Genomic DNA, 124,888 nt, shown 5'->3' on the forward strand with positions numbered 1-124,888 from the left:
TGAAAGTTTATTATTATGGCTGTTCACTGCAGGCGGGCCGGCGCCGGACGGCCGCTCTGCTGCTGGGAGGACATCTGGACAGGAGGAGGACGGTTAGAGTCCAGCAGGATTTAACTGAGTTCGTCCTTCAGAGGGTGAGAATCGTCGTGTTTCTGGTCGGTTCTGGTCGGTTCTGGTCGGTTCTGGTCAGTTCTGGTCGGTTTCCGGTCAGTTCTGGTCGGTTGGTCAGTTCCGGTCGTTCTGGTCAGTTTCCGGTCGGTTCTGGTCAGTTCCGGTCAGTTCTGGTCGGTTCTGGTCAGTTTCTGGTCGGTTTGGTCGGTTCTGGTCGGTTCCGGTCGGTTCTCTGGTCAGTTCCGGTCGGTTCCGTCAGTTCTGGTCGGTTCCGGTCGTTCCGGTCAGTTCCGGTCGGTTCCGGTCGGTTCTGGTCGGTTCTGGTCGGTTCCGGTCGGTTCTGGTCGGTTCCGGTCAGTTCTGGTCGGTTCCGGTCAGTTCTGGTCGTTCTGGTCAGTTCCGGTCGGTTCTGGTCAGTTCCGGTCAGTTCTGTCGGTTTGGTCAGTTTTCTGGTCGGTTCTGGTCGGTTCTGGTCGGTTTCGGTTCCGGTCGGTTCTGGTCAGTTCCGGTCGGTTCCGGTCAGTTCCGGTCGGTTCCGGTCAGTTCGGTCAGTTCTGGTCGGTTTCTGGTCGGTTCTGGTCTTCCGGTCAGTTCTGGTCGTTCCGGTCATTCTGGTCGGTTCTGGTCAGTTCTGGTCGGTTCCGGTCAGTTCCGGTCAGTTCTGGTCGGTTCCGGTCAGTTCTGGTCGGGGTCAGTTCTGGTCGGTTCTGGTCGGTTCCGGTCAGTTCTGGTCGGTTCCGGTCAGTTCTGGTCGGTTCTGGTCAGTTCTGGTCGGTTCCGGTCAGTTCCGGTCAGTTCTGGTCGGTTCCGGTCAGTTCGGTCATTTCTGGTCGGTTCCGGTAAGTTCTGGTCAGTTCCGGTCAGTTCTGGTCGGTTCTGGTCAGTTCTGGTCAGTTCTGGTCGGTTCCGGTCAGTTCGGTCAGTTCTGGTCGGTTCCGGTCAGTTCTGGTCGGTTCTGGTCGTTCCGGTAAGTTCTGGTCAGTTCCGGTCAGTTCTGGTCGGTTCTGGTCGTTTCCGGTCAGTTCTGGTCGGTTCCGGTCAGTTCTGGTCGTTCTGGTCGGTTCCGGTCAGTTCCGGTCGGTTCTGTCGGTTCTGGTCGGTTCCGGTCGGTTCTGGTCGGTTCTGGTCGGTTCCGGTCAGTTCTGGTCAGTTCTGGTCGGTTCTGGTCGGTTCCGGTCAGTTCTGGTCGGTTCTGGTCAGTTCTGGTCGGTTCTGGTCGGTTCCGGTCAGTTCCGGTCGGTTCTGGTCGGTTCTGGTCGGTTCCGGTCAGTTCTGGTCAGTTCTGGTCGGTTCTGGTCGGTTCCGGTCAGTTCTGGTCGGTTCCGGTCGGTTCTGGTCGGTTCCGGTCGGTTCTGGTCGGTTCCGGTCAGTTCTGGTCGGTTCTGGTCAGTTCTGGTCGGTTCTGGTCGGCTCCTGCAGGACGCCTGCCTCGGTTTTCAAAGAGAAAAACTCAAACCTCCTGCTGCTTGTCTAACTTTTCTCTGTGACGTTGACTTGTCCACTTTAATGACCTCCACTTCAGCTCAGCCTCTCGCTGCTGCTGCTATTTTTAGACTCTCTGCTCTGAATCAGGATTTTCTCCTCCCAGATGAACGCGGGCAGGAAGCTGCAGGATGAGACGTCAGGAGGTCACTGTTGAACTGGCTGAGGTGTGAATCAGCCGCTTCCTGCGGTCTGACCCGGTCCAGACGTGACGCAGCGTCCAGAGCCGAGCGGAGGCTCCGTCCTCTCAGGCTCACCTGTTCACCTGTTCACCCTGCGCCGTGACGCCACCAATCTGAAACCAGAACCACACTAATGACGGATCCCGGCCGCTGACCGGACTCTGACCCGGATCAGAAACATGTGAGTCAAGCTGCTGCAGAAACACGGCCCAATTAACAGAACCAGAATTTAACTGGACGATGCGTCTTTTATTGAAAGAGCAGCATCAAACCCAGAAGGACAATTTCAGAAACTTAAACCATTCAGGAACGTCTGGAGCACCAGTGAAACCAGTCAAACACCAGCATACAGTGACCAGGAATCTAGAGTAGAGGTCAAGGGTCAGGTGAACCTTTTCTAGCCTCAGAGCCCTCCCAGCTAAAGCACGGCAACAGCACCATCATGCTGTGGGTTGGTTCACTTCTGCATTTATTGTGTTTTCTTCTCAAACAGCCAAAGAGGCGAATTATGTTCACAGATGCCAAGTGATGCATATTTTACACACACTGAGGATCAAATTGTAGCAATTTGCTGCCATCTAGTGGCTGGAACCTAATCTGACAACTTGCAATTTAAATACATAAATCAATATTTGTAGTTTGTAAAATGAAACAGTAAAAATGAACTGCAGTAGTTTGAGTTAGTTTGTCTGTCAGAGAAAAAAATGGTTCATTTTTCAAAGTTATTCATTTATAAATGTTTGACGCTAAATATTTATATCTAATATAAATGTTTATTATGAAGAGATTTAGTGAACTAAATACTTTGGAGCCAAATAGTTGGTCAGCAAGTTAATATTTAGTTCAAAGTTACATATTTATCCTGCTAACTAAATGTTTAGTTTGTCTCCAAACTAAAACTAAACTTACGGTCACATTCACAAAACCTCTGCTGACAGGAGTCACCTGCGTCTGCAGGGAAGAGGAACCATGAACCCAAACCCTCAGGAAGAACCTCCAGGTTCTGTTCGGCTCTATTCGGTTCTGTTCGGTTCTGTTCGGTTCTGTTCGGCTCTGTTTCGTTCTGTTTGGTTCTGTTCGGCTCTGTTCGGTTCTGTTCGGTTCTGTTCGGTTCTGTTAGGTTCTGTTCGGCTCTGTTTGGTTCTGTTCGGCTCTGTTCGGTTCTGTTCGGTTCTGTTCGGTTCTGTTCGGCTCTGTTCGGTTCTGTTCGGTTCTGTTCGGCTCTGTTCGGTTCTGTTCGGCTCTGTTCGGCTCTGTTCGGTTCTGTTCGGTTCTGTTCGGCTCTGTTCGGTTCTGTTCGGCTCTGTTCGGCTCTGTTCGGTTCTGTTAGGTTCTGTTCGACTCTGTTCGGTTCTGTTCGGTTCTGTTCGGTTCTGTTCGGCTCTGTTCGGTTCTGTTAGGTTCTGTTCGGTTCTGTTCGGCTCTGTTCGGTTCTGTTCGGTTCTGTTCGGTTCTGTTCGGCTCTGTTCGGTTCTGTTCGGTTCTGTTCGGTTCTGTTCGGCTCTGTTCGGTTCTGTTCGGTTCTGTTCGGTGTCTCACCGCAGCAGCTGCTTTCTGCGCGGCAGGACAAGTTATACGGAGGCAGAGGCAGCGGCTGCCTGCAGGGGGCAGCACTCTGGTAGCACAGCCTGTGATCCGCGCAGCAGCTGCAGCAGAAGAAACAACAAACAGCAACTTGAGCAGAAAACCCAAAACTCCAGAAGAGAAGCAACAATTTGATGTGTTGATACTAAAATAACAGAAAAACATTCCAGAGGAAACAGGAAGACGGAAACATTCCCAGTGTGAAACAAGTCATGACAACTGCTGAGTACAGTGGAGGAGGGGTGATGCTGTGGGGCCGTTGCTCTGCCTCATCAGCCTGAGTAAGAATCACCTCTGACAGAAAAACTGACAACGAATCATGAATCAGCAGAAAAACATGTTTCAGAAAACAGAACATTTTCTGGAACATTAGTTTGATTTGATGGTTATTATCCGTCACCAATATTTGCTGAGTTTGTTTTTAAATTAAAGATTCTCCAAAAGAGAAAAAGTTTCTGAATCATTTTCAGAAACATGAACTATGATCAAACCAGAACGTTAAAGAATTTAATGTTCTGACATTTTAGATCTGATTTTCATCTAAAATGTGCTTCTCTCAGTTTAAAATAGTTTTTTTCTTTTTGCTTTCAGTAAATATCCGCTAATTAAAGTAAAGATGAAAGTCCTGCAGGCTGTGATCCGGTTCGGCTCGTTGAACCTTCAGCTCCAGTCCTTCATTAGGATTAATTCAAGCAGCTTGTGTGGTGACCGTTAACATGCCTGAAGTTTATTGTTCCAAATACAAATAAAACAATAATAATAAAGGAAGATTCTCACCAATTAGACGACCTGCGTCTGGGCTGCTGCCCTCCGGGTCCGGACAGAACGCGGCGCTGCCGGAGAGCGCTGCAGGAAAAAAGAGACTTAATTCATGCAACATTTAACACATCAGCAGTTAATTGATTAATCATTGTGTGATTAGTGTAATTACAGAAATAAAGGAAAGCATGAGTGCAGAGAGGCAGCAGCCAGCCTGCAGCTCAGTGATTGGGTGAAACTCACTGCAGGAAGCCGCCGGCAGCATGAAGATCCACAGCAGAAACATGATGAGATCCTGCAGGGAAAATCTGATTGGAAGAACATTAGAACCACAATAAAACACGAACAAAACGAAAACTAAAAAAGCTTTTATTGGGGAAAAACGGCAGCTTCAGAGCAGCGATCACACCGAACCGGCTCCTCAGATATGAGACGGTGACCCCACAGTCACCATCTGTGACCCCAAACGGCGTCGCCTCCGACTCCCTCCAGAGATAAAAGGCAACAAAATGGACATAAAAATCAGCTCCACTGGAGCCAGACCGACATGTCGACATGCTACCAACACAGCTTTTAGCATAAGCTAATGATAAAACGCTCCTGAAAACACGAAAGCATTAATTCCACCGTGTGTCAATGACTCCAATGGTTTTGCACTGAATCCAGGACGGCTTCTGTTTCAGGAAGTGACTCAGATTTACCTAAATTCCTGCTCCAGTTTGTTCAGGTGACGTTTCCTGTAATGTTTTTATTTGGTGCAGAGAGAACAGGAAGCCAGCAGATCATCACAACCATCAGGGAGGAGGAGGGAAATATCGCAGCTGCTTTCTGCCGGGCTGTAACAGAGACCTGCATTTACTCCAGCATCTCACACCAGCTCCATAAATTACCCCCATCACCGTAATGATCACTGCTGCCGCGCCAGACTAGACCTTCAGCGCCTACTGCATCAGCGGATAATGGCTGCAAACCGCTCAGCCCACCTGTGGCTCTGCTCCACGACACCAACAAGTGGCTTGTTGATGCTTCACAGAGCCGTCTGGGTTTCACCTGGAGCGGGAAGCGATGCGACTGCCTCTGAGGGGGGCTAACGCTAACACTGCTACACTTTACCTTTATTGTCAGCTGAAGAGTCTGAGCCTCCCTGTTAATGGAGGAGCGGCTGCTGAGGCACACAGGAGCTCCAGCCCTGTGTGCCTCAGCCACACTTTATATCAAATATGATTCATATGACAGCCTGAGGCAGCGTGCTGAAACCATCCGACAGGTTTGTATTTTGGACATTTCGGCACAAACGTTTGATACCAACAGCCAAGCACGGTGGTGGAGGAATGATGACTGAGGGGGCTGAGCTGTACCTGCATACTGTGAGTAATTTAATCCAGATTTTACACCTAAACCAGAGAAAATACATCTGATTTAAGGAAAAATGGCAAAAATCAAGCATAAATAAACTAAAACTAAAGATGTATTTAAGAAGGAATGAAAGAAATTCATGTTTGGACTTTGAGAAATTTTCCTCATTTTCATGTAGCAAACATCAAACTCCAATAAAATCATGTTGCCACCAGTGCAGAGCTTCCTCAACAATGGCAGCAGGTGAAGAAAGGGTAATAAAGAAACCACTTCTGTCCAGGGAAACCCTGACTGACTGGAACAGAAATACCTGGATGGAGGGCGGAGGCCTCAGGGAGGCCTGGCCGTTGACTTAGGGAGGCCTGGCCGATTCCTTGGGGAGGCCTGGCCGATGCCTCTGGGAGGCCTGGCCGATTCCTTGGGGAGGCCTGGCCGTTGACTTAGGGAGGCCTGGCCGTTGACTTAGGGAGGCCTGGCCGATGCCTCGGGGAGGCCTGGCCTGGCCGGGACTTAGGCCTGGCCGATGCCTCGGGAGGCCTGGCCGATGCCTCGGGGAGGCCTGGCCGATGCCTCGGGGAGGCCTGGCCGTTGACTTAGGGAGGCCTGGCCGATGCCTCAGGGAGGCCTGGCCGTTGACTTAGGGAGGCCTGGCCGATGCCTCGGGGAGGCCTGGCCGTTGACTTAGGGAGGCCTGGCCGATGCCTCGGGGAGGCCTGGCCGATTCCTTGGGGAGGCCTGGCCGATGCCTTGGGGAGGCCTGGCCGATGCCTCGGGGAGGCCTGGCCGATGCCTCGGGGAGGCCTGGCCGTTGACTTAGGGAGGCCTGGCCGATGCCTCGGGAGGCCTGGCCGTTGACTTAGGGAGGCCTGGCCGATGCCTCGGGGAGGCCTGGCCGTTGACTTAGGGAGGCCTGGCCGATGCCTTGGGGAGGCCTGGCCGATTCCTTGGGGAGGCCTGGCCGATGCCTTGGGGGCCTGGCCGATGCCTTGGGGAGGCCTGGCCGATTCCTTGGGGAGGCCTGGCCGATGCCTTGGGGTTGTTTCTCCTGACTGTTTCCAACATGTGGAGAAGAAAAACCAAGAGTTTCCAGCAGCAAAGGTTCAAAAATGTTACCAAAGAGCAACTTTTCTGGCATTCCAGGAGCAATTTGGTGAGAAACTGAAGCAGTTCTACTGAAAACCCAGAAAAGTTCTGAAAAATGAAAAAACTGATCGACTCTAAGCACTAAAAATGGGTCGACCTGCCAGGATTTGGTCCCAGGAAGAATAAACTCTAGACTTCTGGAGAATCTTCTGTCTTAACCTGAAGGTTTCCTGCAGATTTTGTTTGGTTTGTTTTCTTAAAGTGACTCGACCTCGTCTGCCTGATCTGCTCCTCAGTCGACCTCCAACGAATCCAAGGACACAGAAACATCCAGAGGATCTGCGGGAACTTCCTTCAGCTAAAACTCAACTTATTGTTAAACATCAGCTTAAATGTTCACAGAACATGTTTAAAAGAAAAACAACAATATTAACATCCATTTCATGCATTAGTCACACAAACTGTAAGGTCTTACCTGACTTGTCTTCCAGCTGCAGACGTTTGTTCCTTGGCTCTTGTCCCTCCAGTCAGACACGTCCAGCTGAAGTGGGTCAGCCTCCCAGCAGAACCAGTCCTCAGCTGCTTTAGCTGTTTGTCTCTCCGACCCAAAGAGGAGGGAGCCTCCAGCTCCTATTGGCTATCGGGTGACACCTGAGCAGAAGCTGATCCCGGTCCGGTTCCTGCGCAGGTACGTTGGGTTTTTTATAAAAGTGGCGGGGTCCGGCAGGGGATCCACAGAGCCGCCTTTGTCCAGCAGGGGTCCGGATCTGCGACCCGGGAGGATCAAACGGGTCTCATCTGATCCTCCCAGGAGTTCAGATCAATGAGTGCATCAGGAGGGGAGGTGCTGGGGCAGCAGGGTGGGGCAGCAGGTTGGGGCAGCAGGCCGGGGCAGCGAAGCTTTGAGTCGGGGAGGCCTCAAAGCCAGATCCAGGAGAAGATCCAGGAGTTACAGATCTGAGGGCTGTTCATGAAAACCTGACTCGTTTTTAAGATCCAAAGTAAAAAAGTGTCCAACGTGAAAAGATCTATAGCATTTCAAAGAGCTGCTTTATTTACATTTGTTTAATTCAATCTATGAAAAAGAAATGTTAGTTTGGATGAAAGAAATAGTGAAGCGATTCCCTCAGAACTGCTGGATGAAAACCAAAGAAAAATCAAGGAAGACGCAGTTTGGACCCGTCATGAGATTTAATGGACGTTTTTTATTCTAATAAGACTAATATCCTGCTGCTGCAGCCACCCTGCTGCTGCAGCCACCCTGCTGCTGCAGCCATTATCCTGCTGCTGCAGCCATTATCCTGCTGCTGCTGCAGCCATTATCCTGCTGCTGCTGCAGCTATTATCTTGCTGCTGCTGCAGCCACCATTTGTTGTAATGAATAGAGGCTCACACTCCAAATTCTTAACAAAAACCTCATTTCTTCTAAAATGTTTATTTTCTTTGTTTGTTTTCCAGCTGAATTATGCAGGATGTTCATCAGCAACAGACTGAGATTATTCATCATTTCTCTCATTCATGACGTCATAACAGCCATTTAAACATGAATACAAACATTTCAAAGTGGATTAAAGTTTACATTCATCAACCTGATTAAAACAAACTGTAAACAGGGAAACTGATAAAGACTAGTGTTTTAAAACAAGCTCTTTAAATAAAGGTTTATATCTAATGTGTGGCAGATTAGGATTAATATCCAGATAAAAGCTTCAAACTGAACGTTTCCTGAATCAGCAGCAGCTTCCAGCTGTTGTTGGGAAGACCAACGGCTCTTTGTTTCCGCCGCTTCCTGCCGGGTCACAGTTTGTTGCACATCTTCGACAAGCATCTCTGCTTCAGATCTGGAGGGAGGAGAAGCGAGAAGGTCACCGTCGGTTCCCGACGCCGGAGGAAGAACCGGCGCTTCCTGTCGGGAACCGGAACCGGACCGGTCAGCGCCAGCCTGGGAAAGCAAAGCTCCTTCTGCCGCGACCGTCAGACAAAGTTCAAGAGAAACTTTGATCCTGAACAACGAAACGTTTAATGAAGATCCAGGCTGCTATAGTAACACCTCATTAGCGCTTAATGAGAAAACCCTGAGAGGTTTTCACTGTTCGCTTTACATCTCTGGAGATGTAACTATTTATTTCACACATCGTTTAAAATATTAACAAAAAACTCCACAAACCAACTATCATCTTCTGTTTTAATGTCATGAAATATTAAATAATTAGCAATAATAATTTAATATGAACAAACCTGGTGCAGCTTAAAAACATTTTGCACAAACAGATCAAAAGCTTTAAAACCTGCAGAAACTGATCGGCCATTTTAATGGATCATTTCAGCTCTGGGTTAAAGTGTGAAAAGTTAAATAAATATTCTGGATCTAATTGAAAGTCAAAAACAATCTATTTAATCACAGAATCAAAAATCAGCTGAAGCAGCAACAGCTGGTCCTCAATGTTCCTCAAGCTGCAGATTCTTCTCATGTTAAGCTGCCAAACGTTTTAAATGCTGCATTAACTCCATGTTTGTCTGATCTGTCAGTGCAGACGGACGGCGAAGCGTCTTCAGTTTATCGCCTCGGCTGCATCCAGTCACTCACTTCTGGAGAAGGAAAGTCTCTTGACTCTGCGACACACCAGGAACGTCTGGGCCTCGTACCACAGGAAGCTGTCATCGCAGAATCTGCAAACAAAACGTTCAGAAACAAAACGTTCAGAAACCAAACGTTCATAAACTAAACGTTCAGAAACTAAACGTTCATAAACTAAACGTTCAGAAACAAAACATTCAGAAACTAAACATTCAGAAACTAAACGTTCAGAAACTAAACGTTCAGAAACAAAACATTCAGAAACAAACTGAGGTCAACCTGAGGTCAAACTGTGACCTCCAGGCTGGTTGCCAGAGTTTCTCCTAAACCAGTGAATCTGTTCAGATTGGGTCGCCACAGTGACAGGATTATTATTCCTGTAGCTCAACCAGCTGCAGCGACTCCATAATATCTGTAAAAACTCATTTCAGTCACAAACCAAAGAGTTTTTGACCTCCAGCCCGCATGTTTCTGTGCTTCCCCTCAGTGTCTGAGTTTCAGCAGCTCTCTGATTGTCTAACAGCCCGGCCAACAGGGGGCGGCGGTGTGACGCGGGAACCTTTTGGTGCGCGTCGTCCGGCTCGGCGGCCCGCAGAGGCACTGGGAGAAGAACCGGCAGAGCTCCAGGACGCAGGGCTGCAGCTTGAGCTCGCCGAGCGTCTCCGCGTCGCCGCCCGGCGCCGGCCTCCTCCAGGGACAGCCTCTCAAGAGACAGGGTCAAAGGTCACTCCAGTCAGAGACTCAGCACATCCACCGTCCCTGAGGGCTGCTTCTCTATGTGATTACAGATCAGAAACTGACAAGCAAACGGTGAAAAACACTAAAGATAATTAATGTGGGAGGAAAACGTTTCCTGCTGCATCGACGTTTAAATTGAGTTCAGGAGATTCTTCGTTACAAACGTAGTTAATCTGTTAGAGGAGCAACTAATTAACATAAAATAGATTTAAATAAACTAATGACAGAAACTCACCCTGCAGAAATCACAGGGTTCAGATCAAACACCAGGTTCCAAATTATTATGCAAATTGGATTTAAATGCCATAAAGATGAATGTTTCTGTTGTGGTATTAAAGTTATAGATGTTGTTGTGTCTTTGAATCTCTATCATTAATGTCAGAGAGTTGATCAGTTTGGCTCAATTAGAGGAAATCTACTTCAGAAGGATGTTCCACTTTACTGAGCGGGCCGCAGGTTTCCAGCAAGACGCAAAAGAAAAAGTTTAGAGCCGTGTGACAAGATATGAAAACATGACATTTAATAAAACTGAAGCGTTATCGTCGTATCGGAGATTTACTGATTCAGAACAAAGATGGTTTACAGAAAAAGGCTAAAGAGGAAGATTTCTGTTAGAAAACAATTTTTTTTTAATTTTTTGAGAAATTTTGACATATTTCTAGAAAATTTGCAAGTTTTCGAACTCATGAATGTCTTTGTTTTATTCCTGAAAAATTCTGAGATTCATCTTAAAATTTCAGATTTTTTTTCAAACTCAAATTCCTTTTCTTCCTAGAAAATGTCAGAGATTATTGGGTGGAAATAAATTCCTCCATCCATCAGTCCTCCGGTCCTCCAGCAGGTTCTGGAGGTCCAACACACCTGAACTGAAGAACTGAATCACTTGCCGGTGAATCAGTTCATGTGATTCAGGTAAAGATTCCTCTGAACGTTCTGTGTGTTTCTGTCATTTTGTTCCTCCATCATCCGCCTGCAAACCTTTGACAAAATATAAACCTGATCAGATCAACCCTCTCCGTTTTCACTCTCAGCTGATCGGAGCCGATCGATCTGATGATCAATCTGCTGATCGATCTGATGATTAATCTGCTGATCAATCTGCTGATCGATCATCAGATCGTGGTTCGCGTTTCTTTCCCGCAGCAACTTGCGCAGCTAAAGGCTCATTTTCCTGCGAACTGAGCCAAACTGCGCAGGTTTCTGTTGCCAGGCAGAAATCGGAGTGAGGCTGAAGGTTTTCTTTCTTCTTCTGCAGTGCGATGTTACCGCCATCTAGTGGTTCTGATGAGAAATGCGGACAAATCAAAACGCCCTGAAACTCCAGATTCACTAAAACATTTGAAAGTTTTGTCTTTTAAACACATTAAAAACAACCAAGATAACTTTAGAGTGAATTCTTGAAATGATCTTGATAAGTAAAACCAGAAACAGATTTAAAAGAATAAAACCCTTAAAATTAAAGAAACTATTGGTATTTATGTAAAGCTAATAAAATGGCAGACATTTAGTAATAATTCCTCTTTAAGAGTTGATGCTGTTCGGTATTAAATCTCCTTCATAAAAGGGCTGCACCTCCTGTTGCCATGGTGACCGTCTCCAGCTCTCCATCTGCAGCACATCCCCCCCCCCCCCCGGTGCTCCCCCCTCCCTCATTTCCCCTCCTCCCCCCCTCTGCCCCCCCAGCCTCAGATTGAATCAGTCGCCGTCGATGAGCCCAGAAATGACGGCGGACGGTTCTGATGCTGCTCTGTTCTGATGCTGCTCTGTTCTGATGCTGCTCTGTTCTGATGCTGCTCTGTTCTGATGCTGCTCTGTTCGGGCCCATCGGGTCGAGCGGCACCGGCTGTTGGAGGACAGCAGGACGGCGACGCCTCCGAGCGTACTAAAGGGTTTCCTGTTTCCTCTCAATGCCACAAATAAAAACACGTTTAATTTGTGCTTTAATGTCAGGGAGACGCGGCGCTGCAGGAAATCTCTGCAGAATAAGTTCCTCACTGTTCCAGCAGATGAAACGAGTCGTTGCTCTGATTCAGAGAAAATCGATTTAGAAATAAATCAGGAAACATTTTCAGGTTCTGACTGTCAAAATGAAAATCAATATTTGTTTATTTTATCTGTTAGAATGAAAAATCTGGGTTTCATTTTCCATTCATTTTCATCATGTCAGAATTTAATTCACCAATTAAATATTTAGTCAGAAAGCTAAATATTTAGTTTGAAAAATAAACATTTGGCATGAAAACTAAACATTTAGTTCCTAATTCAATGAGTTTTGACCTTTAAATGTTTGACCTCTAAAACCTGCTCATTGTTTACCTGCTCATTGTTTACCTGCTCATTGTTTACCTGCTCATTGTTTACCTGCTCATTGTTTACCTGGTCATTGTTTACCTGCTCATTGTTTACCTGCTCATTGTTTACCTGCTCATTGTTTACCTGCTCATTGTTTACCTGCTCATTGTTTACCTGCTCATTGTTTACCTGCTCATTGTTTACCTGGTCTCTCTGTTTCTCTGGGCCGGTCCGGTCCGGTATCTCTGCTGCTCGCCGTCGTCTCTGCAGGTTGTCCTGTTGGACGGAGGGTTGAAGGTCTAATGAAGGTCGTTTGTAGAGATGTTGGAGGAATGTTTGTTTCCACCAGACTGTCAGGTGATTTCAGGACAGCTGCAGTTTCAGTTGCAGCTGCAGCTTCGGCTGCAGTTGCGGTTGCGGTTTTGGTTGCAGTTTTGGTTGCGGTTGCGGCTGCAGTTTCGGTCGCGGTTTTGGTTGCAGCTGCAGTTTTGATTGCGATTTTGGTTGCAGTTGCAGCTTCGGTTGCAGTTTTGGTTGCACTTGCGGTTGCAGCTGCAGTTTCGGTTGCAGCTTCGATTGCAGTTTCGGCTGCAGTTTCGTTTGTGGCTGCAGTTTCGGTTGTGGTTGTAGTTGCAGTTTTGGTTTTGGTTGCAGCTGCAGTTTTGGTTGCGGTTTTGGTTGCAGTTGCAGCTTCGGTTGCAGTTTCGTTTGTGGCTGCAGTTTCGGTTGTGGTTGTAGTTGCAGTTTTGGTTTTGGTTGCAGCTGCAGTTTTGGTTGCGGTTTTGGTTGCAGTTGCAGCTTCGGTTGCAGTTTTGGTTGCAGTTGCAGCTTCGGTTTTGGTTGCAGTTGCAGCTTCGGTTGCAGTTTTGGTTGCACTTGCGGTTGCGACAGCAGTTTCGGTTGCAGCTGCAGTTTCGGTTGTGGTTGTAGTTGCAGTTTTGGTTTCGGTTGCAGCTGCAGTTTCGGTTGCAGTTTCGGTTGCAGCTGCAGTTGCGGCGGCAGAAGGTCGGGTTGTGAGCGCAGGAGGAGCTGAAACAGCGCCGCTGGCGGTTGTCTCACGGTTCCAGTTGATGTTCTGATCGAGGAGTTGAAACGCTTTGGCCCGTGCGGATGTTCGGCGTCTCAGTTGATGGACGTCCTGCAGTGAAGCCTGGAGGCCTGGAGGATGTCGGTGTGACCGCCACGGAGGTCGTGACCTTTAGCGGTGTTGACGATGTTCTGCTCTGATGTGGTGAAGCTGAAGAAATCAGGAGCAAATCATGTAAATAATGTAACGTCACGATTTCTGCATCAAATCTAAGATTAAAGAATCATGATGTCAAAGTTAAAGGACCAAGGACCTGGGCGACCTTTGAACTGTTACCTCATAACCTCCAGGAAATGACTCAAACTCCTGGGAAAGTGTCAGTGAGTCTGTTTTTTTATTCAGGTTTATGGAAACTGCAGATGAGAAATCTGAGAAAACAAATGTTTCATTTCCGTGTCTGTTAGCATTAGCTCAACCTAGCAGCGTTCAGAGCTAGCATGATGCTACGCTAGCTGGTTTATCTGATGCTACGCTAGCTGGTTGGTCTGATGCTACGCTAGCCGGTTTGTCTGATGCTACGCTAGCCGGTTGGTCTGATGCTACGCTAGCCGGTTTATCTGATGCTACGCTAGCCGGTTGGTCTGATGCTACACTAGCCGGGTGGTCTGATGCTACGCTAGCCGGTTTATTTGATGCTACGCTAGCCGGTTTATCTGATGCTATGCTAGCCGGTTTATCTGATGCTATGCTAGCTGGTTGGTCTGAGAAAAACTTTGAAAAAAACATAAATAGACGAGATGCATCCTACAACAAGAAGTTTACAGTTTTTCTGTAAAACTATTTAAAGTAAAAACTTATTTAGAAATGCATATGATGTATTTTTTCCACATTTGTTCTTTTTATTTTATTCAGACTTTCAGGAATATGAAAAGCAAATCAAAGCTGAAAATTTGACATTTTAAGCCGTCACTGATTTTGATCCATTACCCAAATATTACAAATTCATGTTTTCCTCATTTCTTGTCAATTTGGGAACTTTTTTCTCTTCCAAAGAACAAAAATAATCTAAATTCTGGTCTTGTGAGAAGCTTTAAAAGGTTGAAGTTTGAAGCAAACTGCAGGTTTATTTTGTTTATAACGAGTGCGTCTGATTTTCCTGCAGATTGAACGAACCTCTGTTCGGTCCTTCGACGATGGTCTGGTTGAACAGCAGCGTGACGGAGCCGTCGGCCCAGAACCCGGTTCCCTCTCTGCCTGGACAGAACGCACTTCAGTCACACAACAGACTCCAGGAAACATCCAGAGATGTTTTACATCAGATTATTCCTGAGCTAAAGCAGCAGATCTTTACCAACCCGTCTTCCGGCCATCACACAGATGTAGATGCAGTCGGAGTTGTTCCTCTGGCTGACTGAGACACAAACAGGAAACACATTAAACACGTTCACGTTCCAGTCAGAGCCGAATGTTGATCCTTTTCACATCATCAACAGGAAGGACAAAGAAAACATTTAATCCAGATTAAATTAATAGATCCTGCAGAGGACGGAAATACTTTGACATTTTGTTACTGTCAACCTGACAGGATGGAGGAAGACTTGAACAGCTCCTGCAGGTGACTGGTTGAGTTTCCCATCACGTCCAGAAGGATGGCGGTGAAATCTGAGGATCAGAGGTCATGATGAGGAGAAGAGCTGCAGGTCGGGGTCAGGAGGTGACGGATCCTCACCGGTCAGGTCGTTTGTGTCGTTGGTGACGCAGTAGCAGAACCGCCTCCTGAACAGACCGCTGTCTAAGCTCTTTATACCGGAAACTAAACACAGCAAAACAAAGAGAAATTAATTATTTATCACTCAGAGATGTGACTGCAGCTGGAGCAGTCAGGCCACTAGGTGGCAGTATTTAGCAGGTTTGAGCAGCGCAGTGACTGCAGGCTCTGTGAAGCGGATCATATTTACTGTTGTAAACCAGCAGGGTGAGTCTGTGCAGGTCCAGAGGGCTGAAGGACGAAACGCTGAGCAGAGAGAAGAGCTGCAGAGATCCTGCAACACATGCAGCATCACCGGGTCAGAAAACCGTCACTTCTACAAAAACTGACCAAAAAAACTAGACATGCATTCAGCGTCACACATGAGCAACAATATTAATGAATCACAACCAGAATCAACTGTGAAAAGCCGGAGGAACAGGTGTGACTCCAGTTCACCAATCAGAGGGCTGACCCAACTCCTCCAGGTCAAAGGTCAATTATCCCTGATACTGACCAAATAAACGTTTGAATTCAAAGAAATGCAACAAAACATCTCTAAAAATGTTTCAGTTTCAGTGATTCTCAAACCTAAAAGAAGAAATCTCTGGTCTGATTTAACGTCAGAGAAGAAAAAAGATCATTTTATCCAAATATCAAGTTTAGAAACTCATTTCCTCCAGCGCAGCTTCCTGCTCCTGTAAACCCGACCGGCCTGCAGAAAACCCGAGTGGATTCCACGGTTCACACCAACATGCATGATTCTTCACGCGTCCTGAACGTGGAACCTGAAGGATGGAAACAGATCCGGAGCGGCGATGCGGCAGGGCGGCGATGCAGTGATGCTGCCGCCATAACCTACCAGAGTGGCTGGAATTGATCAAGGTGTTGACCAGCGGCGTGAGGTCGATGGCGGTGGCGTCGATGGCGCTCTCTGCTGGGATTTCTGGGAGGTGAAACAGAAAGACGGAGATGATTCTGGGAATCTGACTCTGAATCACTGAAACAGAGCCACGTCTGAACGGTGCAGAAAACAAACGAGATGTTTTAGATCAACAGACAACAGGATGAGTTCAACCCAGTCTTTGTCATTTCAGCTCCTTTTAAATGTTTTTCAAGAAAACAGAGAAAGTTCTAGAAAACGCTCCAAGTGCCTGGCAGTAAAAACATCCAATAAACTCTGAGCAGGAATCCAGATTGTGGAAAAAGTCCTGCACAACATCCCATAATATACCCATTAAGTTGTGTAGAAAAACTAGAAACTTATTTTCATGCATCAGGAAACTTATGAGCTTCGTCCAGTTTCTGACATTAATTTTAATATTTTACAGATAAAATATTATATAATAAAAATAAAGATAAAAACTAAACAATTACTGGAAATTAAACTGAAAGTTTATTTTTTCTCATTTTGTGAGTCAGTTAAAATGTATTGAATAATTTGATCAGGAGAAATTTGCAATAAAGTGTCTTAGAAAGAGAAAATACCTGATAAATGACTGAAGTCTCTCTTCAGTCGCTCGTCTTGCATCCTGCTTCTGAAATCTGCACAAAGATTTCAACTTTTATAAAGATTTATAGAATTTATTTATGGGATTGTAGCAAACAGGAAAACTATAATGAGATCTTTATAGTTCTAATTATTTTGTAATTTTTTTATTTCCAGGCAGAAATTTTCTAAAATCATCAGTTTTTTTTTTTTTCATAACTAGGAAGTGAAGATTGACTGAAAAAGGTTCTGATTATTTATAACAGGAGCTTTTCAGGACCAACCTGGGCTGAAGAGGATGAGGAGCGAAGCTGCAGAAACGCAGGTGATCAACCAGAGGCGAGAAAGCGGCAGGAACCTGAGAGCTGCTGCCATGATGCTGCAGCAACACGGCGGCTGCAGCAACACGGCGGCTGCAGCAACACGAGGAGGAAAAGAAAACCTTCAAATCCAGCAGAAACTTCTCAACCCTCAGCAGAAGAAAATCCAGGAGATCTGACCGCGTGCATCAGCTGTTCTGACAGGATTCAACTAGGCCGTTTTCTCCCCTCTGAGCAGCAGCTGTTGGCAGCAGGCCGGCGGCTTGGAGGCTCAGGATAATTCAGATCCTTCACCACCTCCAACAGCTCGCTGTAAGAAACACCAGACCTCCAGGGAAAACTGCAGAAAGGCTGCAATTCACAACACTGGCCTGCAGAGGGAGCAAGAGACACCAACGCTGAGACAACAGGATTATTTCATGAAGTACTTCTGGGAGCAGGAGGACACTCAGGTCGTATCTAAATAGTTTTCATCCAAATGGAAAGATGAAAATCTGCAGCATCACAGAGTCCAAATAAAAGTTCTGATTTCACCGGGGCTGTTTCCTTGGAGTGGTGTAGTCAAAGTCCAGAAGTTAACCTGACAGGAACTGAGTGCAGAACAAATGTTAGCAAGTTAAGGAGCTGATAAACCAGATGATTCCAAGAATCATTTTCCGGTTCTGCTGCTGGTTTCATTTAACAAGAAAAAGTGTTTTCTCCAGAACCTTCAACTGATCCAAACATAAAATGATCCGATCAGCAGGAGGTTCCATTCCTGCTGAACCGGAGACGTTTCTCCCCACTGTGGCCCTGTGCTTGAAACAAAACAAACATTTTCCTTCATATTTAATATTCCAGCCTGAACTGGAACAGAAAAACACTTAAATATTTCAGATTATAAACATTTAAAGATTCAACAACATTTATGTAAATAAAACCGAAAAATAAAAACAGTTCAGAAAAGTTTTATAAACCTGCAAGTTTCCAGTTTAAAAGACAAAGTTTCCAAATATTAAGAATTAAAACCACTCAGAAAATGTTCAGTTTATTACTTTATTAATAACTGGTGCAATTGAAAACACAAAAATAAAAAACAAATCAAGTAAGAATACGTTTGCATATTATATCATAAAAACAACATATCAAAGTGTTTTAGGACAGAATCAAAACAGCAACTTTAGTTTTTTTTTCCAAACTAATGAGAAATAAATGAAATGATGCAGAGCTCTGAAGGCCACTAGTGGAAAATTGTCCAAACATTCCTTAAATTAAACTTAATAAAAATGTTTCTGTAAGAAGAAGCTGCCGTCGTTTCCTCATGTAAACCTGCCTGAGACGGAGACGGCGGCTGCAGGACGTCTCACTGCAGGACAGAGTCCCGCCACCGCCGCCAGGTCTGGACCGGCGCCGCTGGGTCCAGACAGGCGCCGCCGGGTCCAGACGACGCCGCCGGGTCCAGACGACGCCGCCGGGTCCAGATGGCGCCGCCGGGTCCAGACGACGCCGCCGGGTCCAGACAGGCGCCGCTGGGTCCAGACAACGCCGCCGGGTCCAGACAGGCGCCGCCGGGTCCAGACGACGCCGCTGGGTCCAGACGGCGCCGCCGGGTCCAGACGACGGCGGCAGGTTTACGTTTGGAGTTTGACGGCCTCAGCGAGAAAAGCATGAGATAAAATCATAACTGCAAAAGGCCAAGGCACAAATAATCAGTAGCAATCAAAACGTCCAGTGAGTTTACAGGCTGAGAGCCGAACGCACCGTGGAAAACAAACATTCATGAAAACAACGTTTCATCGAGCAGAACTGCCTCAGATCTACCTGGATGCCATAAAGTGCTCCTTTTCATCCACAACATTAAACACAGAAAAACGGCGCGAGTTTGATGCCATCATGGATTTTCTTTTTAAATGATCCGCCGGCTTTTATCCTCCAGCAAAACAAGGAAATATGAGCAGCATGTTTTCCAAATTCATCCGAGTCGAACGAATGAATGAATGAGTCCAGATGTTTCACTCATTCATCACCAGAACGACGCAGGAGATATAACACAGTTTGTTCAGATATCGATCTGTGGAAAATGTAAAAACTACGCAGATGGAAAAAATCAATTCCAACTCTACATGTTCAACAATAAACATTAAAGTCCAAGAAACAGAAATGAACAAATAATTTCCCTCAAGCAGAAACAATCTGAACGGACAGAAACCAGTTTGACTTTTAAACAGGAACTAAACTGGAATTTACTGGAAAACGATTCAAAAGTTTAAATGGAAACTTTGAAGGGAAAATTAAAAACCAATCAATAAAATATATTGATCCAGTTCTCATGTCAGTCTGAAAGTGACAAAAAACCAAGTTACAATTAATCAGCAAAGAAACAAACGAGAATAAATTCAGACATTTTATCTTTAAATCTGTTTAAATCAAAACTGGTTTTAAACATTTAAAATGTCATGAATGACGAGGGAAAAACTTCACATCAGAGCAAAATGAACAGAAAATATTTGATTTGATGACGGAAAGGAAAATAAATGTTTTATAGAATATCTGTTAAAATAGATAAAATAACTATTTAGATGAAACATTATCATTATTGTTTCTATTTTAGGTAATTCTAACTGAGCTGAAACAAAATAAGTTTAATCTGATTTAAGAGCCTTTAATTTGATTACAAGTCATTAAATCATCAACGGAGAAACTTTCCCTAAATGTTGGCTTGTATTAAAATAACAGGTAGTTTGAATTAAACTATTTGAATTTATGACTTTTTCTTCACTTTTTGTTTCATCCAGATAAACTGGATAACATGAAAGAGACATGCAGAAACAAATTAAAAAAAGAGCAAAAAAGGACAAAAGTTTCTGACGTAATAAAAACACGATTTAATTCAAGTGAGAATAAATTAAAGTGACAATTTTTCACTGCAAAAAGTAATGCTAGCACTGTTTTTACTGAATATAAAATATTACTGAATATTTTCAGTAGGTGTAATAAATTTGTATTTTCTAATTTTGGTAGCATTATTCCTTTTGCAGTTTATTTCCTGTCCTGGAAGACATTTTCTCGAATTAAAAAAATACATTTCAACAGTGATTTGATGCCGACGCTTTCATACTTCGCTCAGTCAGTTTGAAAGGAAGCCACACGTTGAATTTCAGATGGAAGAAATAAGTACAGCATGCATTTAAAGATGTTTTATAAACTGAAACTGAAGTGCAAGGCAAAGATATTGTTGTGCAAAACATTTTAAAGAACAAGAAAATACATCAAAACTTTAAACCAGAACAAGAAGAAAAACAGAAACAGTAAAAACTTTACATGTTGGGTCTGAAAACACCAGAAACCATCAGAACCAGATTTACAGAAACCAGATTTTAAATCATGTTCATGAACTGTGGGCTGAACTTCAGCGTCTGAAACACTAAATCATGAATGACTGAATCATTCTGGACGGTGCTGGAGGCACAATGAATGAATGAATGAATGAATCTCTACAGGGATACAGATTATTAGATTATCCTGTCTGTGCATTGACAACTAATCCTCCAACATTTAGTTTTTATATAAGTGGATTAGAGGAGCAGATTATATTTGTTGTACAGCAGATTAAGCAGATAATAGAACGTCTTTCCCATTTCAGTGGCGTTGCCTCTGATCCAGACTTTCAAGCAGAACAGGGAGTTTCAAGGACCAGTTTGAATTTTTACCGCTGGGTTTGTCTGAGGTATCTATGAGAAGTCAGTATCTTATCAGTTCCTTCAGTCAAATCTCTGCTACTATCCTGCCTTCATTTGTTTGTGATGCTAAATGTAGCTTGGCCCAAAACTGACATCCTGAAACAACTCAGGATGAAATAATGACTGTGAGGATTTTACCTCTGTAAACTTTACCTACTGGAGACTTTTAGACTTATGCTCTAACGTTTAGCATAGTTTCAAAATTAGCAGAACACAACTCTGAAATTAAATGTTATCTTTTTGCTTTATAGCTAACTGCAAGTTTAGCTTGATTGTCAGCTTAGCCGGTTACTGATTCCACAGTTACAACAAACGTTAACTTGGAAATAAAGTTGTCAGGCAGTCAATCTGACCACATGACTGTTAGCCCAACTGCTAGCTTGACATATATCTTGCTTGTTAGCTTGAAAGCTGTGGATTTTCCATTTGCTTGACAGTTGTCTTGCTTATAACTCAACACTGAGGTCAGTAGTTAAACAGTAGACATCAAACTCTGACCTGCTAATGTCCTGTTAGCATGACAGATTATTTATTATGAGCATAACAGTTAGCCTAATTCATACTGCTACCGCTACCTCATGTATATCTTCATAGCCAGCTTAACAGTTAGCATGGTAATTAGACCATGACAATAAGATTGAGTGTTAGCATGACAATTAGATTGACAGAAAGTTAGTATAACAGATAAACAGTTAGCTGTTACAATTAGACTGTTAGCTTGATAGCTAAATCAACGGTTTGCATGACAGATTCACAGTTAGCCTAAGAGTTAGCTGTGCTTAACAAGTCACTCTAAAAACTGACTACTTATAGCTACTCCACACAACCCCATTAAATTCAAACTATTCCCTATGAGTTATAAAATTCTTGACAAACTGAGAAAACATCTTCTTTCGGCTCAAAAAACAGTTTGAATTCACCTCCAAGCAGTTTTGCTTTTCCCAATTAAATCTACATTTTCTTTTTAAAACATACAGCAGATGTACGGCGCTTCAAAAATAGAAAACCGTCGACACAGAGTAAGATTGTTAAATAGAGTTTATAGTCATAAAGCAGAGCAGAGATTTGGTGAGTATGATCTGCTTCAACATGCGATAAGAAGTGATAACTCAAGTTTGATCAGGTTTTGCATCACAATCTGTGATTCTACAGGTAAAGTAGTAAAAGCAGTTCAGGCCTAAAAATGTTTCCAGGTTGTTCAGAACATCCAGATTTCAAAATTACAAATAGAATAAGATTTAATTACAAATAAGAAACTTTAAGTATATATAAATGTCTTATTGCAAAGTAGGATGAATAACATTTCCTACACTATATTTATTAAGGCCCAGTATATTTAGATGATTTTGAACCATTTCAAAGCAATTCAAACAGCTCCATAACAATGCAAATATCCATTTATGTATCATATAATAAGTTTAACTGTTTAACTTTTCAAAATATATAAAAAAGATGAAGCAGCAGATTTAAATACTTTATTAATAAGTGGATTATTTTCATTGATAGCAAAAATAGTCAAGAGAATAAAATTTTAAAACATGCACCAGCTAATCGCAGTGAAATTACAACTTTATTGTTCCACTTTAGGCTGATATTACAGGATTCATTCCACTTTTTACAATTTATTGACTTATTTATTATAGAAATTTGAAAGCAAAGCATTGCTTTCCTTCCTCTTCACTTTGTGTTGCTTCATCATAAAATCCCACTAAAATTTTTGTCTTTAGCAAGAAAAAACCTCAGAGTTCAGAACGGCAACATTAGAAAACTTTTAAAAACCTTCAGATTTAACTTTTTAAAGCTGTTTACGTTTCAGAAATAGGTTTATGGAGCAACACTTCCTATAAATCAGAAACTGAGACAATAAATTATTCAGACAATCCAAAATAAATTTGAATTAATTCTATTTCTCTGTTTGGGGTCATTTTAGGAAAGGTTAAAACAGCTTTTATAAAGATGTTTAAATGTTTTCTTTTACTTCCCAAAGTTTCCATTGACAGGATTCTTTAGTCTTTACAGCCTCAGATGTTCCTGGTTTTTCTCTACATGTTTATAAGTTCATAACCCTAACCCTTTCTGCTTTGTTCTGCGCTGTGAAAAGTGTTTGCATGTTCCTGGTCTGACCTGTGAGTCTGACGCACATGCTACATCCGCTAACAGCAGCGATGGACAACGAAGCCGCTTCCCGCGGCCTTCTGGGTTCAACTTCTGTATAAATGACCTGATTGGATGTTGGAAAAGACTGTTGTTGTGTTCAAGTTGTGCTAAAAGGAGTTAGCCTGTCAGGGAGGCTATGCTAGCCTAAAATAGCATGTCTATGCTAAACATGCAGCAGCTAATGCTAATGTTAGCATCCACAGTCTAGGACTTCCTGGACAGAAATACATTTTGCTCAAATCTGATGGTTTAATAAACTAAATAACTGATTAAAAACTATAAATATCTTAGTTGTTGAGCCCATTTCTACTTATTTCATAATTTAGCAAAAAATGGGTTTTCAAGAGAATTTGTTGCTTATTCTGTCAATATACAGGTTTAAATTAAACAATTTATTAATTTCAGAGCCTGTAATTAACTCAATTAAAATATTTAATGTCATCCATGAAGCTGAATTTATCACCTGTGAAAACATATAAACCTCTAAAGGCTGAACCTTCACATTTACTGCAACTTTACAAAATAGTTCAATAACATTATGGAATATTTTTTTTCCAGAATTCTTCACTAAATCTGGCTAAACATGGGAAAAGCAAAGGGTAAAATACCTAGCAGTTTGTTTATATGTCTTTATATTGTGCATATTGGCCAACATTATGATGAACGTGTTGAATGAAATGAGAGACGGTTCATATCCCTGAATCCATGTGCCAGCAAACAGCAGAAATTTAGTGTTTCAAATATTTTCTGACTGTAAGTTTGTAAATCTGAGCTGACGTCCAGCAAAAACAAAACAACATAAATGTAAGAAAGTTGGACAAACAACGAGACAGACAGGAGACTTTTGGTTCCAGTGTCGCCCTCTAGTGGTCGCCTCAGGAATGGTGCAGCATCATGCAAACCATGCAGAAACAAGGATCTCTTCATATAAAAATAAGTGTTACAAAATGGCATAGCAGGTATAAGTTTCCATTCAATCTCTGTTCTTTTTCCTGATATATCCTGAAATTTGCAGTGTCTACACTAAACGTCGCATGCGTCACATGCAGTGCGGTTGGCTTTGCAGCAGTAAAGCTTTTGGGTGTATATTATGTATTACTTCTTTTTTCGCTAAATTTTTGTGAAGAGTGCGCTGTACAGAGTTTTTTCTTTACAAACGTTCTGCTTTCCCTTTTTTTTTGTTTTGCCGTAGGTGCGGACTCGCCGCCTGGGCGGCGGCGGCCTCTGCAGGTCGACAGCCGGTCGTTCAGAACAACGAGGGGATCAGACCCACCTTCGTCCCAAAGCTGTGGCTTTGACCCAGCGTTCTGGGTTTTAGAGGCATGGGTTGGATTTAAGGTCTGAGTCGAGGTGGCGTCGTGTTTCAGGGCGGCGTGTTCCACTCTGCGTCCCCGAACCCCTCGCCGGTGGAGGAGAGGGGCAGGGCGCCGCCGCTGGGCGTGAAGGGGTCTGTGTCCGTGTCCGTCTCGCCCTCGGCCAAGTAGCTCGGCCTGGTTCTCGTCCAGCTGGCCTCCCCGGCCGCCACCGCCGCCCCCATCGACAGGTCCAACCCCGCCTCGCCCTCCCGCTCCCCGGAGATGCTGAACCCGCTGGGCGAGCGCTCCAGCCCTCGTGGTTCACAGACAGGAGCGAGAGCGGCGAGTCGCCCCCCAGGGCCCCTGTGGTCCTGCCCCGCCCCGCCGACAAGTCCTGCAGGGAGCTGATGGGCAACACGGTCGGCCGCTCTGTGTACGTGGGGATGGCGGCCGGCGCCGCGCCGCCTGCCAACCCGACCCCCTGCCTGCCGCCTCGCCCTCTGCTGCAGGTCGAATTCGCTTTGCTGACAGGCACCTGGTATGACATCTGAGGGAACACCTCGGAGTAGTTGAGGAAAACCCGGCGGATCTCACCGTTCGCCGTCTGGTCGCAGGCCTCCAGGGTCATCCGAGCGTCGCCGGCCGAGTCCACCTGCAGGTGCTCGGTGTGCTGGATGTGCATGTCCACCAGGAAGTCCAGCTTCTTCTCCATGTCCTCCACCTGAGACAGAGACACATCCATCCATGAGCTCAGGAAACCGACCCGCCAACACCAAAGCTCAGAACCAGGAAGGACATGGCCGGCCGCTTCCTTCTGAACAGAAATACGTTTTATTCCTCATTAAAGAGAAGAAATTCATGGATTTAAAGGTTTTCATAACCTTCAACTACGAATGAATTTAGTTGATCAACCAATAAAAACACAACAAAATAATAGAAAAGCAACACAAACACAGCAGAGTCCACAGATGGGAAGCTATATCCAGACTGTTATATTCTCTCACCTGCCTCTCCACCCTGACAAATCTACCCATCATGCTTTGGTCTTCAGTGTCTGGCATGGACGTGGCTTTGGCTAAGTAAGACTCATGCCTGAAACAAACAGAAACAAGTCCATTAAGATGGTGCCGCCATGACATGCTAGAACGTTAGCGATGGTGTGGCAGTACCTGGGTGACTGGCTGGATGGGTAGTTAAAGGGTGTTTTCTGGGGCTTCTTGCTTTTTGGGGTGAGGGGGGGTCCAGGGGCAAGAATCATGTCGATCCTTTAGAGAAGAAACAGGTTGAGCACGGCACATATGAGGCCAGATTTACCCCTCTGCGTTGTGTCTGCTCACCTGGTCTGGAGGTATTTAATTCTGCAGAGCATGTCTAGATGTCCAGCTGAGTACTGCTCAATCACATCTTTGACATCGTAAGGCCTCAGAGTTTCCTTAAACCTCTTCTTGTTCAAGAGAAATTGCATGATCCTGCGAAGCAAAGATCAACATATCTGCATCTGTTGAAGCTTTCCTGGAGTTTACCCAACTAGTTACACCAACTAAAACAGACGGAGATTTCTACAACTACCCAAGAATCATGCAAAACCTCAGGACATCCGCCCATTGTGGGGACGGGTTTCTATCTTCAACAGTCATTGGGCCAAAGGGTTGTGGACCCTGGACAGGGCAGTGATCCATCACAGGGTAAAGCAAACACTGAGGGCAATTCACAAACCTAACTTTGATGTCCTTGAATGCTGGTCATTGTTCAGATATAGGATGAAAGTTCAATATCTGCCCTGGAGTTGGTTGCAAAGGAGGAAATGCCCCAAAGCCACCAGGACAAGATGTCAGAGGCATCGGATGCCTCAAACACCAAACGACTAAAAACTCCCAAACTTCTGGATCTCAGCTTTTTGCTGTACAGAGAGAGGTCATCCCAGATACTTTATGTCTTGTTCTTCGGTCAAGATCCATGTCTCACCACCGCAGTTGTAATGCAGACAGAGCAGCAAATTAAACATGTTGACTTTGACTGGACCGGAGGGAACAGTAATAAAACAAGCAGTCTGGATCTGCTCAGTCCTGTTCTTGTACTGGTGGCACTATCCTTTCAGTCTGAACTCGGAGCCATCAGGTGGATAATGTTCATCTGAAGGACTGCCTGGTAAAGCGATCAGAGTTCAGACAAACTGAACTCTCGGCCACTCTTGGTGCACGCATTCTTCTAGTTTGGTTTAAGCTGGTGCTTCCGGTCCTCAGGGGCCACTGCCCTGCATATCTGAGTCTCTGTTCAGGAACTCCTGATTCAAATGACTGGATGAAGAAAGGCCACACCTAAAACATGCAGGGTCTCTGAGGACTGGGACTGAAACCACTGGCTTACATCCAAGTCCAGCCAACAAAATGCCATTTACTGATCAGTCACCTGACAGCAACTCCTGTTTCTACCGGCTCATTACAGGCAAATCGTACACCGGCTCCTTTGGTGTTCACACTTTCCCTACTTGAGTTCAGTCCCATCATCCATCGGGTCTTTGAGACCTGTTGCCACCCACTGAGCTGTTATCTTCAGCTCTTCCCAGAGTCCTCGGCTGCTGCAGGAGCTCCGCTGTTTGGCAGAAAGTCTTGGGGGTCCTGAAACCAAAACCCTTGGTGTCTGAGTTCCCCTTTCAGGGAGTCATTCAGGCCCAGCATAATGGGGTGGAGGAAGAAGTGCTTTCACAGGGTTAATCACTCATCTCATAGGTTGGATTCCTGCATTATGCCAGCTGTGTGGCCTATAGAGGAGACTGCTAACGTGTGAGCTCTGGTTTACATCACTGACACATCCAGCTTTGCATTGCTGAAAGAAAAGTCACACTGAGCACACATGCTCAGACCTGCAGACCTATTACATTGCTACTTTGTTTATCTTATGATAAAAATAAAGATCTTAACTGGTGATACAGTGGAACTGATATAATACTGTCCGATTATTGCAACGTGCCAAGGTAGGACAGAATAGACGGCTATCTATGCAAAATGTTGACCTAAAACAAACTTTTATTCCAGCACAGTAAGATAAACATCATGGTTTTTAGAGTTCACTGATTCTGGGCTCCTTGTCTTTGTGATGAGAAACTCAGGCAGAAGGAAACCTCTGACATGCAGGCAGTGCAGGTCATGACCATAATCTCATTTGATCAGGTTAAAACTGTTGGTGTTTTCTACAGACTCTGGTTTCATGATCCAGCTTTGGGTCTTTCTCCATGAAATGCACATGTTCTCCCTGTGCATGAATGGTTTCCTATAGTGATAGTGACTAACTGGTGGGTCTAAATTGTCTTCAGGGTGAGTCCAGGATCGTGACCTGTAATGGACTGGTGACCTGTCCAGGCTGTCACTCCCGTCTCACCAATGACCGTTAGAGATTAGCACCAGAGATGGGATGGACGGATGACTCTGTAATTCCCTTCCAAACTGTCAGACCTTCCTGTTATCTTCTGAAGTGGCTCTGGTCACTGCTCTACAGGCTCTCTAATATTGTTTCTGCTGAACGGTTTGGCATGGGTCAGAGCGGCGTGGTATGCAAGTTTGTCTGTAAGCGGCCCATGCAACCGTCCGTACCACTCCATTCCTGGAGACCCTTCAGTTGTAGGTCTACGGGAAAATGAGCAGAGCTACAATACAGTCCTTTGATCGGGCCAGGAAACGGTTTTCTTCCTGTTTGTTATTGCTGTAGTAGGACGAAGCGTTAGGTGTTTGGGTTTAACCCAAACCGCCCAGTTAAAGTCCAACTGGTGGTGAAAACATTCTCTACAGGATATAAACTATCATACGATCCATAAACTATCATACGATAGTGGGTAGTTTATGGGTAGTGGAAACACGGCAAAGACCTTTTCAGGTTTTCTCTCTGGACTTTGGAGGATTGTTTTAACAGATCGAAGCTCAAAGTTCAGGACTGCTGGAAAGTGAGAGTGATTACTCCGGACCTGCTGCCCTGATGACCAGTTTCAGAGTCGGGATCATCTCCTCCAGGAGGATCTCTGGCGGGAAGCCCCGGTCCTCTAAGACTGGGTCTGCAAGGCCTCCAGTATCTGGAAGACAAACAGCACAAAGTAAACTGACCGCTGTCAGAGACGTTCTCCTGCGGTTGGCACTCTGACCTTCAGAGCTCTGGCGCAGCGTGTAGGCCTTCATCCGGAATGCGGTCCGGAAGCGTTCGCGGTTACTGAAGCCGGCGGGTTTGGGCTCCTTGGAGGGGCTCTCCTCGATGGACTCGGCGTTCACCGCGGGCTTCCTGACCATCCCCAACGACGGCCTGGCGTTGGAATTACGAACACGTTCCAGCAAACTCACTTTCTGACTGAGGTGGAGAGGAAAGGAACAGGACATCAAATCTTCAGTATTTTCATTGTGTTATGCTGACAATAATGAACAAGGAGAAAAAGGTGTTGACCACAACCTGCATGTTAGGATTCCTGCTTCAAACTGAAACATCTTTTATTTTACACCTGCTGGTTCTGCATGAGCTGCGCATCAGGCTGAGGGGAGCGGCGAAGAACCCAAGGAGATTGGTCCTGTGACAATATTTGGCAGCACAAAGACGCAGCTTTCTGGGTAAAATAAGACTCCTGTGTCCCTTCGAAGAGGCGGGGAGGTGGAGCAGTAACTGGAGCCGCCAGTGGCCCAAACGAGGCCTCTAAAACGTGGAGCGCTCCCAGCGACTTTGCTCCCACAGCAGACACAATATGAGCCTCTATGTGGCCTCAGGGCAGAAAGGGACGGCAGATTACAGCGCTGAGAGGCTGCAGAAAGGGAACGCTTTAAAGGAAGGGGGAGTCTTCTTTCTGAACGCTCCTCGGCGAATAAAGAGCAGAAAATGGGATGTGATTATCCCCAGATCTCTCTAAACGAGGTGACACAACAGCAGGAAAAAACAAGCTCAGATACTCCAAGACCCAAAGTTTGGTGCTTATTTCCAACAAGATTAAACTTCATAGAGATAAAAGAAACCACAATAAACCGGGATGGACAAGATCTGAAAGGATCTGCTGGCAGCAAGCAGCAAAACGCTCATCCTGCTCTCAGATGGAGGATCATTTTCTGTTCACATTGCAGGGAAAAGATCCCAGATTAGACACCAAACTGAGGAGAAAAGCAAGAAATCACAAAGAGCCCAAAGTCCCAGCGCTGCTGCAGTTTCTGGATGAAGTCCACCTCTTCCTCAAAGCCACAGATAAAGTCCGACCCAGATCCGTCTCCGGGTCTTTGTTCAGGATCGCATGTTTTTAGTTTCTGTGTTCTGAAAATTCATGCAGGTTTTTCCCAGCAGTGTGACAGAAAATGAAAAACTAACGAGGAGCTGGGAGAATAAACGATGACAGCTGAGGAAGGAGATGGACTCAGAAAGACTTTAACACCAAAAATCACCGATCAATTTATCAGGTATTCATCAGAAACCACCCAATCACTCAGTAGCAACTCAGACGAGTTCAGAACGAGAATAAAATAAGTTTCAACAGTAAAGCTGAACATGTCAGACACAGAAGAGATTAAAAGCATTTTTTATTTTCAAATATTTTCAGTGTAATTTTGACATTTTATGGGCTGAAGGAACTCATCACTGATAAAGGGAAACAATCCTCCTCATTCCTGCCTTCACTTACTGAACTCATCGTTCAGTCAGGACTAATAGACTCACTAATAAGTTCTCAAAAATCCTCAGCTTAATGTTAAAGTCAGAGCGACAGAATGAGTGGCCGTTCAATATCAACTTCTTCCCAGAGTCATTTATCCGAGTCATGGATTAATTTACGAAGCTATTTGAAGACAGGCTGGGTGGGATATTTTAGGAAATGTTCATTATTTTCTCTCTGCAGCTGGTGGCCTAATTAAAGTCCTTACTGTAGGCACAGCGTCTCTGCAGGGAGCTCAGCGACCTACCTCACCATGGCCTCCAAGGTGTCCTTCCTACCAGACAGAGAGAGAAAGTCACAGAATAAACAAAACCTGGAGGATTACTCAAACTGTGAAAAACCTCAAAGTCTCTGGAACTTTAGGGAACATCTAAATAATTAGTGCAGCATCTGAAACACGCAGCATGAACATATTTTAATAAAAAACATATTTTTAAAAAGTTGCAACCTGCAGCTTTAAGGCTCAGTGGAGAACAGATGGAGCTTCGTACCTGAAGCAGGGAAGAGAGATGATGGTTTCATAAAATCTCCACGTGGCAATAAGATCTTCCCTGATGGGATTGGTGGAGTAATACCGCCAGGCCGACTGGATGCAACACACAACAGCTTCAGGATTCTGAGTTACACAGGAACCAGACAGCACACGTTCTGCGTCTCATCTCTGACCTGGATGAGTCCGGCTGCCGGGTGGCGGCGCTTCTCAAAGTGTTTCTGTCTGTGCTGCTCCTGGACCTTCAGAGCCAAACCAGAACCCAGAATCCCCTGCAGCCAGAACCAGAGCGACAGTTCAGGCTGCTGCTCCATGAAAACATTCATAAAAACAATAAAATGATCTCATGTGGCCAAACTCCTTTAAAATATGTTTAACTTTGCATTGGATTAGTTCAGGCAACAACGCTGAGGATCTGATTCATTGACCTTCTTTTAATTGTTGATGTAGTTTCCTGTAAAAACCACCGGAGAAAGTCCTTTTATATTCACCTTTTGTTAATTTAACCTTCATTATCTGCAGCCATGCTAATGATCGTAGCTCTACACTCACAGCAGGCAAAGCGAAAAAGGAAACTCCGATCAGCGCGAACGTGCCGGCTAACAGCCTCCCTGCCCAGGTCTTCGGGGTTTTGTCTCCGTAACCGATGGTGGTCAGCGTGATCTGCAGAAGAGACATGAAATCAGAAACCTGAAAAGATCCACAGCCGACAGGAAAACGTCTGGCTGGAAGGACGGCGGATTTAATGAGGAGAAAATCAAAGCTTTCTAAACCCGAAGCCTTCATTACAGCAGAACTTCCACATTATTTCTACTGCGGAGAGAAACATATCAGATACTTTATTTCACCAATATCATCACCAAAGCTGTTCTCATTTACATGTTCACTGGAGTATCCAGATTTCTCCAGTGAAATCAAAAACCAACAGTTATTTCAGCCGCAGCGAACGCACCAGCCCCCACCACAGCGCGTCGGCGTACGTATCGAAGTCCTGCTGCTGGGTCTGCGCCGTCGGGTTCTCCTGGTCGGACACGTTGACCGAGCCGTCGTCTTTCTCCACCAGGTAGACCAGGAAGGAGGCCAGGATCAGAGACAGGAAGCCGATGTACCAGGCCGTGATCAGCTCCTGCAGAAACACAGACCATCAGGCCGGTCTGCGCAGACGCACCGAGACGGACACGCTCTCCTTCCTCCTGACTGCTTTAACCTGAGAGAAGTGATTAAACCGTCTCTGTGCGACAGGTTATGTCTTAAAGATCCATAAATGATGCACAGAGGCAGTCAGCACAGATTAGCATGCAGATCAATAACTGGATAACAGGGATTAACTCTGAAAACATGATGCTGTTACATCACTTTAGGACTTTTTATTCACCGTTTTAGTGGATGAGATGGATCTCACCAAACCAATAATGGTCAAAAGAGTTTAAATTGAGTCTTTTTGTGATTCCTGGAAGCTCCTTTCTGTGTTTTCTGTCATTGCTTTCCCTCTGAGTCTCTCCAGTCGTACCTTACTGTGAGCGTAGATGGCAGAGCCCAGGAGTTTCCACGTGCCGCCTCTCCGGTCCATGCGCAGCATGCGCAGGATCTGCAGGAAGCGCAGGCTGCGCAGCGACGTGGCCAACACGTTGCCCTGGTTCCGCACCGCCACCACCGGCACCGAGGCGATCAGCACGAAGATGTCTGGAGCACAAGGACCAGAGTTTCTCTGACGAGGTAATGAGTTTGACCCCAACACCAGTTTGTTGGTCAAAGAGACAATTTTTCAAGAGATGTTAATCTCTGCCAGGACTTGACTAAAAACTGATTTAGTTTGATTAATTCAGATGCTCTTCTATTCACAGCTCACCTTGAGAAAAGAGCCGCTGGAGTCTGCAGAGGCTCTAATTTAAGTCTCAAATAATCCTAAACACAGATGGCAGAAGTGTTGAAACGATTAAGTTTAAATGATGATGGATTGATAAAATGGGATTCAGCTGCTCTCTGAATGTCGTTACGATTCAGAGAAAATCATCATTTACCTGGAAGTTGATCCAGATGAAACTCTGGACTCTTTGTGTTTATGCTGGCTTTTAGTTTTGCTTTCTTAAACTTTCTGGTGAATTTCAGAGGCAATAAAGTATTTAAGACATTAGTTCTTAAAATGTTCTTCAGGAGACAGAAGACCGACTTTGTGATTGTCTTTATGTGTCTCCGAAGGTTCAGCTCTGAGGTCGACGGTTCCATCTTGATTTTTGAGAGTTTAATGCTCCTGTTAAACTGAAGGAAAAATGATTCAATTTAATTTAAACTGTTTTTTTCTGTGCAATTTGATCGTTAATAATCGATCAAACCCAGAGGAAGTTCTGGTCGTTATCGTCTCCTGGTTTCTGCTCAGAGCTGCCAGACTCATCAGGCGTTTCGGCTCTTCAGTGGCTGAAGCAGCTCTGGACAAACTGAGGATGTTTGATGCCTCCAGCAGCTCCAGGCTTCCTGACAGTCACAGAAAGTGAAGGGCAGCCTCTTCCAGGGGAGCATTTCTGGCCAATTACTGGAAATTTATTCTGAAAAGCTGCTGACAAAACTCCTGTCAGCCTGATTCACTCTGGCTGCTTTCAGCCATTTTATAATCATCATTGTGTTTCTTGGAGCTTTATGAATGACTTCCTGAGCCTTTTAATTTTATCTTTAAAAATTAACATATTTATGATTCCCCCTGCTTACCCAGAATGCACAGCGGTTTGCGGGCGAACTTCAGCCTCCCCCTCCATCCTTTGTAGCGACAGCAGCAACCAGCCGCCCAGATCCTCAGTGCAAACTCTGCTCCGAATATGAAGATGGCAAACGTTTCCTGCAGAGGAAACAGGCTCACTCATTCTGCGTGCGTGTGTGTGTGTGTGTGTGTGTGTGTGTGTGTGTGTGTTTTCTGTGGAGTCGTTCTCACCAGTATGACCAGCCAGTGTGCAGAATCCTTCTCGTGTTCCCTGAATGTGGTCAGTATGGCCAGAATCAAACATCCCAGAACGATTAGAAACCTGCAGAGAAACCAAAAAAACAGCAGATCAGAACTAAACTGATGAGTTACAAATTATCTGGAGGATAAATCAGCATAAAAACAGCAAGAAGTATTCAGACAGGCAGCGAGTTTGCTGCTTCTGCCACTAGAGGGCACCGTTTCCTCCTAGAATAAGACTACAGTACAACTAGTTTTGTTTTTTAAACTAAACACCATGAAAGGGAACCAGGAGGTGCAGATTCTGCACACTGCTGCCTCCTGCTGTCCGCTGTAAAAACACCAATAAATAAAACCGACCGGTTCTTCAAACTGAGATGAAAACCGAGCAGGACGATCAGTTAAAGGAACCAAACATCCGTCAGTGAGACGATGACGACCAGAGTTACCAGTTAACCAGCTGCAGGGTTACCAGTTTAACCAGCAAATACCAGCCTGAACTACATTCATTTAAATGGTTCAATAACAGGCAGCAACACGCAGCAAAAACAACAAAATGAATAAAAACATGCAGTGAAAAACCAGCAAAGCTTTAATGATGGAACCTAAAACAGTTTTATGGTTCGGCTGAAATCACAAAATTAATGTCAAATATTTTACCAAATTAATAAAAAAAATACTAATTTATCCCAAAGGGAAGTTAAACATGTGCAGATGGTGATGCATCCATAAAGCTCCTTTTCAGGATTCGGGGGTCTTAGTTCAGCTATTAAACTATACAATGTTTCCATGGTTCCGCATCTTAACAGCTGTCCAAAATTAAATAAGAGCAAAAAACCATCCAGCTTCACAGCGTCTAAAACCAGAGGGAGCAATTTCCCAAACAGTCAGTGAACGATAAGAGGAACATTCACCCTGAACTGATCCAGATCCAAAATATTAAAATGATCAACAAATAAACGGAGCGCAGGATCCCATCTGAGCCGTGACTGGCAGTCAGGGCCGTCCTGCAGAGAAACAGCCACCGGGACACCAAAGGAGAAACACGGAGTTTGGACCGAACCCCGAGACTCGGACAGAAGTAACCGAGCTTTTAGTGTGAACGAAGGACGGACATCCAGGGGACGGACATCCAGAGGGAAACGCTTCCTGTCCGTCTCTGAGACGACAGCAAGACAAAAAGTCTCAGTTCTGCCTCTTCTCAAAGCTCAGCAAGATTTCTGGACCCGTCAGTCACCAAAACCTGCAGCCACAGTAAATAATGCAGAGGCCCTTAAAACGTCCGATCTGAATATTTCTCCTATTTACAGGTTTTCTGTTCTTTCAGTCCAGTGAAGTGTAAACACTGCAGAGACCTGCCTGCAACCTGCAGCAGCATGAGACACAACTGATGATGATGATCTGCTTATTATGAGTTTAACAGCTTTAAAAATACATAAAAAGAAAAAAACAAGGTTAAAAAAATTATTAAATTTACTTTTAAGGGTCAGAAACACAAATAAATCAAATTACACAATCAAATTGGTGAAGATAAGAAAAGTTAAAACCAGCTAAATGACGATGAACAAAACAAAGAAATAAATAAAATGAGCTGAGATGATGTAAAATAGGGCAAAAACTAGGCTAAAACAAAATGAACATATAATAAACTAAACAAAAATCATATAAAAACCTAAACTTAAACTCAGCTGTTACGCTAAAATAAGCCAAACTAAAATGGATAAAAATAATAATTATTTAAAATTATGTAAAATAATTATATTATGTAAAATATTACAGCATCTCATTTTAATTTAGTCTATTTATGGTCACTCAGTTCTCAGGTACCGGACCGAACACAAGAATTACCCAAAGCTTTCTGTGCTTCAGGTCATCGGCTCGTCCTCTATAACTCACTTTCCATGTGTTAGCGCCGAGGCCCGGTTCTGACGGGCTCCCCGGCCCAGATGGTCCCTGGAGGATTCCTAACAAACATTTATGGCTGAGATTCAATAAAGCCAGAGCCCACTCTGCATTTCTGACGGATAAATCCCTCAGATTTATGCAAAGCAGAGCAGAGGCGCGGTAACGACTGCAGACAGACGTTAAAGCGTGACCTTTATCAGAGCCACTGAGGAGGTTTTTATAACAACTCTGACCTGCTGGGAAAAACAGCCGAAGGAAAAAAAACACCAAACTTTTGCTTCATCAGCAAAATTTGCTGTGAAACTGACTAAATTAAAACCCCAACAAGCCCAGAGCCTTTGCATAATTCTACATTTACTGCTTTTATGACTGCAAAGATTTATGATGATGTGGATATTTTATGAAAGAAAATGATTATCCTTTAATTGTGTTCCCTGGATTCAAGCTGTCCTGTTCCAGAGAAAACGCCTCCTAGTGGCCAGTTGGCCTCTCTGTGGGTTTTGTGGCTGATGAATCATTGCTCTGTTTTGGTCAGAGGTTGGAGCTCTTTGACGCGATGCCAGCAGAAAGCGCCGTTCCTCCGACAGCTCAGCGGAGGAGGAATATTCACACTGAGACCCGCTGACCCTGCAGGACGGTTTCACTCAACGGCTGGACGAACCGCCAGTCAGGAAACGATGCAGCTCAGCAGCTGTTGGCGTCACCGACGTGTAGCAATGAGAAAAATGCTGCCGAGTCACAAACCAGGAGATTCTCATGAAAGATCGCATCAAATCTGTTTCACTCTGAATTATTCAATATCTGTGGAATTATCAACGCAATGTTTCTGATTGCTGTTGGATGATTCACATCAAATCCTTCATTTCAAGCTGAAATGAAGGATTTCTACCTCAATAAAGCTGAGGTAGAAATAAAACTGATCCAATAACATCACACTGCATCACACTGGGTTGTCAATGTTTTTCTAATTTGTCTTTTTTTTCTACATTTCTGAAACTAATCTCAAAATTTGAGTTGTTTTCTTGCACATTTTTGACTTTTCAAACTCAGAATGTTCTTGATTTTTCTGGAAATTTCCTGAAATTCTTTTGGTGTCAAATTACTTTTTTCTATCTCTAACTATCCATCTTTAGCATCGGTATTTTGTAAAAATATCCAGATGTTTTCTGTCTAAACATCTGGACTTTCAGCTCGAACATTAAAAGGCTGTTTTTAAATCTCTGCCACCAACAGTTTACTTTCACAAAGCAGTTTTAGAAGAACCTGCAGATCCATCAGCTGTTTGAAATGACCAACACTGTTTCCTCTGCAGGACCCCACAGGCCGACCCCAACGTGCATTTAGTGGTTTAACAAGTGGAGTTGTCTCAAAGTCCGTCTCAAAGACGGGCAGGACTGTCACTGCCGTTTCTGAATTATTACTTCAGAGAAATGGATGCAGATTTAACCAGCAGACTCCAGAAACAGAGTTTCACCTCTGTTCCTGAGGACGATCAGCCTGATCAATCATCCTAAAGGACGTCCGTCGCTCATCAGCAGCGCGTTCCTCCAACTCGCAGCTCATCCATCAATCAGCCGAGTTCGTCTGCCCAACTCTGAAGTTATTAACCGAACCAAAGGCGTAATGATGAAACGTCACTGGGTGAAAGGATCTCGCTGTTTCACAACTGTCTGTGTTTACAGAAGAGACGAAATCAGACGGGTTGACCCGGTTTCTAAGCAGCAACTTATTGTTGCCTGCAGGGAGAGAGAGCAACTCCCCGACCAGCTGCACAGTGAAAATTAGAATAAATGTCAAGCTACCTCAAGCATTAATGACACAAGAAGGAGGTCAGGAAGGAAAATCAGCCAAAAATCTGTTTTTCACACAAAAAGAAGAGAGCATGAAGAGAGCGAAGAGAGCGCTATAGATGGATGAGTTTCTCATGTTTTAGGTGTTTTCATTCTGCTAACAGCTAATAAACACCCATCCCAGCGTTCCCAGGCCAGCAGGGAGACGCAGTTCCTCCGGCGTTTCCTGTGGGTCTCCTCCTCATCAGGGAGACGTTTGAGGAGGCGTCCTGACTGGGTGCCTGATAAAACCCAAACAGATCCTCTTTGTGGCGAAGCAACTCGGAGTCCCTCCTGCATGATCGCCCTTCTGACCCCACAGCCCTAAATGACCCTCAATCTTTGGCCCAAGGAACCAAAACAGGTTCATCCTGATGAAGGTTTTCTCATTTTGTTCTCACATCATCTTGCCATAAATCCACCTGGCTCACTGCATGACGCAGCAGAATCCTGTAAAGTTGCATGTATTGGTACCTTGTGTTGTCAGAACCACTGTGTCTTTGCTGCAGAAGCTCAGAAAACAATCCACCAAACCCAGTACTTTATCTTTGGCAAAGCATTTAAAGTACATTTAGTGTTGAGTCACCTCAAAACAGAAGGTGTGTTAGCAGATATAGAGAGGAATAAACCATGTAGTCATCCGCTGCAGGCTCTTCAGGTCATGCAGCTTTTCAGCTGTTTTTGTGCCATAATCACACATTTAGATGAGACTGTACGTACAGTTGGTACGTTCAACAGTTCCCAGCTGCGTAATTCAGCGCCAAGCTCTCGTCCGGAGCGAGTTTCCGATGGGCTGGCCTGCCAAAGGCTGGGATTTGTCACTTGAGGGCCCTGGAGGCCGAGGCAGCCATTACTGGCTTGGCAGGAGGAGGTGTCAGCAATCAGTGTCAGGCGTCCAGCAGAGCTGTTCATTAACACGAGGACTGCTCTCGCCTCACCGACTCCGACGTCTGTCGCCTTGTCCCTCCGTCTGGCTGATGGAAACGGGTTTGCTTTGTCACATTCAGCAGCTCATTTAGTCTGCAGCAGCGGCATTCAGGCACTAAAAGGTCAACGTGGAGGAGTGGGGCTCCTGGACGCAGAGATGTGCTTCAATTCTGGACAACTTATAATTAGCAATAGAGAAATAAATTTCACCCAAAGCTTCTCTGCTATAGGACAACTGGCTGCAGAAAATTATGAACCTGAAACTGGTTGCAGGTTGTCTTCGGGGTTTTGTTGAGTGGAGAGTATTTGGGAAGTGTGTGTGTTTGAGATGAAACATTGTTAGTGTTGTTTATGTCTTTATCCTTCTTAATGAAAGTTTATTCTTTCCAGAGTAATGTGGAGAAGGTGACCATTTTCAAAGTGGCTTACAGTCAGCTTCACTCAAAAATATCTGATTGATTGTAACTCATTATCACACTTTCTACAAACAGTTCATGGTGTAACTATTGAGTATCCCTGGGTCTTGGATGCCATGTCCTAGGGGTATCACTAGGTTGTCATCTACAGGATGTCCTCAGAACAGTTTGGGTTTTTAACAGGCGCTAACAGAGTATCTATAGCTACAGGGTTAAATACGAGGTCTGGTTGTTTGCTGTCTGCTGAAACAATGCAAAACCTTTAACTACTCATGAAAACTAACAGGCTGTCTGAATTTACCTGCAGAGAAACATCCAGTTTGTCCCAAACCCAGAGCTGAACGTATCGGGTCAGAAACAACCAGAGCCGCTTCATGTCCAGGATCCTTCCTCCCAGTGCAGCGCATGATTATCTGCTTTCCACTCAGTATTGATCGTTTTGTCCTCTGTCATAAATCAATCCCATCTTATTGTTGCAGTAAACAAACTGGTTTTACTGTTTAAACCAACAGCAGTAATCAAACAGATTAAGGCTCTAAAAGGTGATTATGTTCAATATTGTTGCTGATTAAAACCTTACAGGCTCTTATTATTATTAATGTTTATTAACAGCGCCACCTGCTGTCTGTTGGTCTAGAGTGAAAGCCACTCTATTCGAGCAAAGAAACATTTGAAAAAGAAAACAACCTGCTAAATAAAGATGGTATTCTAATGTTTTGTGTTTCGTTCTGGTTTCCTGTCAAGCCTCAGCGTCTCTCTGCTTCCTGTTTCCTCTCTGAGCCCAACGAGCCGCAGCTTCGCTCCATCCTCTCTGCTGCACACCAGATGCGTCTCCATGGTAACAGCCGCTCGCCGGAGCATCCCCCTGCTCCCCATCGCCATGGCGACACCTGCTCGTCTCCCTCCCCGCTGCCAGGGAACACCGGCGTTACCTCCGCTGTCCGAGTCTCCATGGCGACGAGCGCGTGGCAGACGAGCGCCGCAGCGAGCGGCGCGGCGTGATGCGGCGTGATGCGGCGTGATGCGGAGCGGCGTGATGCGGGCGGCGTGATGCGGCGTGATGCGGCGCGGCGTGATGCGGCGTGATGCGGCGCGGCGTGATGCGGCGCGGCGCGATGCGGGCGGCGTGATGCGGCGCGGCGTGATGCGGCGTGATGCGGCGCGATGCGGGCGGCGTGATGCGGCGTGGCGTGATGCGGCGCGGCGTGATGCGGCGTGGCGTGATGCGGCGCGGCGTGATGCGGCGCGGCGTGATGCGGCGCGGCGTGATGCGGCGCGGCGTGATGCGGCGCGGCGTGATGCGGCGTGATGCGGCGCAGCGCGATTGGACGCCTTTCAGGGCGACTAAACAGAAAATCCTCAGACAGAATCAACGAAAGGCCGTCTGATCGCATGATGTCATCCTGACGTCCAGGAGACTTCATGGAGAAATGAAGACATAAAACGATTAGAAACAAAACTAAAACCTGATGATAAAAACCACTAAGCAGCTTTTACAACTTCGTCACCTCCAGCAGGTTCCAGCAGAGCTAAACTGAAAACATGTCGTTTTCACTTCAGCAGCAGAAAATGTTTCAGCTTCTCCCTCCTTCACATCAAACATCCATTTCTGGAAGCTCAAACAGGCCGGATGAAAACTTCTCAACCGCAACAAGGAAAACATTTTCCTGAGCTGCTGGATCTCAGATCAGAGCGAAACGCAAAAGGCTCAGAACTGCTGGATGTAAAACTGTAATTTTTTGAAAGGTCGGCTGGCTGGTGTTGACCTGCAGCTGACCTGTGAGATCTGCTGGCTTACAGAACGCAGTGGGGAAAATTCAGATCTCCACCACCCATCTGTTCTTTAAACCATGCCTAAAACCTGCTGCAGCCTCAGACTGGATTAGATTAGATGTGTGGTCCATTAACGATGCAGTGCCCAGAACCGTTATCTCGGATCAGAGAGCTTCGCCTCCTAATGCAGGAGTCTTGTTCTCCGCAGGGAGCGCCGCCGGCGGTGACGTCAGCAGACAGAGACGCAGCGCCGAGGCTCCACCGAATTAAAGCTCCGCCTGTTTCTCTGCTCAGCTCCAGGATGGAAAAGTTCTACTGGATCTTCTGGTTCTGCTGAACGTCTGGGGATTTCCTGCTCTGCACAATGAGAGAGAAACATGATGACTGCTGTGACGCCTCCTCAGATGAATGTTTAAGGGTTGGATTCATGATTTAGAAAGCACAGCAGTTTATCAGCAGCATAAATCCTGGGATTAGTTGTGATGATTTTCATCAAATTCATAAATCAAAGCTTGAATGGTTGCTGTTGGTTTCTGACCATCATCAGTTTCATAGACCTGCTCATGCAGGCAAATGCACGGCTGACCTTGAATGTAAATATATGAATAGAAATGAATAATGAGGCTCTGAAAGTCACTTCTCCCAGTTGGTCACGCGGCTCATCTTCATGATGCTCAGATGTTTTTACGGCCTGGGGGTCGAGGGTCACTCATTTAAAGCCCGGTGCAGCAGGTGGACGGATCATTAAGCATCAACGTCTGAATTAAGGAGGAAGTTTAACCTCAATTTGAGTATAAACACCTAAAAAGTTTGATATTTAATGGCGTAAATGAGTCGGTCCCAGCAGAGCGAGGAGTTTCCCTCTGATCCTCCTCTGATTAATTAGCCTGAAGTCGCAGCTGCGTCTCTGCTCACCGACAGACGGCTTCATGTTTCTCTGGTTTCATCTTCAGTTCGCTCCTCAGTGAGGAACAGCAGAGCTCACCAAAGACGAGTTTCATTTCATCGCTTTGATTACAGCTCCACCCGAATCCTTAGAGCGCAAATACTCTGGCTCTGCAGTCTGAGAGGTAAAAGTCTGTTCACTTTTTATTTATCAATAAATGTACAAACGTTTTGCCATTAATAACATTCATGTGTTTTCTGAATTTTAATTGTAGTGATTAAATTTGCTCCGCTGAGGACGGATCTGAGTGTCGCGTTTCATCTGCAGCAGATTCTCGGTCAGCCGTCTGTCAGCTGGGGGTGTCAGTGATGCGACGAGGACAGAGTGGGACTGTGAGGACATGGAGGCGTCCAACAGGTCCAACAGACGAGCTCCGTCTGCAGGAACCAGGTCACTGAATGTTTCCTCTGACAAGCAGGATTTTACTACAGATTAATCCAACTAAGAAATAATAAACCAGTAAATCTCACAGCCTCCACAGACCACATGTAGCAGGTGTAAGGTCATGAAAGGTCAGCTAGTAAAACACTGAACCAGTAAGACTGTTTGAAGGAGAACATCTCTTCTCTAAAAAAACAAGATGGCTGCCGGACTCGCTTTACAAACCAACAAGAATAATTTCATTTGTTTGGCCATAAAGGACAACAAACCAAACAGCATATCAGTACAAACTTGTCCAAAGCATGGTGGAGGAGGGATCATGATGTGGGATTGGGAGGAAGCATTTTGTCCTCTAACTGGGGAGAATCATGTGGCGTTATCATTGGATGTGTTTTTATTCACATTCTGAAGAACCGCATTAGAAAAGGTTGATGGAAACAGAAAAATTCAAAATAATTTCCTCAATTTAACAAAAAGGATTTTACGATTCCTTGAGATTTGACTTTTCTGAAAAGGATAAAGAGTTAACAGGGAAACGTGTGACGTAGCGAACGCTGCCCCTGCTGGCGGGTCTGAGCCTCAGCAGAGGGCCGACTCTCTGGCTCACAGGGAAAACTTCACCGTTCCCCGACTCGGAACCACCATACCTCCATCACTGGGACCATTCCTCCATCACTGGGACCATTCCTCCATCACTGGGACCATTCCTCCATCACTGGGACCATTCCTCCATCACTGGGACCATTCCTCCATCACTGGGACCATTCCTCCATCACTGGGACCATACCTCCATCACTGGGACCATTCCTCCATCACTGGGACCATTAATCCATCACTGGGACCATTCCTCCATCACTGGGACCATTCCTCCATCACTGGGACCATTCCTCCATCACTGGGACCATTCCTCCATCACTGGGACCATTCCTCCATCACTGGGACCATTCCTCCATCACTGGGACCATTCCTCCATCACTGGACCATTCCTCTATCACTGGGACCACCATTCCTGCATCACTGGGACCATTCCTCCATCACTGGGACCATTCCTCCATCACTGGGACCATTCCTCCATCACTGGGACCATTCCTCTATCACTGGGACCATTCCTGCATCACTGGGACCATTCCTCCATCACTGGGACCATTCCTGCATCACTGGGACCATTCCTCCATCACTGGGACCATTCCTCCATCACTGGGACCATTCCTGCATCACTGGGATCATTCCTCCATCACTGGGACCATTCCTGCATCACTGGGATCATTCCTCCATCACTGGGATCACTGGTCTGTTTCTATCCAGTAACTCACAGATCACAGATTGATCCTCCATGACGATGATGACTGTTGTCCAACATCAGGCCGTTTTGTTATTTTCCCTCCATCTTTCCTTCAGAGCGACTCTGCTGCGGTTGGCATTTTAGTTTCCGTGGCCACAGGAAACCTTTCGGCCCTCATCCTCCCATCATGCAGTCATTTTGGATCTGCTCAGCGCGCAGCCAGTGAAAACGTTAATCAGAGGAGAGGAAGCCAACGTTCAGCAGCTTCTGCGTTTTGTTCTGCTGAAGGTCCGGCTGCGTTCTGCCGTCAGTTCCCAGTTCGATGTTTTATTTTTTCTGCTGCTTTAAATATGGATGACAAAGTTTCTTACTCTGCTTTCCTGCAGAATTATTTTCCTTCGATTACCAACAAGAATCCAGATGTAAAGTGATTCTTTAAGATAAAATCTAAAACCCAGAGGATAAAAACGATTGAAGCGATGTGAAGATTGTGTAATTTTAAATTTCAGAAACAAATATTGGATTTACATCCCTTCCTCATCTGTAAACACATCGTCCAAATGAACAGAACCGAAACGTTGAATGGAGAGAATCACACTTTGCTCCATCATGTTGAAGAACAGATTAAAAACCAAAACTAACTTTGTTTTAGTTTTTCTGTAAATTTTGAATTTCTCTCAGAGGAAACATGAACTGGGCACAACTTTTCTCCATCGGTGCCTCCAGGTTCCCTGCATCCCAGAGCTGCTCCAGAACAGAACCGTCTCAGCAGCGCTGCGTTTCTGTCCCAGGTCCGGCTGAACATCCACCCGGAGCTTTTAAACCTGTCAGAGTCATTGGTCTATTTAAGCTGCAGCTGTCCTGCAGGTCTCCTGCTGCAGGCCGTATTTCACACCGTAAGCTGACTTTAATGCACCTGCAGAACCACGAGGCTGCAGCAGCGCCTCTCATTGTGCCTCAGAGAGGCAACATTTAGTTTTTCTATATGCAGCGACGCCAGATCATTACTTGAGCTGTAAACGAGCCGCAGCAGAGAGACGGAGGTCTTAGCAGTGCAGCTCTGGAGGAGCTTGTTAAATTGACTTCCTGTCACCTGGATTGATCGTCGTGGGCTGATCCTGCTGGCCGGATTTCTGGGTCGGAGTGTCTCAGGTGTTTCAGTGCAGAAGCACTTTCTGTGTTTAGTCATGGCTCTTTGGCAGATTTAGTAGATTTTATGCAACTGAAACTAAATAACATGAAAACACAAACATGTCCTGGAACAAGTTACATACAAGTTGCTGCTCTGCAAGAGGAACCAGAGAAATGGATGCACCACAGATTTGAACGAAGATCATCAGGATAAAACACATTAAGAGTCACATGATTTGGACACGAGAAGCATCACTGCTGTCTCCTCTTATATTACGGTGGTGAAGCTACAGCACGGCAAAATAAATCACTGTCAGAAATAACACAGCTGAATAACTTCTCAGACTCGGCGTCATTACAAAACCCAGAACAGCACAAGCAACACAATGTTCGGCACATTAATCTCACATCCTATCCAAATTAATCTGGTCGTTTCTCTCTTTGCTTCAGACTTTCTATGATGCTCATCTGTCTTAAAAAGTTTCTACGTCCTTTATAATGGCCCTGCACACAGGCTGCATTCACACCGGCCATGCAGAACATCTGATCCTTGACAACTGGAGAGCCGGACCGAGGAAAACCCAAACTAAATTGACTGGGTCCAACATCACCAGGTTAGAACCAGATATGAATGTCTGAAAGCCAGGCGCCCAAAGTGGGCGGAGCCCAGAGACCCTGAGAGGCGTGGCCAAGTGTGGAGTTGAGTGGAAAAAAGTCAAAAGACCAACTCAACGCCTCTGAGACCCGTCGAGTGACTTTTATCCAAAACCGCCAACAAATCCAGAGACTTTTTCTGTTTTATGCCGACTATTCTCTGCTGTGCCCTGAATAAGTAATAAACACACTTAGTCTGTTTATCAGTAAATAAAAGCAGATCTAGAGGTGAATTCTGTATTATTCAATATTTACCCATTTCTGCAGTGAATGATGCTCCAAAGGCTAAATAACATCCCAAATGAGAACAGAAAGATAATATTCCTCATTTTGAGCAGAAAAATTATTCAGATTAATATGAATATATTTGGTTTCCACACACTGGTGTGATGAAGACCTGCTGGTTACCAGTCCCAGTAATTACTTTAAATATATGAGTCACTTAACTGTAAAAATAAATACTATCCGTGTTTTCATATTAAGTGTATGATTGCATGTAATTAAATCCATCTGTGTTTTTATTTCTGAGATAAATGAATGTTTTCTGCTCCAGCTTGTGCAGGTAAATGCATTTCTGTCTCCTCATGGAGAACTCTGCAGGTTTTCCCTCCTATTTAAAGGAGACGTTTGAGGACAGTTTGAGATAAACGCTCATTATCTGGGCCACGTTTTGGCAGCACTCAGCGTGACGCCACCGGCAGCGTCTGTCTAGGAAAACGCTTCCACAGCCATCGATGCGACATGCTGAGCTGGTCCGAGTCCTCCAGGACAAACCGCGTCCAACCGGAGACGGAAGACAGATCCAACTTTCAGAATGACAGAATAATCGGCTCTGACTGTTGATGAAAAACAGGCAAAACAAGCAGAAAAATGCTGAAATGTCTCCAGTTTTTGGTGAATAGCAACCTAAAAATACAACAACTCTGCAGTTACTTTCAATACTAAAGCAGAAAATGTCAGAAAACAGAGCAGGAAAAAATATACGGCTATTTTATTACCATAAAGTTTTCTTCCTTTTGTTCCCATTTTTCAAACTGGTGGTGAATCTCATTCAGCCTGATATTGTCTTAAGACCTTGTGCAACTTCTCTGATGGTGGTTAACTAAGGAAACACAAAACATCCAGAAAAGGTTGGAACAAAACGACCAAAACTACGATAGAAAGGATGACGATGTGAAATTAATGATTGAAAGTCATAAAAATTAGTTTTTCAACCACTTTTACATCAGTGTTTGTTAATCCTGTGGGTCCGATGCCATAGGCTGCATTTCCACCAGTCCTGTTCGGTCCGCTTGAACCCAACTCCGGCCTTTTGTCTAGAAAGTCTGGATCGTTTGGGGAGGTGAAAGCGAAACCAAACTCTGGGTCTCCTATAAACCTCAATCTGGGCTCAGTTGTTCAGGCGAACACCAAGCGGACCAGAAACTGCTCCAAAAGCAGGAAGTGGACTACAGCACAGGGCTTTCTGGATAAATACAACCAAAACAAACACGTTAGCCTAGCACTAGCGGACGAATGGGTCGTGTTTTCTTTGCCAAAGATAAAAGAGAAATCCTCCAACCATTAAAATCTGATGCCACTCCATTTTGTTTCCATTTCATGAAGAAGGAAGTTGTGCTCAGCGTCTTTTTCAGAATTGATTCAGAAACGTTTCTACTCAAATAAACCAGAAGTTAGAACTGGAATATCTTTCAGGCTCCAGTTCAGCCTGTTCAAAGAACCAGAGCCGTAAGTCGAAGGCTGCAGCCGACGTGGGAGGCCCAACTGCTGGATTTATGCTAAATCTGCACAGAAAAAAAGCTCAGTTATTATAAATCCTTATCATTTTTGGAAAATACAGATTGCATTTCCTTTCTTCACATCTTCCACATCTTTCTCCCTCCTGTGTGATCTCACTTTTAGTTGTCTGTTTGTTAAAAATCCCTTTTTCCTCTCCAGGAAAGTGAGCGGGCAGATAAGGATCAGTGTTTGGATCAAACCGCTAACTTCCAGACCCAGCAGCTTTGGCTCGGGAACCGCCCGAGGTCCGGTGCTAATTAATCCGGAGATCCTTCTGCTGGCTCAGAGTCCGCGTTTCTCGCCAGGAGTCCTGCCCTCCCCTCCAAAGCCGCTCCGCCTTTTCTCCTCTAACAGTTCAAATCGGAAGTGCAGGTTTCAGGGTGACTTTGAGACACTTTGTTACATCTCATTACCTACTTTTATTCAAACTCTGATTTAATCTGGCTTTAGCTTTATTCAACTGGATCAGACCAATAATGCTTCTTCATGCCCTGAAATCCTGTTGAAAATGTAAAGCAGTGAAACGGTTTTCAGGATGGTCGAAGTCTGGCTGGGAGCCGTTTCAGCGGAGGATCCTCATCCTGAGGGCACGTCAGTGTTCAGACATGAACACAGACTTTCTGAGCTACGTTTAATTAACTAAGGTTGTTTGTTTCCAACTAATTACTCAGCAGGACTTCAGCCGCAGTGCACAGAAAAACTGGAAGGTTTTCAGGATCAAAGATCAACTTGAAAGGCTGCCACTGACCTCTGCAGGTCGTGGTGGGACAACTTTCTGCTTTTTTATTTCTTTTTTTAGGAGCAGATGGCGAGGGTGTTGTATTCCATCTACTTCCTCCCCTCCTTTACTTTTATTTCCTTCTTTCTCTTTAAAGCTTTTCGTCACCTGTCTTTGTGTCCATTTGAAATAAAGCCATTTCTGATAGTTTTACATGTATATTTATATATCGAGTGAAAGTCGCAGCGCTCTGCTTGTGAATGTAAACTTGTTGTGCCTCACATTGACACTCATAACAATTCTGGTTTCCACGCCGTCTCATTTACAATCAGAAAGTCGGCCTGCTATCAACTGAAGAACATTTCCAGGATTAAAACACCAACATCTCAGCAAGATCTAGAAACTCATCCATGCATTTATCTTTAGTCCACTGATGACTGCAAGCATCTTTATAAATCTGCCTAAAAATATCCGACACCTGCAGGTGATCCAAAACGCTGCTGCTGCCGTTCTGACTAAAACCAGGAAGACTGATCACACCACCCGGGTCTAAAGTCCTTACACTGAGACAAGAGACTTTAAAATGCTATTTCTGGTCTAAACCACTGACACCAAACTACATACAAGATCTGCTGGAGTTGTATGAATCTTCCAGACCTCCCTGGTCTTTTGGTTCTGGATCTCGTCTATATGTCCCTAGAACCAAATATGGAGAAGCAGAATTCAGCTTCTATGTACTACAAATCTGGAACAAACCTCAAGACAAATGAAAAACAGCCAAAACTCTGAGTTCCTGTAAATCCTGGCTAAAACCCGCTTGGGTGTAGCTGCTTGTGATTAATCAGATCTGGAACAGTTGACCAAATGTAATGTCTTCATTTGCACAACTATTGACGACGTGTTTGTAATATTTTGGATTTGAAGATGTAAATCATGTTATTCAAGGGAATAAATCCACATAAAGAACAGCAGACATTTATTGTTCTGATCTACAGCCAAAGTATTTAATAGAAACAGCATCAGTTCTAAGTTGTTTCAGTTTCTTGAACAGCAGAGAAGTTCAGATTTTCATGTGGAGAAATAGTTCAGGGTTATATAAGATGAAAGAAAAAAAATCAATGATATACTTTATGGACAACACAGACAATGACATTTAAACCAGAAAAATAAAGAATAGCAGAACAGAGAAGCAGAACAATGAATCCTGACCAACAATCAGAGAAAATCTACTTGGGTTTACAGAACTCTACAGCGTCTCCTGTCCAGCGAAACCAAACTCCAGCATGAAGCGGCTCAGTGAATCTGGTCTGGACTCTGTGGATCAGAGTCATGGATCCAGAGACGCTGTAGAAGGACAGAATACCTGCTCTGTGATCCAGGTACACTCCCACTCTGGAGGAAACTAAACTTGAGATGGAGGTCCAGATGTTGTGACCAAATTGATAACCATCTAAGTAACAATTTACAGCCCAGGATTTGTCATTGCCTCCAAATCCACATTCATTCCCACCTCCGGCTCTGCTGATACTTTTATACGCGACGGCTACAAAAACTCTCCCTCTCCACTTCACCTCCCAGTAACAACGACCAGTTAGTCTCTCTTTACTCAGAACCTGCCAGTAATCAGTGAATCTTTCTGGATGACTTGGATAAGACTGAGGTTGACCCATCGCTGTCACCTTCCTGTTCCCTTCTGACAGAACCAGCTTTTTGTGAGCTGTGTTTGGATCCAATGTGATTTGACATGAATATCTTAAGAAATCAGCTCTGCTCTTTGGTTCTGGTTCTGACAGCAGAACATCCACCTCAGTGACCATCAGTGAGATGTTTGTCCATGAGTCTCTCAGGACGTCCTGTAGTTTGTCTCTGAGCTCTGACACAGCTGCTGCCACGTCCTCAAAGTGTCTCAGAGGACGGATGTTGATGCTGGATGAGTGTGTGGACTCACTGAGTGCTGGCAGTGAGGGGTAGTTGAGGAGAAACTGGTTGTGATCCTCTGTGTGTGAGAGCTGCTCCAGCTCAGCGTCTTTCCTCTTCAGCTCAGTGATCTCCTGCTGCAGCTTCTCCTCAACATCTTTGACTCGACTCACTTCAGTTTCCTGCTGGGATCTGATCTGCTGCTTCACATCAGAGCTTCTTTCCTGGAGGAGACGGATCAGCTGGGTGAAGATCTCCTCACTGTCCTCCACTGTTTTATCAGCAGAGTGACTGATGGCCTCCACCTCCTGTTGAAGCAGCTTCACATCTTTCTCTCTGTCCTGGATTCTCTGCTGGATGTTTCCTCGTCTCTCCTCCAGCTCTCTCTGCCTCTCAGCTCTTTCTGCTGCAGCTGACACTGTGTCATGGCCTTTATGTTCATCTAGTAAACAGAAACTACAGATACACTTCTGATCAGTGCGGCAGAAGATCTCCAACAGCTTATCATGTTTAGAGCAGATGTTCTCATGGAGGTTCTTGTTCGGCTCCACCAGCTTGTGATTCTTTAGTCCAGGGACATCAAGGTGAGATTGGAGGTGATTCTTACAGTAAGAGGCCAGACAGACTAAACAAGACTTGATGGCTTTCAGTTTTCTTTCAGTGCAGAAATCACAGGCCACATCTTCAGGTCCAGCATAGCAGTGATCAGCAGGAGCAGCTTGGAGTTCAGTCTTCTTCAGCTGCTCCACTAAAGCTCCTAGCACGGTGCTCTTCTTCAGTGCAGGCTTTGGTGTGAATGTCTCCCTGCACTGAGGGCAGCTGTGGATTCCTTTCTGATCCTCTTTATCCCAGTGGGACTTAATACAGTTCATGCAGTAGCTGTGTCCACAGGGAATCGTCACCGGATCCTTCAGTAGATCCAGACAGATTGAACAGGAGAAAGTTTCCTGGTCCAGCTGATTCTGCTCCATTTCTGCTCTCAGTCAAGCGACTGTGTGAGTTTCAATTCCTCGGACCAAAAACACAGCTGAGCTCTGATCTACGAAACATGTGTCAGTGCAGAGAGGCTGCAGCCAATCAGCTTTCACCTTCAGCAGATGTTGGGTCCTCCCAGCTTCAAGGTGTGTTTGAGCAGGAAGAACAGGGAGGAATATCAGGCTTTGATTCCAGGAATAATAGGGCTCAAAGTGACAGGGTTTAAAGATTAACCGTCTTCACAAGTTTTCTGTTCAAAACACCAAACTACAAACAACATTAGAGAACAATGTTCACTAATGTTATTGAATGGGAATGGAAGGTCAAGTTCAAACCTTATTACGAAATTAGAAGATAAAACAGGGACAAGATAATGTAATTGATATGTATTTTTCAAAGACGTGCCCTGAGGCAAGTTAATATGTCAACTCCAGGAAATGATAAGCTCTCTTATATGAGAACAATCTAATTGGATCTGATCAATAAAGCATGGGAATGTCAAACACTGCCTGAAAGTTAGATAGAGGGAGTAGTGGTACAAAGTCCAAACCTAAGAAATATTTGTACAAATCCAGGAAATTATAGGTCCACAGACTTCCTGTCTGCGAAAACTAAGCAGAAAATTAAAGATTAAGGAAAATGAAGTTATATTTAAGAAATACCCAAGTTCTGAATTTGAAAAGGTGAGAACAGAGAGGAAATAGATCTATATTTTGTTGCTATTTCCATTGAAACATTTCCCTCTGTTATAGTTACTGATAAACAGCTAAATACCCCCTGCTGTTTCCACTGGATTTCAGACAGGAAGCATCAACCAGGTGCTGTTGTTGATTATCTGATCACCAAGTTATTCAGCAACTCGGCGTCAATTAATGAAAGGCTGAACCAGTACAGCAGTTTGGAATTGTTCAAGGCGAAGACCTTGGTTGAGAAGAACCAGCAGATTAGCAGAAACGCGTCAGACCAGCAGATTAGCATGGTGGAGGAGGGCAGGTGATGTGGGATTGATTCGCAGCCACAGGTCCTGGGTACCTCAGACTCAATAAGGCTGTGTTCACACAGCAGGTCCTGGTGCTCAGTTCAGATCTTTTATGGTCGTTCGTACAAAAATGCCACTGCAGTCCGTATCGGGTACGTATGATTTACTACCGTAAAGGATCTAAAGTTATTCAGCATCGGGAGCGGCAGCATCATCACAACCATTGCTTCCTTCAGATTCATTTGGCCTCTTCTGGTACCAAATTATGACGCATGTTGGATAAAATCCAACATGGCTGACTCACTGCAGACGCTTAAAGATACACATCTGATTTAGAAGTGGAAGTGGCACGAATTCAATTGTCTTTTGGTGAAAAGAAATGAAATGGGTCATTCAGACTGCCATGAAAACAAGTTGGCTTTGGGTGACATTTGACTGCTTTGTGAACGTTGCAACCAGGATTTCCTCTGAATGCCAAAGTATTCCAGAAACAAACTCGTCACCACTGGACTGATTCCAACAGCAGCAGATTTACATAAGAGAAAAAAGAAGGTGTTGCAATGGTCTAGTCAAAGTTTGGAGCTGAAATAGAGTTCTCCAGAAGCAAACAGTTAACTTCATTTGGAGTTGCCTTTTCTTCCAGTAACGTTTTGTTTTTCAGTTTCTTTCTGATTGAACACGTTTCATATTTTGGGCCTCAAATCTTTATTTTAAACAACGACGTCTTCATAAACTACGACGTCTTTATTCAGATTTTAAAGTGTTGCTTTCTTTTCCTCCTCTGCTTGAGGAACAGTTGAGTCTCTACGGAGGGTAAATCTGCAGCGTCATGCTGTCACTAAATCCCACGTCCACAGATAATCTGAGTGTGAAACAAACTGTTGCTTTCAGAGCTGAGATTTCCAGGATCCACAGTGATCCTCTGCGGCTCTGCAACCTGCTGCAGCAAACGCTACCGAGTGTTTTAGCTGGGGTTGCCTAGCAACTGGGACTCGGCTGTGTCATCATGTTGTTGCAGAAGCACAAAACACACTCGTTACAGACAAACACACACACATCTTGAGCCGAGCCCTCACACCCACCAACCTGCTAAATATAGGCAGGCATCGATGCAGTCAGCAAACCGGCGGCGTCTCAGGGGAAAACATCGGGTCACGGTTCTGTTTAAAGCGTGAACTCGGTGTCATTCTTTTACTTCAACTGTTCACAGCAAACAAGGTGCTCTGATCACCTAAAAGAACAAACATTCAAACTGATTTCAGGCTAAAATGAGGCGATTATGTACAATAACCACTGGAACTGGTCCGAATCACAGAGGTGGTGCGACTGGTGCTGAAGCAGGACGTAAGAGAAGAAGACGGCCTATCAGCCGTTCACAGGTGCTTCAGCTCGGGGAGGAGAAAACTGAAACACTGCTGATGAAGACCTGAGCTGGTTTTTACATGGTGGCTTGGATCTGCAGAGAAAAACTCAGGTTTTCTGTTTACAAAGACAAAAAGCTACAAAAGGAATAGGTGAGAGTTTTTATTCATGTTGATGACTGATTTACATTTGGAGTACAGAAAACACCTGAGCTCTTCCTCTGAGGTGAACAGAGTCTCTGACAATCCTCCATTACATCTTACCTCGGCCGTGATTGGCTGGATAAGGAACCTTCTGATGCAGGAATCAGGAAGTTCAGGCATCCATCCTTGACTGGCACCAGATTCTCAGATTACATCCAACCTCAGTGTTCCCCAGAGAGGTAATGTTGCTGAGGCTGAGCTCAGCGAAGCTCCAGGCCTCCAGGCTCAACGCCAGGCGCCTGGAGGCTGTGTTTTCTAAAGGAAAACACAGATTTTACTTTCTCCACTGGGTGGATCTTCATTCTCTTCTGGGATCCAAATAACTGTAGCAAAAACTCAAGTCCAACTGATGGGAATCATTCTGGCTGTGACCTTGACCTCAGTGTTGCTGCCTCCCACTCCAGCTGGTTCCTACTCCTCCTCTGCATGAATGTTCCCACTGGGATCGCCTTTCCACAGTCCAGGTAAGTAACAGTTGTACTGATGAGAACAATCAGACTTCCAAACGGACCACAGGTCTGAACTGAGCCGTTCACAATGTCATTAAGATGTTGAGTCTTCCGCTTTCTGAATGCTAGACAATAAATTTGGTCAAAACAAATAACAGATTGAACTCATAATAAACCAAACACAGACAGCAAAGACGTTCAAATGCTGCTTCATATTAGAAAACATCTGCTTGGGTCTAAATAGCATGGGAGTGGACCAGCACCTGGTCACCTGGATCCATAGTTTACCTCACCAACAGGCCGCAGTATGTCAGGCTAAAGGACACCGTGTCTGACACTGTGGTCAGCAGCACAGGAGCCCCTCAGGGCACAGTGCTGGCCCTCTTCTCTTCACCCTGTACTCCTCTGACTTCCACTACAACTCGGAGCTGTGCCACATACAGAAGTATGCTGATGACACAGCCATAGTCGGATGTATCAGGGACGACGGAGAGGAGGAATATCGCTGTCTGGTGAGGGACTTTGCTCTCTGGTGCCACACAAACCACCTGGAACTCAACACCTCTAAGACGAAGGAGCTGGTTATAGACTTTGGGAGGTCCAGACCAAAGCCGAGACCAGTCGTACTAGAGGGAACGGAGGTTGAGGTCGTGGGCTCCTACAAGTACCTCGGGCTGTGGCTGGACAGTAAACTGGATTGGTCAAAACACAGCAGCCACCTGTACGGGAAGGTGCAGAGCAGGATGTACTTCCTGAGGAGACTGCGGTCCTTTAACATCTGCAGCAAACTGCTGTGGATGTTCTACCAGTCAGTGATCGCCAGTGTCCTCTTCTACACCGTGGTGTGCTGGGGAGGCAGCACATCCAAGAAGGACGTCCAGACTGGACAAACTGATCAGGCGTGCCGGCTCTGTGGTCGGCATGAAGTTGGACTCTCTGGTGACGGTGGCAGAGGCGAGGACACTGAACAAACTGCTGGACATCATGGACGATAGCAGCCACCCTCTACACGCCGTCATCAGCAGCCAGAGGAGCCTGTTCAGTGACAGACTGCTGCTTCCCAAGTGCCGGACCAATAGATTCAAGAACTCCTTTGTCCCCCACGCCTTCAGACTGTACAACTCTTCACTGGGGGGTCGGAGGTGACACAGGACAGAGGGAAGAAGGAGTAGTTTTTCTACAAATGTGAACTCCATATTTATCAGGCCAAACCATACAGTGCAATATCATATCACTGGTCAATCTATCGACCAAATTGCTATAATTTCCTTTTGTTTGTATTTATATTCTTTGTTTTGTATTTAATTTGTATTTTTTTGTATTTTGTGTAGCTTACTGTGTGCCACATTTTTGCCTGTGAGCTGCTGGTAACTATAATTTCCTGAGGGAGTCTCCCAAGGATCAATAAAGTCAAGTCTAAGTCTCTAAGTCTAAGTCTAAACTGGAATCCCCTTCATGCCTAAGCAATCATAAACTAAAGTCAAAAGGCTTTTTCTGTGCTAGTTAATATGGTGAAACCAAACTCTGCCAAGCATATTCCAACTAGTCCAAAAAATACAGAAAAGGATGTAAAAAAGGCTGCCAGCAGTAAATGTGAGTTGGCGGCTTTGGAAGAGAAAAAACAAAAAAAGTGGGGCGAGAGGCAGAAATAAAAGGCTGGCGGGAGACGAGAAAGGAACATAGAAGCAGAAATAACTGACAGCTGGTGGCAGGGAGCTGAGAGCATGGCAACAAGAGGCTGATAAAAGAGCAGAGAGTCGACCGCATCCCTGAGAAAATAGTTCAAACGACGACCCTGAAGAACAGCAACAAAAGAGAGTAGGTCTCACAGACACGTTGCTACTTCGCCCTTATGTTTATCTAGTATATGGATGAAAGCAGAGGAGCACTCTGCACCTGGACTTTACCTTCATATGAAACCAGAGCACAGCCTGATTGGCAGCGGCAGCTGGGTGGACAACCGATGGAGTGTTTGAGGAGGACAAACACAGACAGAGATGTGAAGCCTGTGATCAATAATTCAGAAGCCAGGGACGGCTGGAAAATGTCAGCCGGCTCTGCGTTTTCACACCACTATGAACAGTCTGCAGGTCTGCCAGGTTGAAAGCAGGGAGGCCTGGAGCAAACCTCCAGCACCTGCTAGGGAAGGTCACGCTGGATTTTATTAGCGCTCTGTGGCCAGAATATCCTACAGTTGTGGGTTTGATTCCAGTTTCCCTCCTGGAACATATCAATGTGCCTTTTGCTGCAGCAGCTGAAGCCAAATTACCCACCAATCTGCATACTGATGCATGAAAGACGCTAATTTCTGAGTGTTAGTCCAGCTACCATTTAGTGGGGCCAAAAAGGACTGGACAACTAATGACAATCATTAACTTGTGTGAGATAGAATCAGAATTTATAAATGTAAATGCTCCAAAATGTTAAAAAGATCCATTATAAATGCTGTGGAGCTTATCTTATGATGGGCATAAAAATTAGGACTGCATTGTATGGAAACATTTGAACGGTAAATAATGTTGGTGTGATCTTCAGCATTTTGACAATTTCATTTGTGCTAGCGTGAGATTTTTCTGCCATGAGACTCGGTCTGACTGGCAAACATGGCGTTATGTAATCAGTAACACATCACTTAGTAACAGGTGACATGGATAAAAGAAAGTATTAATTACTGGAAAAATTACATTTGCTTTAGTTCAGAAAATCTTAGGGAAGCCACACATATTATTAGAAACATGTTATATTCAAAAGACACAAAAGAAATGTGTGCGCCTCGTTTGCCCAAAATATAAGTTTTGGTCCTGATCTTTAGCTGTCTTGTTATATGCCAGTCTGTAAGTGTAAGGTTGGTAATGATCTGTGAATGCAGTGCAGTTTGTCCTACCACACTGGGCTATCAGTCGGTTCTGTTCTAATGGCCAGCGGGTCGCCATCCATGAATGGAGCATCTAAAGTCTTCAACCTGGTGGATCCAGGCTCACGTCTCAGATCTCTGCTCCTCCAGATCCAGAAAATAACAACTGACCTATGCATAATGTCAGAGCTATATTACACTCATGCTTTATGAAAAACCAGAACTAACTGCATGAAATGAAACTGAAACGTCACTTTACTCAGATTTCACTTAGTTGTAGTTTACTTATTCACATTAAATTTTACCAATATGACTTATACAGAAAAACACCTAAGGTTATAAAACACATACATGACTACTAATATATAAAAACAAAGGACAGTGCAAAAATACTTTCAGCCACATAGTCTGAGTAATTATAGATTTCCCCATTTTATTTAACTCACGGAGTGAACATGCTAACTGTTTTAGTTTAGCTCAATGGAGTTTACGATCGTCCAAATTAGCATAGCGGCTAACGGGTTCGCGAGATCGATGTTAACCCGCCAATCCAATTCTAGATAAGGCAGAAAAACTACTGTCAGTTACAACAAATACAGAGACTCCTCGCAAGGTTCACCTCAAGCTCTCAGTATGAAACACCAATTAATATCATAAATACAAGCTAGCTTCATGATTCAGAAAACTTACGAGGTTAGCTAGCTTCTCTCGTCACAGCAACGCTGCTACTAACTAGCAAAGCGCAGGCAAACCAAGCTGGGGGCGGGACAACCGATGTGATTGGCTGAGGCTCTTCTTCTTTTCAGAGCAGTTCGCAAGCAACATTTGCATGTGCATTACCGCCATCTACTGGAACAAAATGTGAAAAATACACAGATTTTAAAACTAAACAAAAAATAAACAAATAAAAAACAATACCTAGAAAACAAAAGAAAATTATATTGTGATTGGCTGAGGTTGCCTGAAACTACTGACTCTATTTGTTGTTAAATTCTGTAAGATGCACAATCATAAATTTTTATTCTGAGTAAAACAATAGTTTTTATCACACACTTATAAAGTGAATGGTCTTTTAAATATTTACATTTATGGTAGCTATATTTCATTATATAAAACAGTTTAAAATGTCCTTTTTTGTCAACATTAAACAAAGAAAATTTATGTTTTTGAAATATTTCCTAACAAAAAACATCTGGATCAGAAAGTCAGACCTTAAAAAACTATAAATCTATATGAACCAGTTAAAGTCTGATCACTGTTAATCACTGAGCAGTTAGAAACTCCCGCTGGTCGTCAAGAAACACAAATATGTTTTAAATACATTTGATCAACAGAAATAAAAACAGATTTTTTTCAGGTTTTAGAAAACTGTCTCTGCCGCACTATTTAAGTCATTTAAGGTTTTAGATTAGTAAGTTTATTCTAAAAACTGAAAAAAAATCTTCTTTACTTGTGTTTAGAAAAAGCCTAAATGTTTGGTCTATCTGTCCATATCGGCCATCCTGCAGTGGGTTCGGTGTTCGGGTGTGGTCCTGTTTTTTTATTTAGTGCCTAATGTTCTGCTGGGTCCATTATGTGGCTAAGAAAAACATCTGCACGTTCCAGAGCCCAAATGTTTTCCAGATCTAATTAGGCCTTAAGTAATCCCTTTACGGCAGGAGGAGTTATCTGCCTGATCTTCTTCAGAGCTGCTCATACATTATGCAGCTGGTTAGTCAGGATCCATTAGGAGGAAGGAGAACAGGAGAACCAGGAGAACCAGGAGAATCAGGAGAACCAGGAACCAGGGGAACCAGGAGAATCAGGAGAACCAGGAATCAGGAGAACCAGGAGAACCAGGAGAATCAGGAGAATCAGGAGAACCAGGAGAACCAGGAGAATCAGGAGAACCAGGAGAATCAGGAGAACCAGGAGAACCAGGAGAACCAGGAGAACCAGGAGAACCAGGAGAATCAGGAGAACCAGGAGAACCAGGAGAACCAGGAGAATCAGGAGAACCAGGAGAATCAGGAGAATCAGGAGAATCAGGAGAACCAGGAGAACCAGGAGAATCAGGAGAATCAGGAGAACCAGCCTCACTGATGCTTTTAATTAAGACTTTCACTTGAAAAGGAAACTGTTCAGTTGAATAAAAATTAAAATGTCTTTCAAGTTTTTGAATAGATTTAAGATTTCTCATGGGTTTAAATAAAGTAAAACTACCAACATTTGGAAACAAACAGTAACACATAATATTATTGTGGAAGAGACTTTATTTCTGCATGAAACGATGACGGATCGTTTGAACTGCCAAACATTCATCCAGTGTCTTCAGGTGCAGAGAGAACAAGTCCTGAAGGTTCCTCTGTCCCAATCCCCTTCAGAACCCATCAAGTCCAAATGCCTCTCCATCCAGGAAACTCTGAGACTCCCAAACAACTCCTTTTTCCCATTAAGAACCAGAACCAGAACCGGATCTACACTGGTCCAAATGCCAAACTGCTGCTGGATCTTGCACTTTCATGACCACAAACTGGTTCCAGTATAAACTGCATCTTTCCAAACACAAAACAGAGTGAAGAGCCACAATGTCACCAGCTGTGTTTCCATTACCAATGTCTGCAAACCGTTGTCAATATTACACTAAACAAACAACAACAACAACTGCATCGTTTTATTAAATAAGAAACACAATTAAAATCACACAGCACCTCTACCACTTCCTGTCTTCTTCATGAAACGTCTGGTTGTTGTTCATGTGTTTCCAGATTTAGAAAATAAACTTCCACCTCATCAGAACATGAAACTGTTGGACTCGCTTTGGTCTCCATCATCTGACGCCTTTATTTTGATATGACTTGATGTTTTTCACTCACAGCCTTAGTAACACCAGCTGCTGTTCATGAATTAATACGTTGCTGTTTGGACGTCCAGAGACTCAGAACCAGAAAGACGATCAAAGTTTACAGGAGGAAAAACTTCAGGGAGATGAAACGATGCCTCTTTATAGCGCCACCTCTGGCTGACACCTGGAATTACTTTGGAAGAAAAAACTTCAGATAATTATTCACAGAAACAACTGGCTGAAAAGTTTCTCCAGATCTGATACAAAGGAGGAAACAGACGTAATAAACGACTGCGGTTCTGTTGAAAGTTTCTGTCGCCTTCAGGAGAAGAAACGCCGCCTCAGCATCTTGAACGACTCGGACTCCAGCGAGTCCTTTCACACGGACCTGAATCCCTGCCAGTGATTTGGCTTCAGTTTGAGGGGAATGTCAGCAGATCCGTCCCTGGATCTGCTGATCCACTTATTATCAGAGCTACAACGTCAGGCTCCTGCTGAGCTGCAGCTCACTGGATCCAGACCGGATCCCTGCTTGTTATTCAGTTAAATAAGTTCAATAAAAAGACCTTCAGCAACATGAAAGATTACTTTAAAGTCAAAGTTGTACTGATATAAAAGGCATTTAAGTTGCAAGGACTTTGAACTCAGATGATTCTCTTTTGCAAACTGATAAGCAAGGAGAGTAATTAGTAGATTTACTGTCAGCCTTAAAAAACTCCTAATCTTTAAACTGCTGCCAAGACCAACGCCAGTCAAAGTGTAATGAGGCGCAGAGTGAGAGCAGCCATGAAAATGTTTCTTCATCACAATTTATAATGAGAACCGATTTACAAAAACACCTGAATGCACCGGTGCAGATTTTACACCAAGAAGCTCAAACTTTAAACTGAGAGCGATGACGATTATTTAAGGTTTCTGTTGCATAAAATGAATCTCAACGGTAATTTTCTACACGTATAATTAGATGTCTAATAGAAACGTGTTTCCTGAGACCCAGGAAATGTCCAGGGTTCTGCTGAATCAAGTTGAAAAAGCTTGAACTCATCAGTTCTCCACGTTTCTTGTGTTTTAGACAGAAATGGGTCTTTTAACAGAAAAAATGTTTTTATAAAGAGGTAAAATTGTGGATCCGTTTCAGTCGGTTTCAGTCGAATCAATGCTGCATCACTTCCTGTCTTACTTCTTCGGTCCGACTAAGAAGAGAAGCTGATTCTGTTGACTCAAATATTTCCAAAACAGGATGAGAAGCAGAAAGAGCCTCATTCTGTTGGGTTTTTGGCCAAAAACTAAAGTGAACTGAAGCAGTCGATCACTGCAGGCCCAGCCATCGACACTCAGGGAACAGAGACGCTTTCTGAACCCGGGGCGGATTGGAAGTGATGCTCCATTATGACAGGAGGGTCCGGGGCGGCGGAGGAAGGGCACAAACTAATGGTTCCTGGTGCAAAACCCTGCATCAATAAATGATGAGCAGAGTTCACACTGGAGCTAAGTGCTCTGTCAGCTGCAGCACAGATCTGCAATCCGATGCTGCGAACACTCAGAGCCTGAACCGAGACTTGGGTCCAGATCAGAGACGTAGTAGAACATTAATCTTTAATATTCAGGGACTTTATGAGTATGAAAGGCCGCTGGCGCTTTTCACCCAGAAGAGTCTAAAACTGGAGATATTTACTTATATTTACTTCAGAAGCACAGCATTAAACCTGCACTGGTTCTGATGGGTTGGGTCAGCATGGGTTAGCATGGGTTAGCATGGGTTAGCATGGGTCAGCATGGGTTAGCATGGGTTAGCATGGGTCAGCATGGGTTAGCATGGGTTAGCATGGGTCAGCATGGGTTAGCATGGGTTAGCATGGGTCAGCATGGGTCAGCATGGGTTAGCATGGGTTAGCATGGGTTAGCATGGGTCAGCATGGGTTAGCATGGGTTAGCTTGCTAGCCCATGCTGGTCACTGTGGACAGGCCACCGGTCTGTCGCAGGGCAACACAGAAACAGGACAAGCAACCATGCACACACACACACACACACGCACACGCACACACACGCACACGCACACACACACACACACACACACACACACACACACACACACACCCCACGCTCAGGGAAATTACTCCACTAATGTGCGCCGACACACAAGCTGAGCTACAGGAGAAAACAGCTGCACCAGATAATTAAATGCAAATTCATTGTTACCACACAGACTGTATCCAAAGCTCCCACACAAACAACCACAAGCAGCTTCCTCCTTCCTTCATTCCCTCCTTCCTTCCCTGCTTTCTTCCCTGCTTCCTTCCCTCCTTCCTTGAAGAGCGACGCTGCGTTCCGATTGGACCAAACTGACATGCGGTCATCGAATGGACGGTTTCTGCTTCGGTCTGCAGACACTCAGACGTTCAAACAGCAGTGATCTAATCCAGACTGACTTTAATGAGGTAATCAGTTGGATTTTTACTGCCGGGCCGCTCGACCCGAACAGAACCGCTGCTGTCTCAGAACCAAACGAACACAAATCAGGTTAATGTCCAACATGACATCATAACAGGAGCAAAAGCTAAAGGTTCAAACTGACCATGAAACCTTCATTCAGGAAAATAAAACAAACTTATCAACAATAAATATGTTCATCTTGAATAAATCCGGATCCGTCTGTCCGAGTTGGTTCTGGTGTTTTAAAGGCCAACAGCTGATAAGTGGAGAGGATGTAAAGACTGAACGCTTCCACAGAGCTGCAGCTGTCCTACGCACCAATCAGAAAGGCAGATCAATAATCAGGAAGGCAGATCAATAATCAGTGGGGAGTTTCTAGTTTTTCCTTCATTAAACTCGAGGTGATTTTCAGCCTGATCTGTTTTCACCTTTTCTGGTTTTGCTCTCGTATTAAAAGATGTTAATTTACAATCTATTTATTTATAGATTTTGTTTTACGTTGGGATGATGTTGTCCTTGGTTTTCACAATTATTTAAGAAAATTAAAAAATAATTTTACTGCATTTTTTGAAAAGTTTTTTTTATTCACTGAAGTAAATTTAATATAAAATTTTTTTGCTTTGTGACTTTTAATGTTAACTCATTTAAAAATGGCAGAAATAACAGAAAATTGCAGAACATTTTATGAATTGTTGAACAAACAGCAGGAAGCATAAATTTTTCCCATTATGGGACTGATGGAGACGGACGCTGCCAAAAAGTGACTGAAATTACAGACGGCAAAGATTCAGCTGCCGCTGGTTCCCCCACTGCAGCACACACACACACACACACACACACACACGCACACACACACACACACACACACCACACACACATGCAGAGGTTTGGGCGAAGCGGCTGCAGTGGGATTGTGGGATTGGAGGGAGGGGGGTTTCCCTTTACTGGTGTGGATCTGGTTTCCTCCCAGTAAGAGCATCCCTCTGGGTCCACCTGAACCATCGATCCGGGTCACAAGCTGCAGAGTTCAAGATGCTTTTGTTTGCCCCAAAACAAAATCATCTTTAAGATGCAACAAAATGCTGCAGGCTGTGGATTTTACACCTTCATGAATCTCATGCTGGACGTCGGTTTCTCCTGACGGAGCAGCCAAAGTCTCAGCGGCCTAATCTGGGTCGGCCCAGTTCCAGAAGGACAGAACAAAAAAACACGACAGCAGGATTTAGGAAATATAAACACCAAAAAATAAGTTATTTCAGATGCAGCAAAAGACACAATTATTCTGAACTTTGGTAGATTTACATTTATTTAACTGTAAAGTTTTCTACAGACAGGAAGTAAAATGGACAAACATAATTAATAAAAGAGGTTTTATTGGAAATATATATGCTAAAAATATTTATTAAATCTTCCCTCAGTGGCGATGAAAACTTTACTGAGACCAAATTCACTGCAGATTTCCACCGATTCACACAAACGTTTGGAGATGAAGGCTGGAAAGCCTCTCTGCCATCACCCTAATGTTTACTCCAGTCTGTTACATTCAAGTCATTCATAAAAATAACCACAAGCTGATAAAAACAACAAACATCCAAACACAAGAGCCCAGATTAACACCGAGACGAGGAAATAATAATAATAAAATACTGAAATCAAAACGAGTGAAAACAAACAAAATGGCTGAAAACAACCTGAAGCATAAAAAACAATCGTCCAGAAATTGTCCTGGAAGAGAAATGTGTGACAGTGTCTCAGTGAGACCCGAAGGACCAACGGGACGTTTTATTCCCACTCGGCTTCATCCTTCATCCCTTCATTACGTCTTAACGGCTCCATAAAATCCTCCGCTGAGGTCAACGCAGAATAAAACTGAGTAACGTCTCTGAAAACTCCAGCTCCCGCTTCCCAGCATGCATCTCTGCAGTCGTAAACCATCCGAGTCACTGGAGAGGAAGAAGTTGAGAAATCATCATCCTCCTCCTCCAGCTGCTGCCGGCAGAACAACTGGACCCGTTTCCACCAATCCAACCCGATTCTTCCAGCCAACCAAACTTTGTCAATATTCTGCTAATGTTGGAAAAACACGACTGCCGTTTTCTTTAAATACGAAATGCAACTAGAATCCCAGAAGATGGGTTTGTTCACACAATAAGTCATGAAATAACATCATCATCCAACCACTTCCTGTCGTCTTCTTTGTCGTCTTCCCCAGTAGTAACATCCGGTTGTTGATCATGTGACTTGTGTGATGAAATAAAGGTAAAATAAACCAATAAATCAATTTCAATATGGCCAAAAAAACCTCATCCTAGAGCCAAAACCTTTTATCGAAAACAAGATTTATTTTTATTTCCCGTGTTTCAGCACATTTATTTCCTAAATAACAAATTGTGCAATAATACGTTCAAAAGCTCTGCTGTGGGAGTTCGTTCCAGAGTCCGGTTACACATTCACACCTCCGAACCGGACTTTCTAGACATCGGACCGAATTGGGTTAAAGAGACTGACATGAATTTTGTTTTATTCAGATCTGATTTCAGTCTCTGGGAAAACAAACCGATTCACTCGGTCAGGGCACGAGCTACTGGACCAGGTTAAAATAATCTGCTTGACTAACCGACATTGTTACAGCTTTCAGCTGCTGCTCATGGATGAGTTGCTCAAGGGCACTTCAGTGGCTCGTTTCTGACAGCAGGAGAAACCATTAGTCACTCTGCGCCCACAGATGATGCACACGCAGCACTTCAACATGACACGCGTATAAAACCGAGAGGGAAGTGGGATGAAACGAGCTGCGATAAGGAAACTCCACACAGAAACACGAGGAGGTGGAAAATGTTTCACTCTTTGGTTTGTTTGGCACTGAAATTCTGATCAATTAAAAAATAAGACCCAAATACAGGCATTTCTAACGCTGGAGCGAAATCTGACTAGCAACCCAAATCTGCTGTGGGATCTTCAGATCATCTGTACAAAGCTTTAAATGTTACCATTAGCATGCTAACAGTGTCTTAGCATTAAGATGTTAGCTTAATGTCCTAAATGTTTTCTTAGCATTGTAACATTAATGAGTTATTAAACAGACTCGTTATAATGTTAGCTTGATGCTAACTTTAGAGTTAACAAGGTGATGCTATTGTTAGCTTTAAACAGTTGCTTGACTCAATAGCATTTGTTTTAGCATGCACACTTTAAGCTGCACACACTGCTCATTGCTTACAACATGCTGTCATTTCATGGCATAATCAAAGTCAATTGTTATGAAAATGCTACATATGAAATCTGACTTACAAGAAATTCACTTCGTAGCACCTTGAATTTAAAACCTCCTGCTCTGTCTGGAGCTCCGCCTCCAGGAAGTCATCACGGCTCCTCTAAACGTTTGACTGCAGCTCAGAGGAGGAGCTTCACCCTGAAGGCGGAGTTTCGCCCTGAAGGCGGAGCTTCACCCTGAAGGCGGAGTTTCGCTCTGAAGGCGGAGCTTCGTCCATCCAGGCGTTTGCGCAGCTAACTTGTTGTTAAAGGATAAGAAATTAAAGGATTTCTCAAAAACACACATGAGAAACATCACGGCAACTCTCCAGGTGTTTTTGATGAGAGAATATCATCACAACCTGATGAAAAGATGAAAAACTCAATTTTACATGAAGCTGTGATGAAGGTTAGACATGAACTGCAGGGAGGAAGAAATCTGCAACCAGATTTAAAAAATGTCCAGAAATGATTCCAACCTGGATCGGGTTCTGGGCCCGGTTTGGGCCCGGTTCTGGGCCCGGTTTGGGCCCGGTTTGGGCCCGGTTTGGGCCCGGTTCTGGGCCCGGTTCTGGGCCCGGTTTGGGCCCGGTTTGGGCCCGGTTCTGGGCCCGGTTCTGGGCCCGGTTTGGGCCAGGTTCTGTCAGATCAGTTCCTGTTTCTGCTGCCGGTTCGTTTCTCGTTGTAACGTCTGTTTGATATTTTTAATCTTTGACTGGATTCGGTTTGGATCTGCAGGAGGTCATTTCGGGTCAGAACCAAACTCCTCACTCTGGTCCCCAAATACCGGTTTCCATGGCAACGCCGTGATGAGAGCGAGCAGAACCGGCTCGGGCCGAGCGAGCGCCTCAGTGTGTGTGAAAGCAGAGGGAGTGAAGGGAAAACTGGAGATCCGGGGCATCATCAGTTTTGGTGGCAGATCGCTGCTGACCTTTGACCCCCTGCAGACGTCCAGACCCACCAGGCTGACAGCAGAGAGTCTTGTGGATGAAACGCTGGATGAATCCCATCCCGGCTCCAGTTACCATCTGAGCAGCTCACCAGGAAAAGACGCATCAGCAGTTACCGGGCAGAGTTCGGACTGGTCAGATCAAATTAATGATGGTTTTACGGCAATAAATTCAAATGCTACTGATAAAGATGAAAATGCTGAAAGCAGAAAACCTTTGACCAATTTCCACTGACCATAAAATGACACAAAGTGACAATCAGAAAATAAAAGATCTTGAAGTAAAAACTGGTTTTGCTGCTGCTGATGTCGGCGTTTCCTTTCTGCCATGTTTGTAGTTTTCAGGGTTTTGTGATTTCAGCGTCAGCAGGATGAAACTGGAGCAGCAGGAAGCCGAGCGGCTCGTTAGCGGCAGCGACTCGTTTCACAGAACCACTTTAATATTCTGACTGGGGGAACGCTGACTCAGCAGAATCATTTTGATCTCATCCTAAGTTTTTCCCTGACAGGTTTGATCCTGAAGCGGCAGAAAAAGCTGATTTTTCCCTCTGAAAACATGTTGAGACAGCTGTAAGGTTGGCGATTAAAAACCTTTAGCTTGACGTTGTTTCATATTTGTCCCCATTTTATTGGCTGGTTGAACAAAACTCATGTTTTGGGTCATTTCTTTTAATTTACTGAGACTTTTTATATTTACAGATTCACTGCTGTAATTAGACAAGCAGGAATAAACATGCTGGTTTATTTTTAGTAATGCATAAAACTCACTTTAACCGTGTTAAAACTAGTCACATGATCACAGATCAAATGTTTTTAAAGCCCTTCATTGAAAACTGAAGACTTTGTTGTTGAAAGCAGATTTTCCAAAAATGTCCCTGAATATGATCTGGTCCGGTTCCTCACTGAACCCAGACAGCTGGAGGCTCCGGGACCCCGGCCGTCCAGGTTTACACCCGGTTCTGCTGAACGGACCGGGATCCAAAGGTCGAGTCTCTCATCGCCTTTAAAGAGACGTTTTCTTCTAGAACATCGAGAAAACTTGAAAAATGCAATCGGCAATCATTTAGAGTCACTTCCCACCAGCCATGTTCAGTCCGACTCCGGTCCGCTTCCATCTGACTCCGGTCCGACTCCAGTCCGACTCCGGTCCGCTTCCATCTGACTCCGGTCCATTTATCAAGAAGGTCCGGTTCGGTCCGGTTCGGTAAGGTTCGGTCCGGTTCGGTTAGGTTCGGTTCGGTCCGGTTCGGTTCGGTCCGGTTCAGTTAGGTTCGGTTCGGTCCGGTTTGGTCCAGTTCGGTCCGGTTCGGTCCAGTTCGGTTCGGTCGGTTCGTTCGGTTCGGTCGGTTCGGTTCGGTCCGGTTCGGTTCGGTTGGCGAGTCGACCTCGCTCTGGGTTGGTTGAAGTGAAATCTGGTTTGGTTTGAATTCATGTGTGAACGCCAAGCGGACTGGAGTCCTCTCCAAAAGCAGGAAGTGGACTACAGCCCAGGGCATTCTGGGTAAATAGTACCTTAGCAAACATGCTAGCCTAGCGCTAGCAGGAGAAATGACTCCAGAAATCCTAAAATCTGACGGATCCATTTCAGTTTCCATTTCATGAAGGAGAAAGTTGCTCTGAGTGTCTTCAGAGGTTTCTGTGTCGTTTTCTGCTGTTTTCCTCCATTCAGGGAAACTTTCATTTTCACATCAACACGGAAAAAATCCCTGATTATTTCCTGCTTCACCAACGATTCACAGCCAATCTGAGGAGGATTTTTCCTCCTTTTTACTGAAAAAGTCCCACATTAAACCTGAGGAAGCCTCAGATTACTGGTGAGTCCACTGGAGCTGGGGACGCCACCCACCACAGCTCCCAGTCCTCCCAGTAGGACAGAAAAAGGAAGTATGTAGCATGCATCTGAATCATGGCTTTTTACACCTTAATTAGGAAAACATATTTTATGAATAACCTCAGAAAACTGTGAATATCTGGATGTATTTTTAGGATTTCTCCATAAGCCGGTGAGTTTGTTTCTGCAGATCAAATCACAGGGACAACGAAAGGAGCGCCGCGTCCGCCGCGTCCTGTGGAGGCGAGAGGATTTCACACAAGAACCAACACATGAGGTCAGCTTGTACGGACTCCCACCCGACATCAGCAGAAGGAAAATCTGGCTGCTGCTGCCAAGAGGCTCAGGATGCAAACAGCAGGTTTCTGCTGCAGGGAGCAGAAAAGAAACCGAAGAGATTCATCAACCCTGGATCAAACACAGAGCTGAAAACTGAATGAGAGGAAAAGAGACGGAAAGCAGCAGCTAAATCAGACTAATGTGGCATCAAACTGAAGCACAAACCCAGATCCAGCTTCCAGGAGAAATGATCAAGATTAAACGAATGTTTCTGACAGATCAAATCAAAGCTAAATTTAAGTCTGTTTTATTTTTCTGGTGAAGGAGAAACGAGGGCCGAACCGACCAGGAAGCTTCCTGCTTCCTGCTTCCTGCTTCCTGCTAGTTTGGGTCAAACTGATGCGTTCGACAACAACAACATCAGATTAACGCTCAGACATTTAAAAACCGCTGAGACCAGAGCGCTGAGACGCGTTCTCTGAAGGGGGTCAAAGGTCAACAGCTCTGAAAAACAGGCAAATCATCCAGAAAATCCCATAATACTTTGGTAAAGTTTGGTAATAAATGATCTGAAAAAGTTCAACATCACCAAAATAAATACATTTTGTTCTAATAAAGATTTTTCTTCGTCATCAGAGAAGAAAAACACGTTTAACATGTTTTTGATCCGTCCATAAATGTTCCTGCTTCAAAATGATCTTTGAGTTTGTTTTGTAAATATTTCACTTGAAGCTCAAAACATAAACTAAATATTCAGAAAGCAAGTTAAATATTTTATCTACAAACTAAATTTGTCTTCAAGCAAAACATTTAGCCTCCAACCGAAACGTTGAACTTATTTATCTTGTAAACTAAATGTTAATTAAACCGACGATCAGGTCACCATGGCGATTATTCCAGTCAGATTCATATTTCAAGCCTCGCTGACATGCAAAACCAAAATCCCTCCACCAGAGATCCAAACCCCAGGAAACCGGCCCAGACTGGTCCAGAACCAGTCCTGCTTCAGATCATGTTCAGCTGTTTCCATTTCTGCAGAGCGAATCTGATGTTCATCCAACAACCAAAAAACCGAACTTCCAGCCGAACCGCCAGAAATGAAGCAGCAAGACGGAAACGATTTCTGCACAACGGATCAGATCCAGTTGATCCAGTTGATCCAGTCGGTCAGATCCAACCTGTTACCAGTAACTCTGATCTTAGTGGAATCAACTCTTGACTTTTGTTCAGTTATTTTCAGAAATAAACAGAAATTTTTTAAAAAGGTCCCAAAAATCAGTAAATTACAATGTTTGACTTTTGAACCCGGAACGTTTATAAAGTGTGAAAATGTTCAAGTTTTTCCTGAGATCATTAAAGAATCTGAGTTTTCAGGTGAAAAACCAACAACCACAGAAAAACATCCTGCAGGGACCAGAACCAGAACCAGAACCAGAACCACTGGAAAATACTTTTCTTCCACAATTTGATCTCTAAAGTTCACCAGGATTCATTTTCAGGTTCTTTTCAGTGGCCCTCGTCCCAGTCCATGTTTGTTGGGTCAGAACCCGCCCGGTTCCCCTTCAGAACCAACAGAGGAGAGAAATGATCAGCAAACATAACCAGCAGCGGTTCTCAGCCGACCCGGACCCGAACCCGGACCTGAACCCGGACCCAGATTTACTCACACGAACGCGTGGTAGAGCAGGGCCCATCCTCTCGGCCGCTCTAGCGTGTCGTAGATCTGGTTCTGGATCTTCCTCCTGCGGATGTTGTTCCTCTTGGCCGGCCGGCTGCAGCTCAGGGGGGTTCTGGCCAGCAGCCCGATGGTGATGCCCTGAGCGCCCCGCTTGACGTCCTCCCGGCCCACAAGCAGCAGGGCCCCATCTTTGTCCGCCGCTCCGCCGCCGCTTTGCTCCAGTAAGTCCCCGGAAGGAGGAAGAGGAGCGCCGGAGGTCTTCTTCTGCTCCTCGGAGCCGCTAGCGACGGTCCTGGACCGGAGCCCCATGGTCAGTGCTGGAGGGCCGGTGAGGGCAGCATGCCATGATCCGGACCAGACACCCGCTCAGCCGCGGGTCAATCCGGGAGGAGGTCTCCGGGGCGCGGGCAGGTCCTCAGCGCTGCGCCTGGAGGACAGAGGGAAGCGGGATGATGAAGAAACGAGAGGAAGAGGAGGAGGAAGCATTGGCATCTGTAGCCAACAGGAACCAGAACCGAGCTGTGCGTAAAACACGCCCTGCTGCTGCGAGGAAACTCTCCAAACTCACCGCTGCGGCTTCACGTCTGGAAACATGAATATCAGCCAGACGGTGAGGAAACAGCTGATGTGAAGGAACAAAGCCAGAAGCATCCCCATCCAGGAGCAGCGAGCTCTAGCAGCGGCCGAGCCCGAGCATGATGCGCCTCCGGCCGCCAGCCTCCATCCACCTGCAGCGCAACCGGAGGAGGAAGAGGAGGAGGAAGATGCTGCGTGAAGGAGCTCGGTACTGAAACTGAAGAAGATGAGGAGGGAGGACCAGCCTTCATCAGCACCGGCGCCGACGTGGCGTGCGCGCACGCTCACAGGTGCGCGCACCCGCGCGGGGACGCGACTCACACCTTGATATTTGCGGTTCGGTTCGGTTCGGTTCTTCTCTTCAGTATGGTAGAAACGTGTGGATGCGCGCTCCCGAGAACATGCCACGCATAGTAACGTGCATGTGCGCGCGCTCTGAGGTAACATCTGTAGGGGAAATTAATATAATTAAAATTAATTAAAATTAATTAAAACATCCAGAACAGATCATGAAACCAGACAGTTGGTCCTTCAGTGAGAAACAGCAGAAACTCCTCAGAATTAAGGTTGAATCAGAACCTACAGAACCTGCAGAACCAGAACCAGAACCAGAACCTACAGAACCTACAAAACCTACAGAACCTACAGAACCAGAACCTACAGAACTAACCTACAGAACTAGAACCTGCAGAACCAGAACCTACAGAACCAGAACCTACAGAACCAGAACCTACAGAACTAGAACCTACAGAACCAGAACCTACAGAACTAGAACCTACAGAACCTGCAGAACCAGAACCTACAGAACCAGAACCTACAGAACTAGAACCTACAGAACCTACAGAACCAGAACCTACAGAACCAGAACCTACAGAACCAGAACCTACAGAACTAGAACCTACAGAACCTGCAGAACCAGAACCTACAGAACCAGAACCTACAGAACTAGAACCTACAGAACCTACAGAACCAGAACCTACAGAACTAGAACCTACAGAACCTACAAAACCTACAGAACTAGAACCTACAGAACCTGCAGAACCAGAACCTACAGAACCAGAACCTACAGAACTAGAACCTACAGAACCTGCAGAACCAGAACCTACAGATTTCCTTTAATTTTGCTGTTCAGCTCAAATGATTTTTAAAGAAATGAGAAAATGAATTATTTCTCCAGTCTGTTGCGTTTGCATGTATTATTTTTTGCATGTATTTTTTGCATGTATATTTTTCATTGAAAGTTTTGCTGCTTCAGTAGAACAACAACCAGCACAACGATGGTTTATTAAGTTTTTTACTATGTTTTTGTTTTTGTCTACAACAGTAAAAGTAAAATCCTCTTTTACTTCCTGGATTCATATTGTCTTTCATATTGACATTATGTATTTATTTTAATGTGATTTGTTGCAGTTTGTGTCTTTATGATGTTGTTTTAGTTGATTTTTTGAAACGTTCAGTGGCTTCATGAAGAAACTGTTGGGCCAAAAGAAAACAGATCATGACATTCAGTTTATTTTGAAAAAAGGTTTTATTGTAAAGATAAACTCTTTATCGATGACTTTTAGTTGCAACTAACATTCAAACCTTTTAGTGAAAATATTTTTGTTATTATTAATATTAATGAGTTGATGAAAGTCCATCTGCACTGTAAAAACACAAAGTATTTTCCTCTAGTTTCTGGTGCAAATATCTTAAATTACACATTAAATAAAAACAAAACTAACTTACAAGTAATTTCAAACTTTTCAGGAAGATATCAAATCTTGTTTTGAGTCATTAATTACTATTAATTCAGTTCCTGTCAGATTGTTTCCCTTCCAACATGTGAAAACATTTTCTCTGAAAAAGCTGCAGTTTGTCCAGGGGAATCCTAAAATAGATTGGTTTGACGTCTGTTTGCCCTTTAGCTACTTAAGCGCCGCCGGTCGCTGGATTTGACTAATCATCTGGATGAGAAGAAGACAGATCCGTAATTGAAAAAGCTGCTTCTGCTGTACAGGACGATCCGGTGAGTCACGGCGGCTCCGAATCGCCTCCCAGGGACAGATGGGATTCAGAGTCCGTCGCTTCTTATAGCTTCTCATAAAAATCAATCCTCCTGCTGGAGTTCAGCTTTTTTTAGACTTTACTGCAGCAAATTCTGCTCTCTTGTTAAATAAGTCCTTCAACTTCTTGTATCTGTTTGAAGTCTGGATAAATAACTGGAACATAAAATCTCCTGCAGATTTTTTTGTTCAGCACACAAGTAAAAATTCATCTTTATAAAATGAATGGTGATCTGGGTTCCTCTGCCAGTTAAATGCAGTGAGGCTGTTTGCAGCGTTCTGCAGTTTCACACTGTTTAATTATCCAATCAAATGTTTCGTTTGTGGCGCAAAAGAGACTGAAAAACATGCATCTCCGTTGCTAGAACTGGACAAAGAGAATCTTTTGTTCATTAGGTTACTGTATTTCTAAGCTAAATTAAAAATATTGAACTGAATTTCCAACTTTCCAAACTTACAAAATGTTTATATGACTTTAATTTTGAAAATATGCAGTTTAAGCATATTTTCCATATGTTCTGTGTTTTTTTTTCACTTTGTTGTTGATGTCATTTCCTAAGCAAATAGATCACAAAGCTAAAAATTGTTGCTAAAGTAATATGCTACTAAACGAGGTTAAGCTAAATGCTAAGTTTAGCTTAATGACAGCAGGAACCTTGAATTCAACAGTTCAATTAAATTCAAGTGATCGAGTGGTTAAGCAGATATAAATGCCCAAACTGACATTATAAGACTTAAACACATATTTTATTTATTTAGATGAAGCTTAAAGCATTTTATTTGTTATGCAACAAGTTCAGATGTGTTATTTTACACCTGTGTGGAAAACAAGCCAAAATGATTTAATTCTGCATAATGTATTCAGTCTGAAAACTACAACAAAATGCCAAAGCAGCAGATAAAATGCTAAAAGCTTGAGTCCAATTTTATCATAATTTCCATCGTTCATGTTGTGACTTTGGTTTTTCACGGCTGAGGAATACAGACTTCATTACACCAAACCAAAGTTCAAACCCAAAACAAATCAAAAGACGTTTGACTGTTTTTAGTGAAATGTGATTTATTTTTGAGTGGATGTTTTCCTGGCATGCTGCTGCTGCTGGGTGCAGGTTCTGTTTCCTGTGAGGAATCCTTCAGGGTCTCTGTCAGAGACCAGCTGGTGAATAATTGAAGGCATTTCAGCGCTGCGTTATGTCTGCATGATGTGGCCGACTCCTCGGCTGCCATGTTTTATTCATTCAGCTCATCCGACTCTCAGCGCAGCGTTAAAAGACGACTGCAGCAACACGAGGAGCAGCAGATGGGCGAGGAAATCCTCTCAGTGTGGACAGGAGTCAGGTTAACTGGAACAAGTTCAGATCTGGTTTCACAAGAAGATGGACGACTCAGCAGGTTGATGGCCACAAGCAAAGGATGCTGATGTTTAAGCTTGTTTAAAGTTGTTATTTTGGAAATATCACTGTTCATACTTTGGTAAAAGCCCAGAATGAATCTGACACTCCAGTTGTTAGCCTGAGCTAAGCTAGCTTTAAAAACCTTCAGCTCAAATCCAGCCCAGTCCTGCTGCAGATCCTCATTTAACTCTGAGTTTATTTAACTGACTTAAAGCTGCAGCCAGATGGTTGTTTATGTTACTGAAAAATGCGACAGCAATCAGACTCCTGCTAATGGTTTATACATGCTAGCATGCTAATTAGTGTGCTAATTAGCATGTATGACATTTTCTGTATTGTATTATGTTTGGGTAAACTTTAATGTATTTTTAAAAATAGTGTTTGCTTCATTAATTTAATATAGTTTGTCTGTATTTGATTATTTATTGGTTTTTATAGAAGTTTTTATACCAAGAGATTTGGTCTAATCTAAGATTCTGTGATTTGTTCAGCTAGAAAACATCATTGAACCACATGTAGCTGCACTGGAAGTTCATTTTGATCTAAATATGATTTACAAGTTTCATCACATTAGAATTAATAAAATCTGATGGACTGTTCAGGCTTAATTATGTAGAAAGTATATTAAAAATCATTTTCTTGGTTTACAGATGTGATTCCAGACATGAGATTATAAATTAAAGGTAGAAACAAACAGATTGAATTTGGTCTTGACCTTCAGATGATCGGTGGATTTTCCTGGTGAATCTGACGGCGGAGCCAACATCGACGTAAAAATGAATCAAACTGAGTGCATGTCGTCTTCTGCAGGACTGACAGATCTGACGATTCAGCAGAAACAGCAAAACAAACATCAATGTGACACCGAGGGGCGTAAAACACGACGGGACCTCAGAGCGGCGCCAGGTTCACACACACACCTGATCCTGGGACCAGAACCCAGAAGGTTCCAGGAGATTCATGGCTTCGATCTGAAGGAGGATCAGTTTGACTTTCAGATCAAATATTTCAGACTTTCACTGTTATTGATCTCATTTTTTTCATGTTCTATCAGAGCTCAGACTGCACCAAAAAAGCCAGAAACCATCTGAAGCAGGAAGGAAATTGGATAATTTCCTCATAAATAAAGAGAAACAGACAGAAGGTGATGCGTCCGGCTCACAGTGTTTTCTCCAACCAGCTGCTCAGTTTTTCCGTTTTCCTGACGGTCCTAATGTTTATGGATTGGTCAACATTGATTTTCCATTTTCTCCCAGTTTCAACATTGCCATCTTTCTCTTCACAGACAGTTTCTGCTCTCAGTGTTTGTAACAATAAATGCAGCTGGAAGTGAGCAAACATGCTGCTGTAGCTTTTGTTCAGTTGTTATTGATGGACGCAGCAGAAAACCAATGAAACCTGCAGGTGTTTCAACGTTTCAGATCTGAAATAAAGGCTGGCAGGATGCACAAATACTTCCATCTTAAACTTCAATCTGAGGGGATTTACTCAGCATGAATTCAGTTTTCATAACCGCTGCTATCAGAACAATTTGACCCACTTCACTGGAGAACTTCCTGTTTTGGATTTTGAACTAGAAGATGTGAACAGTTGAGTCAGGAGTCCATCCAGTGTGCTAACATAACCAGAAATATTAATATTAGGTATGTTAATATGCTACTATTAGTGTGCTATTGTTTGTATTAGCAAACAGCTGGGAAACAATGCTAATGTCAGTGTGCTAATTGTTGGTTAGCATGGAAACAGGCTGATACTGTTAGCATGAAATGTTACATGCTAACGTCTGTTTTTGCATAATTTCAGACCATTAATATTAACCAACTGTTATGTGTGTTAATTTCTGTACTAGCCTTAAAACATTAGCATAAAAATATTTGTGATAGACATTACTGAATCCTTAGTATGCTAATGGAGCCATTAGCATCAAAATGTTAGCCATAGCATCTGAATGCTACTCTTTGCATGAAAACATTAGCATGCTAATCAGAACGCTAGGATGCTAATGTGCTTTGTGTTTCACTTGAAACTTTGAATTTCAGAATGCTAAGCTAACTGCTACAGCTAGCTGTAAAAGCAACAGCAGGGCTTACTGTAGGCTTACTGACGTTTTGCTGCGGCAGCATAAAAACGAAGGCAGGAGTCTGATTCCTCCTGTGATTGGTTGCTGCTGCAGAGGAAACCCTGCATCTGTCCTTGGCTGCAGCTCGGGACACAAAGATGGAGACAGAGCGGGTTCCTGTGAGGAGCTGAAGGCAGGTTAAATTATTCATCTCACAGAGACGCAGGGAAGAAAACAGCAGAAAATAAAACAGGAAGCTGGACAAAGATTAGGACTGAGGAATACTTACAGATCTGGAAGCGTCACCTCACTGTGAGCGCAGCAGTAATCAAAGACTTGGATCACATCTTCAGGAGCCATCATCTGTTCACGGCTCCATAATCAATAACTTTGAGTCCATATTAACGTGTCTGTTGGGCCTTTCCAACCTGCTGGATGATTGTAGAAACAACCAGACATTCAGCCTGAATTATACATTCAGCTGGAGGGTTTTTCATGTGGAAAAGAAGCTGGAAAACGTTAGCGTCCGGCGTCAGACTGAAGCAAAAAACACCCAGCAGCGCCGAAGAACTGGGTCACTGAGAAAAACCATCATATGAGGACGGGAAGAAAATCAACCATTCAAACCATTCAAACCAGTCTGACCACAAAAAACAGTCAGTCAGGATGAGCAAAGCACTCTGAGCCATTAACCCTGACATAATGGTCCCAGTGCGACAGTAAATACCAGTTAAATCAGCTGTTAAATCGGCTGTTAAATAGCCCTGATGATGGTTTCTAAGCTGCTTCCAGACAATTTTAATGAAGAATTTACAGATTTTAAACAGTTCAAATATTTTTAAAACAGAGACGCAACAATGATGCTGATTCACATCAGAAGAAACACAAGATTAGATTAAATCTGCTTTAAAGGTGGATATCAGGGAAAAAATAGACCATATACAGCAGAAATACAGATTTAAATGACTGAAATGAAGCAAAACCCAAAATGTATTTACATCTCTAGAAACAGATTACAATAAAATTATTCAGACTGATTTGTTTTTAAAACATTTTCTCAGTGCTGCGAACAGATCAGCAGAATTTTCTGCTTCTGTTCTGAGATCAGATGAAGTGTTACTGACGGAGTTCCTCAGGGCGCACACTCGGTCCTCCGCTGCTCTGTTCTCATTTGGTGCAGTCGTTAGAGAGACGATCCGTCTACAGCTGAAGGAAAAGTCTTTAATCTGATTGTAATTTTCCAGGGTTTGATTCTTGTTCATTTTTTTTAAACAATTCTCTACAGATTATATAATTTTATATTCATCCATCCAACTCAACCTTGGAAACATTAAAGTTATCTAATTTAACACCAACATCAAATCCTTAACATCCATAAATTATTTAAAATTTTAATCAGTGCAATAGGAGTTAGTTTGAAAGATTTTACATTTTTGAGGCAATGGACTCATTTTATGTTGACTTATTTTTATTTTAGATGTGATGTATAAAATATGACTATATTCGGACATTCAACTGAAAAACAAGTTTTATGCCCTGATGATCTCAGGATAATCTAGAAAAATGTTTATATTTTAAATTTAGATCATAATCGTATATCTGGCAATAGAATGTAAAAATAAATGGCCTATTCAAAGTCAAAACTGTCTTTGTTTATCTGAATTTCAGGAACCGACAGCTGATGTTTTCCATGAGCGGTAAACTTTATTTGCATGAAGCAGATTTTATTTCCGAGTTTATTTCCACTCAGTTCTGATAAAAGTGATGAGCAACACTTTTTCTTTGCCTATAAATAAACTTCATTTTGAAAAGCTGTGGAAGTGGAAGTGCCCACTGAGTTACTGCCCAGCCGGCTCAGATCCGGGGATTTATTACCAATAAATCAGAAACCTGCAGCCAGCAAAGACCTGATGGGTTATCAGTTATGGACTCATTTCTGGGTTACAATAAAGATGTTTCCCAGTGAAACTGGAGAAATGAACGACCATTCAGGCTCCAGGCTCCTTCCATGAGTTTTGATGCACTTGCAGGTTGCAGTAAAGACAAACATCCTGCTGTACGACGCAAACAGCTCAGTCCAAATATAGCCTGGATAATAAAAGAGTGAATCCGTCAGGAAGGCAGAACGATTCCTGCAGGCGTGCAGAGGAGGAAGAGGAGGGCGAGGAAGAGGAGGGCGACCTCGGAGCTTTTTAAGGTGACAACTCAAGAGGAAAGTGAAAACTCAGGAGAGTTCAGCCGAGATTCAAGGAGAGAAGAGCCAGATGAAGAATAAGTTTATGTCCTCTGGGCAGAGAGCAGCTTCTGATCAAAGTCTGGCAGAGGATCCGAATCACAACACAACGTTTGCCTGAAGCCACAAACCAAACAAAAAACAGCCACAGCTCATCGATCTTCCTTCAGCTGCAGCTTAAAAGCAGCACAAAAAGAGAACAAGTCAGGATTTTAGTAGACGATGAATTAATGAGAGGAATATGTTCACTTAAAAAAGAAACAAACTAACTTTAGTCGACCAGCAGCAATTAAACATCCATCAACAAAGGTCAGGTCTGAGAGGCTACGCTAACTGCTAACAACACATAATCACCACTCAAGCTAATTGCTGCGCTAACAGCAAAATCAACAATTAAGTTATTAATTAATCTAACTGCTTCCCTACTTATTAAGCTAATGCTAACCACTGATGAGTCAGTCACTCAGAGCATGGAAAGAGCTTTACAGGAAGATAACTGGACTTTAGTTATATGAAAACATTTCAGCCTCATTAGTGACTGAACTAAAGACAACTTCATTCAATCTCTAGATTGACCTTTGACCTAACAGTCAGGGTAGCACTCAGACGACTGGCCATAAGCATGAAGCTAACTCAATCATTTTAAGAAACAGTCTTGCTAAGATAAGCTACACATAAGCTAACAGCTCTCTCAACACTGAAAACAGTGAAGCTCGCTAACTAATTAGCAAGCTAACAGAATTAAAGCTGAGCTAAAATTTCACAAATAGTCAAGCTAATGCTAACATTAATGCAAACAGTTGCATGAAGAGTTGATAGTCAAAGAAACATTGAACAGTGAGACAACAATCACACAGTAAACAGTCTCAGCTAACATGCTACAGAGCTAACAGCTTCTCTATTTAAAGTAAAGCTAACAGCTGGGCACTTCAAGTTGGTTTGCTAGCCGCTAATAAAACCCAAAAGAAAAAGAAGCTAACAAGGAGGCTGACGAGCCGCTGACAGAGAAAAGCTCAGCAATCATGAGAGCAGAACAGGAACGTCAGCGTTCAGTTCGCACACCTTGTTCCTCTGAGGGAGGAGAAACTCATTTAACACTTGATCTGTGCAGAGAAATGAAATGATGGCGGCGACACACTGAAAAGCTGCAGAAACAGGCTGGCAGCTTCCTCATCAGATTGATTCTCAATCAGAGATCAATAACACTGAAATCCTCTACAATATCAAAACCCCAGTTAAAGAATCTGTCACAAATGATGAAACTGCTATACTGTAACAGTTCCATGTGTTTCACAAATTACAGCAGATTGAAGTTATATTTTTCTGTTTTTGTCTGTCGAGGTGATAAATCCTGTTTGGTCTTAATATTTAAACATATATTTGGATTCTGTTCTTTAAGATGAAGAAAAACAATTTTAAAAAAAATAAAACATCAAAAACTGCCCAGAATAAAATCTTTTTACTGAAATCAAAGTTTTTCTGAGGTTTTGTTACAAACGTTTGTTTTGCTGTAAAACAATTAAAATGATTTAGCCCAGATTTGCCTTTGCATCATTTGTTTTAAACATTTAAATGAGTGGAGGAACCTCTGGGTCGTCCATGAACTCTTCAGGGGGTTCTGCTGCCGGTTTGTCCTGGAGGTCGTCTGTGTTGCTCCGCTGACACGATGTTGGCGATATCCACAGATTTACGTTTACTGGGATCAACTTCCAGCCTCTCAGGAACTTTATCTCTCCTGAAAACAGAGAAATGTGGTTGAAACTGAGTTTGGATGCATTTCACTCTTTAAATATCAGAGCTTCATGTTTTAATTGTGTTTCTTTCTTTTTCCCACATGGAGCTGTAAACTAAAGCCGCAGGAAGCAGAGATCAGGCTGAGAAGCAGGACAAGCTGCTGACTTTGCTCTCGTTGGGTTCTGTGTGCAGCAAGCGGCAGCAGAACCTTTTCGCTGCCTGCCGGTTTATTAAGAGGGGAATTGGGCTTCCAGAGGACAAAACGCCCGACTCAGAAACGCTGCTGCAGGAAAACCACGGCCTGCTGGACCGGGATGAAGCTGAAGCCTCTTCCTGAAACCAGGAACTCTGCAGCTTTCGGGTCAGAACCGCAGGTTGTGACTGAGGTTCTCCTGAACGTCCCGTAAACCACAGAAGAAGAGTGGTGGAGGTGTCGTCGCTGCAGCTTTGGTAATGAGGATGTAATTGAGTTCTGATTGGACGGGCCGGTTCTGGTCAGTGTCTGGTGATCCGTCGGGTTTTGAGGAATCTGATTGCAAGATCATCAGCTTCAGATCAGAACCAGACAGAGACGGTCGATGCTGAACTACTTCCTGTTCTGAACTGATGAGTCATGGGTCATGACTTTGGACCTCCTCCGGCCTCCAGGTTCTGTAGGCCGGAGGTTAAAGTAAAAGTACCGTCCTGGAGTTCAGTGCTCCGGTTTGGGTTCCGGGTCTTGGTCCTACCTGCTCCGTTCCTCTGCTGAGCTGCGACCCGGAGCGTCTCGGCGCTGGCGAGGAACCGGCCTCTTCACTCTGAGTTCACCGTTGGCCTGAGGGAGAGGTCAGAAGTCAGAGAGCCGGTCCGGTTCGGCGTCGTTTGAACAGCGAATCTGAGATGCTGATTTACTGATTTACCAATAAAAAGCTGATCGATACGACAAGCAACAACAGAATCAAGCGATTTAAAGAAAAAACATTTTCTATCCAAACTGTTTGTTTTGTTTTTAGCATCTTGTTGAATTTGGACAGAATTTAAAGAGAAAATCAAAAAAGAAACAAAATTGAAACTGAAAAACAAAAAGATTGAAACTAAAATTTGACTTTGAACCAAAAGTTCAAAACTATTTCAGATGCAACTTTTTTCTTATGAGGAAATTTTATGGCCCTAATTTTGCCCCGTAGTGCACAGAACCAGAGCCAGCAGTACCGACCCGGGGCATGGTCAGAACCAGGTGTCCGGTGGTCTGGGAGCGCCGGGCCGTGGAGCTGTCGGGCTTCACCTCCGCAGGAACCACCTGGAACATCTGCAAGGTGAATCATTCAGAACCGTAATCAGTGAGATTAATGCAGTGACCCGGTCCTGGCGCCGACCCGGTCCTGGCGCCGACCCGGTCCTGGCGCCGACCCGGTCCTGGCGCCAACCCGGTCCTGGTCGCAGCCTGAAGCATCGCATCATGAAGCATCGCATCATGAAGCATCGCAGCCTGAAGCATCGCAGCCTGAAGCATCGCAGCCTGAAGCATCGCATCATGAAGCATCGCAGCCTGAAGCATCGCAGCCTGAAGCATCGCAGCCTGAAGCATCGCAGCCTGAAGCATCGCAGCCTGAAGCATCTCAGCAGGACGACTCCTGGCATGAAACATCGATCCCTGCGCTGAGGAAACGTTTGCCGCTGCAGGCTCTCCTGCTCCTGGGATGACCATCCAGATGTTTGATGAGTCTGACTGAGGCGTCAGCAGCAGATTAAAGCGCTGCAGGTTTATGACATCATAAACCTGAGACGCTCTGCAGCAGAAATAAACAAACTCAGCTGAACAAGGCAAAGAAATCACTTTAATCTGGTTCCTCTGCAGATAGCAGACATACTGAGATGGAGTGAAGACTGCCCTCTGTTTCAGTCTTCATGTGAAAAGTGTTTGGTCTCAGTACCTTTCCTTTGACGCTGACTCTGGCGTAGGTCGGCTGGACGTCCACGTCCATCAGGGAGGTGTCCATGTGTCTGAGGAGGACAGTTCATCCTGTTTCTAATCCATCGAATGTTTTTATACATTTTCCCCAAAAGATCAAAAAGAATAAAACTGGGAATGAAAACCAGTTTAAATATGGCAGCTGCCAGCAGGTCTCACCTGTAAACGGCCAGGTCCAAAACCACAGCGTTGCTTTCTTCATCCTCCGCCAGAGAAAAGGCCAACCTGACACACAAAATCAGAAACCCCACGCAGGGCTGCAGGTCAAGGTCACGTCAGAGCTGATCTAGAATGTAGCAGAACAGAAATCTGGATCCTGTCAAAGCACCAGAGGCTGGTTTTCTCACTTGGGTTCGTTGATGTTCATGACTCGTCCGTCAGCGGTGATCAGAGTCCTGGGAGGTTTGCTCTTCTTCTCTGGTTCCCTGCAGAGACACAGAACCACATCCAGACAAACGGATGACGGAACCATCAGGTCCAGAATCATGGCGTCTGAAGGGGGCCGCCATGTTTTCATCTGAAAGGTCTCCAAAGTGGGCGGAGCCAAGATACGCAGACACCAACTTCTGACACCAGGGGGCGTGGTTCAAGCTGGAGCCAATAGGAAAATTTAACTGCAGTAGCAAACTTTGGTCCATAGAGGGCAGCATTGCGATGATCTCAGGTAAAAATATTTAAGAATTAAATCAAATTTACACTAAAATGTCACAAATTGAACAGAAACATAAATATAGCACAGTTAAGGGCCAGTTTAGACAGTTTATCTCCAAAACAAAGTTTATGTTGGGTTCAGTCACTCAAAACCCAACATAGTCACATGAATCTAAAACCATCTTAAATCAGTCAGAGCATTGAAAACGGGTCATGCAGATATTACAACCTGCCTCTTTTGAACTTTAAAAAAGATGATTTTTGTCATTTTTTGTGCAATATTTGTTCAAAATGTAAATAACTTTATATTTAATATGACATTTTTATAAACTTTACAAAAACAAAAAAGAAATCTGAAAACAATTTAATCTCCAAAGTAATGCTACAAATCTACATTGTTTTGTTTTCATTTTTTATGTCTGGGTCTCGCAGGGTTAAATCTGCATAATCAGTTTTCCCTCCTGAAGCTGGATGAGAGTCAAAGTGTTTTGTCGGCCGTCGCTCCTTCAGCTGCGGCGAAACACGCTCCTCACGACCGTCCGTCCATCAGACCCCCGCCGCGCAGCAGATGGCTGCGTCTGTGTCTGGGCAGGTGAGCGTTTAGCGCTCTGCGGAGGTCATGACCTCTGGCCATGAGGAGCCTTCAGAGGAGTTCAGAGCCGCGGAGAAGAAGAACGAGCCGCCAGACTGAATATCAACTTGTTTTGTTGCATCGTTTTCTTTCTTCACACCCAATCGTCGCAATTTCATGCGTGTGAAATCAGGTGTACAGAAAATATCTTGTTAAATAACCTCCCAGTGGAACTGCAACTTTCTCAACAAAGATGGTAAAACGTTTTTACATCAACTCCTATATCTCATTAAAAAGTTGGAGTTAGTTTTGTCTTATTTCAAGTGTTCTAAGATACTTGCACCAGAAATTAGACCAAAATCCTACGTAAATCCTGAACAAATGCTGCAAGTTTTGAACTTTGTGGAGGTGGAGTTTATGACTATTAAAGCTGTGAAATGAGATTTGACTGAATCCAGACCAAATGAGCATCCTCATCCGTGTCTTTCTGTCCATGCAGCAGCTTCTCTCTGCTGTTCACAAGGTGACATTGTGGCTCTGCATCACGTCTTCCTCAGATGGGTGAGAAGAGGCGTCTCAAACAGCCGAGTCATGCAGAAGTGACAGCTCTCTGCTGGCCTGAGTGGAGTCAGGAGAGGATGATCTCTTCAGACAGTTTCCAGTTAGCAACGAGCCGACGGGTCCGTCCTGGAAGCGAGTCCTCTGAAGACTCAACTCATCGGTTTACGTGACGTACAGCCGGGACCTTCCAGCTCAGGACAGAGGGAACCCCGGTAGCCCAGACACCAGGGCCGGAGGTCGGAGACCCTCAGGACCAAAGAATGGAGAGACCGCAGGACCAAAGACTGGAGATTAGAGACCGCAGGACCAAAGACTGGAGATTAGAGACCGCAGGACCAAAGACTGGAGATTAGAGACCGCAGGACCAAAGACTGGAGATTAGAGACCCGCAGGACCAAAGACTGGAGATTAGAGACCGCAGGACCAAAGACTGGAGATTAGAGACCGCAGGACCAAAGACTGGAGATTAGAGACCGCAGGACCAAAGACTGGAGATTAGAGACCGCAGGACCAAAGACTGGAGATTAGAGACCCGCAGGACCAAAGACTGGAGATTAGAGACCGCAGGACCAAAGACTGGAGATTAGAGACCGCAGACCAAAGACTGGAGATTAGAGACCCGCAGGACCAAAGAGAGAGAGACCAAAGACTGGAGATTAGAGACCGCAGGACCAAAGACTAGGAGATTAGAGACCGCAGGACCAAAGACTGAGATTAGAGACCGCAGGACCAAAGACTGGAGATTAGAGACCGCAGGACCAAAGACTGGAGATTAGAGACCGCAGGACCAAAGACTGGAGATTAGAGACCGCAGGACCAAAGACTGGAGATCGGTCCTGGTCCTGGAGGAACCACTTGGCTCCGTCCCTGCTGGACACCTCTGGTTATTCACAAGCCGTAAGTGAACCGATGTGAGCGTTCAGCAGGGAGGCTGGTCAGGTCCCATCTGACCGAGGATGAGTTCATCCGGAGGCCAACAGTGCTCAGGCCGACTCTGCAGAGGTCCGAACACATCAACACGGACTCGAAGCAGAGCACACGATGCCTCAGAGGAACGGTTCATGCTAATCTCCACCTGCACCAGCTGACCCCATTAGTCAGGCTGAAGTGTCTTTGACCTCCAAGTGTCTTTGTGTTTCCAGTCTCAGCTCTGCAGAATCGTCTCCTGGTCGACCTTAAGCAGAAACAACCACAGGAGGACATTCATCTCTGCTGACATTCCTGTGACGCCACAGATGGATTCAGTGGTGCTTTCAGCTCTTTGGACTCTAAACGCTTTAACTTTTCAGAGTGTGAGTTAACTCCAACTGAAGCGCTAAACATTTGGAGGACTGATCAGAAAGTTGGACGACGCAGCGGTAACCCATCATCCTTCAGCCAAAGCTCGGCGGTTCTGCTGCTACAGGCGTCAGGGAAGCTGAAAGCTGTGAGTCAGCAGGAAACGTCTCAGTTTTGAAAACTGAGACTTTCTGAAGGCTCTGTGTGATGCAAACCAGTGGACATCCAGAGATAAACTGCACCACAGCGGATGCTTTCTGTGCCAGAAAACAACAAAAATTGAGCTATTTGACATTTTTTCTCTCCTCTGTCTGTTTGTGCTGACACTGTTTCCATCAGAGCCTAAATCTGAGCTCTGTGGTTTTGAACAACAAATAAACAGAAACATGAGAACCGAGTCAACCCTGCAGACTGACGGGAAATCATCCAGTTAGCGGTGGGACGGTCTGTTGGTTGGTCTGGAGGCGTTAAACACAGACGGCCCGGCCTGACCCGGAGAGTTTATGGATTTATAATCAGGCTGTAGACGTTTCCATCAGGTTTATCTGTGTGGCCTTTAATCGCAGCTGCAGCTTCGCCTCCACGGCTCGTTACAGAACAACAGAGTGACGCCCAGCAGGGCCGCACGACAACAGACCTTCAGAAAGGGACGGACGCAGCCTTTAACCCAGGAACCAGGCGACAGGATTACCAGTTCTACTGGTACCAGCTTCCTGTCCAGTTACACGCCTTCAGCATCATGTGGCATAAAATGCTCAGCAGTTCGGTGAATGATTTATCCTTTAATCATTTAATGGTTCAGTGGAGTTGATTCATGGGGTTATAAAGATTCACATCCACTGGCATGGATCCACAACCGGCCCAAAGGCGACGACACACCAGATGAGACCAGTTTAAATCACAGACACACCAGATGAGACCAGTTTAAATCACAGACACACCAGATGAGACCAGTTTAAATCACAGACAGACCAGATGAGACCAGTTTAAATCACAGACACACCAGATGAGACCAGTTTAAATCACAGACAGACCAGATGAGACCAGTTTAAATCACAGACACACCAGATGAGACCAGTTTAAATCACAGACACACCAGATGAGACCAGTTTAAATCACAGACACACCAGATGAGACCAGTTTAAATCACAGACACACCAGATGAGACCAGTTTAAATCACACACACAGATGAGACCAGTTAAATCACAGACACAGATGAGACCAGTTTAAACACAGACACAGATGAGACCAGTTTAAATCACAGACAGACCAGATGAGACCAGTTTAAATCACAGGTGTTGGTGGCGATGTGGTGCTTTCGTTGACTGGTTTGTGGATTTACGTCACTGGATGAGAGGGCAGTACCTGTGAGGGTCAAGAGGTCAGCGCAACCCAAGAGGAATAAACATTCGGAGGGATTTCTGAGACCCGTCTGGCCAAGAGTTCAGACTGACGGTGGAGCGACGGCCAGCGCTCCTTCCTGACCAGGCAGATCCGACTCTGCTGCCGGCTCTGTGAGTCTGTCAGTCGCAGCAGAGGACAGTTTTCTCTTCCTGCTGAAAGGTCGATGTTCCTCTCCACTCTCACCAGATGCTTAACCAGGATGATAAATTGCTGTAAAGTCAGAGAGATTGTCTGCTGCGTCCAGGAGCCGTGAATCTGAGGGTTTCCTCAAGTAGAAAACTTTGAATTATGAACTGAAGTTGAAGTTTTGTTTATGAACAATCCATCAGTGGAATAAATCCATCATAGGACCGAAATTACTTTCTGCAAAGTGCTATTATCTGTAGTCGTTGTTTTGGGTCGGAGTCATTGAACTGCGTTGTAACCAGATTGTGTTTGAGAGCAACAGAGAGAAGGAACACGATGAGAGGTCAAAGTTCAAATCTCAGGAAATTTAAACTCTGGAAAGAGATTCAGCTTCCAGGGAAACCGACTGATTTAATCAGACTTTGGGAGAACGGGGAGAATCAGCGGGATCCGTTCTGGATCAGCAGGATCCGTTCTGGATCAGCAGGATCCGTTCTGGATCAGCGGGATCCAGTCTGGATCAGCAGGATCCGTTCTGGATCAGCGGGATCCAGTCTGGATACTTCAAATAATCCAACATTTCACCTTTAAATCACCTCTAAACCCGTCGGTTCTGACCAGAACCTTCACCTCTAAACCGCCGGTTCTGTTCTGAATCCAGGCGTTCTGAGTCCCAGCGGGCCGCAGCAGAACTCCGGGTCCAGTTCTGTCCGTCCAGGACGGGTCCAGCGACTACATCCTGTCTTCCTGCTGACCCGGCGGGTCTCTGTTCGGTCCGACGTCACCAGAACACACTCTCAGAACAATCGGCCCGTTAAGCTGCTAATTAACCTGAGCGGACTCAGCAGCAGACGCTCTAATCTGCTCTGCTGACGTCAGATTAACGTCGGCCATCATGCCCAGGAAGGACGGGTCCGTGACGCTGCAGCATCCTGCTGCCAGGACCCAAAGATCCGTTCAGAGCAAAACATCAAATCTGCACAGAAACGCTCAACATGCTGAAAAGTTTTAATCCGTTTGCTTTTCATTTAGTTGTTTTTCTTCCTCTGATGAATCTCTGACTGACGGCTTCAGGGTGTGAAGGAAGGACTTTAAGGAATGAGTCCTAAATAAATGGATCAGAAAGATTCAGTCTTTCTTCTTCTGGTGCAGAATTAAGATGCAGGTTTCATGTCAGAGAAGAAGAAATGGGATAAAATGCAACGTGGGAGTTCAGACTGCAGACGCTTTGACAACTATAAGATACAATTTAGCTCCACGTATGGAAGCGGCTCAGACTCGACGTCTGCGGAGTGAAAAGAATCGGTCTTTCAGACTCGTGTGAAAAGTCGGATCTGGTCGCATTCGGCTGATTAATTATTATTTTGCCATCGAATTTGGTCAAATGTAAAAATGATGTGATCTGATTGAGACTCGCGTCCTGGAAGCAGTTTTTTGTGTTTACTCAGGTTTTTCTTCGTCTGATATTAAAATCTGAATAAATCCGAATCCAACACAAAACAGGAGAAATGTACCAGGAGGAAAGCTCATTAGTTGGGTTGGGAGGTACCAGCAGGTCTGGTTCTGCTTCTCTGGTTTGGGATCACAGGTCCAGATGTTTCTGCTGTCTGACTGAAGGTTGTTGAACTGGTACCAGTCGGCCTGGTACCACTGAACCAGTTTGAACTGGAGCTGAATCTGTTTTCATCTCTGCTTCCTTCCTGAAACGTTTCTCTGATTTTCCTCCAGGATGAAGAAAGTATGAAAAACTTTAGGAAGCGTCGTAACATCAGCTGCTCAGGTGGAGATAGAAACAGGTGCTTTAGTGACACCTTGTGGCCAAGATCCTAAACTACATCCACCAGACAAAATTTATATTTTGAGTTGTTGGATATTGGTTCCTGTTTAACGCCTGGTTTTCTATTAATATAGACATTTTAAACACTATGAAAATACATAATTAAATATGTAAATCTGTGTTTAAGATGTTTAGAGGATAAAATGGATGAAACTCACTTCCTGTCGGCGTTCTTCTTCTCCTCCAGGCGGCAGTGCGCCTCCAGCCGGGACTCGGGGTGAAGGGCAGGGCGTGTGCCAGAAGTCCTGCTCCTCCTCCTCGGCGCTCCGCAGGTTCTCCTTGTCATCCTGTGAGCTGAGGAGGAACACGCAGACATTCAGACCATCTGGGAAAGTTTGAACCAGGTTTGCTTTCAGCTCCAGATCCTGAATTTAAGGAGAAATATGATCAAAACTCTGTTCTTCTGATAGAAATAACTCCACTTGCTGAACTCACTCTGGTTTCCTCTCCTGGTCTCTCCGTGCAGCCTCCTCTTTCTGCTCCTCTCTCCTCCTCAGGTACTCCTGCTCCTGCTCTCTGACTCGCCTCCTCACCTGCTCCAGGCCCTGCGAGGCTCTGATCCGCTCCGACCGGCTGATCTCCGTCCCGTCCAGCCACTGGAGACAGACACACAGGAAAGGGGAGATCTGGATGCTAACGAGTTAGCTTCAGCTGCAAGTGCTGCCTTCAAATCTAGATTTAAGTCCCAAAAGGAATTTAAAAGTGATCTATTATGGATTAGATGCCAAAATGTGAATTTTGCGTAACAGGTCCTCTTTAAAATCCTGGTTTTGCTGAAGAAGTTTGAGGAAGTGCGGAGACCTTGAGCTGAGGCAGCGCCGCCACGACGTACTGCCGGTAGCCCTGGAACTCGGTGCAGGGGTTCCCCACCAGGAAGAGCTCCCTCAGGTGGGCGTTGTGCCGCAGCGACTCCACGCTGCTCAGCAGACCCACGAAGTTCACCGTCAGGTCCAGCTTCCGGAGGCTCTCGCAGCCTGAAGGCAGGAGCAAAATCAGAGTCTGCTTCTGAAAAGCGGGCCTGCCGGGTCGGCTCAGCGCGCACACCTTCCAGGTTTTCAATGACTTGGATGTTGTTCAAGGCCAGATTCAGATACTCCAGCTTCTTTAGGCGCCCCACGTTCTCTGCAATATCAGAAAAGCCTGAACTGTAAAAGATGAAACTATAAAAACTCCTCAGGAATTCAGTAACTGGAGCTCTATCACTGGTGAAACACTAAGAATCAGTCGCATCCAACAGAGAAGCAGAAAACATCCTGGTTCTGGGAACTGTGAATCGATTCAAAACAATCACATTTCATCTGCTTAAACTTTTGTAAAATAATATTTTTGAATGGTTGTTTGATATATTTTTATTTAAGAAAAGCCCAGGCTGCTAAGCTAAGCTAATATTTATTGAGTATTTTATGCACAAACTGCTTTGGTTTAAATATAATCTGACAGCATTAGTGAGTCACATAATTCAAACAGGATGTTTAAATTCGGTTTACTGTAGACTGTATTTTTATTTCTGAAATAAAAATAGTTTCTGGATCGATCCTAAAAGTCACATTTTAATTTCTTGCTGCTGAAAGATTCACGTCTCTGCTTCCCAATCATTTCTACCATAAATAATAACGTTCTGGTTTCCATACATTCACATTGACACAAATGCTTAAATTTGGGGATTTTAATGAGTCATTTGAAAGTTTATTTTTTAAGAGAATAAAAAAAAAATTAAATGATTTTTAAAACTGCGTCTCTGATCAAAAGTATTCACATCCTCACATGCATTTTTAAAGCTTCTTTGAGGGTTTCACCTTTTCCAGACACTTAAGTACCTATTCATGTAATTTTAACATAATTCTGGATGAATATTTGACCAATTAAATTATAATAACTCATCAGAATGGGTTCTGGAACTCACTAAGCAAACTGACATAAAACTTCCTTCCTCAGCTGAGAATTTTTGGGTCATTTTTACCATAAATAAATAATAAACTCCAGTTCTTTAGAATAATTTCTACTGCATGTTGCATAATTATCATTCCGCCCTGGAATGGTTAAATCAGTCGAAGCTCCAGATGATGCAGCATAAACCCCTCCTGGCTGTGTTTTCTGATGGACGTGTCGGTACCGATTCTGGGGATGAGGTTGTTCTGCAGGTAGAGGATCCTCAGCTCCCTGCACCACCTGTCCACATGCTGGATCCTCTCGATGTCCTGCTGGTGCAGAGAAACCTCCTCCAGGGTCAGGATCTCACAGTCGTTGTGCTCGGCCCTCCGCCGGATCAGCTCCTCTGTGACTGGATGGGAAAAACATGGAGATCACATGAACACAGGCCATTCTGGAGCATTTCTGAATGTTTAGGATTCAATGATTTTGTTCAGTCATGTCAACGGAATGAATTAATTCAACACAAGACTATTTTAAACCTTTAGAATATTATAATTAACTCATCACCATTCAAAGTTAATAGTAACAGTACAACTCCACTGGGCGGCTAAGCTAACTAGCATTTATTTTCCAGGAAGCGAAAACAAAATGTAAACACAAACTAATAAATTGAGATTTAAAGACAAATAGATTCTAACGTTTAAACACCAACAGTAAAATGTATCTTACAGTCGTTATTTGTTCGTTTTGATCATTTTTTCGGAACATTTGCCCCTAAACTTACTGAAAACCATCTGCGTCTCTGTCGTTGTGACGCGTTGCCGTGGAAACCGACTTTTTGATGCGTTCAAATTCGGTAGGAAATTTTAAACATTTCAAAACTAATTTAAATGATTTTTTTTTTTAAATTGAAATGATCACAAAACAAGTCAAAAATTAAGAATAATAAAAAAGAATTAAGAGTGGTAAGTGTATTAATGATAGGATCTGGTCAAAATTTATCAATAAATCAGAGCTCAGTTCATCCTTCTGTTTAGACCTTTAAAGGCAAATCAATCAATCAATGGATTGATTAAAGGTAAATACTCCACCATCATTATTTTATGTTTGAATTTTTACGTCTATTGTAGCATCTCATGCTTGTTTTATTGCTTTATCCTGATACAGAAATCTTTAGAAATCTTTTAATACAATTTACTTTTTAGTTTTTACTGTAGTTTTTCTTAAATAGTAAGAGTTAAAATAATATTTAATTTATTTTTAAGATTAATAAAATATAAACAAGAATTTGAAATAGAAAGGAAACATCTGACTCATATTGGTTCTGAAATGTACAATAACTTTTCATGAACTTATTGATTTGGCTGATTTCCTTCCATGATCTGCTGGGTGATGGTTCTACATCACTTATTAAAATTAAAACTTGAAACACACCAGAAACGCTGTCACACATTTTCCTGTTTGTTTCAGTTTTCAGGGCGAAGAAAAAATACGAGATGATTAAAGTCACAGATTATAAAGTCCTGGATTACTGGAATAAAGTCCGAACAAAGTTACGGTTCTTATTCTCATATTGATTACTTTATTTTTAAATTGTTATGACTTGATCATTATCACTATTCCCGTATTATTCCGTTATTGTAGTAATTTTACGCCTTCATTCTCGCTTTATTTCAACTTTAATTTCATTCTCGTAATATTAACTTTTTATTTTTTCGTCTGGCCCAATACTTCGTGATTCCTGACAATTTCAATTGTCAGGATTAAATGGTCAAACATAGAAAAACAACAAAAACCAATAAAGCTCGAATTTTCCAATGTGCTATTGAACACAGCATCCCTGACTCTTATTTTGAAAATTCAGCGCACACAGAGGAAGTTCCAGCAACATCTGCAGCATCCGGCCGTTTTCCCGAGCAGGTGAGCCGCTCTTCGGCTCCAGACCCGGTTTAGTTGCCCACAGAAAGCTGCAGGTCGCTGGATCTCAGCCTGCCGGCCTTTGGGAGCTGCTGCTGCTGCTGAGACCTGAGCTCGTTTCCCCGCCACAATGAGCAGCTTGAAGGGCTTCCAGTCCCAGCTGTCGTCCATCATGGAGGCGCTGACCCGAGCCGCGGTGGCGGAGATCTGCGGGCTGGTGGATGACGGCTACGCCGTCCTGCGGCTGGAGATCTCCCGCAGCCGCAAGGAGAACGAGGCGCTGCGGACGAAGCTGGAGCTCATCGAGTCCATCATCGCCCGGGGCGGCCGCCGGACCGGCGGGCCGGAGGAGGCTGCGGCCGGTGAGCTCAGCGGAACCGAACCGGTTCTGTTTGTTATTATTATTACTGGTTGTGAATGATGAACTCAGAGCTTCATGTTTCCACCAAACTCCATTAGAAAAGTGCAATGAAGCGGTTTCGGCTCCACTGGGAACAAAGTCAGGCAGAAATTCTCAGCAGGATGAGTTTCATCTGAGGCACTTTTCAATTCGGCATATTAATAAAACCAGAAAATACAACACATCCCGGTTTTTACAGTTATAACGCAGGAGAAAGCATGTAGTGGGTTTGTTTTGTTATAGTTCAACTGATGGGTTTCCAGGGCCGGTTAAAAGCTGAGTGGGGCCCTGGGCAGAACCCAGTGCGGCCACCACCAACCTGCTGCCTGTAGTTATACTCAATGTTTTTATTCTATTATGTCACCAGAGAGCAACAACCCAGATTAAAGATATCGCCCAATTTTAGTGTTGGACTATCAACTATAACAATTTGTATTCATTTGAAATATGACAGTTATGCCTATCTGATGCTATTGCAGTCATACATTTAAAAAATAAGATGAAACAAGTAGCAGCTGTAAGACATTGTCAGATAATACTCCTTTTTTTGCCAAGTGAAAATATTTCCAAAATGCCAGAATTTCCTCAAGAAAGGAAAAAATGTAGCTGTCCTCTTTCCTCAGCAGCAGGTGGGGGAAGGGCAGCACTGGGGTAAACTGTAAACACTGCCATCTTTCCGAGGACAGAATAGAAAATGTGGATTTTGAAACTGAAGTCATTTACACACATTACTGATTTATTCCAGCGTCACAAAGCCAATACAATGTTTTCTGATATTATTTTTTATAAATCTGTCGGCGTTAAACATTTGGAAAAAACAAAACATGAGAATTCTTCCTAAAGTTTCATATATCCTGATCTGGAAAATGACATTCTTTCTAGAAAATATATTGTTTTCTTTTTATATCAAAGCTTTTAAACCAAAGACTAAACTTCTAAAATAAAAGTTTGATATTTTTATTCTTCAGAGTCAGTGCAGTGGAGATGACTGACTGCGCATTTCAACACAAGCAGATATTTTTGTTTTGAACCATGATGGAGCCTCTACCGTGCTTTACTGGTTTGATTGATTCAGTTGAGGCTCATTGTTAAAAATAACAGCTCATTCTTTCTGTCTGTTTTACAGTTCATCCTGTAAATATTGGACATTTTCTGGATTTTTTCCTACAGGTTTGTTTTTATCTGTGTTTGTTTTCCCACCCAGAGTTGGAAGCTGAAGCGTCTCTACAGCAGATAAAACCCTCCAACTTCAGAGGACATGGATCCGTTCCTGCAGAGGTCAGACGTCCCCCATCACTTTACTTCACTAATGAACTAATTTATATAAAACCGCCATGTTGTTTCTTCTGACAGGATTCTGCTGCAGCCGCTGCGGAGGAGCCGATCCAAATGGATGAGGACATCGTTGTGATCAAAGAGGATACGGAGGAGGAGAAGGACGACCCGCTGCTCCTGCAGGAGGACGGTGAGACCAACCCGCGTTCATTTGGGTTTCTCTAAGTATTCCAGCTTTAGGACACATGTATCGTTTTTCTTTATAAGAAAAAAAAACGATAGCTGCACCGCATCGTTTAAAAAAATATCACACACAGGAGATCAGTTTCAGGAAAGAGTTGATCCACACCAACCCGCTGAAATACGATACACTAACAGCCAATCAGAATCCATCAAAAGAACCGCGACTTCCTGTTAGCACCAAACGTGTTGAAGCTCAAATGTACGGCCAAAACCAGCCGAGTGATTGATTTCTGTTCTGTTTTAAGAAGTTGGACAGTTTGTAGAAGCAGAAGAAACCCAAACAGAAGCAAAGTTCTGCTGTGGACGAAAGACCAAATTGCATATAAATCTGTTCAGTTTCCTCAATATCCTGCTATGTATGGACTAGGCCAGCGTTAGTGAAACCTTGGTTCTGATCCATGTTCAGGTAAGGAGGCGGACCCGGGCCTCCCTGTGGGCCAGGAGGGCCCATCCGGCAGGAAGATCTCTGACATGCGGTGTTGGGACCAGAGCAGCTCCTGCAGTGGCCGGCCGTCTCCGGGCCCGTCCGGCGCCGCTGAGGGCGGTTCTGCGGACTTTGACCTGGCCTCCGAGTCGGACAGCGGCGCTCTGTCTGCAGCGGACATCAGGACCGGCTTCCTGCTGGGATCTGGAGACGGACCGGCGGCGCTGCCCGGACTGTCAGACCTGAAGCGGGGTTCTGCTCTGGTCGGGTCCGTCCCCTGCGACGTGGATTTGGACCCCGGCGCCTCCTGGAGCAGCCAGGCCGTGCCCGGCATGATGCCGGTGCCGCACCGCTCCATGCTGCTGGCACTTGGCGGCTCCAGACTCGACCCGCTGGAGCTCAGCCGGTTCTGCAGGGACCAGCGATTTGCCTGTAACTACTGCGGAAAATGCTTCACATCATCGCGCAGCCTGGAGACACACGTCCGCGTTCACACGGGCGAGAGGCCGTACAGCTGCGCGCAGTGCGGGAAGCGCTTCACGCAGTCGGGCCACCTGAAGACGCACCAGAGCGTCCACACGGGGAGCGACCCTTCTCCTGCGAGCACTGCGGGAAATGCTTCGCGGCCAAGCAGAACCTGCGGATCCACCAGCAGAAACATCACATGGTGCCGCTTTGACTGGGCCAGAGCCGAGCCCAGACCCGCTGACCCGCTGACAGGGCCGGCCCAAGCCTTTTGGGACCCAAAGCAGATTTCCATACATGTCAACACCAGATTCTTCATTCCTGATCTGCTCTGTATGTAACGAACCTGCATTAGCAACATTTGCTACTAGCTTAGCAGTGTTATTTTGGCTGTTAATTTTAAAATTACAGAAGTCATAAACTAAAATTATTTCATTTTAAAATGCTGAGTGGGATTTAAGTGTGCCATATTGTTCTCACCATTTGAAAGTAGCATCAGCTGATAAACACTAAATTTACAGTTTTAAACACAATTTAAACACTATTTACAGTGAACAAGTTTGAGATGTTATATTTCCCAACAGTGGCAGCAGCCATCAGGAGGAAGAAATCCCATTTCTACAACAGGTTGTGTGGCGGCTCTAAGCTGCTGCTTAAACTTGCGTATGCCTTGGGCCGGCTCTGCTGATGGACCAGAACCTCCAGCAGTTCCATGACTTTTTCTGTTCATCCAGACATTTCAGTGGAAAAGCTGCTCAGATTTCTTCTCTCTGCCTTCTCTTTCACTTTTTTTTTACTTTTAAACAGGAAGACATTCCAGTAGCAACATAGTTTTGTCTTTAGAGGCTGCATGAGTGGCGCTGAAGTTTGGTGTCAGTCAGTTAAAATTTAATTTTCTAAAATTAAATTTTAATTTTTTCTCTTATAGAATCAAACAATAAATTAAAGCTAAAGAACAACCTGCTGTGTTTACATCCACCCATCATGGAAGGTTATTAATTTTACGCTTGCGATAAAAAAAGCAGAGTGGAATAATCAAACCTGGAAGAAAAACATGTGACTGATGGTGAAAGTGAAGATGTGAGCTTTATGTTGACTGTTTTAATAATAAATTCAAACTGTTTACCGTTTGTGTAATTTATTGCAGTTGCAGTGAAATCCTCAAATAAATCATTTATCAAAAGTTCGAATCGGTTGATTGTATCAGAGCTACTTTAAAAAGATGTTATTGTTTTTAATGATCATTTTACAATCTGTTGGCTCAGTGGAGATAGTTTCATTTTAAATTTATGGTTTTATTCTTTTTTAACCTTTAAACATTATATATGCATCCCAATTAGTTTAATTTGACAAGTTAATTTAGTAATAATGATTTGTGAAGTTTTCCAATTAGTACAGTGGATTACAACGTTAGTAAATTAATTTTTTTTACAGACATTTAGTTATCTGTAGTTTAGGCAGACTGTAAATGTTATCCTTTGGTGCACAGTGATGCCAAGATGCATTATTATCGATTATTAATGCAAATAAACTTGGTTTTCAGTGGAGGTCTCAAATATTTGGGGATTTTAGCAGAAACAGAAATACATATAGAAAAGCAGAAATAGCATTGGAGAAATGAAAAGGGTAAAAAATACAAAGGGAGAAAAAAACAGACAAAAATATTCAAAGCAAAACAAATAAAACTTTATAAAGACGTTATTGATAATAAAGATATTACCACGGTAAAGTAACTTGATGAAAAGACATGAATAGATTTACTTCGGTCTGTAATTTAATTACCACCAACATTTATTTACTGTGTTTTTGTACATTTAATCACATTTAATCTGAGTATTTATTTGTTTCTGTATTAACTTTGCGGCAGCATTTGTCCTCTATAAGTGTCCAAATTATTGGGTTATTTAAAATACCGCAGTAAAGGTTTAACAATAAAAACTCATTTTAGTTTCTAAACGTGACTTTGAAATGGAATCTTTATCCGGACGTGACGTCACGATGAAACCCATGACTTCCTGTAGTCTTAGCCGATGTGGAAGCTCCAGGTCTGCGAGGCTCGTGTCCCGGACGGTTTGTGAGGTCGGCTTTGGTTCGTCCGTTCGGTCCGGAGCTGCTCCAGTTCGGGTCCGGTTCCGGTAGCGGTCGGGATGTCGGTTCTGAGCAGCAAGGCGCTCCAGGAGCAGCTGTCCGCGGTGCTGGGAGCGCTGGCCAAGGCGGCGCTGGCGGAGATCTGCGAGCTGGTGGAGGAGGGCTACTCGGGGCTGCGGCTGGAGATCAGCCGCAGCCGCCAGGAGAACCACGACCTGCGCAAGAAGCTGCACCTCATCGAGTCCATCGTGGTCCCGGGCGGCGGGGACGGCCAGGCCCCGGAGGACAAGACCGAGGCGACGAAGGCGGCCGTCCCACCGGAAACAGCGCAGAGACAGCGGGACAGGCAGCGGGAAGACCCGCGCGGGAATCCGGAGGAGGATCCGGAGGGGACGGAGGATCCGCGGGGGTGGAGCGGGAGGAGGTACCGGTTCTGACCGCACACAGATTATTAACCAGCAGAGACGGCAGAGGTCAGGGTATTACTCAATAATTAGTGATTGGTTATCACTAGTAATTAGTAATAACTAATTATTAGTGATAATCAATCACTAATTATCACTCAGTAATTACGGCCTGCTCCTGCAGGTCGATAAAAACATTTTTCTCTTCCTGTTTTTCTACAGTTCTTGGAAATTTCCTACAATCTCGACATTTTGAGACTTTAGGAAATTTTCTGAGTTTCAAGGTGAAAATAATCCCAAGATTATTGTTGAAAATTTCAGCATTTAATCAAAGTTTTTTCAAACAAATGGTCGACTTTTGAAACAAACAAAATGTATACATTTTTCTAGAAAATTCCAGAAAACTTTTGGAGTGAAATTTCCTCTTGTATTTTCCCATCTACAATAAGCCTTTAGAAAACTCGTTTATATATGGAGGCACTTTTTCCCTATGGTTTCCTGAAGATAATGAATTAATTACCCATTTTGAGAAAACCTGAAATCAACTCATTATCTTCAGAAAACCATCGGGACAAAGAATAGGAGAGATTAAACACTTGAAATACTGCAGTATCTCTTGATCCATATTTCATTTTGGGTTGGTATTTTCCTCCCAGCTGGTAAAACAAAGAATCTTAATTTTGAATCATAAACGTCAACATTTAATTAAGGGACCACTCATTGCATAAAAAGCTTAGATCCATGGATACTTTGTGATTTGAGATCATTACTGAATAAAATATTGTTGATCTCAAAGAGAATAAAGAAGAAATATTTGTTTTCATTTTGGTTCCAAATGGAAAATAAAAATGAGAATATGGGAAATGTTCAGAAAATGATTTTTACAGATGAAAATGAAGGTGATGTGAAGCCGGTCTCCAGTTTTAATGGATATTTATCATCATGTTGCTGCGTTTGGAGGCAAATCTCCAGACTGGAAGAAAACCGTCCTCATGCACACGGAGGTGTTTCACTGCAGGACGTAAATACAGGAGCAGAATCTTGTTAAAACCGGAGACTCTCTCGTTATAACAAGATTTATATCTCATTAAAACCAGAACATATTCTGGTTAAAACGAGAAAGGTCGTAACGTGAAACTGCAGAACCTCGTGGGGCGTTCGAGTGCCGTCTGGAAGAAAACGGAGAGTCAGAGGGAAGATGCAATCTGTCAGAAAAACTTTTTTTTTCTATATCTTGTTAAAATGAGAAAGTTTTCCGGTTCTGACAAGATAACTTTCAAGTTTTAACGAGATCCTGCTCCTGAATTCAGTCCCAGCTCTGGCGGCTCCAGGCTTCCGTACCGGCAGACATGTTGGTGAGATGAAACTGCTGATTATTTCCTCTCTGGGTCGACGCTGGAAGCGGCTTTGTGAAGTTAATTAGCTCCTAATCTGGGGGAACTGATCTTTAACGGATGAAGTGATGAAAAACAACTGCAGCTCTTTGACTTGTTCGGAGTGTCAACGCAGACATCAGCTGATATCCTGCATGGCTGATTCTGCTCTGATCAGAATGTTGTGGCTTCCTCCAGGTCCTGGATGTGGTTCTGATTAAAGACGAAGACTCGGACGGGTTCCACAGCATTGACGTCGGTGAGCAGATTGTTCTGCTGCTGCGCGATACCAACATTTGGATAATTATTGATTCATCTTTTGTTTTAGATTTCCAAACTAGTTCACTTCACCAAAATCCTTTTTATTGTAACAAGTTATGAAGACAAAACTGCTTCATCATACTTTGAGATTTCATAGCCAGGCGTACAGATTGCCTACATTTCCCATAATCCTGATGGATTCTAGCAGGTTTTAAATCTCCACCAAGCATCCAGAGGACCGTCAGACAGCGACAGTCACATTATAGTCACAAGTTTAAATGGATTTTTCCAGCAGCAGAAAAGTGACAGAAAGTGACAGAAACTCTGAGGTGAAAAAAGGCTGAACTAGAAAATCAGAAGTTGAGGGAATCGTCCTGTGTCTCAATGCCGACTTAAGTAACATTATTTGGTTTTAACTCCTGAAGTCAGCTTCATTTCATGTCATGATTTCCTGGAAGGAGTTTCAGAAAGAGGAGGAACTTTTAAAGAGACAGATTTTTCTATTGTACTGGCCCTTTAAATCTCTGGATGATCTGTAACGCTCCACATTTTTTCCTCTCTGTCCAGGAGAACAGCGGCGCCAGGATGGCGGAGCGGCAGCCGCCAGCGAAGCCGCCTCCTTGGCTCGGTCCGTCCGGCGGCGGCACCGCCGCCGCAGCCGGCCGTATGTATACGGCGACCCGTCGGCGCCGAAGTCATCCAAACTGTCGGCCGGATCACAACAGAACGTCCCGGTCTACAGCCTGGACTCGCCCCGCAGCGACCCGGGCGGCTCGGCGCCGGACAACGTCCAGCTGAAGGCGGACGCCTCGGACTGCTCCTACCCGGACGTCCAGCTGGTCCAGGACTGCTCCCTGGCGCCGCCGGGCCCCAGCAGGCAGCTGTTCTTTAGCAGTGCCGCCCTGATGGAGGCCCTGTCTCCCTCCAACCGGGCCGACCTGGACCTGAACCTGGACCCGTCCTGGTCCAAACAGCCCAAAGGCTCCATGGCGTTCGCCCAGTTCTGCCCCGACGAGAACCTGGAGGGCGACGTTCAGCCTGAAGCTGGTCGGCATCGCCGGCTCCGCAGACGACCACGGCGGCGCCGCCTTCGAGTTTGAAAACGGCCGCGGCGGCATGCTGAACTTCGGGCTGTACGGATCCTCGCCGGGCCAGCAGCTCTCCGCCGCGGATCCGGACGACGACTCCCACAGGAAGCGCTTCGTCTGCTCCATTTGCAACAAGACCTACGCCACGGCGCAGAACCTGGAGGTCCACACCCGCATCCACACGGGCGAGCGGCCGTTCACCTGCGACCAGTGCGGCAAGAAGTTCACGCAGTCGGCCCACCTGAGGTCGCACCTGAACGTTCACACGGGGGAGAGACCGTACGGCTGTTCGCTCTGCTCCCGCAGCTTCATGGTCAAGTACAGCCTCAAGCTGCACATGAAGAAGTGCCACCCCAACAGCTGGGTCCAAACGGGCCCAACCGCTGGGCCCAAACGGCCTGAACCGGGTCCCAACTGGACCCAACAACTGAGCTCAACTGGACCCAACAACTGAGCCCAACTGGACCCAACAACTGAGCCCAACTGGACCCAACAACTGAGCCCAACTGGAACCAACAACTGAGCTCAACTGGAACCAACAACAGAGCCGAACCAGGCTGAACTGGGCCCCAATGGTTCCCTCCAGAACTTTGTTGTAAATCTTTTCCTTTGTAGCGAAGCGTTAAACGGTCAGAGCGGTATCTGTTTAAGGTTCAAAACATAATCAGATTTATTTTTCTTTGAAACCTAAATATGAGATTGTAATTTTAAACCATCTCAACACGGCTTTGGAGCTCCAATTTAAAAACTGTAGTTAATTTGTTACATGCATTTGAATGATTGTCAAACTTGATTTATTAGCATTAGCAATGTTAACATTTGATTAACACGACTATTTCATAAACTTAATGATTATTTGTAACTAGCGATGCTCCGTTCTGGTTCTTTGATTCCAGTTCTGATCACCTCTGAGGTCCGATCACTGAGGATCATCTGATTGGCTGTTCATTTTGGTATTAATGCTACTATGAGATCTGGCAAAATGGAAAAATGATCTGGCAATAAGTTCACCTCATTCAGACATAAAACATGCAAAATACAACAGCTATTCAGTCAAAACTGATCAACCTGCGATCAATAAAATAATATTTAACAGTAAATCTGGTTCTGATTGGCTAGCCGAGTATCCTGGCTCTGATTGGTTGTTTTTGACCGGGAGGAGTCGCAGGAGATTGATTTATTTTTCTCACAGATCTTCTGTCTCATGTTGGGACGTAGCTAAAGTTTTAATTCAAATCTTTTTTAAGTCGCCCAACCAGAGCATCGTCTTTCACCTCCAGATCTGGACTCCAGTCATTTCTCGGGTTGATTGTTCGGCGTTTCTGACGTCATGCCGGCTGTGGCAGCTGCTTCACCTGCTGCCTGGTCGCTCCGGATGTCCAAACTGAGTCCAGTGCTTGTTTTTTAAATGTCATGTATTATTGATGCATTTTGACGCGTCAGTCCAGGTATTTTCTGTCAACACTCAAACGTTCCCCGTTCACTCTGACCTTCCTGGTTCCTCTGTTTGCTCAGGATTTGTTGCTGCGTTTGCAGTGAAGGAAAGAGGAGATGAGCTGAACAGGCTGCGAAGTGAGATACAGGCGATCGGTGGCTGATTGATCAGTAAACCTCTACTTGTAACAAATTAAAGTTTTAAATGTTTTTTTCAATGTAGGAGAAACGTTGAAAGAATCAGAGGAAACTCTTTTATGTTCTCAGAAGTCAGAGGAGCAATTTAATTAAAATTAGTCATAAAACTCGTCAGAAACTCGTTTTAACGAGATAAAAGCCAGATTAATATCAGTTTGTTGTAAAGAGATGAGTTTCATCTTGTCAATTTTCTTTCTTAGGAGATAAAACTCAAACTCAGTTTTAATCAGTTTCTTGTTACAGATGGAAACAGATAAACAAAAACGTCTCGTAATGAAAAACTTTCTTGTTTCAATGAGAAGTTTTATGTCCTTACAGCGAGAAACGAGATTCTTTATTTTAAACGGTTCTGTTTTCTGCATGTTTGTGTAAAACCACTTATTTCAATTTTAAATTGAAATAAGTTCAAAAGTTCAATTTTCAGGTTTTAATGAAGCTCTGTAGCATTTTCTAAATGATGCAAAACGTTATGAGATGGAAACAGACAGATTAGAGCGGGAGGAAATTATAACTGCTTAATCCGTGAAATTTAAGGATTTCAGACATTCCAGGTATTTATGATGAAATTTTTTATTTCCCCTTTTATTCTGGAATAAAAGGGGAATACTTCTGTCTGCAAAAGCCCTTTTAGATAATACTTCATCATAAAACTAATACTTTCCCACAGACTAATAGCCACCAGCATGCAGTACCACTCCTGACCACTAGAGGCTCCAATAAAACTGTGTTTGTCTATTTTCCTGCTGTTTGAATGTTTTGTTCCTGAAATATTAAAATAATTGCCCTTTGTACGCATCCTGTCTGCTGTGTTTTAATCAGTTTTTGTTTCAGTTTAGATCCAGATTTGATTTAATTATTTACGATTTTTCTTTGCTTTTTCTGGAAATGTTCTAAAAACTCTTCAGTCCTTCAGGTTCTTGTCCTAAACCTGTTCAGGTGAGTCCACAGATGATCTGCTCCTAGGTTTGGAGCCGTAATTTATCTAGAAACATTTGGTTCCATGTCCACTACAGAAAAAAAAGATGCTTATATAATAGTTTTATAAATGTATTGATGTATTATAGCTTACATAAGTCCTCTGAGCAGTAGCTCCATTTTGTTAAAAAAATAATTTCGTTTGATACTTTGAGTATTGTTTATGTTCATAAAAATCCCACATTTTTTTATAAAAATGACAATAAAAGTCTTTGGGGCGCCCCAACGGCTGCAGCCCTGGGCTGCTGCCCTAACGGCCACCCTGACTCCGGCCCAGTCAGGATGAGTTCCTCAACACCAGAAAGATCCTACGGGATGAAATCCTCAACCTGAAGCTGTCAGACTCCGAGGGGTCAAAGTTCATTCTGAATACAAAATGATATTAACAGTAAAACTAACTGCTGCAGAGCAAAACAAAGTTTAAATGTCTGTAAAACTACTAGATTAGATTTATCATCATTAGATTTATCATCATTAGCTTTATCATCAGTAGATTTATCATCATTTAATTTATCATCAGTGACATCAATAGTAAAACTGCTGCAGGATTTATAAACAGTGAAGACAAATAAGACCAACAAGATTAACCTAATTTTATGAAACCATGTTTTTTCCTTAATTGTTAAACAAAACCATTTTTTCACATAAAGGTTCTAAAATGATATTTCCTGAACTTTTAAATCCCTGAATTTATTAACGGCTTTTATTTTGGTAACTCCAGGAAACGTGTGAGCACGTGACTTTGCGCATGCGTCCTGAGTTTTGTTTCCGTTCCTGTCGTGTTGAGGCCTCGGGCGAGTAAACAGAGGTTCTCCAGAGGTTCTCCAGAGGTTCTGTAGGTTCTGACCCGCCTTCAGCGGTTCCGCTCGGACCAGCAGGAAAATGTCTCCGTCCGCCGCGTTTCACTCGCAGCTCGCCTCCATCATGGAGGTTCTGGCCAACACGGCGGTGGCGGAGATCTGCGAGAGCTGGTAGACAGCGGCTACGCGGTGCTGCAGCTGGAGATCAGCCGCAGCCGCAAAGAGAACGAGGTTCTGCGGAGGAAACTGCGGCTCCTGGAGCTGCGGGCGGCGCGCTCTGCCGCGCTCAGAGCCGCCGCGAGCGGCAGCGGCGCCGCGCTGCTGTACGCCGCGAGCGGCCGCCCGCGCGCCAGCCAGCGCGTGCACGAGCCGAGGAGGAGCGTGACACTGACAGGTGACCTTTAGGATCCAGATTTACTTCACATTCACAGCCATTAAACCAGGGTGAAGTTGGCGTCTGATTTGGACTAAAGGGATATTCCGTAGTTTATCTAAAAGGGCTTTTGCAGACAGAAACATTTCAGCAAAATAACAAAAGGATTAACCAGATATTTATAATAGTGAATATAAAGTTGAAATTTGATCTCAGATATTCTAGAAATAAACTGAACATTTGAGTGAAAGATTTTAAGAATATTCTCATTTTTACATTTCCAAAACTAATCTGCACTTGGTCTGTTGAAATGCAAAGATTGAATAATTCCCCCAGTAATAAATGCTCCAGTTAGAGTGTGTGTGTCAGGGTGTGTGTGAGAGAGAGAGAAGCTCAGACTGCATCAGTTTTCTACCAGACCAGTTTGGAGGTTCTGCTGGTTCCAGTCTCACCAGCTGACCTGCATTAGAGAATCAGGACTAGTTAAATATCCTCGCTCTGCTAGTTAGCATCTTAGCAATGGTTGTTTTGGACACAGAAAATCAAATGCATGCCGTTATGCTGTGATTGAATATTCTGCAGATTTTAACCTGGATAAAATCAGACACTCGGCTCTAGTGACTGAAAGTTCAACAGTTTTGTCAGAATTGAATCTAATGGCTCCGTTAAAACCAAGGCTGGAAACCGACCAACAGATATTAAAATTCAATAAACATTTGATACACAGTCAGAATTTATATTTTCAAAAGTAATAAAAACTAAATGGCAGAAATTCGTATTTCATCAAGCCTATAATCATTTCACTTTATTTTAATCCACTTTCAGAATGCACCAAGGACTTGGAGAAAAACCAGTGTTTTTCAATGGCCTAGTCAAAGTGCATATCTGAGCTCAAAATCCAATCATTGTTTTTGCTTCTCCAGAAGTTGCAGCAGAGCTGTCTCTGTCATCCAATCAGCAGACTTCTCAGTGCAGAGAGACCCGCCCACCACCAGAACCGGAACCAGAAGCTACAGGACAGATGGTGAGCCGCATCAGCAGCCGCATCTGCTGCATCAGCAGCCGCATCTGCTGCTGCATCAGCAGCCGCATCTGCTGCTGCATCAGCAGCCGCATCTGCTGCTGCATCAGCAGCCGCATCTGCTGCTGCATCAGCAGCCGCATCTGCTGCTGCATCAGCAGCCGCATCTGCTGCTGCATCAGCAGCCGCATCTGCTGCTGCATCAGCAGCCGCATCTGCTGCTGCATCAGCAGCCGCATCTGCTGCTGCATCAGCAGCCGCATCTGCTGCTGCATCAGCAGCTTCATACGCATCAGCATCAGTAGTTTTATTTCACTGCGACTGTTTAATTTAGTTTTTAATTATTTAAATACTGTTTAGTTTCTATTATTTATAGAAATTGTTCTAGTTTTTTCATACTTTAGGTGCAGAATTCAGAAATAAAGTTTTGTAATTGTGTTTACACGACGCGGTCATGAAAACTCAGCAGAAGAAACCGATTTAAAACCTTTGTTCAGTTTTTGTTGAACAATGCGCCTTGTTTCCAGGCAGCTGCAGCCGAGGCCACAGTGGTGATCAAGGTGGAGGATGAGGAGGAAGAGGAGGAAGAGTCCTGGTCCCAGTCCGACCCTCATGGTAAGCCTTCCTGTTGGCCTTCCTGTTGTTAACCCGCAGGTGGACTGAGTCTGGTTTCGCCTCCAGGTCGGTTCTGTGGCGGTTCTGAGGATCAGCCCGAGGCAGAAGCTTCGTCCTCGCTGGTCAAACAGGAAGAGAGCAGCGCAGACGGCGGCGTCTCTTGGACCAGCACGGAGGTGAACTCCACCTCCACCCAGCAGACCAATCAGAGGCCAGAAGCCAGCGGCTACGACTGCATGATGCTGCAGCAAGCCTCCCGTGCTGCAGCAGCAGAACCCGGCGGCTCCTCCGGGTTTGTTCCCGGCAGAAACGCTTCAGCCGATTCAGGAAGCGCTTCAGCCACAGCGAGGCGAGTCTGTCTGCAGCGGGGCAGCGGCAGCAGCAGGGGGCGCCACAGAGGGACGGCTGGCGGCCGCAGAGCGGCGGCGCCGCCGCCACAGGGAAGACGTTCACCTGCAGCTTCTGCGGGAAAAGCCTGGCCTGCCTGAAGAACCTGAAGACCCACATGCGGGTTCACACGGGCGAGAAGCCGTACGTCTGCGCGCTGTGCGGGAAACGCTTCTCCGACTCCAGCAACCTGAAGCGCCACCAGAGCGTCCACACCGGGGAGAAACGCTACGGCTGCGTCCACTGCGGGAAGCGCTTCGCCCAGTCCGGCTCGCTGAAGGTCCACATGGCCGTCCACACGGACTGCGGCCAGTTCCGCTGCTCCGTCTGCGGGAAGGCCTTCACCTCCGCCGGCCACCTGAGGAGACACGTCGCCATGCACGCCGGGGACAAGTGCTTCCCCGCCGCATTACCGTGACGACCGTCAGCAGACGCTGCGTCCCTCAGCTGCAATTTCAGACCAGCTGTCGGCCGTCAGCGTCGCTTCCTGTAGCGGCTCTGACGCTTCCTCCTGGACGGATCAGAGCCACAGGAAGACTTCCTGTTGGACTTCCTGTTGGCGGTCCGGATCATCAGGATCCTCCCACAAACTGTGGAAACTGTTTCTGTGCAAATTGTGACATTTTTGTGTACATTTTTTAAATTCTGTCATATTTTGGCAGAAACAGCTGATAAAACTACTGCTGTTTTCCTTTTTTCCTGGTTGGCGCTTACATCACAGCTGTTGGGCTTCTACTGTCCCACATAGAGGACGTTTGTTCTGCTCTCCTAGAGACGCCAAGAACACAGCAGCTGTTTAAAGACTGAACGTGGATTTTGAGTCATGAGTTCCTTTAACTGGTCCAGAGGAAACCTGGAGAACCTGGAGAACCGCAGACGGAGAAAACTCAGCAGGTTACAGGATCGATTCCGTAAAGTCGGACGTTTTGGTCACAGGATGAGTTTTAAATCCACTGTGACGCTTCAGACATTAAAAGCAGCAGCATCTTCCTCCTCAGAGCTGCTGCTCTTCATCCTCAGTTTGACTGAAAGCGGCGGGTTCTCATCCGACCCGGTTCTGTTCTGAGGAGAACCGGCTGGTTACACATGATGGAGAATGTTTTGTTCAGAGTTAAAAACGTCTTTTTTTCTGGTTTATTGTGACTCAGTGATGAGCATAAATATTCTGTTTTTGTTTAGACAGTTGAGTCAAAATTAAAGTTTTTACGTCACTTATTAATAAAATAAACTTAATAAAACTCGGTTGTTTCTCGAGTTTCTTTGTTTTAGACTGAAACAGTTGGAATCATCTCCGTCTTTGTGTTGCCTTCAGGGTCAAAGGTCACACATTTCAAAGAAGTCGGACACAAAAACTGGAATTATTTTGTAAACAAACACAGAAGCACAGATTGTCTTTAATGTGGTTTAATAGCTTCATAATAAAAGTCACTTCAAATAAAACAGTCTGACAACAGGCAGGAGACAGGAAATAAACTAACGTCACAGCGCCACCAAGTGGTCAAATATCCAAGAACGCCTCTGAAATGTGAATTGATCCCTAAAAATCTCATTTTATAGAAAATCTTCACATCAATTTAAACTCCAAATTTTCCTTTTGTTTCACATTTAATAATTAACTCCTGCTGAGCTGCCAGACTGCGGCTAAAAACAAAGTGCTATCACAAGCACAGCGTCACATTCAGTGGAAATACAAACAGTAGAACATGAGGAGTGAGTCGGAGGTTAAGTGCTTCACAGATCTAAAGCTTAGAAAGTAAAAAAAATATCACAAATGTGATTTTTTACAACTACACGTTCTTACGCTGCACTGACTGGTTCCAACCAGCAGAGGGCAGCAGAGTTTTGGTCTGATAAAAACAGAGGAGAGTAGAAGGACAACATGTTCACCAGTAATAAACAGGAAGCTTCCAGAACAGTAAAGCAGAGCGCTGTATCAAAAATAGCATCGTTTGTTCTGGATAAAAAATTTGGCACTTTGATAAAAACGTTTCTTCGGACCACAGAGCGATTAAAAGCATTTCTGTGGGAAGATTTTTAATGTTGCGAGCCCTGAAGGCATCACGACCTTCCTGACCTTTCCCTGCAGGAAGAACGTCGGCTCTGCTTTAACCTGAACCCGAAGCTCAGCTCTGGATTTCTGATCATATTCAGGAAGTTTTACAGTACACTTTACATTACTTTCAGTAACAATATCAACATGGAGCCTCTGAAGTGTGACATTATTTTAGTTTGCGTGGATTAAAACATATCAGCACTTCAGGAGCTCCGTACAGAGGCAAGGCCCTTTCAAATAAAAAAATGTGACAAAGTGAAAAGTTGGGAATAAATATTCATGACAAGTAAATCTTCTGAAATCCTTTTCCTCACTTTTTTACTGGTTTAGTTTTTCTGCAGCCATGAAGGATTTATTACATCCTGCTCGTTAATAATAAGAATTAAACTTTTATTAACTTTTTTAATATCTAAACATTTCATCAACATCAAGTTTTTATTCCTATTGACCTGTCTGAACAGGATAAAATACATTAATGCAAAACAAAATCTAAAAAATAATTTTAAAAACTTATTGAGCTCCATATAAAAAAGATGCTTTTCAAAATAAAAGCTTGTGCAAAAGGGGGAACTTCACAAAAAATAATTAAATGTGTCATAATTTTACTAGAATTGTTTCCTTTATCAAAATTGAATTTTCACTAAATTATATCATATTTACAGCTGAATTGATGGAGAAAATCTGCTCATTTTTCAGATTTTTAAGCTTTATCATTTGACTGTATTTTAATTGATTTATGTTTAATTTTTATTTTTAAAATGTCTTTCACTTATAGCTTATCATGTGGTCAGTTTTATAGATTATCTTTTTTATCTCAGATGTTAAATTTAAAGCACTGCAGGCTCTCCATACAGAGAGGAATTCTTTCAAAATAAAAGCCTTGACCTGACTGCAGCTTTAGATGTAATTTAAAGCAGGTCCTTTTTCAATATTTACATTTTTAATATATATATTTCAGGATTTTAGGTTTTGAAGGTTTTCTGGATTTAAATTTGCGACAACAAAATGTTTTTTATTCTTATTGCTCTCATGCGTCTCCCCTGAAGCTGCGGTTTATTTACTTTCTATTTTAAATAAACGTAATAAATCATCGCTCCTCGTCTGGAAATATAAAATATTAAATCTTCTGCAGGATTCCAGGTGATTTTTGTGTGAAATAAAAACTTGATGAAAACTTTGTTTCCCAGTTGGTGATTTTGCAGCTCTTTGCGATGCTAAGCTAACCCAACGGCGTCTGAGCTCCTTTTGAATCCAACAGCAGTTTTTACTCTTTATCTGCTGGTTGAATCAGATTATTGATTGATTATTGATTCCTCTCTTCTGTCATCCATGATTTATTTTTCTTTCTGTGAATTCAAACCCAGTTATCTGTAAAAGCCTCCAGAGCTCAGAACCGGTTTCACCTTTTTGTCCAGTGGGATTGAAAATTGCAGGAACAGAATCCTGCCTGGTTCTGGTCCAGTTCCAGTCCGGTTCTGGTCCAGTTCCGGTTCTGGTTCCGGCTCCTACTCGTTCCTGGATGTGATGTCCTGAGGGACAGAGGATGAGTGTCAGTGGTTTCTCTGCAGCGCATCGGCGACCCGTTCGGACCGTTTCTGGACTCACCTCGGTCTTGGCTCTCCTCCACTCGCCCATCGGACCCGACTTGGTCACGACTGGAATATGAAAACAAAACATTTCATGACTTTACTGTCAATTTATTTGTTTTTTCTTTAATCTGCATCCAAGAAAGAAAATGAAAAAAATGTAAGTTTTATTATTATTGTTTTCTTTTCCAAAAATGTAATTATTACTCTGAAAATTAAATGAACTCATCATAAAAATATCTCATTCTAAACAATAAAATAATTATTCCTAGAAATGTTTTTATTTTGTTCATTTTAGTTAATTTTTTTCTTATTACATTTATATAATATTTTAATTTTTACTTAATTTCATTTGACTTTTTATGTTTGTATTAATTTGCTGTTCATTTGTTTTCTTATTATTAGAAAGTTTATTTTATTTTGTTTACATTTTAATCCACATTATTTCAACTTTTTAATGTTTATCGTTATTTTTACTTTGATTTATTTTTTTAATGTAAAAATCAGTTTATTTATTTATTTTATGTTTCTGAATCGATTTTTGATGGGAGTTTGGAAAACGATGTAAAAAACATTGAATCTGTTCTGTGGAGCGGACCCGACCCAGAACCCCAGAACCCGACCCAGAACCCCAGAACCCGACCCAGAACCGCAGAACCTCAGAACCCAGCCCAAAACCTCAAAACCCGGCCCAGAACCCCAGAACCCGACCCAGAACCCCAGAACCTCAGAACCCGACCCAGAACCCCAGAACCCGACCCAGAACCTCAGAACCCAACCCAGAACCTCAGAACCCGACCCAGAACCCCAGAACCCGGCCCAAAACCTCAGAACCCAACCCAGAACCTCAGAACCCCAGAACCCAGCCCAAAACCTCAGAACCCGACCCAGAACCCCAGAACCCGACCCAGAACCCCAGAACCCGACCCAGAACCCCAGAACCCGACCCAGAACCCCAGAACCTGACCCAGAACCTCAGAACCCAACCCAGAACCTCAGAACCCGACCCAGAACCCCAGAACCTCAGAACCCAGCCCAAAACCTCAGAACCCGACCCAGAACCCCAGAACCCGACCCAGAACCTCAGAACCCAACCCAGAACCTCAGAACCCGGCCCAAAACCTCAGAACCCGGCCCAGAACCTCAGAACCCGACCCAGAACCTCAGACCCGACCCAGAACCCCAGAACCCGACCCAGAACCCCAGAACCCGACCCAGAACCCCAGAACCCGACCCAGAACCCCAGAACCCAACCCAGAACCTCAGAACCCGGCCCAAAACCTCAGAACCCGGCCCAGAACCTCAGAACCCGGCCCAGAACCTCAGAACCCGGCCCAAAACCTCAGAACCCGGCCCAAAACCTCAGAACCCGGCCCAGAACCCCAGAACCCGACCCAGAACCTCAGAACCCAACCCAGAACCTCAGAACCCGACCCAGAACCTCAGAACCTCAGAACCAAGCCCAAAACCTCAGAACCCGGCCAGAACCCCAGAACCCGACCCAGAACCCCAGAACCCGACCCATAACCCCAGAACCCGGCCCAAAACCTCAGAACCCGGCCCAGAACCTCAGAACCCGACCCAGAACCTCAGAACCTCAGAACCCGACCCAGAATCCCAGAACCCGACCCAGAACCCCAGAACCCGACCCAGAACCCCAGAACCCAACCCAGAACCTCAGAACCCGGCCCAAAACCTCAGAACCCGGCCCAGAACCTCAGAACCCGGCCCAGAACCTCAGAACCCGGCCCAAAACCTCAGAACCCGGCCCAAAACCTCAGAACCCGGCCCAGAACCTCAGAACCCGGCCCAGAACCTCAGAACCCGGCCCAAAACCTCAGAACCCGGCCCAGAACCTCAGAACCCGACCCAGAACCTCAGAACCCGACCCAGAACCTCAGAACCTCAGAACCCAACCCAGAACCTCAGAACCCGACCCAGAACCCCAGAACCTCAGAACCCCAGAACCTCAGCAGCCCAGTCATACTCACACATCACGGCTGAGATCGTCGCCAACATGGCGGCCGTTACCATGGCGCTCCACCAGCAGGAGCTGCAGGAAGAAAGAATCATGAATAACAAAACAAACTGGTTTAACTGGTTAAACTGGTTTAACTGGGTCGACGTCTCACCCTGAGTAGAGAACGCTTATGATGAAGATGCTGAAGATGAGGATGAGGAGAGCCTTCATCGTCAGCCCTGAAATGAAACAGTTTCAGGAACCTGAGCGTCTCAGAATCAGAACCAGACGGTTTGGGTCACAGGTCAGCCCAGGTGTCCCGCTCACCTGGAGGTTCAGGTGCCGCCTGGCAGCAGCTGTAGAAGGCCAGAGGGGGCGGGACTTCGGAGAGGCCGCTCAGTGATTGGGTGAAGCCCTGCGTGGACTGACTGACCTCAGAGCAGATTTCCTCCTGGATCAACATCTTCCCAGGAGGCGGGGCCAATTCATCAGGAGGAGGCGGGGCTTCTTTGCCTGGAGGAGGCGGGGCTTCGCTGGGATCTGGACCAGGAAGAAGAGTCATGTGACCTCAGCGGCTCATGATAGCGGCGTTGGACCGGGTCATTCTGCAGACTCACCATAGGTGAAGCTTCGTCCATCGTCCAGATCGGCGTTTAGCCCCGCCCACAGAGACTCGTCCAATCGACACGGAGACGCCCCCTGCTGGCCGACCCGGGCCCAGTCCAGGTCCGGGTCCGGGTCCGGGTCCTGTCTGAGTCCGGTTCCCAGAATGCCTCCGAACACCTTCTGGTCCAGCCATGACTGGCAGCTCTCTGAAACGCCGCTCAGCAGGGAAACCAGGGCGCTGCGGGGTTTCCGCCGCCGCCGGAAGACTCTGAGGACGCAAAGAGACGCCGAGGTCACTGCTCTGTCGCTAGGCAACGCCTGGAGGTCAACAGCTGTCAGACGAGTTTCTGCAGAACCATCAGAGAGGAAAGAAGGACAAGACCTGGGAAAGCCCAGAGTTTTCTAAAAAGCTGAAAATGAAAACAACAGCAAGAACATCCAAGCATGAGAACGTGGCCACCAGGGGGCAGCAAACATCCACAAGATGAAAAACTGTCTGGACATAAAATCACAAAACGAAACATCGCAACAAAAACTATGAGGAGAAAAACTTTAGAAAGCAGAAAAAATGAGGAAAGGAGGAAAAAAGCAGACAAAGCAAATAAAAATAAGAACGACTGCTGGGCATCAAAACCAGAGAATAAACTGGAAGAAAATCTATTGAAAAAGATCCAAAATGACTGAAAATCACCAAAAATAACTAAAGACTGAAAATGTTCTGCAGCAAAAGTCAAAGAGAGGAAGAAAAAGTTCAAATAGGATGAAATGGATAAAAAAACACAAATCAACTTTAAATTTATGAGAAATTTACAGATTAAAAACTGAACGGTTTTCAGTTTAGCAGTTAGCAAGAATTTACTGAATAATGTTACAAATGTAAATCTTCAATAAAGATTCAGTGACATTAAAATATCCTTAAAGTAACAGAAAAAATAAAAAGTTTAAAAGCAACAGAACAAAAATAATATTTGAAAACAACCGACAGCAGGTAAAACCCGCCAGCAGGGGGCAGTACCCTGTGACCTGCTGCAGCTCCCAAACAGAACCACAAACATCCCATAACACTGACCGTCTCCTAGCAACTGCCGTCAGTGACATCACCGCGGCGCCGCTGAGTCACTCAGGAAGAATTTACAGCTGAGTGAAGCCGCGCTCTGATTGGCTGCTGCTGTTCACTGCTGCTGTTCACCTGCAGGGCAGGAATCTGTTCCCACCTGTGTGATGATGTCACACCTCACCTGACCAGGTTCTCCTTGTAGGACACGCTGGTCCTGCAGTCGGTCAGAGACACGTTTCCGTCCTCGTCCAGGCAGAAGCTGTCCTCGGTGACGTCATAGTAACCGTTGGTGAGGAGGCGCGGCGAGCGGCGGCAGCAGCAGGGGCGCCGGCGAGCGCAGACGGGTAGCAGACGTAGGACGAGTCGGGGGACAGGAGGGAGGCGTCGGGGCTGCAGGGGGACGAAACGTCTGGATTTTATTTTATTTATTTATCCTGATTTCACTCCTTCATGTTTTAGAGAAATCTGATTAAACAAGTAGAAACATTTTGACATCCGTTTTCCTTCTGGGCTCAGAAAGTTGTTTTACTGCCAACCTTTAAATATTCATGTCTGTCGCAACAAGAACAGATTCATTGTTTGTCTGTTTTCTCTGTTTCAGCCAAAACTGGATGTTTCAGTCTGTTGATTTGGGCTCAACTAGTTGGACTTTATAATTCATTTTATTTGTTGTTTTGTTTATTTAGGATGTTTCCAGGTCCAGTGTTAAATTAGAACCTAAAGTTGTGAATGAGTTCTTGCTTTATGGACCTAGAAATGGTCTCAAAACAACAATAATGTCCTTAAACCTGACAGTTCACCGTCCGCTGTGTTTATCGGAGACGTCTCACCTGTGGCAGGAGTGATTCCCACGCAGCCGCCGTTTTATCGGGGAACCTGAGCAACAGAAGAGGTTTGATTACTTCAGCAACCAGCAGGTTTCTAAATAAAGACGAGTTTTAATCAGCGGGACATTCCTCAGGTCAGAGACACAGAGACTATATGGACACCCTTACGTCAAACTGTTTGACAGGTGGCCCCGCCCCTTTTTACCTGGATGTCCCGCCTCCCAACAAGCTGTCCCCCACCCTCATTTCCATTATTCAGTTACAACCCCCCCTCATCTCCCATTCCCGCCCATCTGCTCCACTGGCTCTGAATGAGCCAATAGAGACGGAGTTCATGGGTTTTGGCCTTTTTACTGTTTCTGCTGTGAGTAATGTTGGAAAAATCGAGCACTCTAGTTGTAACAGTTGTTTCAGAACTTTACAATGAATGGGTCTAAGCGAGTTCATTCTGCTGTTGAGGAAAATGAACCCATCTTCCCTGCATCTACTGTTTCACATTCGGGGATCTCAAGACATTCTTTGACATAACGGTGAATAAGCACGTGCTTCCTGAACAGCAACAGCAATGGCGGTGAAACCTGATCTGGGACCTGTGATGGATAAAGCTGCAAGCTGGCCTGATGCTGGGAGGCGGGACATCCAGTTAAAAAGGGGCGGGGCCACCTGTCAAAATTGTTTGACGAAAGGTGTCCATATGGTCTCTAACCTCTGAACAGAAGAAACATTAAATCATCTACTGACAGTTAATTCAGCTCCAACTCTGCTCTGGTGAAGCACCTGGTGACGGTGGGAAGAAAAACATTCCTACAGCAGCAGAATCAGATAAAACTGAATTAATGTCAGCAGGTTTAGATTTAGATCCATTTTCTCTCCTCAGAAACATAATAACTCCATATAGATCCATATAGAGCGAAACTGTAAACATGAGTTTCCTGTGATCAGTTGTCAGATGATTCATTTCCCTCCATCTTTAATCAGCTACATTTTGCTAAAGGATCATTTTCTACCAATTTACCAGACTGTGAAGCTTGGAGGAGGATTACAGGATGAGCGAATTCACAACAGATTTCACTCATTTTATTTTCATCTGTCTGCAATGAATGGTGGATTTTAGCGAAATTAAAATGTTAAATAAAACTCACTGTAAAGCACGGTGGTGGCAGCACCATGAAATGCTGTTTTATAAATCGGGGAGAATTTAAACCACCGACTCGGCAAACGTGTTTTCAACCTGTGAATGGATGTGTGTGTGTGTGTGTGTGTGTGTGTGTGTGTGTGTGTGTGTGTGTGTGTGTGTGTGTGTGTGTGTGTGTGTGTGGGTGAGTGTGTGTGTGTGGGACGTACTTGTGACGGCTCCAGAGAATAACAGAGACATGTTTGTCGCTGCGTCTCGTCTGTTGATCTGTGAAACAGCAGAAACCCGACGGGCAGCGGTGAGAGAGAGCAGAACCGATCAGTTCAGTGAGAGAGAGCAGAACCGATCAGATCAGTGAGAGAGAGCAGAACCGATCGGTTGGGTGAGAGAGAGCAGAACCTATTGGTTCAGTGAGAGATAGCAGAACCGATCAGTTCAGTGAGAGAGACCAGAACCGATCGGTTCAGCTGTTCGGTTCGAACAGCTGAACATTGAGGCTCAGATTAGAGGATTTTCTGCAGAAATGGTTTCAGCTCATTGGTCATAAATGAAGCTCAGATCTGGAGTGAGTTGCAATCTTCAGTAAGTCTCTCTCCTCTCAGACAGAAGAGCTAATCTGTGCAAATCTGATCAACAGATTAGAGCTGCAGGGATTAACAGAATCTACTCCCAGCTTTTTAAATAGCTGCTTATTTTTAAAAAGTTTATTTTTACCTTGAGGCTGAGAAGGGAGAAGTTTATCTGCTGCAGTTCTATCACATCCTGCAGAGGCGAAGCTGCAGAAAAACAAGCAGAGAAACAGAAGGAGGCTGTGACTCTGAGCTCATGTTTCCTGTTAACCGTTTATCAGCTGAACACAAAACTCAGAAACTCGTTTCTCTGACATCAGCAAAGCCAGAGTCACTAGCAGAGACGTCCAGCAGAGGTCGTCTGGAATGAACACTAACTTTCTCAAGTTTCTGAATTTTGAAAAATGCAAACAGCTTTGTCACTTTAACTCTTGCATGGAAAAATAAGTTTTCTAAGATGTTTTTTATGCTTATTCATACAGAAAAAGGCAACTAAAAGTGAAAACTTTTAAGTTGGCAAATAGGTTGTGATACAAAAATAGATTATTAAAAGCCTAACTCTGGCCTAAACTGAATTACTGTTCAAAATTTTTAACCTAATTCTGCAAAGATAAATGATATTAGAAAAACACAATAACTGACGAGTGTCTTGCTATAAATATCTGATGTAAAGATGAAATGGTGCAGACCTGTAATATTTAGCTTTCTAAAAATAAAAGCAGGAGTTTGTCATCACTGGATGGAACTAAAGAGCTACAGAAAACAGCTGCTGCTGGTGAAAGATGGTAAATATTAAATATCAGCTGTAGGAACTTCTGCAGATTCAAATATTTGAGCACTTTCAATGTCTGGGCATTTATTCCATCTTTTATTTTTCCAGACCAGATGAAAACTTTGAGGATGAAATCTAAAATTGTTTCACTGAGTTTCGGATCGATGTCTAAAGTAATGATGTAGTCTGGCTTTCTACTGGTTCATTACTATAATACAATTCATTAATTGTTCTTTTTGCCACGTAGACTGGAAATATGAATCCATAATTCATTACGTTTAAACCTTGCTGTGTTTATTATTTCTGTCTTTAATTATAAGACTAAATATGACTGCAGTTATTTGGGGAACTTCCTTTCAGAAACATGTCTTTATTATTTTCTGCCGTTCAGAAACCAGATCTAGGAAATAAAGTCTGGAAACAGAAAGATTTTTACTCTTAAAACATGAAAACTGATTAAATCAAGTTCAAAGCTTTTCCAGGATTTTCCAGACAGTGAAGGAACCTTGAGAGTCCTGATTAAATAAAGAGCCACAGAAACATCTATGTCCTTATGGAGATATGGGAATATTCATGTGATTGTTTTAAAGCTCCTGCAGGATGAATAAACTAGGATTCAGTTTCTGGCAGAACAATTCAATTTCAAGACCTGATTTTTAAAAATAATAACATCTGATTGTTACAGGCAAGGAGGGAAAAACCCTGCATGATTATTTCTCATCTTCCTTGTGAAACTCTAAACTTCCTCACCAACTGAATCCCGTTTCCTGTTTTCAGACAGCAGTCCAAACAGCTCTGTCTGTTTGGACTGCTAAAGCAAACAGAACCGAGTCAGAGCTGCAGAACCGAGTCAGAGCTGCAGAACCGAGTCAGAGCTGCAGAACCGTCAGGAGTTCAAACATGCATCAGGATTAAACTCCGATTCTTCATCTTGAGCATCTGATCCATATTCAGGCTCAACTGCAGATTCCTGAACCTGTCTGGTCTGAGAGGCGGCTTCCCAGCATGCCTTGCAGCAGCAGCAGGCTGGGAGCTGCTGATGCTGGAGGAAAACGCGTCACAGGAAACCAGGGTTGGACCGAACCAGATCCCACCAGAACCACTAGAACTCCGGAGCGTCACAATAAACGGATCATTTCCTGGAAGTTTAACGAATCTTCCATTATTTACTTTGTTGATTTTTAAGCAATCTGCTGAAATTAAGAAGCTTTTCCTGCTTGTATAGTTTTAATGTTGAAGCGCATCATCATCCCGCTGAACTGGCAGCTGAAACTAGCAGCCGTTTCAGCTGCCAGTATTTCCATGAGAGTTTTGGTTTTTATTTTGCAAATATAGTTTAAAGAATATAACGGGATAAATCTATCTGGGGTTTCAGCCTGACCAGGTTGTAATTAAAGCAATAATAGTGACAATATGTCACTTTTTAAAGTGATTAAAGTTATTGAAGGCGGTTTCTGTTGAATGAAAACTAAAGAATACTTATTGAAATGGGTTTACTTGTTTTCGTGATTTTTTTCAGTATTTTTGTTGAATTTTCTGCTCAAATCGAGACAAAAGGAAAAATAACGGACTGAACTCACCGGGTTGTTTTTCCTCTCGGTTCCTCGCCGGAAGTCCAAATAAATCCTCTTCCTGCCGTAAAAACCTCCTTCCTGTTTCCTTTCCTGTTTCCTTCCCTGTTTTCTTTCCTGTTTCCTTTGGTTTATTTGCTGTTTCACCAGGTTTCGGGTTTACAGAAGTCTGTCCGCCTGACTGCCTCACCGGAAACCGCAGAGCCAAAACCCAGCTTCCGGTCAGAACCTTCAGAGTAAAAGCAGAGAATTTTCTATGAATCAGGCTTTAATGAATGAATTACTAATTTTCTTATGTTTGCTCCAATAGTCCAGCCTCCTACTCTTATTTTTCTGTTTTTCTTAATTTGTTTGAATCTGCATGCTTATATTTATATTTAAATCAAGTTTCCCTGAGACAAAATAAATATATTTCTACTTAGAAACTGCCAAAATCTGAAAGTCTAATTACTTACACATTTTCAAATGTTTGGGGTTATTAAAGCATTTTTGTAGACTTTATTTCACATAAAAATGTCTGTTACTTCTTTAAATTCTCCCACTATGACTATTTCAGGAAATCATCTTACTTTGGTGAAGCAGGTGTTTTATTTTGAAGGTGTGAGCATCCTCTTTAACAGAGGAGTCTTGATTGACTTTCTGTTACAATACCAGCTGAAATATTTAGGAAATTTTCTCATTGCTGTTTTCAGTTTTCATCAGGTAGAAATGTTGATTTGGAAGCAGCAATGGTGACATCTAGTGGACATACTGGGTAATAAATAGCTTAGCCATTTATAAAAAGATGTTTCAGTTTATTAAAACAAGAAAAGTATGAAATATATAAAACAATTCAATAAATATTTGTAGTTATGTCATAAAACACGTATTTGACAGAGGAGCTGCTGGGCCTCCCGGTGCCGCTGAGGAGCAGAACCTCAGCGGTTCTAGGTGAAGGTTCCGGCAGCAGAATCAGGGATGTTGGTGGCGTGCATGTCCCGCGTCATGTTGGACTTCTCCTTGAGCTTGGCCTGCAGCAGCGTGTGCTCCACCACGCCGATCCTCACATCCATCTGCACCACTTCCTGCTTCAGCTTGGTGAGGCTCTGCTTGATCTTCACCACTGGAGCTGCAGACCAGAAGGAAACAGAGACGCAGGAAGGAAACGGGTCGGACATGTTGGGGAGGGAAACGGCTGATTAAGACTCACCTCCATCAGACATGCTGCTGCCTTTGTCCTCCATCTCCTGCTTCACCTTCTCCAACTCCTCACTGATCTGAAACAGACAAAACATGGTAGTTTGTTCACTGACCGATGGTGTGTTCACTGACCGATGGTGTGTTTATTGACCGATGGTGTGTTCACTGACGGATGGTGGTGTGTTCACTGACCGATGGTGTGTTTATTGACCGATGGTGTGTTCACTGACCGATGGTGGTGTGTTCACTGACCGATGGTGGTGTGTTCACTGACCGATGGTGGTGTGTTCACTGACCGATGGTGTGTTTATTGACCGATGGTGTGTTCACTGACCGATGGTGGTGTGTTCACTGACCGATGGTGGTGTGTTCACTGACCGATGGTGGTGTGTTCACTGACTGATGGTGGTGTGTTCACTGACTGATGATGGTGTGTTCACTGACTGATGGTGGTGTGTTCACTGACTGATGGTGTGTTCACTGACTGATGGTGTGTTCACTGACTGATGGTGGTGTGTTCACTGACCGATGGTGGTGTGTTCACTGACTGATGGTGGTGTTCATTGACCGATGGTGGTGTGTTCACTGACTGATGATGGTGTGTTCACTGACTGATGGTGGTGTGTTCACTGACCGATGGTGGTGTGTTCATTGACTGATGGTGGTGTGTTCACTGACTGATGGTGGTGTGTTCACTGACTGATGGTGGTGTGTTCACTGACTGATGGTGGTGTGTTCACTGACTGATGGTGGTGTGTTCACTGACTGATGGTGTGTTCACTGACTGATGGTGTGTTCACTGACTGATGGTGGTGTGTTCACTGACCGATGGTGGTGTGTTCACTGACTGATGATGGTGTGTTCACTGACTGATGGTGGTGTGTTCACTGACTGATGGTGTGTTCACTGACCGATGGTGGTGTGTTCACTGACCGATGGTGTGTTCACTGACCGATGGTGTGTTCACTGACCGATGGTGGTGTGTTCACTGACCGATGGTGTGTTCACTGACTGATGGTGGTGTGTTCACTGACCGATGGTGTGTTCACTGACTGATGGTGGTGTGTTCACTGACCGATGGTGTGTTCACTGACTGATGGTGGTGTGTTCACTGACCGATGGTGGTGTGTTCACTGACCTCAGCCAGGACTCTGGTCCTCGCCATCACTCCGACACTCGCCTGCCTGTATCGCTCCTTCGCCTGATGGAGGACAGTCCGATCAGCTCCCGGTACCGTTAATGGTTCGGGTTTGGGTCAGCGGGTCTCACCTCGCTGAGCCGGGCCTGAGCGTTGCGGTACTCCTGGATCAGCGCCTCCAGCTGGTTGTTGATGTACTTCTCTCTGCTGCTCACCTTCTCCAGAGTTTTCCCGATGTCGTCCTGCAGCTTGTCCAGGTAGCTCTGCAGACACACAGGAACAAACATGGCGGGTTGAGAGTCCGACCAGAACCAGCTGGACCCTCCAGAACCAGCTGGACCATTCGACCAGGATTTGACCATCCAGAACCAGCTGGGTCCGTTCGGATTAACCCACCTTGGTGTCTTTGAGTGACGACTTGATCCCGTCTCGGTGCTGATGCATCTGGTCCAGATGGATCCTCCAGTCCTGGAGAAGCGGAGCAGAATCAGAGCCAGCATCCGAACCGAACGGGTCCGCTGCGGCTCAGGTGAGTCCAGGTGAGTTCTGACCTTGTTGTCGGTTCTGATGGTGACCTTGAGCTGCGGCAGAACTCGCTCCACCTCCAGCCTCCACTCGGCGGCGTCCACCGTGGACTCCAGGATGTCGTCCGGCTTGGAGCTCGGTTCTGCTTCCTGCCAGAACACAGAACCGGATCAGAGAGAGGAAGTCGGGTTCAGACTGACAGGAAACTCTTCTTCTTCTTCTCTGGTCTCACAGCGTGAGCGTTGCGCAGCTTCAGCGCCTCCAGGTCCATCACGTTCTCCTCCTCATCGTCGGCTTCCTCCTGAGGTCAGAGACACAGTCAGGCCCGTCGGACCCTCCTGATAGAACCTGCAGCAGTACTGGGTTCTGGCTGGCATCAGAACCATTGGTGGATAAACCTACGATCATCTCCTCCTCCACCTTGCTGAGCGTCAGCTCCGCGTCGCCGTCCATCACCGACTCTTCCTCTGCGTTTTCTGCAGGGTAGTTTGGCCTGAAACAGAAAACGGGAAATGAAACCCTCCCACTTCCTGTCGGGTCAAAGGTTTAGTGGATTTCAGGACTGGTCGGCACCGTCTGAAGGTGAAGCCTCGGTTCTTCAGCGCCTCCTCGGCCAGGCGGTCCAACACGAAGCAGACGAACTCACCGGAGCCCGACTTCAGCTTGGAGGGAGGGAAGTCCACCTTCACGCCCTGATGAACACCGAGAGTCCAAAACCAGACCAGACCCGGTCCGGTCGTTCTCAAAACCCATCATTTAAATGTGCTGGACTCACCAAGGCTCTGAGTTCTGCCAGGATGTTGGACACGATGGCGTTGGGCTCGTCGTACTCCTGTGGGTCGGTGAACCGCCGCCCCGCCACGTTGATGAGCCAGGCAGCGATGATGGTGAACATGTAGAACTGCTCGCCGGGGTTGGACGCCAGGTACGGACTGGAGACGAAGTAATGCCTGGCAGGACGGACCGAACCGGACACGATTAGAACTGAAGGAAACTGAAACACAGCCTGGAGCTTCAGTCCAGAACCAGAACCAGAACTTCTTCACACAATTTCCCTGATCTTTTTAAATTTAGGGTTAATGTAGATCACAGAAAACAAAGAAAATGATGTGAACACAGAGGAATAAATTTATACAAAAATCTCAGAAATTTCTAAATTAATTTCACATATTTATAATATAATAATGCATCTCAATTGTTAGCATGTTATATAGTAAAAAAACAACAACAAAACAGAATGACGGAAAACTTTTGTCATCCAGTTTTAGAGAAAAACAATAAATTATGCAAATTGGAATAATTGAGTTCATGTTCAATTATGTGATTAAATGATTAATTGATTATTGCAAAAGGCCAGGTAAAAATGAAACCAGATGTATAAAACATGAAATGATTGAGAGAAAATGTTAGTTTAGTGAGCTGCTTGTTAACCGTCTTCATTTATGTTTCCCGGATCAGAACATCTCCATGTTTAATGTTCTGAAGAACCTAAAAACAGGCCTGTTTCATGTTTATTCAGATTTAAAGGTCATTATGTTCTAGTTCTCCATGTCTTCTCTCTCAGCTACACCTTTCATCTGCTCCTTTACTCCTCTATGAACAGGAAGCTGCTCTGCATCTGTTCACCTGTCCGTCTCACCTGGTCAGGCTCTTCATGTTGTGTTTCAACAGAACTTCCTCCTCGTAGTTGAGCAGCTTTAGCTTCTCCAGAAGGTTCTCCATCATCACAAACCCCCGGTGCGCCGCTCCGGGGCCCCGGTCCTCTTCCTCTCCGCGTCTTCCCTCTTCAGCCATCCCGGAGACGTTGGTTTAAAAAGTAACAGTGGTAAAAACAGCAAAACGAGCTTCGGATGCTATGCTTATCCGTTGCCAGGGCAACAGAGCTCTAACCGACGCAGCTGCGGATGTGGCTAATGTTAGCTGCTAGCAGTTAGCCGCGATCCATTTTAATCTTTAGGTCCAATTTTAAACATATATGTCATAAATTTCTGTTTTGACAACGTTTAAACGTCTAAACAGTACACATGTGTTCCTAATAATAAACTCCTAGAATCGTTTAAAGACACCAGTTTGTCACCGCGGAGAAGCTAAACCGTCGACCTTTTTCTTCTTCTCTTGTTTTACTGAAGCCTCACATCGCCGCCTGCTGGGCAACGACGGTCCTTCATCTTTTAAGAGTAACATTTAACTTTAATAGCAAAAAAGATCCAAAGAAAATAATGTCTTTCATCACCTCCCCTAAAAGAGTAAATGAATAAAAACGTTCCCTATTAAAATTTTTTTTCCCACTGTTCCTTAGGTTATCTCATTTTGATATCATACTAGAAATAAAAACATTAAAAATGTTTGAATGCTCCCCATTCAATTAAATCAAAACTCAACATTTTCATGTTTTTGTCTGATGTAAAATTAGTCCTTAACTGTTGTTAGTTTTAAAAATTGTATTACTTCTCTTTATGTTGTTTTCTATTGTGCAGCATCATTGTCCTTCTGTAAAGTATTGTCCAGTGATTCCTCAGGCCTTCAGTGTGTGTGTTCATGTGTGTGTTCATGTGTGTGTCGGTGAATAATTCATGCCTCCTCCCTGTGCAGCAGGAGGTGTGCAGGAGGAGGAAGGAGGTTTTATCTGCCTGCTGTCTGAGCTTTTATTGACAGGCTCACCGACAGCAGCGCCGCCTGCTGAGCTGCAGCCTCACCCACCTGGGTGGTGATGACAACCCACAAAAAAGAGGAAAATTCTACCAGCTTCATGCATTTTTACTACAAATATTTGCTTAAAAATCTAAATCTCCTAAAATCTTAGGAGAGAGAATGTCAGCCATATATATGAGTCTATGCTGTGGTATTAGGGACAAAATTAAGACTATTGAAGCTGAAGCTAGCAGCTAATAAGACTATTAGCTCCTAGCTAATAGTCTTATTAGCTGCTAATAAGACTATTAGCTGCTAGCTTCAGCTAATCTGCTGATCAGGGTAGGTTGGCACCAGTAACTGAGTGGCCAGTGCTGGCAAATGAGCAGGAGAATACTAGGGTACGCTAGGGTAATGCTAGCATATCTAAGGCTAAAGCTAGCGTATCTAAGACTGATGCTATTATATCCATGCTAATGGACAGCAGAGGAAAAAGGAATCTGGTGATGCAAAGCTAACCCAAGTTTGCCAGCGCCGGCTGATCAGTTATCGATGCTGGACGATCATTAATCACATCAGTAGCTTCAAACTGAATATAGCCTCCTGTGAGTAGCGACCACTGGGGGCGCTACAGTCTTAATTTTGGCTCCAATGCAACGTCCTTCATAACCCGGTTTGGATCAGGCTTTTGAGTCGGACGGACTCACGTTTGACTCTAGAATATTTTGGTTTTCATCGTTCACCTTGTGACTGCAAGGTTCCCAGTTCCTGTAGCTGTAAACAAGCCCCCCATCATCATCCCTCCACCACCGTGCTTCGCAGTTGGTGCAAGGAGTCAAATGCAGACTTTCTCCTTACGCCTTATTCTTTATGTCATTGCTGTCTAATGACCTTTAACCTATAACTAAGCCTGTAGAGTCTAAGATGGAGCTCTTGGGTCCTTGAGTTCATTGTTGAGCAGTTTCTGACTAATTTTTGGACTTTGGGTGTTTGGAAATAATCTTTCGTCCCATATTGATCATCCATTGCTGATGTCTTGGCATTATGATAGCAAATGGATTAACCCGTAGAGCAGCAAACTGCATGGACAGCAGTCGTCCCACTGATGATAATCAGTTAAATCAGTGGATTTGAAGACAGTTCAACTGTAAAAACTGTGTACCAGACAGTGTCAGCCGCCTCCGCTGGGCTGGCTGCTGCTGGATGGATGGATGGCTAACGGCGAGGAGAGACGAGGGCGGATCCGCAGCTTAACCTGAGCGAGGCGGTAATGATCCCGCCTCGCCTGAGGCCCGGCAGGCGGCCCACGGCCTGCTGGGCATCCGTCACTTGGCCTATTTATGCACCGCTGCACAGAAATATCTCCAATCTGAGGATCATTACGCTGCTGGATGTTTTCTAACAGAGGTGATAGGTGACAGGTTTTCACCGCTTTCAGCAATAAATTAGCACCTGGGGCTTGACGTGGTTGTCAAGGCGGTGAGGAGAATGCTGGGAAATAAATGTTTCTAAATGTCAGTTTCCACCGTTCACAAGATGATCTGGTCATTTTATTCTCCTCAGAAAAAGTTAGACATGAAAATTAATAAGAAAGACCAGATTGCTGACCCAAATTAGCTTCCTTACTGTCGTTGGGATATTTATAAAATCTCCCTGCAGAAGGAAAACCAACACATCAGTGAGATACACAAAATGCTAACTGTCTTATTTATTTACAGCACTTAAATGTAAATGTAGTGGCAGAAGCAAATTGTCCTCCATCTCTCTATTGTTTGCATTTTTCTTCATTTGAAACAAAGACTTTTGGGAAAGAAGAGAACATGAGGAGAGGAAACAGCGTAAAAAAGAGGAGGAGGAGGAGGAGGAGGAGGAGGAGGAGGAGGAGGAGGAGGAGGAGGAGGAGGAGGAGGAGGAGGAGGAGGAGGAGGAAGATGAGGCAGAGGAGGCCCACTCACCGTTTGGGTCTGGAAAACCTCCAGAGAGCAGCATTAAGCCACAAATTTCTACTGGAAAAGAAAATAAATGTTTCTTTGCAAAAATATTCCAACCTGTTTTTCTTATTTCAGTTTATGAAAACAAATCAGCACATAGTTTCAAAGGAAATATCAGTTATTCATCTGGTTTCACCGATAAAATGGAAAGATTGTCAAACTGTAAAAATACAGAATAATCCTAACAATCAATTAAATGAGATCAATAATCTCCATTCTGATGATTCATATTTTTTGTATAGTAACTGTCACTACTGGCCAAACAACAGCAGCAGGTTTTATTAATTTGCCTCTCAGAGTCTAATAAACTCTAATAAAAACAAAAACACTGAAACTACACAGTATTTAAAAATATCTTGCAGTTCCAGTGTATTTTTAAATACACTGGAATAAAAAAACAACAAAAATAATAAATAGGAAGGAAATAAAAACTACACAAAACTGAAACTGTCTGTTCAGTTTTATCGCAGGTTATTGAAATAAAGCTGAAATATGATGGCTTCTTTTAAAGCCAGTGTTTT

The 124,888-nt window shown here is 44.3% G+C and overlaps 8 protein-coding genes across 9 annotated transcripts; 2 read left to right on the forward strand and 6 right to left on the reverse strand.

The window, feature by feature from the left end:
• Positions 1-7,985: 7,985 nt before the first annotated feature.
• On the reverse strand, positions 7,986-18,396 carry LOC129352735 (HERV-H LTR-associating protein 1). Its single transcript, XM_055021841.1, has 14 exons — positions 18,095-18,396; positions 16,961-17,058; positions 16,713-16,841; positions 16,428-16,484; positions 15,802-15,885; positions 15,151-15,234; positions 14,922-15,005; positions 14,771-14,854; positions 14,544-14,603; positions 14,366-14,446; positions 12,370-13,323; positions 9,695-9,836; positions 9,145-9,227; positions 7,986-8,398 (listed from the first exon to the last, which is right to left on the reverse strand). The coding sequence occupies exons 1-14, from the start codon at positions 18,394-18,396 to the stop codon at positions 8,355-8,357; spliced, it is 2,286 nt and encodes a 761-aa protein (XP_054877816.1). The 3' UTR covers positions 7,986-8,354.
• A 5,419-nt stretch (positions 18,397-23,815) lies between these two features.
• Positions 23,816-69,529, reverse strand: kcnq3 (potassium voltage-gated channel, KQT-like subfamily, member 3). The gene is given in 17 exon segments (XM_055021839.1): positions 23,816-24,232; positions 24,235-24,640; positions 24,924-25,011; positions 25,089-25,184; positions 25,257-25,388; positions 27,871-27,982; positions 28,052-28,251; positions 29,832-29,858; positions 30,076-30,170; positions 30,251-30,346; positions 30,627-30,737; positions 31,027-31,200; positions 31,585-31,757; positions 32,778-32,904; positions 32,998-33,088; positions 68,723-69,160; positions 69,302-69,529. Coding segments are annotated over 16 exon segments (2,493 nt in total). The 5' UTR covers positions 69,043-69,160; positions 69,302-69,529; the 3' UTR covers positions 23,816-23,987.
• Positions 47,750-49,692, reverse strand: LOC129352693 (tripartite motif-containing protein 16-like). The gene has a single exon (XM_055021808.1). It carries the CDS (start codon positions 49,633-49,635, stop codon positions 47,974-47,976), a length of 1,662 nt encoding a protein of 553 aa, XP_054877783.1. The 5' UTR covers positions 49,636-49,692; the 3' UTR covers positions 47,750-47,973.
• Positions 69,530-78,487: 8,958 nt separating the features above from the next.
• LOC129352699 (dynein axonemal assembly factor 11-like) lies at positions 78,488-89,855 on the reverse strand. Its single transcript, XM_055021812.1, is given in 14 exon segments — positions 78,488-78,702; positions 78,704-78,775; positions 79,503-79,588; positions 79,970-80,062; positions 80,688-80,757; positions 80,885-80,950; positions 81,073-81,150; positions 87,313-87,378; positions 87,380-87,448; positions 87,590-87,750; positions 87,956-88,128; positions 88,199-88,276; positions 89,268-89,435; positions 89,811-89,855. Coding segments are annotated over 14 exon segments (1,284 nt in total). The 5' UTR covers positions 89,821-89,855; the 3' UTR covers positions 78,488-78,608.
• Positions 89,856-90,906: 1,051 nt separating this feature from the next.
• Positions 90,907-101,372, forward strand: LOC129352736 (uncharacterized). The gene is made up of 9 exons (XM_055021842.1): positions 90,907-91,305; positions 92,548-92,621; positions 92,697-92,808; positions 93,268-94,083; positions 95,890-96,262; positions 97,386-97,449; positions 97,814-97,874; positions 98,444-98,867; positions 98,914-101,372. The coding sequence occupies exons 1-9, from the start codon at positions 91,074-91,076 to the stop codon at positions 99,416-99,418; spliced, it is 2,661 nt and encodes an 886-aa protein (XP_054877817.1). The 5' UTR covers positions 90,907-91,073; the 3' UTR covers positions 99,419-101,372.
• LOC129352717 (translation initiation factor IF-2-like) lies at positions 95,789-98,860 on the forward strand. Of its 2 annotated transcripts, none has more exons than XM_055021830.1 (2): positions 95,789-96,262; positions 98,444-98,860. In XM_055021830.1, exons 1-2 carry the CDS (start codon positions 95,898-95,900, stop codon positions 98,766-98,768), a joined length of 690 nt encoding a protein of 229 aa, XP_054877805.1. In that variant the 5' UTR covers positions 95,789-95,897; the 3' UTR covers positions 98,769-98,860. The 2 variants fall into 2 exon arrangements, 1 of the variants encoding a protein (XP_054877805.1); XR_008604923.1 differs by lacking the exon at positions 95,789-96,262 and adding an exon at positions 97,009-97,874 and having other exon boundaries at positions 98,444-98,491.
• Positions 101,373-106,155: 4,783 nt separating the features above from the next.
• On the reverse strand, positions 106,156-117,298 carry LOC129352712 (transmembrane protein 71-like). Its single transcript, XM_055021825.1, is given in 12 exon segments — positions 106,156-108,349; positions 108,426-108,475; positions 110,398-110,459; positions 110,539-110,605; positions 110,694-110,906; positions 110,984-111,240; positions 112,211-112,346; positions 112,349-112,419; positions 112,860-112,905; positions 114,201-114,258; positions 114,706-114,767; positions 116,913-117,298. Coding segments are annotated over 10 exon segments (957 nt in total). The 5' UTR covers positions 114,232-114,258; positions 114,706-114,767; positions 116,913-117,298; the 3' UTR covers positions 106,156-108,325.
• A 378-nt stretch (positions 117,299-117,676) lies between these two features.
• On the reverse strand, positions 117,677-121,873 carry ift57 (intraflagellar transport 57 homolog (Chlamydomonas)). Its single transcript, XM_055021816.1, has 11 exons — positions 121,385-121,873; positions 120,521-120,695; positions 120,319-120,437; positions 120,148-120,238; positions 119,978-120,046; positions 119,772-119,894; positions 119,617-119,688; positions 119,352-119,483; positions 119,221-119,283; positions 118,093-118,159; positions 117,677-118,011 (listed from the first exon to the last, which is right to left on the reverse strand). Exons 1-11 carry the CDS (start codon positions 121,537-121,539, stop codon positions 117,830-117,832), a joined length of 1,248 nt encoding a protein of 415 aa, XP_054877791.1. The 5' UTR covers positions 121,540-121,873; the 3' UTR covers positions 117,677-117,829.
• Positions 121,874-124,888: the final 3,015 nt, after the last annotated feature.

The sequence above is a fragment of the Poeciliopsis prolifica genome, unplaced genomic scaffold, assembly GCF_027474105.1.
Source record: "Poeciliopsis prolifica strain line A6 unplaced genomic scaffold, Auburn_PproV2 SCAFFOLD079, whole genome shotgun sequence".
Lineage (NCBI taxonomy): Eukaryota > Metazoa > Chordata > Actinopteri > Cyprinodontiformes > Poeciliidae > Poeciliopsis > Poeciliopsis prolifica.

Bases quoted from the DNA above. Each gene is read 5' to 3' on its own strand.
- LOC129352735 (XM_055021841.1), bottom strand. From the start codon at position 18,396: ATGCTTTTCTCGCTGAGGCCGTCAAACTCCAAACGTAAACCTGCCGCC. The intron at 15,235-15,801 runs GTAGGTTATGGC...CATGTGTTGCAG, and splicing joins GATCAATTCCAGCCACTCTG to GATCTCTGCAGCTCTTCTCT. The intron at 14,604-14,770 runs GTTGACAGTAAC...TTTGTGTCTCAG, and splicing joins GTCTTCCTCCATCCTGTCAG to TCAGCCAGAGGAACAACTCC.
- LOC129352693 (XM_055021808.1), bottom strand. From the start codon at position 49,635: ATGGAGCAGAATCAGCTGGACCAGGAAACTTTCTCCTGTTCAATCTGT.
- LOC129352736 (XM_055021842.1), top strand. From the start codon at position 91,074: ATGAGCAGCTTGAAGGGCTTCCAGTCCCAGCTGTCGTCCATCATGGAG. The intron at 91,306-92,547 runs GTGAGCTCAGCG...TTTCCCACCCAG, and splicing joins GCCGGAGGAGGCTGCGGCCG to AGTTGGAAGCTGAAGCGTCT. The intron at 94,084-95,889 runs GTATGTAACGAA...CGGTTCCGGTAG, and splicing joins CTTCATTCCTGATCTGCTCT to CGGTCGGGATGTCGGTTCTG.
- LOC129352717 (XM_055021830.1), top strand. From the start codon at position 95,898: ATGTCGGTTCTGAGCAGCAAGGCGCTCCAGGAGCAGCTGTCCGCGGTG. The intron at 96,263-98,443 runs GTACCGGTTCTG...CTCTCTGTCCAG, and splicing joins CGGGGGTGGAGCGGGAGGAG to GAGAACAGCGGCGCCAGGAT.
- ift57 (XM_055021816.1), bottom strand. From the start codon at position 121,539: ATGGCTGAAGAGGGAAGACGCGGAGAGGAAGAGGACCGGGGCCCCGGA. The intron at 119,689-119,771 runs GTCAGAACTCAC...CCGCTTCTCCAG, and splicing joins CCATCAGAACCGACAACAAG to GACTGGAGGATCCATCTGGA. The intron at 118,012-118,092 runs GTGAGTCTTAAT...TCTGGTCTGCAG, and splicing joins CAGCAGCATGTCTGATGGAG to CTCCAGTGGTGAAGATCAAG.